Source organism: Ursus americanus, chromosome 35 (genome assembly GCF_024610735.1).
Source record: "Ursus americanus isolate L20-20 chromosome 35, mUrsAme1.1.p, whole genome shotgun sequence".
Lineage (NCBI taxonomy): Eukaryota > Metazoa > Chordata > Mammalia > Carnivora > Ursidae > Ursus > Ursus americanus.
This window is the reverse complement of record NC_142161.1, coordinates 15,574,895-15,719,073: the sequence shown is the minus strand read 5'-3', so window position 1 is coordinate 15,719,073 and position 144,179 is coordinate 15,574,895. Positions and strand designations below refer to the sequence as shown.

The following is a 144,179-nucleotide window of genomic DNA, read 5'->3' as shown; positions in this document are numbered from 1 at the left end:
GGCCCCGCTGCTGCCCTCACCAAGTCTGCAAATCAGCGACAGGTGATCTCCACAGGCTTCTAACAGGATATCAGGTCACACACAGTACTTTGCTCGGAAAAACTCACTTATGTATCTCATCGCTGATCAAATTCAAGTACTTCATATTTACAGTTTAAAAGCCTAAAATGGGTTAGTTTATCATAGCCAAGCTTCATGACACTGATGCATGTGCTTGTACCGAGTGGCTATGAGCTTGGTGCTCTTTGATTTAGGTGCAGGAAGCTTTTATTTTTGAATCTCTGCCTACTCATGGCAATACATCAAACAATCAGTTTTAATATCTTTAGGGTTAAGTGCACTCATGTAATTTAGAATTAAATGATTTTTATTAAGCACTTTTATAGACTATCTACATGCTATACAACTACACTGATTAAGGATCATGGTGACTGGTAAAACAGCAGCCCCTATGAATTAGGGGGGCATTAGTGAAATGCATTTTCTGAATGCATTCAGGACTAAGTAACTCAAATGCCACATGAGAGTCCGAATGAAAATTTCCCTCCACAAAGCAAATGCAGAGATGAACCCAGTGGGCTATATTAGATTCTAATAGTGACATATCAGTGGTGTGTGGTTCTGCTTCTCCTGTCCCGTATTCTTCCCCTGCTCCACTCTCACTTCAGCCTCACCCCTCTCAACTTCTAAGTTTAGTTGATTATTTCTCTTTGAGGCTGCTAGGAATGGGGCTGGAAGTGGGGTAGTAGTCAACCTACCCAGGCCCCCATCCCCTTGTAAAAAATTTGCAGGAGAGCCGCTCACCAGCAGAGGGCAGCATAAATCTTTTGCCATGCACATGCTCAGAGAGGCTCTGGACTTCACTCTCCTCTAGAGGGAAACTGGGACCTGGGTTTGTCTGGTAGGTGCCACAGGGTCATCATGTGATTCTTTGAGCTGTTGAATCCAATCACATTTCCAGTTCATGGCTACTTGAACAAAACTACTGAAAGCTTCTCTTGCCTGTTTCAATTGGGCATCGTTGCGGAGGTCATGGGGGAGACACCCGGGTTTACTCTACAATTCTCTGAAGAATAACAGAATTTCATTTTTGACTCGGAGTTTTTTGTTTGTTTTCTCTTTGTTTTTGTTTCTGGGGTGTATATGTGTGTGGACGGGGAGAGCTTCCTCCTGAAAAAGGCAAACCACACAAATTCTTGAAAGAGAAATTCAACTAGTGGCTATATAAACTGGCAAACCTTTTTCCTTACCTCCATCAGAAGGATATTGAGTCAAAGGGATCTTATTAGATATTATTGGAACTTATTCTTCCAACTAGCTCAAGAGGTTGCTTTTGTAAAGCTGTCAGGTCTCAGTTATAAGAGGAAAATGTTTCTCAGCACAGGGATAGTAAGCGTTGATGGTAGCAGTGGTCCCTGAAGATCAAGACCAAAGCAGGCTAATAGGAGGAATATTCTTTCCTTTATGGAGAATGAGTCTGATAAGGCGAATGATTGTTGTTACACTTCGCATTTACTTTACAAGTGACACATCTTTCACCAGTGGGGAAGATTATACTCTCATTACGTTCTCTTCAGGGAATGACAATATTCCTCTGGATGCTACGGACCGTGTAAACTTCAGCTCATACCTAGATCAAACCTGAGGCCTTGCTTGAATGTGGACGTGCTGGAAGGAGCCAGAAGAAGCTTCCTCCTGAGGGCTGAGGGATAGTTGCTCCCAGAGAGAGCAGTGGGGATCACTGAACTGGGAGTCTTGAAGAAAGGTTTGAGATGGGGGCTGGGGTAGGGAAACCAGAGCAGGGAGAGGGAACTAGATTGGGAGGACACCTAGAAGGGAGCAGCTTAGAGGGCTGGGGAGGCACTATCCTTCCGTACTCCTAATTCTGGAAGACCATGGCCTTTGGTTGGTACAGGGAACATCTAAATTAAACTTTCATTTCTCCCTACAACACCATTTAGAGAACTGCCTGACTCTTTGTTAAAAACTTTGTTTTTCTGTATTATAGCCTGAAGGGCTTGCTTCACGAAGGCTGATAGGCTCGGGGCAGCAAAAAAACTAAACCCTCGAAAGCTTTCAGGGCTAAAGGGCAGGAGGAACACTGTCTCTCTTCTGTGGATTGCTTTTGATTATCAGAGGCACAGAGACCAATGACTCAAGATGGTCACAAGCGTGAGAGGCGCCAAGATGAATCTTTCTCAATTCTCTGCTGTTCCCCGCTTACAACTTTTTTGGGGTCATTCAAAAAGTTAAATTCATATTTTTTTCTGACTTTCCTTTCAACTCAACCATTTCTCCCCTTAGGGTTTGCCTTTTTGGGATAGGTGCCCCTTCTCTGCACTTCCATACCCCATACTCACACTTGTCATAGCATTTATCAACAGTATGGAAATTTCCTTTCTAGACTGTGAGCTGCATGAGGGCAGGGATACTGTCGGTTTTTTCATGGTTCTAGCCCTAGTGCATATCATTGGTAACCAAGAACTATAGGTTAGATAAATGTGTGAGTAGATTTACCTGCCTCATCACATTTAATCCTTACAACTTCCATTACCACCCATTTAACAGACTTGAAAACCAAGGCTGAGACAGCTATATAAATTTCTTAAGATTACCCAGCAAGTATATAATACGGGAGGAGGTGGTATTTGAATTGAATTGGGCCTTGAAGGGTAGGTAGAATTTCAGCAGATCAAGATGGAAAAGGGAACTTCTAAGAGGAGGTAAGCACATGAATATAAGTACGGAAACAGCCAAACACAGAGCATATTTGGGGACTGGTTATGATTCACTTTGGGTTGCAAAAAGGTATGTGCAGTGGCATAGTGGAAGATAAAGCCTGAACTGGAGGTTGGAGTAACAGCACAGTCACAATATGAGTAGATAACATTGAGCACTGAATACATGCCAGCACAATTCCAAGCACGTATATGTAAAAATGTATTTGTAAATAGTTAATACATGCCCACGGTAAAAAAAAAAAAAAATTTAGAGAAACCAGAGGGTAGAGTGAAGAGTAAGACTCTCTCCTCTGCCTGTATCTTCCTCTACCTCATTTCCCCTCTCCTGAGGCACCCACCGGTAGTGGTTTTTTGGTATATCTTTCTACAGATTCCTATTCTGTGCTTATGGAAATATATGGATATACTTTTTTACATAGTCAGGTACTACTCTACTTTTCTACTCCCTTTTTTTCACATTTAATGCATTAGAGATCAACTCATATTATGGAACTGCCTCTTAATATTCCATTATATGGACGTGCTGTCACCTATTTAACCAATTCCTTCCTAATAGACATTTAGGATGGTGCAAATCTTCGGCTGTTACAATCAACTACATTAAATATCCTTATATGTTTTGCTTTGAACTCATGTGTGAATATTTTTGATATTCACACATATGGCAAATTCCTAGAAGCAGTATTGATGCATTAAAAGGAACATACACTTGAACTTTGCACGGATATTATAAAATTGCTCTCCAAAGAAGTTATACTACCTTATACTCTTACCGACATGTTTTATCAAACTTTTTGATCTTTACCAATTCAATAGGTCAAAAATGGATTTTCATTATTGTTTCTAATTTGTATTTTCTCCTACTATGAATAAGATGAGCATTACTCGATATACTTTAAATATAATGAAATCTCATTTTGTAAAAATATAAGACTTATAAAGTAAATATAAATTTAAATATTTATTTAAATTAATTAAAATGTAATATAAAGTTTAAATATAATATTTTATAAAAATAAGCATTACTTGATATATTTTTCCTTTTTTCTGTAATTGTGTTCATTTTCTATTTTTGAAATGTTGCTTTGTGGTCTTTTTTATTGATTTGTATGGCCTCTTTATATATTAGGGGAAATTAGCCCCTTAGTATTACATGTCTTACAAATATTTTTTCTCTAAATTTGTCATTATTCTTTTGATACTGTCCACGGTATATTTTTTTAATGTTTTATTTCAGAAAATTCAAACACATACAAAAATAAAGAGAATAGATTAATAAATTTGTATGGACTAAATACCCAGCATTATCAATATACATACAAACTTAATTCATTTATTACCATGCCTCCCTCTATCACCTCTCTTCCTCTGCCCTGCTGGATTATTTTAGAATAAAATATATCATTTTATGTTATTTTTTATCTATGATAATTATAGTCCTGCAGGGACTTTAGTTTTTGTGTAGTCAAACTTACTAGTATTTCATTCTGTGGTTCTGCTATTTAGCCACCAGGAACCCCCTGAGAATATATATAGTCATGACGGACTTCTGAAGTGAATATTTTAAGATGAGTAAAACCAAGCCACAGAGAAGTTAGGGTTCCTTGCCTAAGGGGACATAGCTTCTAAAGGGTAGGAGTTGGGACTAAATCCTGGCAACCTAAACCAGCGTTCCTTCTCCTGACCATCACACCATGCCCCGGCCCAGCAAAGGTTCACTGGCCATGCTGAGCGAGATACAGACCTCACACTGGCATTCCTGTTCACTCATGGCTAAACCTTCATGACAGTCACATGTGGGCAGTCTGCTCCACATTGGCAGCTTCCACATGAGCTTTCTAAGGCAATGCACTTTGCAGGGGAGGTGGGTGTCACAGATCCCCCTTGAGAATCTCATGAAAAAAAGTTCCAGGACCCTGGTCATAGGAAGCATGCATTTTTACACACATAGGCACAAACACACGTGCACGTGCGCATTCGTGCGTGTGTGTGTGTGTGTGTGTGTGTGTGTACGTGCGCACACAAAACCACGCACCAGCTGTAAGCACAGCCTCCAGGGATCTGCTTATCTTCATTCTGTCATCTCTGCATTAGGCAAGGAAACAGGCTCTTAATTACCATGAATCTGGATTGGATACTTACCAAGGTTTTTTGCCATTCAGTTCCCTAGAGAACAGTGCAGTTTGATTATATTTGTATTTATGGGCAGGTGAGGATGACCTATTTAATCAATACATCTAAAGGCTAAGAGGTAAGCTATATTATTCAGACTCAGTAACAAAGCTTATGCTAATTTAACCTGACATGTAGCATGTTAGGTTAATATGATTTGGATTACATGTATCATTTTTAGAAATTGATGTTTTTGTTGCTGGTTTCTCCTGACATTTTTGAACTATAATATGGAATGTAATACTCCTCCAACAAAGAAGGTAATTCTCACTAGTGAAGGTAATTAATGGTTATTTGATCATATTACAGCATAGAAATGATGTTTTTGCTACACAATAGGTTTTCTAATTGGTGATCCAAGGATGACCATGTTCATTTTCTGCCGATAGAGATTTCCTACTGTGCACGGCATTATCTCTTAATACTGTGATAGCGGCAAATGATGGTCATAGCCAGTAAGAAAATTAATTTACAATGCTTCAACAATCATTATAAAAGACCTAATAATGCTAATTTACGTGTAGGATGAGTCATCTAATTAATTAAATAGGACCTTGCTGCCAGTCTCCTACTGGAGCATACCGTGTTACAGGTGTTTGATAGAGCTGCACAAAGCCAAGGGAAGGTAAATGAATACATGCTGACCCCACTACTGCGTGTGATGTTTATAGTTATGAAAGCATGAGCAAAAGCAACTGCTTTACTCAAAGGAAGAACCAAACAACCAAATTTTAAATATTGTTATTCTGCTTCTATTTTATGACAAAAAAACTTTGCCGGCTTATTTCCTAGCTTTACAACTTCCAAAAATGTCTTTAAATCTTGATTTGATTTCTGAACTTCAAAATGCTCTCACAAGTTGATTACCCTTTGGATTTTCTTAAAGAAAATAATAAAATCACTGCCATCTGTTGACAACTACCACTATCTCCCTCTCTTTAACTACTCTTAGTTGCAGTACTTGTATCCAGTTTATAAAACTTGTATGCTCATGGAGGCCATAAACAAAAATGGGCTGCTACTTTAATTAGCTTGTCTAGCTGGTGGTCCTACATAGCTGGGGATTCAGAAGTCCCAGTTACTTCTCCCCTTTCAGCCTTTGTTATTTCACACTAATAGGTTTTTGTATTTTTAGTCTGTCTTCATGTAAGAAGTACCGTGTCCCTTCAGTGCATTTAGCTGCTTTTCCCTAGGCCTTGCCAGATGTCCTGATTCTTTTTTTTTTTTTTTGACAGCGGTAGGGGGAGGACGAGCATTGGGACAACCAAAACATCACATATGTCTCATTTCAATGAGACATAATTGCTCAGGAAGAACATCTATCTTTACCAATAATGTGAAATATTCCTTTCTAACTGCCAGACTGGAATAACTAATTTTAAGTGTTTTTGTACTATAGAGTTGGAATGGTTTCTTTTCTTAAAAAAAAAAAGGCATTGAACATGATTACAATAAAAGCTATCTAATGACTAAATGGAAATTCAACATTTTCTTAAAGAGTTTACAAAACCACAATAGATTTTCTTTCCATCAATTCAGATATTTCATAGGTCATCCAGTCTGGCCTTCTGTCACAGTGCACCTATAATTCCTTATTTTTAAATATTAATTAACTTTTAAACATAAGTCTTTTAGCTCTGGATACAGTACTGCCTATATGAAGGAAATAACATACTGAGGTAAAGAATGGTGTTTCTTGGAATAGGTATTGTTTGCCAAGCTGTACCCAAGAGCCCTACAGAAAGTAGAAAAAGACATTATAGAAGAGTGAGCAGACATTTTTACAAGGTCACTTCATTCAGACTGGAAAGTGGCCAGCACAATGTCATTATTTACAACAGGATCTGGGAACACTTGAGGAAATTACAGACCATTTAGTTTTGATTCCATTGTGGGGGGCAAAGTCTTAGGAAGTATTTTAGGAGATTAAATGGGGAACACTGAGAAAAGCACAGCTTGATTAAAGATAGCCAATGCAGTCTCCGGAATGAAAAAGTCATGCTTCGATAATTTTTTGACTTCTTTAAGGAAGTAAATGCCAAGAAAAGCAAATGAATGCTTCAAAAGTCTGTATTCTAAATTTCCAGGAGTTGTTTATTAAAGTTTTGCTTGACAAGTTAGCACAAAGAAGTGGTTCTTAAAATTGGAGAAATGCAGAGACAAAGATTGATAGTGCATTAAACTGTTTTTAAAGTGAAAAGAAATCAGGCAAATATACCTTAGGACCAAAAGAATTTTATTGGAACAAGGACAATATAATAGTCTAAGTCGACTCCACTGTATTTACTACCAACATCAGCAGCATATTGTTTTGGCATTTATTACATAGTTGTGCAGAATTTTTCCTAAGACAGTGGGAAAACATGAAAACCCCTTTCAGGAATATACAGTCTAACAGAGACAACACTGATTCAGATAAGTAGACAAAAAACTAGAAAAACATGTAATGAAAATTTAATAAGGTTGACTCTTAGATTGCTAGTAGTGAGGAAAACATGTTGGTTTTTATAATTCAGGACAAGCATTCATAGAGTTTCTCTTTGGGCAGCAGAGGGAAAGTTACCATGAAAAGATGTTTGATGGAAGGGTAAATCTTATAACCATCAAAGGAACAAGCACACCAGGACATTTTCTGGGTGTGAGAGGGATCCTGGAACCATCTGGGAGGTCATCCAGGTTGCCCAGTCTAAAAAGAAAGTAGGAAGGAGATAGTCCCAGAAAGGTAGTATACAACTATACATGAATAGGGAGCTAACAGAAAATGAACAAGAAAGAGACCAAAAATAAGAAAATGACATTAGGGTACTGGACTATGCACCCTTAAGTCCTTTTCAAATCTAAAATACTGTGATTTCCTAGGAGACACACTGCGGGTTTAGTAAGGACACGGCTTCAGAGAATCTCTTCTAGTTAGCAAAGGTTTCCTGGAAAAAGTGATCTAGAGATGTACAACATTCTCTACAAGGCAAGCCAGATAAAAATAAAAGGGGAAAAGAGTTCACTATATAGCTGATGTTTATTGAGGGCTATGTCCTAGATACTATGCTAAGCATTTAACATACATTATCATTTACTTTAATCTTCTCTAAAATTCTAATAGTTGTATATTGTAATTATTTTCATTGTACATTTTGGGAAACTAAATAAGATTCACATAGCCAGTAAATGAAAGGTACTAGAGCCAGTTATTTTAAAACACTACATGAAAGTGTCCCAGTTCACCTGATCATAAGGTTTAATGAGAGGTGTTTGGTATAAAAACAGATGTTCTAGCCCCTCCCCTGAAGTTTTTAGGAAGTAGATTCTAGAATAGCGCCTGAGAATAAAATTTTTTTACAAACACCCTGAGTCAGTTTTATGATCAGTCGTATTTGAGAAACTGTGCTCTGATACCATAATGTTTCTTAGAGAACTAGGTTTACTATTTTCCAAAGCCTAGAAAATGCTGGAAGGCTGTGTGACAGAAGGTACAGGATATCTACCCTTAACAAAGGCTGGAGTCCTAGAGCCCCCACAGCAGCATTAATCTGAGACTGTAGTCATATATTTGCCTGTAAGACACACTCACCCTCCTGGCTCCATCCCATATAAGCACACTCTCCCTGGCTCAAAACAGGTCCTCTTATAAACCGCAGTTCAGAGAAATCCTGCACTCTTTTAAAAATGCTTACACGAAGTAAAAACACAAGAAAAATAGAACCATGTGAAATTATCGAGGAAGGGATCCTTTCTGACCAAAAGCAGGGAAAAACGAATATGCAATAGAACAGAAAAGATCTTAAAATATTTAATTTTAGGGAGAGTGGAATTGGTTAATACTTTGACCCCAGTTATTTCTCTTCTTTGTTGTCTTTGTTAACTGAATACTGAAATGGATAAAAGGTTTTTTTTTGAATGAACAATGAACACGCTATAATATGCAATCTATCTTCTTGATACAAGAACTCTGAGAAGATTGCACAATTAATTAAATGCATCAAACTTCAAAGAACTGCTAAGGTATCAACACATTCTTCAAGGGATCCACGGGGAAACTCCCAATTACACGTTCAAACAAACACACCCATAGCAGACTAGGGCTTATTAGTGTTCATACTTCAATCAATTCAACAAACATTTATTGAGCCCCTACTATGTGTCAGTCACTAGGACTATGCTCTATGGGGAACACAAAGATGAATACAATAGCCTCTATCTTAAAGAAACTTGTGATCAAATAAATGGGCTAAAATGTAGACAAATGACTCTAATATAAACTGTAAATATGATGAAAAACTATAAATAAGTGTTCAAGGAGCTCAGATCTCTTCCAGGCTCTGAAAAGTCCTCAGGGAGGAGAAGACAGTAGAGCTAAGACTAGAAGGACGGGCAAAATTTGTAAAGAGAGCTTATAAAATTCTCTTTTTTGTACCTCAATGTTCTCATCTGTAAAATAGGGATAACAATAGTTCTCACAGGTTATTCTGAAATAATGATTACAGGGTCAACCCAATTTCACGGATAGTTCAGAAGTAATACTTACCTGTCAAGGAATGTACCCTTGCCACTGCCTATTATTAATGCATTGTTTAGATTTCCAGGGTCACTTTCAAAACACTTCAGAGTGGTAAAGCATAAGCCTTAGAGCAGAAAGGTTACCTTTGCAAACATCACAAAAGTGTACCATAAGAAGGAGTGCACTTTATAGCTGTGTACCAATCACTGGCTATTTGTATATTGGCTGCTATGTTGAAGTGAACTAGTTAGGTAAGTTCTTCTCTATGAGTAAAGGATAAAGAACATATTATCCTCTTGACTTGTTCAACAAAATGCCTCTCACATCTCTCTTGACTTTTCTGGTTCTACAACCTACCTCATCCTTCACTACTAGAATATTAGATCATTTCTTCCAAATGATCTCTTGATATCTAAGCTTTCCTCTTCTGTGCTTTTATGTGAACCACTATCAGACTAACTTTCCTAACACAGTGCTCTGTTCACATCACTGCTTAAAAGTCCAGCAGAGGCTCTCTCCTGCTGTCCAGAGAGAATCCAGACTCCATGGACTGCCATTCTGGACTCCTTGCAACCTGGACCCAACACACTTAAGTCCAGTGTTAAGTCCCACAACACTCCTATGTCTGTGGCTTTGCTTATACATCTCTCACTGACGAAAGCACTTAATCCTCATTTTTATATATCAAAATAGAAACCATCCTTCAGTGCTCAGCTCAACTCTGAACCTCCCCCAAAATTCTGCACATACTGCTTGATACTGCACAATTTCAGTACATGGCTATAGTAAAAATAGCTACTTACAATTCTTTAAAATAGCCAAATTATGGAAACAGCCCAAATGTCCATTGACGGATGAATGGAAAAAGGAAATGTGTACACACACACACACACACACACACACACACACACACACACACTGGAATATTACTCAGCCATAAAAAAGAATGAAATCTTGCCATTTGCAATGACATGGATGGAGCTAGAGAGTATCAGGCTAAGTGAAATAAGTCAACCAGGAGAAAAACAAATCCCATATGATTTCACTCATATGTGGAATTTAAGAAACAAAACAAAGAAGCATAGGGGAAAAAAGAGAGAGAAAGAGAAAGACAGACCAAGAAACTCTTAACTATAGAGAACAAACTGATGCTTACTAGAGGGCATGTGGGTGAGGGGATGGGTGAACTAGGTGATGGGGATTAAGGAGTGCACTTGTCATCATCATGAGCACCAGGTGATTAAAATAACAACTTTTTTAAAAATGGAAAAATGGATCCAAAGTTATCTAGCTTGGACAACTGGGTGTTAGATGATGAGATATGAATACAGAGGAGAAGAAAGGTTTGGAAGTAGAACCAAAGATAGTAAATACCGTTTTCAACATGTTGAGATCAAGGTGTTTTCTTCACTTTGCCTAACAAGATTGATTATTTTTCTACTTAATTAAAGAAAGGAAGCATTGGCTTCCTTGGGCCTTTCCCCTAATGGGTAGGGAAGGGGATAAAACAGTTTTTTGGCACCTGCTTACCTTTGCTTTTATTGTGGGAGTGATTTGCTGTGACTCCTTGAAGAAGGAAGAAGGAATGGCCTCTAGTGCTCAAATTCTCATTCTGTAACTCACTGGATAACTTTGGGCCTGCCACCAAGCCTCAGTTTCCATATCTGAAATGCAAATCATGTAAGTAAAAGTGCTTTATAAGTTGTAAAACACCTTTACATTAGAGCCTGCATAGTATATCCATTAAGAGTATCAGCTGAGTCCAGCTTATTGTGTAACCTTGAGCAAATTACTCTTTGTGCCTCAGTTTCTTCATCTCTTAATAGGGGTAATGACAATACCTACTTCAGGGAGTTCTTGAAAAGACAGAACGGTGTAATGCATGTAAAGAATTTAAACAGCACCTAAAACATAGTGGTTAATAAATGTTAAATAATAATATTATTACTAAGTATTTGTATAATTGAACAAATTATTGAGTGCATAAAATAAGCAAAGCTCTGCCCAGGAAACAATATTCTATTATTGAAACATATTACAAGTAGCTAATTTTTTAAAGTTTTTATTTAAATTCCAGTTAGTTAACATACAATGTAATAATATTAGTTTCAGCTGTACAATTTAGTGATTCAGCACTTCCATACATCACCCAGCGCTCATCACAAGTGCACTCCTTGATCCCTACCATCTATTTAACCCATCCCCTCAGCCACCTCTCCTCTGGTAACCCTCAGTTTGTTCTCTATAGTTAAGAGTCTGTTTAATGTTTATTTCCTACCATATTTTCTCCTACTTAACTGCAAAGTAATCATCAAAATCAGGAAAATAACACTGACACGCTGCTACTGCCTAGTTTTCCGACCCTGTTCAAGTTTTCCAAAGAATCGTCTAAAGGATCCAGGTCAGAATCATGCAGTGCAAGGGTGCCTAGCTGGCTCAGTCAGTGGAACATGTGACTCTTGATCTCAGGTTGTGAGTTCAAGCCCCACATTGGGTGTAGAGATTACTCGGAAAAAAAAAAAGAATCATGTATTTAGTTGTCTAACACATTAATATGCTTTAATCCAAAAGTTTCTTAGTCTTTAATTGACTTTCATAACTATACTAGTTTTATACACTGTATCACAATTGCTACAAACTTAGCAGTTTAAAACAATACACATATAATTTAAAAGTTCCTATAGATCAGGAATCCAGGCCTGGCTTAGCTGGGTTCTATGCTTCAGGGTCTCAACGGGCTGAACTATATTTGTCAGCTGATGCTGCAGTCTCATCAGAGGCTATACTGGGAAAATACCTGCTTCCACACTCCCTCAGGTTGTTAGCAGAATTCATTTTCTTGCTGCTTCAGGACTGAGGCTTTAGTTTCTTACTGGAAGCCACCTTTAGCTCTCAGAGGCAGTCCACAGTTCCTGCCATGTGAACTTCTCCAACATGGCCACTTACTTCATGGCAGCTTACCTCAAGGACAGTAAGTGGGAGTGTCTCTGGCACCTCTGCTAATAAGATGGAGTCTTATATACATCATATATAATTATGGAGTGACATCCCATCGCCTCTGCCATATTGTATTGGTTAAAAGCAAGTCACAAGTCCTGCTCAAACAGAAGGGGAGGACATTATACAAAGTGTGAACACCAAAGGACAGGGATCTTTGCATGTGTGGGGTGGTCACCTTAGGTTCTGTCCACTTGACACTTTTGAAAATTACTTTGTATGATTTTCTTCATTTTGAGGTTTTATAAGAGATTCTTCAATTTGGATTCGTTTGATGTTTCCTTATGATTCCACCATGATTAGATAAAGAATCTTTTTCTAGAATATCAGAGAGATGTTGAAGTCTTCACATTGCTTGGTGTCTCATGATTTCCATTTGCCCTATTATTGATATTCATATCGATAATTAGAATTAAGTGGTATCTGCCATGAGATCCTCACTATACTCTTTCCCCTTATGTAATTAGTAAGTGTTTTGTGGAAAGATGCTTTAAAAATATGTAACTATCCCCTTCCTCATCTTACTTTCAACCGATTTAGGTATTTAATAACTAAATTTAAAAATTTACTTATTTAATCAGTATGGAATTATGGTTTACTATTTAATTCAGTGTGCTATAAATAATTACTAAAAATATTTATTTTGGTGCCCATTTGTCCCAGATTTAGCTAGTGGAAGTTCCTTCAAGTTGGCTTATGTGTTCTTTTAACATGATACCATCATTCTTAGAGTACTTCCTTACTTTCTGACATAATAAGATATCCAGGCTCATGCACTTTCCTTGCCCTAGTGGTGATATCAGCCATTACTCCAAAGAGCCCTTTACCAGTGCTCTTCGTGCAGATTCAAATTACTGTCTGGGATTACTTGCTCTCAGCCTGAAGAACTTCCTTTAGTATTTCTTGTTAGGTGGGTCTGCTGGCAACAAATTCTCTCAGTTTTTGTTTATTTGGGAGTCTTAAGTTTGCCTTTCGTTTTTGAAAGATAGCATTGCTGGATACAGAATTCTTGGTTGAACTTTTTTTTGTTTTTAATCTTTGAGTACTTTAAATATTTTAACCCACTGCCTTCTGGCCTTCATTGTTTCTGCTGAAAAGTCAGCTTATAATGTTACTGAGATTCCCTATACCTGACTAATTTCTTTTATCTTGCTGCTTTCAAGATTTTTCCTTGTCTTTGATTTTCATCATTTTTACTATGTTGTGTCTGTGGTTTTCCTCAGTTTATCCTATTTGGATTTTGTTGAGCTTTCTGAATATGCAGGTTATTGTTTTTCAATATATTTGAGAAGTTTTCAGCCATTACTTCTTTGAATATCTTTTTTCCTTATTCTCCTTTCCTTCTGATACTTCCATTACTTGTATATTGGTGTATCTAATGGTGTCCCATATCTCTGAGGCTCTGTTCATTTTTCTTCATTCTTTTCTTTCTCTGTTCTTCAGCTTGTATGATCCCTATCAATCTATCTTCAAGTTCACTAATTCTTTCTTTCGCTAATTCAAATCTGTTGAGACCCTCTAGTGAGTATTTTATTTCAGTTATTGTACTTTGCAACTTCAGAATTTCCATTTAGTTCATTTTTATAATTCCTCTTTATTGATATTTCATATCTGATGTAACATTGTCATCATACCTTCCTTTGATTCTTTAATCATTCTTTCCTTTAGTTCTGTGAATATATATATATAGACTACCTTGAAATATTCTTCTATTAATATTTATAAAAATATTTTAAAAATATTAATGGTTTTTATAATTTGACATCTGGTTGCTCTCACAGGTAGTTTATGGTGACTGCTTTTCCCCCCTGATGTATGAATCATATTCTATTTTTTTGTATGCCTCATAATTTTTTATTGGAAACTGAACATTTTGGATAATATATTGTAGCAGCTCTGGTTACTGCTACTCCCTCCCACACAGTGAGCTTGTTATTTCATTATTTGTTTACTGATAGGCTGGATTATTTTAATGAAGTCTATTTTTCTCCCACATTGTTACACTGCTGATGTGTTCTTCAAGGAGGCACAACTTTGGGACTACTCATATTTGCTCTCTCTCGGACCACACCCAGCTGTTAAACTCCACTAATTGCAGGCTGATTGCCCTATTGTTTTCAATAATGCCATAAGGGATTAATTCCTGTATAAACAAATCTAATCAAATTGTGGCTCTTTTGAAGGAATAGTTTTTGATGTCAGCATTTAATATTTGTTCTAACCCCAGGAAGTTTCCTCCCAGCTGTCTTATTCTCCTTTCTCTCCTGCAAACTAACCAGCCTCAGTCTTGGCTATATCTTCATTAGATTCATAAATCAAATTTCTTCCCAACTACAACTAAATCTACTATTTTTAACAGCATTCTTAGGCTTAGCTTTCCCACTCTCTGTTGCAAATGAAGACAGTTACTTTGGGAAGAGATTAGGAGGTATATGGTTCATGGCCTGCCTCTTTCTTAAGACAAACTCTCTAAGTCAGGATTCAGGAGCTGAGAGTAGGGACAAGGTCCTCTTAACTTGCTTCTTCTGGTGGGGAACTACCATGTCAGGAGCTGGGGGAAGAGTTATCAGGACCCCAGGACTTCTAGTATGCTACTCCCAAGGTAGAGCCTCTGGACTACAAGCAGGGATGGGGCAGAAGGTATCCCCTGCCTCTTGTTGCTCTCACTCAGGATTTAGCCTGGGCAACAGGCAGTTGGGGACAAGGTGAGAAATGCTAGGGTCCTGCTAGTCTAGAAGAAAGCCCTCTAGCTGGGAGCTAGGAGGGTGAGGGTAAGGAATCGGCCTGCCTGATCTGGGAGGGGAAAGAGAAAGAGTGGTTCAAATACCATAGACTTGCCTTTCGCACCGAGTTGTTTTTCTTTTTTTTACCTAGATTTTCTTGAGTGGATTTTTTTTTTAATTTGCCATTTCCCTTAGGATCATTTCCAGAAGTTATGAATGATCTATTTTTGTTTGTTTGTTGTTTGTAATTTTGACCAGTTTTTAAAAATAATTTTGACTGGAGAGCAAGTCAGAAGTACTCCTCATGTTGTCATGCCAGCAATTAATCTCACAGCATTTTAAAAATTTTAAACTAAATTTTTAATTTAACTATGTCGTTTTTGTGTAGTCATGACCCACAACCCATATACATTTCAGATTTTCTACATATCAGAGTTCTATTATATTATCTGTAATTGCAACTTTTCCCAGACCTCTGCATTGTCTGTTCTCTGCCTAGAACTCCCTTTCTCCAGATATTTGCAAGGCTTACTCCCTCTCCTTCAGATGATTGCTCAAGAATCATCTTTCTAGCAAGGCTTTCTTTCATCATCCTATTTAACACTGAATTCTCCCCTCCAAAACTGGCATGCTTATCCCCTTTTGCATTTTTTTTTCTTTTTTGGTCAGAGACTTTATTTTTATTTTTTATTTTTATTATTTTTTTAGAGAGGGAGAGAGAGAATCTCAAGCAGGTTCCATGCCCAGCACAGAGCCTGTCTCAGGGCCAGATCTCACAACCCAGAGATCATGACCTAAGCCAAAATCAAGAGTCAGATGCTTAACCAACTGAACCACTCAGGCGCCCTCGGAGACTTTTTCAATTTCTTTTGTTCACTGCTGAATCCTTAGCACCTTAAAGTGTCCTGCACATAGTAGGCACTAAAAAAGAAAGTTGTTAAAACAATATTCTTAATATCTTACATGTATTACTCATCTAATGCAGATCAATGATTGTAAACTGTGATAATAATTGACAGCTAATAATAATGCTTCCTACTCTCCAGACATGGAAACTGAGATACAGAGAATGAATACAATGAGGCCGTGGTAAAGGCAGGATTTGAACCCATGCCACATGACTATTAGATTAAAGTTCCATTCAGTCTCATTCTCCTCACTCGCAGATACTGGCTTCCTTTCCAGAGCACTAACTCAACTAATTCCAGTTAACATGTTAAAAAGACATTGGTTAATATTAGTTAGGATTAAGCTTCCATAATATTCACATTTGAATGATGAAATCTTAAAAAAATCAAATAACTTCAGAGTTTTTTTCGGTAATATCTACAAAAGGAGGTAGAGAGAATTATTTCTTCAAAAAAAGAAATTTGATTGGTGCTTCTCAAACAAGGAGTGTCATATCTGCCCTGTTTATGAGTATCCAGCAACAGGAACTAAATTAAATGAGGTATAACAGCTGTGAAATGTATAGTTAATACACACTCTTAGTTTCTAGTGATCATGTTAATGCAGCTGGGTGTTAAATCAACCAATCTCAATATAAATGATCAAAAACCCAATATGAAAAGGATCCCCATAAGGCTAAATTGGAAGAGAAACTTAAAAAGATGTATTAAAATCAACATTCTCGTACTTAGCAAAACGGAGAAACAGGACTTACTGTTACTACTCTCCTACTTAACAGAAATAAAAATTGTAAGATAAACTAAACCATTATAAGAATGTAAGAGTATAAACCATAAACTAAATAATAAATATTATCAATGAGTATATATTGATAGTGCAATTATAGATGATTTAAATTTTTTCTGTATTTTCTATATATTCAAAATAAATGTATCCTTTTTGGAATCAGCAAAAAAAGTTGATTAAATGTTAGAAAACACTAAAGAAGCTTGTGTTCATAAGGAGAAGCATTAATTGCTAAACATGTAACTAAACCTATTTATCTCCATGTTGTGTTTTTCTGTGTGCAAGGGATAATACGGATGTTTCTACATATGTAAATACTTTAACAATTTATAGATTCATTCTATACAGGTACAGTTAAGATCTACTACTTCTGAAACATACTATATAAATAATACAAATGGATGACTATACTTTATATTTAAAAAAATTTTTATTTTATTTAAATTCAATTAATTAACATATAGTGTATTAGTTTCAGAGGCAGAGTTAGAGCTTCATCAGTTGCATATAACACCCAGCACTCATCACATCATGTGCCCTCCTTAATGTCCATCACCCAGTTACCCCTTCCCCCCACCCACCTCTGCTCCAGCAATCCTCAGTTTGTTTCCCATAGTTAAGAGTCTCTTATGGTTTGTCTCCCTTTCTGATTTCACCTTATTTTTTTTATGTAAAGACTTCTTGTTATAAAGTGTTAGTCTTTACTACCAGAAGTGGCAGTAGAGTAGAGGTTAAGAGCTCAAGCTCTGGGACCACACAGCTCAGTTGCAAACCTCAGCTCCATCACTTAGTAGCTGTGGGACAGTGAATAAGCTACTTATAAGCCTCTGTGGCTCAGTCTCTTTATCCATAAAATGGAGGCAATACTAACTTCTGTTTTATAGGGTTGTGGTAAGGATTAAATATTCAAGCACTTAGAACAATGCTCAGATATATAAATATTTGCTATTATGATCATTACCAAGTTGGCAGCCTCTTCAAGGTAGGGGAGCTATTTTATTTACTCCTCTGTAGTACTTACTATTATTCCTTGCATATAGAAAAAAAATCAATAAATGACTCTAGAATGAATGACAGGTTTAATTCATCTGAGAACTGAAATTAAAATGCTTGTTACATAGCTGCTAAAACAAAAATTAGAAGGTTTCATGGACTGTCATGTGTGAACTCTCAATATTTCTCTTTGGTTCCCTAGTAAGAGCTCTGAGAAGAGGAACCCAGTTCTAATTTTTAACTGTAAACTCTAGAGATTTTACAGGATACAAAAATAGGAAATTTAGAATGCTAGCCAGGACTGTATATGAAAATAACAGAACCCCAATTCTAAGTAATTCATGTAAAAGAAGAAAAGAAGATGCAGGTAGCTTATTTAGCCATAACACAGGGAGAGGTGTTGAAACTGGCTTTTCGGATATCTAGAATCAGATGGGTCCGTCTGTCTGTCCAGCTGTTTCTGGATGTATTCTCTCTTGGTCTCTCTTCTCACTTTGCCTCTTATTCTATTTCCCTCTTCTATGTTGGCTTTGTTCTCTTCCACTGCAGGCAGTTTCTGTGTAGGATAGGTGACATGGCTGCCAACAGTCCTAAACACACAACCTCAGATCTTCTCAGAGAGAAGAGAAATATTACCCAACATCTCCCATTACAAAACATGCCATGGAAGGCTTTCTTGGGCCCTGTTTAGGTATTGTGCCCATCCCTAGAGAGAAGGATTATATAAAACAGGCACTGGTCTCCCGACGCCAGGGTGTTATTGTTATTTGCTTGTTTATTCAGAGTGTTAGGATTACTTTAGTGAATTCTTTATTCCTCCAGTGTTTTTTTTTTCTTTTAAAGATTTTATTTATTTATTCGACAGAGAGAGACAGCCAGCGAGAGAGGGAACACAAGCAGGGGGAGTTGGAGAGGAAGAAGCAGGCTCATAGCGGAAGAGCCTGATGTGGGACTCGATTCCGTAACGCCAGGATCATGCCCTGAGCCGAAGGCAGACGATTAACCGCTGTGCCACCCAGGCGCCCCTATTCCTCCAGTGTTAAGCCTCTGATTTTATACCTCAGGGTATGCCTATAGTTACTTTTCCATGAAGACACCTAGCTGTTAAAACCACTACTGTCTAGAGGTAGAAAAGAAGTGGTTTCCTCAAAACCATATAGACAGATAGCCCAGACAGACTTTAGGAATGCCAAGTATCAGGCAACTATCTCAACTTGTGTCTACCATGTGAAATAATTTAAGGGACTATATGAAATTATGGAATGCATTACTAAGGTAGGACATAGACACTAAACTGAAAATATTCCAAAGCAGGAATATCTTAGCTCTCTCTATGAGGGTTACATGCAGTATTAATGTGATCAGCTAACCTCTCCCACTTCTTTAAGTTCAATGATTATAGTTATGGTACTCTACCTGGAAAAAGGTAAAGCCCAACAATATTTCCAAGATCATTTACTATCCCTATTTTTCTATTAAAGCAAAATGTACATTATTTTACTATCAATACAAAATGTAGAAATTAGTGCCTTAAATCTCTCTCTCTATTTCTTGTGAGTCTTCCTGGATTAGCCTGGGGGAAGATGAGGAAGGCCTGGAATAATTACTATGTGAAGCATGGTAAGAACTGATGTACCAAAAGATTTTTAAGCCACAGTGAACTCAAGCCCAAGGCTTCCCTAGACTGGCTCACTAACACCACAGTAACCAAACACTGCCCACAAGAGGCAAAAAGAGCCATTGCAGACAACTGGACTGAAGGAAAAAGCAGCTCAGCTACAACAGCAGGGTATGCACATCACATGTAGGAGACAACCCTGAAGTGCCAGGTTCTGATGAACATGGAACACTGCACGGCAGGGAACTATAGGACCTTTTCCTCATAAGGCCATTACTTTCAAGTATAGGAGATGTAGCTGTCTTTCCTAACACAGAGAAACAGACCTAAGGAGATGGAGGAATATTTCCCAAATGAAAGAACAAGACAAAATCATAGCAAGAGACTTAAGCAAAATGGAGATAAGCAATACACGTGATACAGAATTTAAAGTAATGATCATAAAGATCTCACTGGACTTGAGAAAAGAGTGGAGTACATCAGTGAGACCCTTAACAATGAGATAAAAATGATGAGATGAAGAACATAAAAATGAAATAAAAAATACACTAGATAAAATAAATGGTAGACCAGAAGTAGCAGACCTGGAGGACAGAGGAAAGGAAAGTCATCAAACTGAGCAGATGAGAGAAAAAAATAATTATGGAAAATGAAAACAGACTTAAGGAACTCAGCAACACCATCAAGTATAATAGTATTCACAGTATAGGGATCCCAGAAGAAGAGAAAGAAAAGGGAGCAGAAAACTTATCTGAAGAAATAATAGATGAAAATTTCCCTAATCTGGGGAAGGAAATAGAAATCTAGATCCAGGAGGTATAGAGATCCACCCCCCCCCCCAAATCAACCCAAGGAGGTCCACACCAAGACACATTGTAATTTAGATGGCAAAAAGTAGTGACAAAGAGAGAATTTTAAAAGCAGCAAAAGAAAAGAAAGCAGTTACATAGAAGGGGAAACCCTAAAAGGTGATCAGCTGATTTTTCAACAGAAACTTTGCAGGCCAGAGGAGAGTAGCATGATATATTCAAAGTGCTGAAAGGGAAAAATCTGCAGCCAAGAACACTCTATCTAGCAAGGTTATCATTCAGAATAGAGGGAGAGATGAAGAGTTTCTCAGATAAACAAAAGTTAAAGGAATTCATGACCACTAAATCAGCCCTATAAGATATGTTAAAGGGAACTCGTCGAGTGGAAAGGAAAGACCGACCATAAGTAAGGGTAAGGAAAGTAGGAAGCACAAAAGCAATAAAAATAAGTGTATCTGAAAATCAGTCAAGGGACTCAAAAAATAAAAGGATGGAAAGTATGACACCATATACCTAAAACGTGGGGAGGAGAGGAGTAAAGAATAGTTTCAAGCTTAAGCAATCATCAACTTAATACTGACTGCTATATGCAGAAGATGTTATACACAAACCGAATGGTAACCACAAATCAAAAGCCAGTAATAGAGATGCAAAAAAAATAAAGAGAAAGGAATCCAAGTATATTACTAAAGAAAGCCAACTAATCATGAGAGATCAAGAGAAGAAAGGAATAGAGAAGAACTATAAAAACAACTGTAAAACAAGTAACAACATGGCAATAAATACATACCTATCAGTAATTACTTTGAATGTAAATGGACTCAATGCTCCAATCAAAAGACACAGGGTGATGGAATGCATAAAAAAACAAGAGCCATCTATATGCTGCCTACAAGAGATTCATTTCAGACCTAAAGACACATGTAGATTGAAGTGACCAGATGGAGAAGTATTTTTCATGCAAATGGAAGTGAAAAGAAAGCAGGGGTAACAATACTTATAATTGACAAAATAGACTTTAAAACTAAGAATGGAAATAATCTAAATGTATAGTAATAGCAAATTTAAAAAGAAAGTACAGCATATCCATGCATTAGAATATTATATAATCAGTAAAAATTGTGTTATGGAAGAATATACAATAATATAAATACTCTTAGTATATCATAAGGTTTCTTTTAAAAGATGGTTATAAAATATTTAAATCCCCTTATTTAAAATTCCATTATTTAAAATGTACATATACATTTTATATGTATATAAATGCAGAATGAAGAGTAAACATGATACAAACCAAAATACTAATAATGTTATCAGAGTCACTGTAGTAGAATTATGAATTATTTTCTTTTCTGTATCTTATATGTGTTTTCTAAATTTTCTATAATAAAGAAATATTATTACATTTATGTAAGAAAAAAAAATAAAATTATTATTCACTTACTTAAGTTAATATTGAGGCTTAAGTATTAAAAACACTTGAACATTATTGAGGACGGTGAGAAACAACTGCCATTGGCAGATTACTTGTTCTCCCTCTTTCTTATCTTAGATTTTACTGAGGGGCTTAACAGTGCTTTGCTCCTGCCAGTGTTCATTCATTGATTGAATCAATGTTAAATGAATATTAAACTCCTGAAGTCCTCCCTAATTGCTGACAGCACCCTACAGAATTTGCTGTGAGATGTACGTAAACTGTAACCTGCCAAAATGAGACCCCAAAGCTGATTTGGGAGATATAATTAAGGACAACTGCCTTTGCTTTGTTAGCTCTGAATTAGGTTTCAAATAAACAGTGTTGATCCCAGAATGGAATGTGCGTAAAGAGTTTACATTTGTCTTATCTTATTTGGTATTTTATAATAAGATTTTAATAGGGTTACTGCAATAGGTTGGACAAACTGTAAAACACCTAAAAGAATGGAGCTGTGTGGAACAATTGTCATGATTTCAAAGTGACATCCCTTTTGCCTAGTCCATTGTCTAATTGTATTTCAGATGCTGACATATTGTCTAACTTAGATTTATTTTTCATCCGTTGGGTAAGCACAGGAGCCCTTATCTTCAGGCATGCTTTTGCCCTATCGCTTTAGTAATTTGAATCACCCACACAAGTTCAAGGAAAGTACTGCGAACATAACAAGTCCTTATCCAAGTCCAGTGTATTTTTGTTCACCTAGTTTACTGCCTTACCATCTGCCCTTCACTTCTGAAGGACTTGCAATAAAGCAGGAGCCAAAGTAAAAGCAGATACCCCACTGCTATCTATTTAACTTTCATTAAGTGAGTTGGTGCAGTGCTCAGGCGCCTTCTCAAAACCAGCCCATCATCTAAGAGTATTTACATAAGACTCTTTGCATTATATTCCGACCTCTGCAACATTAGTATTAACTACTGACATCTGCCAAGTCTGACTGGTAAGTGCTTTACAGTATCAATTCATCCCAAGCAAAAAGCATTTCTGAGTGCTGCAGTGCTCTTGTTAATGCCAATAAGAAGTATCAAGGCTCATATGACACCTAGCAGAAATTAGTACCCACATTCAAAGAAAAGTCTTTGTTATTTCCCAGAGTATTATGTGGACTTTATTGAGATGACTGCATCTGACACCTGCTGTAATATAAAATGCAGCTATAATTAGCCAACTGATGCTCACTGCAGTTTAGGTCGAATCCCTTCTGTGGGAATTATGCTTTAAAATATTCAGAACTCCAAGTGGCTCTCATTACATTTAATTTTAACTTAGAATTAGGTGGTCTAGAAAAAAAATTTAGGATTGTAATAGCCCCCTGCTGAATGCCACACAGCAACGTGAAAACCCATAGGGTTTTTTCCCCCCTCTAAATAAAAAAAAAAAAAAAATGAGAACAGCAGACTACACTAGAGCCTTCAATTGAAGTCTGGCTTTGCTTAATTGTACTTTTTGCACTCATCAGTCTCTCCTCTTCAGAGCAAGCTACAAAAATTGCCTGAATAGCCAAAGAAAAGTTTCCCACAGTCACTGGCCACAGAAAAACACTATTGTCCTTCCTCACAGTTTGATGGACAACATTTCTATAAATGGGTAGCCAGCCTGTCAATGGTACCCTTGCTGAAAAGGCAAAAGAAGAGAACAGATTCTGCCAATATCTGACAAAGCATGTTAACACATAATCAGGCATTCACTAGTCAGGCAGCTGCCCCTGGGACCTTCATCACACAGGTGCCTTTAAGCCATTTCCTATTCACAGATAAAGGAAACAAGCAGGAGATACCTGGGAAAGGAGCAGTCTATTATGGCTTGCCAAATGTCCATCTTCTAGGCTGTGTGTATAAAAGTAGAAAGAAGAAAAAGGAAACTGTGGTTTCAATGGAAAAACTGTAAAACAGCAGAACATTTACAAAACCTATCATTTAAGCTGTGCTGTTTTCCCCCTTTTGTTTTCTCTTTATCTTTTTGAGGAGGGTTGGATGGGTTTGTTTGTTTGTTTGTATGGCATAGAGCACTCATGTCTAATAACAAAGGCCTATTTTCCTCAGTGGTTTGTCAAATGCATTTGTCCAAACGTCCCTTCACATACAGGCTGAAATACTCACCTGGTCTAATTGAGTAACAAAGAATTTACTTTGTCACCTTAAGTGATTTTTTTTTCTACACATACCCACACCCACACACATACCCCCCCACACACACTCACACACACACATACACACTCCATTTTAAGATCTGTGATCAGTGATGTCAAAGTGGTAATGGGGTAGATAATTCTCTGGTAAAGCAGAAACTCTGGACTATCTCTTGAGGGCCACCACAATGAATATTCATGAGAATGTTTACCATTGTTCATTTCTTCATAACTGCTTAGACGAAGAACATTAGTATCACACTGCTCTGATCGGCCCAGTTAGAGAAAGTATCAGCCTTTAATACTCCATTAAGCCAAAGGCCTTAATACTCCATCAGCCTATATATAGGGCATTTTCAAATTAAAATGTCATAAGACAATTTCAGGTTGAAATTTCATGATTACCACCTTAAGGCTGTTAAATATGAATTTCTATTTTATTTCTTCATTTTCATTTTATTTGTTCCCATACTCTCAGATCTCCTCTACTCAATGTATGGTACAGATATGGGAAAGAACCAGGAGTACAATTTGGGAAGTGATTAAATCCTCAGGGACCTTAGACTGGCTAAATGTGGTCCTTGCGATACAGTTTGAAGATACGACACGCTTATAACCATATCTTTTCCTCTAAAAGGCAAGGTACTACACAACTACTGAGGAACAACAAAGTCGACACAGTGACATAAACCAAATGCCATGAATTAAAGTACTGCTTTTTCATCCAACTTCTTGAGCGCTCCTTATTTTATATAGCTTCCTCACCTGAAGAATTGGAGTGCACTGCTCACCACAGTTTTGGGGAGTAGTCACTGATGAAAGTTTCTGCCTTGGTAGGAAAAGAGAACATCTGCTAACTGTAACAAACCCATCAAGGATCATGAACACTTTAGAAATATAACATTGCATTCTCTGACCTAAAATTTATTTTCTTCCTTATTTCTTCTTTTTACTTATTTCTTGAATAAAAATAATATTGTGAGGTAAATTTTAGTTAATAAATCATTAATAAATTAGGATTTATTGATTTTGTAATTTTTACAAATATATGAAGACAGGAAATTTTCCTTAAATTTAACTCAATCCAATAATATTTAGTATTTGCTTATATATAATCATTGCCATTACTGCTACCATACCTATTACATGCTAGGTACTTTATATATGTTTCATCGTTTAATGACAACTCTGACAATTATTATTGCCATTTTATTTATGTATTTAAAAAAATTTTTTAAGTAAACTCTACCCACATATGGGGCTCGAATTCACAAGCCAAGATCAAGAGTCGCATGCTCTACCAACTGAGCCAGCCAGGTGCCCCTATTATTGCCATTTTATAGTTGGGTAAATTGAGGCTCTAGAAGATAGAGTAGTTTAACCTTCTCTACTTCTCTATCAAGTTGCAGACCTTGGATATGTCTCCTTCCAAATGCCATGGTCTTCCTATGAAACCATGGTGCATATTTTTATTAATAGGACAAAATGAATTTTTATTTTTCATGATTTGAAAACACAATATGCTCTCTTATTAGGTAACATATGTCCATATTTATATTTTATGATATATATGTGGGTTTCTTAATCATTGTAACATAAATTAAATCAACCTCTTCTCTTCAGGTAGAATAACCAAAACTTTTTTGGATAATTGAATTAGGGTTTATTTTTCTTTTTCTTTTTTTTTTTTTTTAAAGATTTTATTTATTTATTTGACAGAGATAGAGACAGCCAGCGAGAGAGGGAACACAAGCAGGGGGAGTGGGAGAGGAAGAAGCAGGCTCATAGCGGAGGAGCCTGACGTGGGGCTCGATCCCAGAATGCCGGGATCACGCCCTGAGCCGAAGGCAGGCGCCCAACCGCTGTGCCACCCAGGCGCCCCTAGGGTTTATTTTTCTTAAAACTATTTCTAGGGAAAGCATTTCCATCAGTGACCAAATTAATACCTGAAAATTTTAACCAAAGACTACTTTTATCTCATAAGCATGGTCTATCTCACCAACCAAACTGAAACTCCTTAAGGTCTAAAAGGAACCCAGTCTTCAGCTTTCTCAAAAAAATTTTGTAACAAAACATAACCTCTTAGGAATTTCTTCTTCAGGTGTATCCTTAAAACTCCTATAACTTACAACACTCTTATTCTGGCTTTGGTTGAATCCACAGTTCTTACTATTTCCCATCAGGTCAAATATAAATGTTTTAGCCTGGTGTTCAACTTCACAGAAAACTAACCCTAATGTGCCACTTCAACTTTTAATATTACCTTTTACTCCATTTGAGCAAATCTCATCGCTGCTTCTTCTTTGCTCATTCCCATTTCTGACTTCTTAGTTGCTGTGTTTCTTATTAAAATACCTTCTTTCCTTCTTTCAACCTAAACCTAATATTTCATGTCCATCTAATGGTATACCTTCTTCAAGGAAATTTTAACTCACTCAACACTGATCTGTCACTTAATTTCATCTACCCTTTTGATTTTATTATGTGGCCTACCACCATCTACTGGAATGATATGATAGTCTGTCTCATCCTACAATTGTTTAATAGAGCCTAGACCTAGATTTTATTATGTGGCCTACCACCATCTACTGGAATGATATGATAGTCTGTCTCATCCTACAATTGTTTAATAGAGCCTAGACCCATGCTTCCTACCAAATTATAGCCTCCTTGGGGGCAAAAGAAGACCATGAATCCATAAACAAATGAGAGAAGAATAAAACAGTTTCCCTTAATGCTCCATATAACATTCTCTTACATTTCATCCTTGAAGAAAGTTATCATCCATTGATATCCTTCTAGTTCTGCAACTAGAAAAGGAAGAAACACTCAAATCTGGCATGCAGAGAGAATGAGTTAAAAGAGTCGCCATCTCCAATCTTTTCTAGGTGGACGTGGAACTCATTAGTGCACAAAATATTTCTGGCTTTTCTCCTTCTGAGCACATGAGGGGATTATCATTCTTAAACCCATTTGAAGTTAGCATGGCCATATCCTTTGCATTAGTCAATTAATATGATCAGAAGAAAAAATACCACTTTTAGGGAGAAGCTTTAATATTTTGTGCTATTTTCCATTTTACTTTTTCCTTCCTGCAGTAATTGTGAAAGAATGGAGGTAGACCCCCTTCCTCAGCCAGGGTCTCTAAATGAGGATAACGTACAGCAGAGTCCCCAACCAACTAATGGTGTACATATAACAGGAGCAAGAAACAAACTTGTTTTAAGATCTAAGGTTTATCACTGCAGTGTAGCCTATGCTGCCTGATGTAATAGCTCTCTTAGGTCAATATGGGACTCAGAATGTGAAGATGTAAGAAGACTGAAAAATGGAATGACTAAATTAAAGCATCTTAAAATACAATCCATAAATATATAAGATAAGGCATTTCATTTTTTAATCTGGTGAGTGAAGAATCAAGCTCAAAAGATCCTCCAAACATCTTATTGAAATGTTTACAATTTCTTTTCTTTCTCCTCTTTGATATCCATCGTACTTTCAAACTCTGTACTTTATTTGAAATTTTGAAATTTTATACTGATCATAGACTCCACTAAAAATCTTAACCATCACAAAACTTAGTGTTAGATTTCTTTAACTCTTGTATGTGCAATATTTCTGATTGAATATTAAAATATCATTTGTGTCCTTGCAGCTATAGCTACAAAATGATAGGCGTATTTGGGGCATTATTTTGCTATTGGTATTGTCCAGGCAGTCAAAATAAGGAATCACAGATCTAGCTTTATTCATCTACATAAAAGTTTCTTTTATCTGGCAAGAGAAACAAAAGATAAAATGAATTTATGGGACTTCATCAAGATTAAAAGTTTCTGCACAGCCAAGGAAACAGTCAGAAAAACTAAGAGGCAGCCCACGGAATGGGAGAACATATTTGCAAATGACACTACAGATAAAGGACTGGTATCCAAGATCTACAAAGAACTTCTCAAACTCAATACACGAGAAACAAATAAACAAATCAAAAAATGGGCAGAAGATATGAACAGACACTTTTCCAATGAAGACATACAAATGGCTAACAGACACATGAAAAAATGTTCAAAATCATTGGCCATCAAGGAAATTCAAATCAAAACCACACTGAGATACCACCTAATGCCAGTTAGAATGGCAAAAATAGACAAGGCAAGAAACAACAATTGTTGGAGAGGATGTGGAGAAAGGGGATCCCTCCTACATTGTTGGTGGGAATGCAAGTTGGTACAGCCACTCTGGAAAACAGTGTGGAGGTCCCTTAAAAAGTTAAAAATTGAGCTACCCTATGATCCAGCCATTGCACTACTGGGTGTTTACCCCAAAGATACAGACATAGTGAAGAGAAGGGCCATATGCACCCCAATGTTCATAGCAGCAATGTCCACAATAGCTAAATCGTGGAGGGAGCCGAGATGCCCTTCAACAGATGACTGGATTAAGAAGTTGTGGTCCATATATACAATGGAATATTACTCAGCCATCAGAAAGAACGAGTTCTCAACATTTGCTACAACATGGACGGCACTGGAGGAGATAATGCTAAGTGAAATAAGTCAAGCAGAGAAAGATAACTATCATATGATTTCTCTCATCTATGGAACATAAGAACTAGGATGATCGGTAGGGGAAGAAAGGAATAAAGAAAGGGGGGGGTAATTAGAAGGGGGAATGAAACATGAGAGACTATGGACTATGAGAAACAAACTGAGGGCCTCAGAGGGGAGGGGGGTGGGGGAATGGGATAGACCGGTGATGGGTAGTAAGGAGGGCATGTATTGCATGGTGCACTGGGTGTTATACGCAACTAATGAATCATCGAGCCTTACATTGGAAACCAGGGATGTACTGTATGGTGACTAGCATAATAAAAAATCATTAATAAAAAAATAAAAATAAATAAATAAAAGTTTCTTTTATCTAGTTATGGCATAAATACACACTTTAAAAATCTTATTGTTTTCTTAGATTTGTTTCAAAAAGGAATATATAGCTTAAGCTTCAAATATGAAATATGAGAACCTACTGAGTATGCTTGCTTTGTTTTTACTTTTATTCTTTTTTACACACTAATACGCTGACAGATACATTCCCCTATGACTACATTCTTCACCGCACATAAGTACTATATAGTTATGAATAATGAAATTTAAAAAGCACAATGAAAGAGCAGCACAACTGTTTTTTTATTTCTCACTCTTGAGGATTCACTGCAATATTTCCTGCTCCATATTAAGTCTGAGAGCTTCTGAGAAGTATTCTTAGAATTTGGATCTTTTGGAAAGAATAATGATTCAATTAGAGTTTTTTAAATCATGATGATTACTTTATGATAATGATCTTATATGGCTAAGATGTTGCACTTATATCGCGCTTAGATGCAGCATTTCATTTTAGCAAATTCCAAGAATCATCCATGACTTTATTATTGTACCTGATTTTTACAAGTTCTTTATCCAAGAACCTCTTCATTCTCAATTGAAATGAGGATGCTATTTGATAAAATGCAGTGAAAACCAGTACCAGCTGAAAAACATGACAAAAGGAAGACTATCAGAACCATTTGAAAGCAAACCAGAAATTCCCATTTGTAGTCTTAAAAATCCACCTTGGAATTGGTTCAGAAACCAGTCTTTCAGAGGTGACTTACAATTCCCTTTAAGTTTCATTGGAGAAATCTAGACTTCAGTAATACATATGACATAAGGCATTAGTTCCCTCCCACAATAAAGGCAGGGAACCACGGGTATGCCATCATCACCATTTCTAATAACATCCTGCTAGCTAAAAACTGAAACTAGCCAAATTGCTGACAACTTCACTCATTGGAGTGGCAAGACTTGGACAGAAATAGCATTTAAAATAAATTATTAGAGTGATTAAAGAAAAAAGTTTTTTTTTTTTTGTAAAAAGATCAACCATTTTTTTCTTTTGCCATCCACGTTTAAGGTATTCAATTTACCAATGCTCATTCAACCAGTATCTACTGAACCCTGACTATGTTAGAAAAATGAAACCCACGGCATTGCATAGAAGTAGAAGGCAGGTTAGGATATATGTTTTGGGAGCAGCGCGGACAACGCTGGCCCCCTCAAGAAAGCTTCCAGTTACAGGGGCTAGGGAAAGCTTAGTGTGAGAGATGGGTCTTAAAAAATAGGTGAGACTGTAGTTGGTGTAGATGAGAATAATAAAACAGACAAAATAAATGAGAGGACACTAGAGGTGACAAGGAAATGAGTACACTGTACTAACTGCAGAGCACTTAAGCAAAGGGGAAGTATGAAAATGGGATGTTATAGTCAGCAGGGTCAGAATTTTAGTTGTTGAGGGGCGCCTGGGTAGTGCAGTCATTAAGCGTGTGCCTTTGGCTCAGGGCGTGATCCTGGCGTTTCGGGATCGAGTCCCACATCAGGCTCCTCGGCTGGGAGCCTGCTTCTTCCTCTCCCTCTCCCCTGCTGTGTTCCCTCTCTCACTGGCTGTCTCTCTGTCACATAAATAAATAAAATCTTTAAAAAAAAAAAGAATTTTAGTTGTTGATGATGGTGATGGGTTTTGGGGGGGTATGTTTCAATATAGCGAAGTTGTCCTCCTTTGAGGGAGTCAGATCACTTTCACAGAGGAAGAAGAAAGGAATGGTATGAGACTCTAGCCCTGGAAATTAAAAAAAAACAACAACCAAAAAAACGCCTCTTTCTTTGAGATAGGAAACCATCCTTCCTTACTAAGAAAGAACATTCAAGGTCACAATATCTAATGTGCGCTTCCTTTCTTTCCTTCTCCTCTATCTAAAGTTTCTCAGTCTCTAAACCTATCTTTTCATCAGCACATACATTCATTTTAACATTTATCGAGCACCTACTATGTGCCAGGAATAAGCACAAGAGCCTGCCACATGGTTGATACTCAAAGTTTGCTGCTTTAAAGTAGAGAAAAGGAAAATTAAAGAGCACTAGTTATCTGTAAATTTCTCAGTAAAGTAGGATGGAAATTATCTGGTGAGTATGGAAAGGGTAAGTAGTGAATTAGATGTGTGAGCAGAAAGATCTGAAGCACCTGCTGAGAGAAGTGTGCTGGGGAATAAATGGGAGATCAATATCAAGATTGTGAAGCAGCAATGAGAACCAGCTGGAGTAGATTAGATTGATTTCGCATTGGGCCAGAGGAACAGATAGTGGTATGACTTTCTCCAAGAATACTATTTGAACAAAATTCTCTACAGAACAGGAAAAGGATCAGTGAAACATATAGGGGTAGGGTGGTGACTAAAGGTCAGGATTGGCATGGCAGAAAGACAGGGGTTAAAAAATGCAAAATGGAGTTTCTCACTCCCTTTTAGCAAGCCCTCTCTCCTCCAAATAATGTGGTGTTACATGACATTTCTCTCATATTCTTAATCCATAAAAAATGAATTAGAATTATATTCTAAACTCTCCTATTCTAAAATCACATTCCAACATGACTTCTGAAATAGTTGTATAATTTGTAAACCTGTTTTAGAATTGTTTTATTTATATCAGAATGTCCACAGAAGTGTCCTCTTATGATAAACTTCTATCCTTTTCATAAAACTATACAAATATTAAATGCAAGATGTTATAAAATTGATATTAAATAAATAACATTTACTTTTCCATTGTGAGATTTTGGAAATCCCATACCATAAGCCTTATACATTATTTTTTAAAAAATCAATGGGAGATCCTTTCTGAAGACATTAAATCTACACAAATTAAAGAACAGCCTCTACTGATTTAGCTGTGATCACATTCATTTATGCTGCTCGTTAGCTAGTCAGAATCTATATATTCCATATGTCTGCATATCTGAAATGATCATAAGAAAATATAGCACAACAGCCCTAGCTTATTCAAAAATGATATGACTGAATACATCACAATTCTAAAACTCTACTGCAGAATTAATATTTTTTATTTTAAATCAATCTTCTGACACCTGGATCTTCCTCAGTTTAGATGGGTTCCTAGTCTTAGATGAAAAGAAGCTGACTCATTCTTGTCAAGTCTTCCCTTTCAGAAGTCAGGTAAAGTCAAAATAAGCTATTATGTAGCAGTTAGGAAAATACTACGTTAGAGGGTAAGAACTCAAAAGCTCTTCAGCATATATACAGTATCTTTTCCTTTGGGAACCCTAAAATTCTCAGGATAGGGCTGGGTACACACCTGACACTCAAATACTTGTGTGACTAGAATCCATACAACCTAAGTATGGATCTGTATCTGGCCTGTTCATGGCTGGATCTCCACTGTCTACCAAAGCATCAGACACAGAACTGGTACTAAAGAGGAAGGAAGCCAGAAAGCCCCAAAGTAGTTCAATTGTAAGTAATAACATTCTCCTAGGCAGTATCTTGAAAGGGTCAGGCACTGAACAAAATATCTGCATTTTAACAACTGTCTTAATAATAGCACATGTTATTAAACACCAAAGGACTTTTGAAACTACTCACATTAAAAAAAGTTAGAAAATTGCATTCAAATTATAGTCTACATATGAAATCACTTGCAGTTAATGTGTTGCTTAATAAGCATACATTTGTTCCTGTAAACTTGGTATTTTCTTTGTCCGTGATTTAACTAACTCACCTTTTAAAGAAAGTTGCAGATTTTAAATCTCAGCAGTTTTATCTTTTCTTCTCTCTCTCTCTTTTTTTTTTAAGGGAGATACTGCTGCTGCCTGGGTAAAGAGCAGGAAGTAAAACCAGCTTAAAGGGTTTTGTTTATTATTATCACAGTCATAGTTCAAAGCAATAACAAAAAATATCATATAGTTTATTATCCTTAGGGAGATTTTCCAAGTGTTTTGGAACCCCATTTGTATTGACAAAAATAAATTAGACAAAATTGGCCGAAAAGAGAGCTCTCCATATGAAGAGTTCAAAAGATGAATTATATTACTCTTCAGTTATTGATAATAACAATAATTTAGCTTACTACTTCAGTTTATAGTTTACAACATGCTTTCACGTACTCTATCTCAATTGATTTGAACAACTTCTAAGTTAAGTCATGCAGCTAATACTAGACCATTGATTTTTTTTCCTATTTCCTTGATTTTTCAAGAAATTCAGTCATTGTAGAAAATTATAGGAACAATTGTCAGGAAAGTATACAGAAAAAGATCACTCTAAACCAATCACAGTTAATATTCTAGTGAATTTCCTTTCAGTCTTTTTTCTGTGCATTATTCCAGTATTTGAGTTAACAATCTTTATAATTTATTATCCTACATTTTTCTTTTGACATTATAACAAGCATGTTCCCATTCTGTTTGAGTCTTTAAGTATCATGTGAGTAAATTCACAAGACACTTCAACTTTTTAAACATGTACAAATAGAAAAGTATTTTGGAAAAAAAAAAGAAAGGTATTTTGGATATCCTTATGCTCAAAACTTTGTTTGTTTTGGAATAATTTCTCAGAACAGATACAAGATTACATTTACCAAATACTAGAAGCAGCCACAGGATCAGAAGGGATTTGATTTTATGTAGTTGATGTTACTGCCTTTGAGAACAATTCTATTTTTATAATTCCTAAAAATCTATAAAAAATTTTCCTTGCATCTCCCTTAAATGTTAAAGACAGAAGCCCTCAAATCAATCTTCATTTTCTCTTCTCATTATGTTCTATGGTGAAGAAAGAAAACAGTTAGTTGCTAACTTAGTATAATAAGATATTTAAAGAATATCATCAATTTTAATTATCATTCTCTTTTCAAACAGATAAAGAAGTTAAGATAATAATCACTAACTTTACTGAGAACTCACTATGTGCATAGCACAGTGTGCTAGCATTTTATATGCATTAATTTAATAAAGATAATTACACAACTGAGAAAAGAAATGAAGAGTAATCACTTCAACAACTAGGTGTGGTGAGCCAATTTATCAACACAGGAAGTAGGTTTAGGCTTCCCTTAAAGAAATGTAGAATATAAGAAAAACTGCTGCTAGTCAACCAGATATGCCAAGAGACAAGAGACACTTTCTGATCTTGAGGGCTATTACAGAATCTCCAATTAGGGAAGGACAAAAATGGAAGAAGAAAACAATTGGGAGAAGGAATGAATGACATGTGCACTTTTAATTTCTTTCTTTTTAAAGTAACAGATAGCTGAAGATAGGAGTAAGGATGGGAATATTAACAAGAATCAAAGAACAGAATATAGACAAACGATGAGAAAAGTGATTTAAAAAAAGTAGGCTTATTGTTTGTGCTACTACTGTTCTGTGAATTTTTTTATATTACCTAATTTCATCTGACTCTATGAAGTCAGTGGGATTATCCCCACACAATCCAAGGGAGAAACTGACCATCAAATGCTTGACAGAATACAGAAATCTGGGTTAGAAATTTTTTTTTAAGATTTTATTTATTTATTTGACAGAGAGACAGCCAGTGAGAGAGGGAACACAAGCAGGGGGAGTGGGAGAGGAAGAAGCAGGCTACCACGCTGGGAGCCCGATGCAGGGCTCGATTCCAGAACCCTGGGATCACGCCCTGGGCCGAAGGCAAACGCTTAACAACTGAGCCATTCAGGCGCCCCTCATTTAGTATTTATTTTATTTTATTTTATTTTATTTATTTTTTTTTTTTTAAAGATTTTATTTATTTATTCGACAGAGATAGAGACAGCCAGCGAGAGAGGGAACACAAGCAGGGGGAGTGGGAGAGGAAGAAGCAGGCTCATAGCAGAGGAGCCTGATGTGGGGCTCGATCCCACAAGGCCGGGATCACGCCCTGAGCCGAAGGCAGGCGCCCAACCGCTGTGCCACCCAGGCGCCCCTCATTTAGTATTTCTAACCCAGGGGCGCCTGGCTGTTTCTCTGTCAAGTAAATAAATAAAATCTTAAAAAAAAAAAGAAATATTAAATAAATACATTTAATATTTTCAAGGAGATAAAAGAAGAAATCAACAAATAAAAATAGATGATAAAATGCACACAATAACCTAGTAGTTAAGAAAAATAACCAGTCAGACATCTTGGAAATAAAAACTGTATTTTATATTTAAAAAACTCAGAAAATGGGCCTAGTAGCAGACAAATACAGATGAAAAGTAAATTAATGGAAGTTAAGTAAGGAAGATGGAACCGAGGAAAGCTCCCAGCACTAAAATAAAATAAAAACATGACATATAAAAAAAATGACATTAGATTACATATTTTCAGGAGGGAAAAGTAGAGAGAATGGGAGATGGGCAATATCTTAAAATAAAATGACTAACAATTTGGCAGAATTCTTTTTAAAAGAGCCATGTGTACAGACTGAAAATATTTATCAAATGCTGATCAAAATTAAGTTTAAGAAACTCATATCTAAATTCATAGTGAAACTTGTTTGCTTTTTTTAAAGATTTTATTTATTTATTCGACAGAGAGAGAGACAGCTAGCGAGAGAGGGAACACAAGCAGGGGGAGTGGGAGAGGAAGAAGCAGGCTCCCAGCGGAGGAGCCTGACGTGGGGCTCGATCCCAGCACCCTGGGATCAGGCCCTGAGCCGAAGGCAGATCCTTAACAACTGAGCCACCCAGGTGCCCCCATAGTGAAACTTGTGAAAAGTATATTATCAAGCTTCCAAAGAGAAAATACGAATACCATAAAAGATGAGAAGATATTGTTATTATATTTCTCATCAGTAACATTAGTACTAGGGATAAAACAAAATCCAGAAAAATACTTTCAAGGTACTGAGGAAAAATAATAACAAAAAAACCCCTTTGAACCTAGAAACCTTTGACAAGTCAAACTATCACTCAGGAGTGATGACAAAATAAAGATTTTTCAGACATAGGAGAATATAGAAAGTTTGACACCCACAGATCTCTGCTTTCAGGTGTTTGGAGAAGTGGACTTGTAATTGTAGTTCTTGAAACAAACAGAACCACTCTTTAAGGGGTTTTAAATCAGTCGGAGAATGAACTTTTAAGAACAGTAGAAAATTAGAGGTCGTGCCATTGTCAGGGACATCTGGGAATCGTCTGTGCTTTGCCCAACACCCTCTCCCTACAATGAAAATGTAGCCCTGCTGGTACAAATTTGGCTTTCTCAGTTCTGAAGGGTGTTACCTGTGCCAAGTGTCACAACTGCTGCATGACCCATAAGGGAATCAAAAGGCTAATAAAAGCAGTGACAGACCTCTACATGTGATTAAGATGGAGTAATAGGGTCCAGATTTATCCTCCCTCTTAAACAACTAGGGGAAGAAAAAGCTAAAACAAACAAAAAAAAAAGCGCAACTGTTTTTAGATATTGGATAATAGGAAGTATACGACTATGATCCTTGAGAGAAAGGAAATGAACAAGTTGAGCCCAATAACTACAACAGTTTCAGGCCTATAAACAGTTTCCAGTCCGCAGGTGGACTGGCTTTAAGCTTTGTCTTGGCATATTTAGAGCAGCCTTAGGCCAGGGCTAAATTAGCCCCACAACAAAGGTGGTACCCATTCTGAGTGTTCTAGTTAATGTTCTTTGTATTGCAAGAGGTTTTCACTCTTTTTGGTGAAAACAAGCTATTCTTACCCCTATCCCTCTATGAACACTAGGAACTGTTTTGCCTATTAGTTTCCAGCCTTGAGTACTTTCCTCTCAGATGTACCTGAATCAATACTCAACCAAACACACAAGGAGACCCCTCTGCAGATCTCCAGAACTCCCTCTGCAGAGCTGCCTTTCCTCTGGTACTGTTTTCCACTGGCTTTCACTGCCTTGACTCCCTAAACTCTGTTTGTTGTCTCCTCAACCCAGCCAAGCCTCAAAAGCATCTAACCGATTACATGTCACTTAACTGTATATCAAAATAAAACCCTATTTAAATGAATGCTTCAAAATCCGTAAAGCAACAATGTAAAATTTATAATGTCTGGCAATCAAAAAATCAGGAAAATATGACCCACAACCATAAGAAAAATAAATCAGTAGAAACAGACCCAGAAGTAAGAGATGATGTAAATAACAAAGATATTTAAAATAGCTAATATAAATATACTCCATACGTTTAAGAAAATGTGAGGAAACATGACCATTATGAAGAGATATATGGAAGATATAACAACTCAAATGGAACTTTTAGAGAAGTACAATATAAAACATGAAAAGTACACTGGAAGGTATTAACAAATAAAACACTTCAGAAGATAATACCAGTGAACTTGAAGACAGCAACAGAAATTATCCAAAATGACGCACCAAGAGAAAAAGACTGGAAAAGAAATGAATAGACTTCTGGGATAACACCAGGTGGCCTAACAGATATATAACTGGAGTCCCAAAAGGAAAATAGAGACAGGAGGTGACAGAAAAAAATATTTGAAGAATAAAAGGTTAAAATTTCTAAAATTGATGCAAACTACAAACCCACAGATCCAGGAAGCTCAATGAACTCCAAGTGAAATAAAGATAAAAGAAAACTATACCAAGGCACAGCATAAACAAAATTGCTGAAAACCAGCTACAAAAAGAAAAATGTTAAAAGCAGCCAAAGGAAAAAAGACACATATACAGCAGACTTCTCAATAAAGTAAGTAAAAAAAATAATAGAAACACATCTTTAAAGTGCTAAAAGAAAAAAAAATTCAGAAGATTTCTTTGCCCAGCAAATATACTAAAAATTAAAAGCAAAATAATTTTTCAGAAAAACAAAAACTGAAGAGAAGTCATTACCAACAGATCTTTCCTCAGGAAAAGTTAAAGGGAGCTCTTCAAGCAAACAGGAAATGATAGCAGATGAAAATCTGGATTCACACAACGGAATGAAGAACACCAGAAAGGATGAATATGTGGGTTAATATAAAATACATTTTTTTGGTTTCTTTAAAAGATAAATGACTGTGCAAGTTTCAATAATAATTTTTTGTTGAAGCATAACACATGTAGATTTTCCTGACTATTCTTGTCTATTTTTCCATATTAACTTTAAAATGAACTTTACAGATCCAGAAAAAAATATTTTTGATATTTTTATTGGAATTGTATTAACTTTATACATTCATATGGGAAGAACTGTCAACCTTATGATATTTAATCCTTAGCCAAGAATGCAGATCTTTTAATTTGTTCAAGTCTACTTTGTGTTTCGCAGAAGCATTTTACAGTTTTCTTCATATAGATTTTGTACATTTATTGGGAAACTTAAATCTGAAATATTAAGAACTGACTTGTGAAAATGAATTAAAAATGAAGACTATCTCTGAAATTAAATTACAGGACAAGGGGAAAAGTGGGATTGAATTTGTAAAGCTTGATTTACATGACTTTTCAAGGAAAAAACATTTTTAATATAAGGTAATAAGCATTCATAAAAATAAATAAGGTGATTAATAATTATAATAAAAGAGGAAATGTAAAATGTGCCTTTCTTCCCTTGAATGAGCTATTTTCTTTTAGTTGGTGTATCTTCTACTAAAATTAGCAACCCACATACTGTTTTTCTATATTTTTTTACCAACTACTGGGAGAAGGGTGTTGAAGTCTCCAAATGTAATTGTGGGCTTATATCCTTCTCCTTTCAGTCCTATCAGTTTTTGCTGATAGTATGAAATATTTTGGAAAAATTGTTGGTACACAAACAGTACTACTAAGTCTTCTTGGGGAACTGACCCTTTTAACACTACATACTGCTCTTATGATACCTACATTGTCTGGTATTACAATAGTTGTTCCAGCTTTATTTTTACTGGTACTTGCATAGTATATTTTTCCATCTTTTTTTCTTTTTAAAAGATTTTTATTTATTTGACAGAGAGGGAGCAAGAGAGGGAACACAAGCAGAGGGAGTGGGAGAGGGAGAAGCAGGCTTCCCACTGAGCAGGGAGCCCGATACGGGGCTTGATCCCAGAACGCTGGGATCATGACCCGAGCTGAAGGCAGATGCCCAACAACTGAGCCACCCAGGCGCCCCTCCATCTTTTAACCTTTAACCTAGCTCTGTCTTTATATTTAAAGTGAGTTTCTAAAACAAAAATAAAATAAGTTTCTGCCAATCAGCATATAAATAGATCTTAATTTTTTAAGATTATTTATTTATTAGAGAGAGAGTGAGAGAGCGCACATGAGCAAGGGGAGGGGCAAATGGGCCCACATGGGGCTCAATTCCAGGACCCCAAGATCATGACCTGAGCTGAAGGCAGCCACTTAACTGACTGAGCCACCCAGCTGCCCCAATAGATTTTAGTTTTTAATCAACCTGTCAATTTGTGTTTAGATCATTTAAATATAATGTAATTATTAATATGGTTGGATTAACATCTATTACCTCGTTAGTATTTTCTATTTGCCCCATCTCTTTTTTGTTTCTTCTTTTTTGTCTTTTTTTTTTTTAAGATTTTATTTATTTATTTGATAGAGATAGAGACAGCCAGTGAGAAAGGGAACACAAGCAGGGGGAGTGGCAGAGGAAGAAGCAGGCTCCCAGTGGAGGAGCCTGATGTGGGGCTTGATCCTAGGACTCTGGGATCATGTCCTGAGCCGAAGGCAGACGCTTAACAAGTGAGCCACCCAGGTGCCCCATTTTTGTCTTTTTTGAATTGTTTTTATGATTCCTTCATATTTCCATTATTAGCTTATTAATTATATTTCTTTAAAAATATTTTAGTGGTTGCCTTAGGGCTTATAATTTACATCTTTAATTTATCGCAGTCTATTTCAAATATTATACTGATCCATGCACAAGGTAGAAACCTTACAGTGTACACTTAAAATTCCTCCTTCCCAATTTTTGTGCTGTTGTCACACATTCCTTTTATATATGCTATAAATCCACAATAAATTTGCCACTATTCTTGTTTTAGTTAACTATCTTTAGAACAAGTAAAAATAAGGAAAAATTATCCTTTTTTTTTTTTTTTTAAGTAGGCTCCACACCCAGTGTGGAGCCCAACATGGGCTCTGAGATCAAGACCTGAGCTGAAATCAAGATAGTAACTGACTTAGCCACCTAGACACCCCAGAAACGAATGTCTTTTATATATCATTTTAGTTTAACTATTTCTTAAGATCTTTATTTCATCATGTAGATACAACTTTCTTTCTGGTATCATGGTCCTTTTGCCTGAAAGACTTCCTTTAACATTTCTTATAGTGCAGGTCTGCTGATAATCAAATATCTTTGTTTTGCTTACATAAAAAATCGTCATTTCTCCTTCATATTTGAAATGGAGGTGTGGAACCTAATTTCCCTCCTCTTGAATATGGGCCAAACATCTTAACTTGCTACTGACAAACCGAATCAGATGGCAGTTGACGGTGTGTGACTTGAAACACTAGGTCCTAAAAGGCACTATGGCTTCTGCCTTGCTGGCTTTCTCCACAGTGGGTGACAGACCACCAAGGAAAGCCACTCCTAAATTTCTGACCCACAGAAACTAGGAGACAAGAAATGTTTGTTATTTTAAGCCACTAAATTTGGGGGTAATTTGTACACAGCACTATACAACTACTACTGGAGTTCTCTAGGTTTCTTGGATCCATCATTTGATGCTTTCATCATTTTTGGAAATTTCTCAGCCATCATCTCTCGAAATGTTTCTTCTGCCCCAATCTGTCTCTATTCTCCTTTAGGGATCCCAGTTGCTGTGTTAGACTGCATGGTGTTGTTCTGCGGTGATTGGTTGCTCTCTTTGCAGTTTTGAACACTTGCCAAATTAGCCTCGTCGCGTCCCCTCACCTCTTAAGACACCAATCCCAGCTGAGCACCACCCCCTTCTCTGAGGGATTCCACAGAATCCCTAAATTTATTCCTAAATTTTAATAATTCCAAACTCTTCCCTTTGTTCCCCCAGCCCTAGAGGGGTTAGCTGCTTCTTGAATTTGCTAAATTTGTGATATATTATTGTTTCCTTATTATCTTTTGAGTTAATAATTTACCCTAATAACAATTTTTATTAACATTTTCTGTTCAAATAACAGGTATGGTTTCTATTTTCTAACTAAACCCTGACTGACTCAGAAGTTGGTATGGAGAGTCCCAGCAAACAAATTCTCAAAGATGTGATTCTGGGATTTGTTTAGCTGTGTCCTTGGACTTGACTGTAGTGTGAGCTCCTTGCTAATAGAAAGTGGAATGTTGTGATCCATTTCATGACATGGTAACACAATTAGTCAATATTATTCCAACTTATTTGGCCATGGAAACTTTTGTTAAAGAAGCACCTTACAGGACTAGTATTCAGCAGAACAAACTTTGGGAAATGCTGGCTTAGCCATACTTCTCTCTTCAATGTATCCTCCCTAAACACATTACGCATTTTCAAGTTGCTGCTCATGCTTTATCTAAATTGAGAAATTTATACTCATCATTTGAGTATAAATCAATCCATGTTATACATCAAGTGTTTAGAGCTTTTCCTGACACTGAATCCAAACACCTCCCCACAGGAACTAACTGGTTTTATTGCCTTATACATACTTCTAAAATGATCATTCTCACATCATATCATAGTTGTTTGTTTACATATATGCCTAGCACTAAAACTGGAGCTCTTTGAGAGTCCTTGTCTGATTCCTCTTTTCATCTCTCATGCTGGTCAGAGTGTCTGGCATACAGAAGGTACAATTAATTGGTATGGCTAGCATTCATGAGAATAGTTATGGAGGCTAGCTATATTTATTCAGTAAGAAAAATTTGAGCACTCTGAATTTGGTATTATTCCAGAAGAGGATAAACAGACATGTTTTGTTATTTGAAATGAATTTGTGTATCATTTTTACTATGTGTTACAATTTCCCCTCAAGAGTAGAAACTTGGTTTTTTTTCCATTTTACTTATCTGTTCACCCTAGACAGGCAAATAAATTCAGCTCAACAAGCATATACTGAGTAGTTGCTGTATGCCAGGTACTATAGCAAACCTTAAATACATGAACATGATGCATATAAATGCTCATAGTTCAATGGAGAGACAGACTCAGAGTCAAGGAAATGTCAGTATCAATATGATAAGTACAATAATGGAAAGTATATACAAGCTGTAGGAGTAGTTTAGCAGAAAAGATAAACTCTCTATGAGAAGAATTAAGGAAAGACTTCCCAGAGATTTCTGAGCTGGAGTTTGAAGAAGGAATAGGAGTTTTACAAGCTGACCAGAGGCAAGGGCATAAAAAAACAAAACAAAACAAACATGGACGCAAAAAATAGTAAAGTTTTGAAGAACTAAGAGCAGTTTCAGGAGCATTGAGCACCAGATGGTTTGTGGCAGAAAATGAGGCTGGAAATTTAGGGAAACACCAGATCATGAGAAGAGCCTAAGATGCCATTCTAAGGAACTTACACTTATCTGTCAGGTGATGAGGAACCAAAGAACATAGATAACATTTATTTTTCCTTTGTTGAATTAGTTAAAATTTGTACTATATACATTGAACAAACATCTGTTGAGCACTATTAATACTGCAGGCATTTTCCTGGGCACTGGATTATATAGTGGAGTTGTGCCTTTAAGACTCTTCATAAAGGACATTTTTATTGATAAGATAGATAGCCCAGATTTCATTTATACATTCTATCTTCTCAATTGATTCTTTTTTTTAAGATTTATTTATTTATTTGACAGAGAGAGACAGCCAGAGAGAGAGGGAACAGAAGCAGGGGGAGTGGGAGAGGAAGAAGCAGGCTCCCAGCGGAGGTGCCTGATGTGGGGCTCGATTCCATAACGCTGGGATCACGCCCTGAGCCGAAGGCAGACGCTTAACGACTGAGCCACCCAGGCGCCCCTCTCAGTTGATTCTTATCACAAACTTGTAGGACAGTATTTCTAATTCTGTTGGTAATGCTAAGACCAACACTTTGAATCATTTCTGCCAGGCAACAGATTTTTCAGGAACCCACTTTATAAACGATAATTAGTCTTCTGTAAGGGGAAAATTATTTCCTTTATTCCCTTTCTAAATATCATAGCTTTCATCATATTTTTGTTATACATTACTATCTACATATTTCTATTTAAAGTTAGCCCAAGGAAATCCACATCTTTTCAGCCTCGAACTCTTCTATTTAAAATAAATAGAAGAAAATAAGTTTTCCCAAATGAAGGTAATAACAATCAGGAAGGAGTAAGAAAGGTCCCTGGAAAGTAGAAATAATGCCCAAAAGAGTTAAATTCCAAGTATTATTTCAGGAAGCAATACTAAGATATAAGTGGAAGTCTGGATATTGAAACACAGAATTACACAGAGAACTTATATAAAAATCAAATGTCCATCGTTTCTGTTATAGAGGTTCAAGGGAACAAGTAAAACTTGAAATTTCAAAATCAGTGATGGCATAGGCAGGATTGAGCAGTACCTTATTAAAGATGGTATTCTTATAATATACAAAGCATGTCCCCAACTGTTTCCTACCAGTGTCCTGAATATTGGTAAAAAAAACAAAAACAAAAAAAATCCTTCACACCTAGATAAAAACAAATGATCTGAAACTGGTTGCTAATTTGTTACAAAAAAAATTCTATTTACCCTGTTATAATTATTTTCCTCTAAAAAAAGAACCAGAGGCAAAGAAAATATGCTAGCACTGCAAAGAATCATGAATTTTAGTTAGATCTGGAGACAACTGCCTTGAATGAGAAGGTTGCTCAATTTGAGACTATATATTGTGAAATCTTTTTCTGGATGTTTCTAGACATAGGTGGGATTATAAATTGTGTATCTTGCTGTGAGCAAGGGAATAGACAAGATTTCTCAAGATCCTGTAAAGCCTGGTGATCTGTGGAAATGAAAGCCTAATTAAGAGGCTCCCTAGGGACAGGTCAAAGGAGTTCTTTTATCCCTACTGCCCCTATTCCAGTTCCTTGATGCCTATTCTGCTCCTTTTATTCAGCCTACTCTAAAACTACAGAATACATATTGTGCAAGTTTCCACCTTTGCTTCCTCTACTGTAAATGCATTAGACTATTTGAGTTAAGAATTTTAAAAACCCTGTCCCTTATCTATAAACTGATGGGTTTTGTTTTTGAATAGAGCTTACCATTCGAAATTCTTCTACAATTGTTTTTTTTTTAATTGGACAACAAAACTTTTTAATGTTAGACTCTGACAATAAAAGTCCTTCGAATATCTTTTAATAAATCTGATGAATAATACGTTATCAAATTTCACTTCGGATTTATGTCTTCCTTCTAATTTCAAAGATTGTGTTGCATGCAATTACTTACTTGGGTTAAACTGTTAGAATCGTATTGAGAGTGTCTCACTTCTTTGAAAGCTTTAGGGTGAGTGTCTCTACAGTATCACCCAGAAATAGCAACTGATGCACGTTTTAAAACTTGACATAATTATTTTGCAGATTTAAAGTAATTAATGTCATTCCCTCGATAGTACACGAGAATAGTACAGCATTTTATTGTTCTCATATCCTCCGCTCCCTCGCATGAAAAATTAGTGACGTTAATTTGTGTAAGTTTTAAACAACCCGGTAGAGGTGAAAATGTTCTAAGTATGACAATTCTATGTGAAAGAGTTCTCCAAAATTTAGAAGCATTTGTGAGCACTGCTGCATCCACGACCAGTAATCTTTCTCCAGACCACTGAACAGCGCTATGCTAAAATTTTAATTTTTAACTTAAAATTTTAACTTCTCAAACCTCTAACATTTAACTGTAAGTTTCTTCTTACCAACGCTCATAAGCAACATCCAAAAATCAAGATAAGCTTCAGATGCTAACCCTCAGTAGACCACCGCCCCAATCACCATCCCAAATACATTACGCAGCCTCGTTCAAGTCAGTAATTACTCGCTCTTGGTCCTTGGCGTGACGATTAGCTGCACCTGATTGGTGCACCGGCTTGTCAGTCACAACGAGGGGTGGGTCCTCAAAGGCCCGGTGTAAATGAGACGTTGTGTTTTTACGTCATCTGCCAGCGACGAAAGCGCGCGGGGGGGGGGGAGGTTCGTGAGCACAACTTGGTGGTGGCGGGGGTGGCCTGCAAAGGTGTCATGGCTGCTGCCGTTGAGCTTAGTCGCTCGAGCAGTGGTGACAGGAATCTGGAGCGGAGCTGCAGCCCCAATCTCTCCCAAGAGGTGCTCTGCGAAATCTTTCGCTCTCTGCATAGCCTGGTGGGACAAGTGAGTGGTGATCTGTGGGAGTAGGGGTATGGGAACTATCCGGCCCCTCCCCCCTTTTTTCCTTTAGCGGAGGCGGGGGGCTGCGTAGGGCTGCTGGGGACCGGGACAGAGTAGCTGAGGCCTTAGGAGTCCGAGCCCAGCCGTCTGCGGTCGGAGTGAGGAGGCCGTATGGGCTTAGTTCAGAATGGGCTGCAGATCAGATTTCCTTGCAACTCTTCTCCCCAAGAGTGAGAGAGCGTAGTGTAAGTGAGAAACGCGGCTCCGAGAAGAACATGCTTGGAGAGAATGTATAAAAAGCTTTGTGAGTTTGGAAGGTGCCTGGCGCTCACCATCCCTTTTCCTGCAGTGAATTTATTATAGAAATTGATAGGTTAGTACGGCCTGAGAGTTTTGGAAAAGCTCTCTCCGCCCTTTTTGGGTGATTTGCTTTTAGAAATCACTTGGTTTATTTCTTTTTTTCCTCCTGGTCGTTGGGTGCATCTCTTACCCTTTAAAATGGTGAGGAAAATAAAAGGAATTAATGTAAATACTTCCTGCATAAAGTTCGATGAGTTATCCATGATTGATACAGTTTGCATCAGAACTGTTGTTTAATCGTCATTTAATTAATTTAACTGGCTGATAAATAGCTTCTGCAGAAATGTCATAATAAATTGGATTTCAATAAAAGTACTCCTTACACTCTATTCCAATCAAGTCACTATTTCGTTTCATGAAGTAAAATGCAAAGCATACTATAAATGAGAAACAACTTGAAAATAAGTTTGTTTGCTTTTAAAAAGGAAATCTTTTCTCTTGTGTCTTAGAATATTTTCCAGCTCTAAAAGTTTGTTATGGGGTTGGTACTAGTGCATGCAGTAGGCACAGCAGACTTTTATGTCAAAGATAATGTTAACTTCCTTTATGAAAGCAGAACATTTGTCTGATTTGTAAAAAAATTATTTTTAAAAGCCCTGGGTGGATGGAGAATAGATTTTTTAAAAGGTTATTTCAGTATTTTAAAAAATCCTAATATGTTTGTTGTGACTTTAAAAAAAGCATTATTCTAAGTTAAAATTTTGTTTGGTGTAACAGAACAATTATTAATAGAATCTGCTAAAAGTTGTAACTTTTGAACTCAGTTGTTTGCCACAGACTTATTAAAATTTTTTAAAGACCTGGGGACATTAATATTTTAGTGTTATCACCCAAGACCTGTAATGGTTTAACAGTTCAAGAACGTTTTATGTCCTGGACATTGGAATTTTAAGATTTATTTGTATTTTAATGTCAAGATGAAAAAAATTTATGCTCACCTATAATTTACTGAAGTTTTATTTTCAGTGGTGAGATATTTTTTAAAGTAACATTAAGAAATAATTTAAACATTTCTTTTGAAATATATTGTATACTGAATTTTTAAAACTCATTTACAAATTTTAATACGTATTTTGTGATTAAAGTTTACTTATGTCACCTGTCAAAAATGTTTAAATATTTGGAAAGTTTACATGACACAGTGAAGGAACAAATCTGTACAAGTGTCAAAAAATTAAATCATTGTCTCATCAATTAAATACTAACCGTTTTGATATTACTCTTTATATTCGAGATGTATTGTTTAAAGATAAGAATGAAAGCCATAGTACTTATAAAATTGCCCCTGGAGGAAATCACTATTTACTTTTGCAACAAGTTTACAGGATGTTTTTTTAAAATGTACATTTCAAAAAAAAAATTAAGTTTCAATATGCCTAATTTCATTCTGCATAGTTATTATATAGTTGGCTCTCCTCAATAGGAAACATAAAATTGAATGTTAAAAAGTATCCCAGATTTCAAATTTCTTGGTTTTAACTTTATTGCTTGCCTCTGTATGGCTCATTTTACCAAGCTGAAGCATTATTTATTGTTATCTTGGAATTTCATATTTAAGTTTTTACTGAAAATGCATATTAAAATAGTCCATATTAATGTCAGACTAATTTTCTGAGTGAATGGTTTACAATTACAAGTATAAAGGGTAAAAATACATAGAACTCATATTACTAACAGGGAATTTGTTGAATAAATAGTTGAATATATTGGGATAATTTTAAAGTTAATTTGTATCATTATTATGTGGTTTTCTTTAAAAAACCAAGTATCTTTAATTGTGCTTGAAAGGCTTACATAATTATGTTAAATTGAAAGAATATGATCACAACATTAAGATTTATTTTCTGTAAGTTATTATTTTCTCTGGAAAATTTGATGCTTTATTTTGGTTGAGGATTTGTGTTATCCCTAAACTCTATTCATAAATTTGTTATCAACTGATTTTAACAGTCTTAGAGAAGTACAGTAATAGTTTACTTCCATACATAACATAAGTTGTTGTCTAATGAAATTTTTATGGGCATTAATATAAACTAAGATTAATGCAGTAATCGTAACGTAAAACCTTAGTGATTATAAACTAATCTTTGCCACTGCAGCCTATTCAAAACTTCCTATTTCTTTATACTTATATGATATGGACTTTAAATGTTTCTTGTGTCATGCAAAAGGGTGGTAAATTTTTGTCGTATAGTATTCATTCAATATAATGCCTTTTATGGTAACTTTGGATCTCTGGTTCTTTGTACAGTGATTCATCTTTTTGTTTTATTAAAATCACAACTCATAACATCTATATTTGAACTAATGTAATACTTGCCTATATTTTGTAGAAAACATGACTTGTAATAAATGATTTCTGAAAAAACAATAAACTTAATTCTACCATGCAGCATATCTTTATAGTATGCTATAAACACATGTCCCTAGAAAAGTTTATGGAGGTTCACTTTTATTCACTTGAAAGCCTAGAGATGGAGGCTTTCCCTTTAAAATTTTCACTGATTTTGGTATTAATTTTATATTTGGGTTCTTAGTAGTTTTCTGTATAATATTATTTTAAGAGGTCACACATAGCCAACTTGTAAGAAATTTTATATGACAAGCCCTCACACAGTATTAGCAAATACTATTTAGCAAAAGATCTGGCCATTCCATTCAGTCTCTGACCATTTATTTCATTATTGTGTAAGAGTGTTTTTCACTTTCAGATTTCCACAGCTAGATTATAGTTTTTTATTTGAAGTAGATAAACATATTGCTATTTATCCCTGGACTTTATAATGTGTTTGAATAATGTTGATTTTTAAATTATTTTAAAATTGGTTAAAGTTGAAAATGATAAAAATGTGATTCAGAAAACATCAGAATACTGATACATGTCAGTTATGTCTTTGTGTATGTATTTAACAAAAAGAAATGTTTATATCAGAACTTTCATAAATGTGCCTCCCCTTCTGTTTAATGGTCTGAGCTAGAAGTACTGAATAGGGCAAGCCTATCTTGGCCCTCATCCAAAGGCTTTAGATAACGAAGTATCAAAAAGCCTCATCTTTCCATCTTTCGTGGATGGTTTCACCTGTAAGATGGTCCCATTACACAGACCCAAGAACAGAATTAGAATGAGATGTCATTGCGTTTTTTCTATGAAAATTACACCTTTCTTGGCCTTTTAAAATGGTAACTAGAGCATTTTAATGTATCATTAAAAATCTGGTAACTTTTTGAGCTAAATAGGCATGTTACTTTAAAGAAATATTTTTGTGACATCCCATATACACAGCTTAATCGTGTAATTTTTGTGATGTTGCTGGTTTGCCCTTTTGAAGCTTAACCTCAGAGATGATGTGGTGAAAATTACAATCGATTGGAACAAGCTCCAGAGCCTCTCGGCATTCCAGCCCGCTTTGCTCTTTAGTGCACTTGAGCAACATGTTTTATATTTACAGGTAAATTTCTTGTTAAAAATGTTAAGTCAGTATTGAGAATAGAAATTAACTGTAGTTAAATTATGAGCTAGAGTATTTGTCAGTTCTGTCTTAGCACTGTATTAATAGTGTTATCAATAAGAGGTTACTTCAGCCTCTAACAGATTAGATGCAAATCTGTTAATTTATGTAGTGATCTGGACAGTCTCAGAATATAGTCCAATAGGCCGATGTGGCTATGAAGATTGAATGAATGCAATTCTATTCAATTCTAGACTTGCACTGAAAATTCAATACAGTTGCATCTATGGTGGGTTATAATTAAGCAATAAGACACGGCAGGTGTGTGTCATGCTATGATAATGATTCCATGCCTTGGGTGAGTTTGGAGGCTCATGGAGTGCTTTCAGTGGTTCAAGAAGTGGCATTATCCCAGCACGACACATCCTGGAGTGTCTATTGCAATTAAACAGTTTCAGCATAGTTTTTAAAAAGAAAGTAATTTCTGTGACATTAATGTCTCATCTTAGTAAGTAGCCAGTCACTATTTTATTTTTTCTTCTTCTTAACAGTTTGAAATAATTCATCCTCTATATTAGAAGTCAACATTGAATTATTTATAATAGTACTGCTATGTTTTTTAATATTTCAGTTCAATAACTGAACAGTATTATGACCTTGCTGGTTTCCAATTGAACATCTCTGCAATTATAATTGTTGTAAGTTTGCAGTTTATCTCTAATCAAAGTATAAAATACGAAGTGTCAAAAGGTAAGTGGAAGAACTGTCTGGATTGGTCCTTTTACAGCTATTAAGATGTTACAAGGTTTCAGAAGAGTACTTGGTATAGTAAACAACAGAAGCAAAATTATAGGTATGAAAAAATAACTGGAACATTGACAAGTATGGGTGTGTTTTGATTAATGGAATAAACATTAATTTTCAGCCCTCTGTTCAGTGACTTTATGGGAAATTTTAACTCTGTTTCATGTTGAAATAGTTAACCCTAATATTAAAGGACAGAAATAATGAGTGATAGAACTCAATTGAGGCCTGATTAATGGGGGGGGGGGATGAGTAGTATAATTTACATTATACAATGGGGTTGTTTTTTTGTTTTTTTTTTTTAACCCCCTCTAATATAGTGATAGGCATAGATGTCTTTTCAACTGTGGATCTTGGTAGGTTTTGGGTTTTTTTTCTTGTTCATTTTCTTTTTAAAAATTTAATTTCATGACCCAAGAAGTTATCTTGCCATGTCAGGAAAGCCTGAGTGTTCACTCAGCATAACACCTATGTATTTCATGTCTATGCTCTCATTCACTTTGGCCAACTGCAGTTTCAAGTGGAGAATCTCCAGTGATACAGTGATAATGCAGGGCTTTGCTGAGTGAGAGCACTGGCTCTCATGTTAAGGAGGAAAAATACTAAGCCTTAGTGTTCTGAGGAGGCATTTGAATGACATGTTAATTAAGTGGCATTGGTGCCAGAGGCTGAGGCTTTGATTTGGCACAAAATAAAAGATGAGTGACAGAATGATTCCCTCAAAGAAAATTTTAAATTTCCTCAGGTTTTCTTTTTTTTTTTTTTTTAACAGATTTATACCAAATGATAATGGTCACAATAGCAGAGAACAGCAAACACATGTGATCAGATCTATGTATCCTGATATGCCAACTTTTTACATGTAGTCAACTGATATTAAATACTGCATTTATTTAGCAGAAATTTATATAAATGTTAAATGTGTAATTAATTTTGATTAGTTTAAACCGCTGCAGATGGAATTGTGTTCTTCTCAGCCTTTTTTAGCAAAACTTCAGCCTCTGATTAAAGAGGAGAATACAGCTGTTGTTGGAGAGATAGAAAAAACAGAAACGGGGAACAAGAATGAAGTAAATGCCAAATTTCCCATTAGTGACCTACAGGAGGAAGAAAAGCACAAAGATTGTGATTTAGGAGATGTGAAAAAGACACAGATCCATTTTGATCCAGAAGTAGTTCAAATAAAGGCTGGAAAAGCAGAAGTAAGGAGGTTTTATTTGGGGGGGGGGAGTGTTATTTTAAGTCTTATGCTCGAATTGTTAAAACATGCGTACTTATTGTTTATAGATTGACAGACGAATATCTGCGTTTATTGAAAGAAAGCAAGCTGAAATCAATGAAAACAACGTCAGGGAATTTTGCAATGTTATTGATTGTAATCAAGGTAACTACCTGGAAGAAGTTAATTTTCATAGGATTTTAAGCACAGTTTTTAGAGTTGCTCTGATTTTTCATTTGTTTTTAAAAATGAATAACATTAAATCACAACTTATTTCACAGGTTTATTTAGAAACTAAGCCAGCAGAAATTCTGTTATTATAATAAGACTACATTGCAAAAATGGGTTTCATTTTAGTTATGCAAAAATCAGATAAATGCGGACATAAAAGGACTAATGTTTACCACAGGTGAAGATTCTTTTTTAAAGTGCCTTTGGGAAATAAAGATGAAGTATGGGTGGCAGCATTTTTCAGTCTCACTAATAAGAAGGAACTAAGCTATATAAATTTCGAACCTGTAAATGTACTTTTGAATTTATGTTAATATATAAGTGAACTTAGTAAAGTTGATACTCCTCAAGAGGGAGCAGTTTTCTCACTACTCCTGAGCTTTTTGAAATGTTTTCTGTCACGATAAAGGCAATCTGTCATCAAGACTGTGGTGTCTTATGCTTTTTTCCTTTCTCTCATAGTGTATACATTTGCTGTTTTTCATCAGATTTTCCTTTTCCTCTCTACTTGATGCTATAGTGTACAGATCTGCAGGTATGCTGCAGAATACAAAATATTGCAGAGCACTAGCATAGATCTTACTCAGGCATCATAGTAATAATCAGAACAAGTAGTTCTTAGAAAAAATTATGGAGAAGAGTTCCTAATTGGAATGAACATTTTTCTTCTTGCCTCTAACATCTCTTAGCTAATTATTATGAATACAGAATTGTCAGATGAACCTAGAATTGACTCATACATTGGTACACTGATTCTCTTAATAATGAAATAATACAGGCTCAAGTGGGTCCTAAATTCAGCCTGTTTTGCTATTAACATTATACATGCATATCTCTAGACTTCGTATATTTTCCTGTTAGCTTTTCAGAACAGGTACAGTAGTGGCACAGTCTCAGGTACTACAATCCATCCACCTGCAAGTAACCCATGAGAAAGGGTTTGTTGAGGGAGCAAGCACATGTGTCACTAATGTTATTCCTCTGTTCTCCCTGCTAACTCTATTATTATAAACCACCAGGGGATAGAAATTGACAAGAATTGAAATGCTCAGCAGGATTCCTTGGCCCATTCAATCCCTTGCTGGCTCAAAACAGTGCCAGCAAGAATTGCTGTGGAGAGTGACTAGCACTCATACATTCACTATCTTCACACCATGCTGAATTTCTCACTGATGGGTCAGTTAATCTATATACTTGGAATATAACTCTGGAAAGGAGGATAGCTTCTTTTTTTAACCCTTAGCCCCATGAAATGGTAGAAAGAGAATGGAGAAGTGATGGCCCTTTAAACGTATATTGAGGTGTCTCAAAAAGGAAAGAAAAAGAAAATGATTCTGTTTAGTATCCATATATAAAAGATGAATTTGGAATTGTAGTCACACAATTTGATTTGTTGGCAGAACTATTAAGGAAACTTAGACTGAAAAAATATGATTTGTAATATGTTAGTGTATTCCTTTCATACCTGTCAATCTGATGTAAGTATAAACAATAGATTTTTTTAAAAATCAGATTCCACAGGGAAAAAAGAATTTTCTTTCAGTATCTCTTTTACCATCTGTTTTTTATTATAAAATCAGGGGAATTTTTCAGGAAATTTACTGCAATGCATGGTTTTACTTAATGTCATTTTAAATATTTTAATTTTTAAAACATTTTTACATTATGTTAACATTATTCCAGTTTTCCCCCAGGTTTGTAATTTATTTGTTGATACCTAATTTTGGAAAAAATTATACTTCTCAACTTAGAAGAAAATTGGAACAAATTTTTACAACTTATTTTTTCCTAAAACTGCATTTTTTGAAAAGAGCGGTCTGGAAAGAGACAGGTGGCTTTTGTGATTAGAGATTTTTTAAATGAGCATTGGAAACCTAGGTAAAATGGAAACGTATGTGTTATTCTTGATGTTTCAAGATCTTTTTTGTGTGGAGTTCTGAAATAAAAATGTGTTAAATGTATAATTAGTCATCTTTATTAGATGATCCCTAATGTGGTCAATAAGTAATATTAAAATGCTGAATTTTTTAAAAAAGGTATTTCACTAAAAGTAATGAGTTCTATTTATTTCTATGATGAAATAAAGGGAATGATGTCTCTTTGGCTTAGAATTTAAATGCTATCTATAAAATATATTTTCTCCAAAGACCCAGATGGTTTGGGGGGATATTGGTATTTATCAAAAATTATATTAAATTATGCCACTGAGGCTAAGGACTTTTCTATATGTAAATCTGAAAATTAGATAAGATTAGATTATAAATTCTAGAGGGGAAAGTTCACTATATTTTATCCTGTATGAGATGGCAATTTAATTACTATTATTTAAAATGATAATTCTCTTATCCAGTAGTATGTTAATATGAATTATTAGAAGTTTATCAAAATCTCATACATTTGAAGTTAAGAATATATTTAAACTTATACTCATCTCAATTCTTCTTAGAAAACAGTTGTGCAAGAACTGATGCCATTTTTACTCCTTACCCAGGATTTAAAAGTCATGTAAAAGGTAAGTATCCACTGCATACCTTCATCATTGACAGAAGCTTTTCCTAGATTAGAAGCAAAATGAAATAGAAATCACTTCCTATCTAAATTTTGTTTATTTTAAAACAAAAAGTCTTGCCTTCGTACTTGGGTTGATGGTCAGATGATCTTTATAAAAAGAATATAAAGTACTGTTAGGGAGATAGAATTTCTGACTTTTAAGCCTATTAAATTTATATTTGAAATGTTTCTTAACTTAGTTTCTAGAGTCGTGAATACATATGGACCACAGACTAGACCTGAAGGAATTCAAGGGTCAGGTCATAAAGCTAACAGCTTGCTCCGAGATTGTGGTAATCAGGCTGTTGAAGAACGGCTACAAAATATTGAGGCTCATTTGCGATTGCAGACAGGTAAGCAGAGTGCTGGGCGGTGCCCCATAAATGTACCTTTGCGAGTAGTTAAACTCCAGTTTATTTAGTCACAGAATTTTCATTGAGCACCTGCCATGTATAAAACATTGTTCTGATTGGAATGAAAATGAACAAGCATAGTCCTACTCCCAAAGAATCTACAGTTCATGTGTTTATGCTCTTCTTCCTCCTCTTGCACTTCTCACCGACTTGAGATTGTTAGTAGAATGGGAATAGATTCCAAATAGATCCTGACATTCTTGGTTGATTAAGTCACAGCTGAAAATTAACAGTCTTTTACCTGCCTCCACTTTCATAACTTAATCATGACTGTGTGTCATTCTTATCATCCACGGTGCTAGGTACAAAGTATTGCTAAGTGTGATCTTAGTCCTCAAGGATCTTTTCAGTCAGGGTAAGCACAGAAACCAGTAAATGCCATAAGGGAAGTGAACATTTATTGAGTAATACTAAGTGCCAGTCACTCTTGAAGTATTATACATGTCAACTCACTTAATATTTAACAGTACCCTTGTGAGTTGTTGGTACTGTTATTGTCAGATAAACTGAGTTCAGAGAGCTCAAGCAACATGCCCAAAGTAGTAATGATAAGTAGAAATCGAACCGCAGTCTTAAAAAACCTCAAACCTTAACTGGCTGCAAAGCCTGAGTCTCCCTCCCCATTTAGTCACCAGATCCTGTTGATTCTGTCTTCTAAATATCTCTCAGGTCTACCCACTTCTGTCTGCTTCCACAGCTACTAATCTAGTTGAAGTCACTGTGTTCTCTGCCTCGGACTGATGGATATTAGCTGGTTGCTTTGCCACTAGATTTCTTCTTCGAGACCAGTTCTGTACCAGTGGCCAAATTGCTTTTCCTGAAGTTCTGATCTTGCTGATATTGCTACTCCCCAGCTAAAAATTCTTTCATGGTTTCCTGTTACCCTTATATGCATACCAAACTTAGTATTTATTCATTCATTCCACAAATAGGTATTAAGTTCCTACAGTAAGCCAGGTGCTATTCTAGGCACTGAGAATACATGTGAACAGAAATTCTAATACATAAATTATATGCTACACAAGAAAAGCTACAGATAAAAGCAGCTTGACCAAGAGAAGAGAAAGGAGCTTGGGATGGGAGGGGATTGTAATTTTAAGTAGCATGATCTACATCTATAGTTCCAGCCCCATCTCTGGGCTTCTCAACTCTCCCTCATTTTGCTGTTCTAGGGCCTTCACCAAGGCTTTCTCTTCTGCCCATGCTTTCCCCTCCTGATCCCAGGCTGCTATGGACTCCCCTTTTCATGGAGTCTCAATAGCACCTAGTATTCCCTGCCCTCCTTTAGAGCAGTTATCTCAGTTGTGTGTGTTTAGTATCTGTTTCCCTTGCTAGATATAAGTGTCTGGCACAATTTCTGTGCCAGAAATTGTTCATTTCACCTTTTCAGATCATATGCAAAGTACAGTGGGTACACAAAGTTAGTGTTCAGCTCTCTCAGGGGAAGTCAAGAGATGGTACCCCTGGTGAAGTGACATTTGCGCCCTTGAAGGATTAGTAGGAATCTGTCAGCAGGCAGGAGCAAATTATTCCAAAAATAGGAAACACCATCTGCAAAAAGCACTGAGGCACACAAATCCAGTTAGGGAATTTTTGAGTCCTGCCTAGCTGGAGTACTTGCTGGGTGGAAGCAGAAGATGAGACTGAGTAAAACTTTGAGGGTAATAAGAGATTAGCATTAAAAATTAATCCCCTCCCCCATAATTAAATGGATTTAAAACAAAACAACTGTATACAAGGATTGACTGGCTTATTAAGTCTAATAGTATCAGGGTACCTGCGTGGCTCCTCGGTTAAGCATCTGACTCTTGATTTTGGCTCAGGTCATGATCTCAGGGTCGTGAGACTCAGCCCCATCAGGTTCTGCACACTGGGCATGGAGCCTGCTTGGGATTCCCCCCCCCCCCCCCGCTTTTTCTCTCTGCCCCTCTGCTCCCCTAGTTTACATGCGCTCTCTCTCTAAAAAAAAAAAGTCTAATAGTATCAAGTAGTTAATTATGAAAAATATCTGTTGAATTCCAGCTATGTGCCAAGGGCTATTGTAGACACAAGGGATACTGAAATGATATAGTTGCAGTCCCTAGCTTCAAGAACTTTATTATCTGGAAGAAAGACTAATACTGAAGTGGAATGTTATGGGGCTATGAAGGAAGGGTATGGTGGGGCGCAAGGAGCCTCCATGTGAAGAGATTTCAGGCAGTGCCTCACTGATTCAGTGAAGCTTGAACTGGCTCTTGAAAGATACAGAGGTGAGCCATAGGGCATTCTAGGTAAAGGGGGCAGCAAGAGCAAAGTCAATTGGATAAGTTACTCATTTTACCTTACTCAAGAGCAAGAATGACCCAGATCCCAAGACAAAAAACATTCTCAAAAAAGAAACCTGTTCCTAGAGTTTCTGTATTTAACAAGCTGATACTTTTGAAATGAAAATTTGCCTATATGCTTTAATTGCATAATGATTATCTAATTATGTAGTCATTCAGTCAGTAAATATTGAGCACCTGTGTAGTTTGTGTGCGCTGATGGTTCCGAGGTTTGTGCAGTGCACAAGCTGCACAGCCATACCCAATGAACAAAACAATATTATGCCCTCCTGGAGCTTACATTAAAGTGGAGCGATGGGCAATAAATAAACAAAATATATGGACTGTCAGGTAATAGTAACGGTTTGGAAAAAAAATAAGAGAAAGGATAGGGATTGCAGTGGGGGGGGGGGGAGGTTTTAACATTGGTATTTTTTAAAGGGTAGTCAGAGAGGCTTGCTGATAGGCTAACTTTTGAGCCCAGACCTGAAGTTGGTGAAAGCAAGCCTTGTGAATATGGAGGTAGAGGAACCACAGGTGAGAGTACTTGGCCCCCTTGAATAACAGAAAAAAGGAATCAAGTGGCTAGAACTATAAGGGTGTGGAGAGACTGTCCAAATTGTGTAGGATCTTGGATACTACTGTAAAGGCTCTGGTTTTTAATCTGAGTGAGATGCAAAAGTACTAGAAGGTTTTGAGCAGAGAAAGGACACTATCTGACTTTTACATTTTAAAAGGGGTCACAGCTGTGTTGAGAATAGACTGTGGGAGCAAGGCAGAAACAAGGAGACCAATTCGGAGGTTGTAGTATCTATAGAGAGATGGTGGGGGTCTAGACAGAATGGTCACATTGAGGTGCTGAGAAATAAAGAGGATTTGGTATATAATCATAACCCTGAAATTTGAGTAACCTTGATTTATCTTCCCCTCCACAGAAAGTTTGTTAAGAATTATGATAGGGGCGCCTGGGTGGCACAGCGGTTAAGCGTCTGCCTTCGGCTCAGGGCGTGATCCTGGCGTTCTGGGATCGAGCCCCACATCAGGCTCCTCCGCTATGAGCCTGCTTCTTCCTCTCCTACTCTCCCTGCTTGTGTTCCCTCTCTCGCTGGCTGTCTCTATCTCTGTCAAATAAATAAATAAAATCTTTAAAAAAAAAAAAAAAAGAATTATGATAAAGCTCCTCTTTAATATTCTTTTAGGTGAAAGGAGGGAATGTGGCATGTAAGGAGTAATATAAATTGAAGTGATAAAGATACACTGCAGTCACTGAATTGAACTATTAGGTGTCCCTGTGCATTTTTCTCCTCCCAAGTAACTATCCAGATCTATCAGAAGTACAAATTATTCTATACAGGAATTCTTCAGTAGCTCGTAATGAATTTAACATAAAATAAAACTGGCAAAATAGGAAGCATAAATGGGACTTGAGGAGAGGTACAATAGAATAATATACCCCACAGTGTACAATGAAATGAAATGTGAGCTGAGGATTTCATTTTGTTTTACTCTTATTCATTATCTTCTCAAGCTTAAATATTCCCCATTCCTCTGCATAAGCATCTTCTTTGCATGTTTTGTTTTGTTTTTGTTTTTGTTTTGAGAGAGAGCAGTGGGAAGGGCAGAGGGAGAGGGAATCCTGAAGCAGACTCCCCGGTGAGCAGGGGTTTGATCATAGGACCCTGAGATCACGACCTGAGACAAAATCAAGAGTCGGCTTAACTGACTGCACCATCCAGGCACCCCTGCATGGTATTTTAAGAATAAAATTTGTAAGAAGAATTATTCAGTAGTATCTCAGAATTTTTTTTAATGTATTTAGGTGGTCCAGTGCCAAGAGACATTTATCAGAGAATTAAAAAACTTGAGGATAAAATCCTTGAACTGGAAGGAATCTCTCCTGAATATTTTCAATCTGTAGTAAGTATAAGTGTCTTTAAAAATATATATATATTGTTTATTTTACGATGCTTCATCATATAACAGTTCACTCATTTATCTGCTATAGGCGAAACACCGTTTTAATAATTCAACGATGATCACAGTCCTATGTAGGGAGTTACCTAGTTTTTTAAAAAATTGTAATTCCAAATATTGTATTATATATAGACTCCATAATTTTTTTAAAAGGGGTACTTTTATCATTATCACCCAAATTGTCAAACTTGAACCATTTCCATGGCATAATAAATCAGCCTAGGTAGTTGTCAATCCTGTCACTATGAACATGCTACCTTGTAGAACAAAGGCTTCCTCTCGGACCTGCTCTGTCAGTTATCTTTCTGTCTCTTTAATCCCTCGTTGTCCACAGACTCCTTCCCTCAGCTCATACATGTTTGCATTTGTCCTCCATACTAACCAGACAAACACCTCAGTCTGCCACCCTATCTTTTTCTTTACCTTAACCACCGAACTTTTTGAAAGACTAGTCAATATTTGTCTAATTCCTCAACTCTAGCACTTATTTATTCATTCATTCTTACCCCCTTTTCCAAGGACATTAAGAAACAGTGTTGTGCTGATAAGTCTCTTTTGTCACATCAGCAGGTTTTAGGCAAGTGATCCTGAGCTCATTGTGTAATTTTCCTCAGTCTTTTGGGGCGATTATATATAACACCTGCCTTTTCTGAGGTTGGTTTTCTTTCTTTTTTTGGGGTTATTTTTAAATTTTATTTATTTTTGGTTTTCTTTTTTTTAAAGCAGCGCCATATTAGAAAGAACTAAATTATGTAAAAGTGAACAAAATTTTTTAATTTGCTAAATTTTTAGTGAAAATTTTACTAAAACTCCTATCTGAAAAATTATGTAAAATAACTCATATTAGCATGAATCATTGTAAGTCACTGGTTAAAATATAATTAAAATTATTTTAGGTATAGCAGCAGTAAAAAATGGCAAATTGGGTATTAGAGTAAGATACACAAAAGAAGTATTTTCAGATGAAGGAGGCAGGTTACGTAACAAATGTGAGCAGTGAAACCCAAAGATCAAAAATTTAGAGAAAGAGTTTTAGTGATTTATTCCCCTCAAATGTAAAATGAGGTTTACTAAAGTTCTAAGGGCTAAAGCAAGGATTAAATGAGATAATACCAGTCAAGCACTTAGCACACTGCCTAGCACATGGTAAAACCTCAGTAACTATTAGCATTTATTTAGTTTCAGAAACTATGCATGAAGTAGCTGTATAAATGTGGATAAGTCACATATTTCCTCTGGCCTTCAGTTGTCTAATTAAGAAGATTTCTTGGTTGTACTAATTAAAAGGTCTTTCCAATTTTAGGATTATTCTTTGAATGTATCTTCTAGAAGACTTGATAAAGATTTTATGCTTTTTCCTATAACAGTCTACTGTATGTTGTTCCCATTCAAGCTGCCTTCATTAAGTAATCCCTAGGCAGGCTATTTTTCTAGTTCAATTTCATACTTTGTTAATATAGTCCTTGTTAACAATAGAATTGATCTTACAAGAGAGTATCATAGTATTAGATGCCTCCAGAGAGATCTTGCTCCTTCATTAATCTCTTTGATTTTGACTTATAAAGCTTAACATTTACCTGCTATTGAACTTGGTTAACAAAAGAACAGTCCTTCAAATCATAATCTTGTTTTGGGGGATCTCTTATACACAGCATAGAATGTTTAGAGTGTTTGGTTAAAGAGGTAGAATAGTAGGATTATAGAGGACCTTAAATGCTATACCCAGAAGTTCAAAGTATTTATAGTTTAAATGCTATTGAAAGCATTTGAGCAGGGAGGAACTTGTGCAAATTATTTAGAAGATTTATCTAAAACTGTTCTGGAAAGTAAATGAGAAGGGAGAGACTAATATTAAGGAGACAGTATTATACTAGCTTAGATGTGAAGTGAGATCCTGAACTAAGGACAAGAGAGTGAGAATAGAAAAGATTAATGCAAGAGATAGTAGGAAATAAAGTTGACAAATACTGATAATTGATTGGCTGTGGAAAGAAACAGTGAGCAAAGGTGAGTCTACTTTCTGATTGGAAAAATTATATACCATCATTGACAGAAATAAGAAAATCTGAGGGGGAGATATTTGGGGAGGAAATGTGAATTTAAAGTCCTATCAGGATATACAGATAGAAACATCAGGTAAGCTTTTCAAGGGCAGGACTTGTATAATTGGGAGAGTCTGTGCAGAGGTGATAGTTAAAACACAGAATGGGTAAGAACATTAAGACTATCAGAGACAACTTGGTGACTGCCTAACTTCAGCGGCCGGAAGCATTACAAATGTAAACAGAATTGGTCTGGATGTGTTAGGTTGCCATTCCTGTGATAAAACTAGTGCTTTAAAAAAATATTTCCAATTACACAATTGGAACAATATACATTTAATTAGACAATATTAAACAATATACATTAGAAGGATCACTTCTGGATTAGTATTGGAAATGACATGTCCAAGTTAATAGTGAGCCACAAGGAGGCACAAAACACTGAAAAGGTTGAAGCATTCAGATTAACTCTGTCCTCAAGGCCTATGAATAAATATGGCACAGGCCCAAAGGGAAGGAAGATCTCATACTCACTCACCCGTCCATAATAGAATGCATGTGCCATCTGTAGGAGCTGCACTCCTTGCCTGCAGTAGATCCAGCACTAGGAATGTCCATGCACATGAGACGAGTTCTACACATACCCTGCAGAGGACATAGCATGTTATTTATCACTCTTAACCATCCTCATGCTGGGAGTACACGCAAGGCAATTACATATTTTTACATATCTTTCAAAGGTGTACAGAAAAGACTACATATGCTATGTAGTCTTCTAGCTTCTAAAGTTAGTAAGGGAAATTTGAGCCCATTAAATTTCTTAAGGATTGAATTTTTGTAGAAAATTCTGAACTCTGAAAAGATTTTAAATGAAATGTGTTTAATTCAGATTTACATGTAGGTGAATTCTAAACACAGGGAAAACTCATAGTTGAACAGAGATTCGTTACCATGGGTAACATTGAAGCTCAGCATATGAGAAGGGAAAAGCTAACAAGAAAAATATATAAATTGTATTTGGCTCACAGAACAAAAGTAGACTATGTGAAGTTCTTTTCAGTTACGAAACAGACACAAAACTCCAAAAAATGTATATAAAGCAGGAATTATAACAAAGATTAGTATTTTGTTGCACCTTTTAATATAATAGTTCTAAGATCTTTACTCTTCACATTCAACATGGAAAGATCTGAATGCGGTAATGTTTTAAAATTTTTAAGGACATCACCTAAATAAACCATTTAGAACATAGAATCCTTATGAGTATTTCCAAAGAATTACTTACTGATTTTAAATTATGACCCTTGAAACAGTAAATATAACATGCTTCACAAGTACATTTTTACAGCACTTTGTTCATTTTATAGCACTAATCACTTACAATCGTATGTTTACACATCTGTTTTTCACACTATTTTGAACCTCTGAAGGGAAGGAACTGTGTCTTGTTCATCTTTGAACATATAGACTGTAGTAGGCATTGAATAAATGTGTGAATGGAAGGGTTTGGCTGAGAATTCACTATTGGACTTTTGAAGGTGTGTTAACTTTGTTCCAAAGCACTGACTAGGTGGAATCTTTAGTCTATAATGGTAACTCCTGGTTGTAAAGTGTAGGGAGACGGGAGTCAACTGCATGTGCACAGGCCACGTATGTGTCCAAGGGCGTGGTGGGCCCGAAACATGAGGTGGCAACTGGATCTGGCTGGAAAATTAAATTGCAAACATATTTTGGAGGGCCTTGAAGGCCACACTAACCACATGCAATTCCAGTGTCATCGGTGCACAGTTACGTTTTTGAGAAAGAGAAACCTATAAACTTAGGTTCCTATCTGGTGGCATTATGAAGTCTGAATTGGAGAGAGATTAGAATCAAGGAAGATAGTTTAGGAAACATCATTGTCCACACTGGGGAGAAATGAAGATCGAATCAGGGTGGTGGGATGGGACTCAAAGGGAAGAAATATTTAAGACACTACACCTAAAATAAGCCCCCAAAGACCCCATTTTACTCTTTTCAAGTTACTAAATCATTGATGTCCTTATTCTCCTCATTCAGATACTTCTCAGTTTGGCTTTGTGATATAATAGTAATCTGATTGTTCAGTGACGTGGAAACTATCAATATTTTATAGACTAAACTCTTAGGCAAACAAGAGGAAGTTGTTTTTGTTTTTTTTTTTACAGGGGGAATTATATTTTAATCAGGTGTGTAAAAAGGCATCTCTTGGAAAGGAAGAAGACTGAGGAGTCTTCTGACCAAAATTAAACATTAAGCCCTTACCTGACTATGGGCCCCATCACAGGTACCCAGCTTAGTTTGGCAAAGGAAGGAACCTGTTTATATAAGCACCTTTCCCTCCCCATATTTAATAATTCCAACACTTAATGATTTCCCACTTACTGTAACTACTGATAAGAGGCATAGCTTGAAATTCTTTGAAATACCTTTTGACACAAAGGGAAATGTGACTTTTATCTTCTCTTCTAAATCTCAGTGGTCAGAAATGTTCATGAGAAAATTTTGCTACCTACATTGACGGTTTCTTTGTCAAATGTACCAATATATTAATTTGCCATTCAAAAGTTTGTGGTTCTGTGAGGCTAAGAACAAAATCTAAAAAATAACATTTGGTCAGGGTTTAAAAGGCTCAGCAGCATGTCCATGAGAATGCTGTCAGTTTATGTTATAGACATTTAAACTCAAAGTGCCTTAAACAGTGTGGAAGTTATCTTATAAAGTAGGAAGTTCAGCATAGTACACTCTTCACGGTAATGGATTCACTGGCTAAATCATGGTTGTCATGGTTGTCAAAGAATTGGGCCCTAACCCTCAGTTCTGCGTGGTGTTGGCTTTTCCCCAGGCAGATGGCAAGACCGCTACTTTTAGGTGTCCTGTTCAGATACAGCAGCGTCCAGAGGAACTGCCTCCTTTGAGGGCTTTCTCTTAGAAGTGAGGAAATTTCCAGAAGCTCTCCCCCTAATCCCCAGCAGACCTCTTCTTACTCATTGGCTAGGATTGGGCCCATGCCCATTCCAGTCACTGACAAGACCAGTGGGGTACGACCAGCATCCCAGGAGTCACGTGGAGGAGCAGTGGATAGCTGTTTGCACAGATAGCCACAGTGATCATTAGAGTCAGTCAGCGGTCTGTGTGCATGTGGTGTCTTTTCACCCCTTACCCTGGTACTCTAAATCGTCTTTTCCTCTGTCTAATGCTGCTTCACTTGGTTCAGCATCCTGGGATGAAAGGCTATAAAAAAAGGACACTAAAAAATCGCCAGAGCACCTCCTTCCATAATTACCCTCATTAGAAGCTGGGAAGGAGCCTGGGAAGAGCATGTTGCTTCAATGTTACTACTGTGTACTTCTAATATCATCGTTTGGAGGGTACCTTCCAAGATACAAGAAGGCAGATGTCAGTGGCAGCTAGTGCTTGCTGAGAGTTGTGGGCTTTGTTTCTGCCAGGGCTCTCCACATTTTGTTCAGTATTCTATAAAGGAAAATTGTTTAGATTTTAGAAGCATTGATTACTTACTTTTTTTACTTTTAATCTAGAGCTTTTCTGGAAAAAGAAGAAAAGTTCAACCACCTCAGGTAAGTTACTGCATTCTCATTGTGGCTTCTCAACTAGTTTGATTAGTTTTATACCTCTCTTATCAATAAAGTTCCTACTCTGGTTGCTTTTAGATCATACCCTGGGATTTAGGACTGAAAAAAAAGGGCAGCATAAATTTATGAACTTGAATTAAAGAAATAATTTTATTTCAAGGGCATGGAATGATTCAGATGGGCCAAATATAAAAGTGTCTATCTAGCTGTTAACTTGTAGCAAAATGTATCAGTTACAAAAAGCTGAAAAATAATAAATGATCAAGTAATTTAACCCACCCCCCTTTTTAAAAGATGTAGTTATTTGAGAGAGAGAGAGAGAGAGCACAAGGAGGAGCAGAAGGAAAGTTATAGAGAAGACACCGCCCCCTCCCCCTCTGAGCACAGAGCTCAGAGCCCTATACCCGTGGGGTTTGATCTCATGACCCTGAAATCACGACCTGAGCTGAAACCAAGAGTCTGATGTTTAACCGATTTGGGGGTCAAACTCAGGACCCCAAGGTCAAGAGCTGCATTCTCTACCTACTGAGCCAGCCAGGCGCCCCTCCCCCTCCCCGCTTTGCTGACACTACTAATTAGCAGCATCTAAATCCAAAAAGGGTATTTGGCAGAGGTTGACTTCAGCCCACCACTGTCCATAGTACTATATTAATTAGCTGAATCTTAATTAGTGAGGTTCTGGTAGCTGTTAATGGCAGTAATGTAAAATTAAAGTTGGAGAAAACTCTAGAATTTTTTGACTTTTTTTTTTCCTTTAAAGATTGTACTTCTTTATTTGACAGAGAGAACACAAGCAGGGGGAGCAGCAGGCAGGGGGGAGAAGGTTTAGAAAGCAGGCTCCCCAATGAGCAGAGAGCCCAACACGGAGCTTCATCCCAGGACTCTGGGATCGTGATCTGAGCCGAAGGCAGAGGCTTAACCTAACCGACTGAGCCACCCAGGCGCCCCTTTGATTTATTTTTTAAGAGTAGCATACTACTTATTTTTTAATTGTAAAATTTTGAGTACATTTTTGAGAGCATCATTTTTTCCAAGAGAGGTAGTTGATTGCAGTTGACCCATCAAAAGAGAATTTCCAGCAGTTAAGCTAATCCTAAAGTTTAATTTTTTTACTGTTGATTATGAGAATAGTCAGTTAAAGAAAGTTTTTACAATCCTTTCTAAGTATAAGAGGTCCAGGAGAGCTTTGTCATTAAGAAAGAAAAAGAAAGAAAGAAAGAAATATTTAAGCCTTATTATTTTATGCCTTTAAATTTATGATATAGTCAACATATATAGTTCAATTTAAAAATTATGCTGACATATATAGTTCAATTTAAAAATTATTCTCATGAAGAAAAAAAAGACATTTACCATATTTTAAGTAGTTATAGTTCATTTAGCACTTTATCTGCATTAAGATACTTCAGAGTCATATTCACCAATTTGTATTCTTGTTGTTTACAGCAGAACTATTCACTGGCTGAACTTGATGAAAAAATTAGTGCCCTCAAACAAGCCCTGCTCAGAAAATCAAGAGAAGCAGAATCCCTGGCTACTCACCACCTTCCGTGAAAAACTCCTCTTTCTTGTCATTTGACTTTTTTATATACGTGTAACTTACACTGCATTTAATTAAATGGATATGTATTCATCAATGTAGACTTCCCTCTGAAGTCAAGGCTTCTTTTCACGTTGAGTCCAGCCTACACAAAGTTATCGTCAGATATTCCAGTGAATTTTGAAATGGTTAAGGCATTAAAAACAGCATTGTCAGAATCTATTCCCTTCTGTTTTAAAGGAGGTATTTTGGAAATTGAAAAACTTAATTCAAAAGCACATCTTTTTATATGTGTGTGTACGTACCACAGAAAGGAAGATTTATTTTGAATAGTGATATTTAAAAGGACTTTATATTTGTAATATCACCGTTAACCAGTTTATTAGTTTAAATCTGTACTTTGTACATAAGAGGCATTCAACAAAAATTTATCAACTGAAATGAATTTTAAATGAATGTATACACTTTTTTTCAAATGTCAATTTTAATGTAAATAAACAGTAGATCCCACCTTTATTCCCTTTCTGACTGTTGTGTCCTTGAGCAAGTTAATCTCATTGTGTCTTAATTTCCATATCTGCAAAATGGGAGTGATAATAATAAAACCTATAGTTGTCATGAATAGGTGAGATCATGCATGCACAGCTTTTGAAACTGGCCCAAGGAAGTGCTGGGTAAACGTTAGCTATTATTACTGTATAAAACCAAATCTGTCTTTGAGTGTTTAGATGTTACAAACAGTCCCTTGAGAGAGAGCCTCACTTTTTTACAGTATCTTAGTTATGTTAGGCAGTATATGTATTTCCATAGTTGCAAATTAAACATTTAATAAGATGCAGCTACTGTCAAAGAGCGGATATTTAGGTCAAGAATTGTTTGGCTGCAAGAAATCAGAATCTACCTAAAATAGCCTGTAAACAGGAAGTTGTTAAAAAGAATCAGAAATCTGGAATTTAATTGCAGGAAGTATAGCTGGACATTGTGGTGTCTAGGAGGTCACCAACAGTTCGTCTCTTCCTCTGTGTCTGCAGTTGCCCCTGGCTGTTCCCATGTGTAGTTCTGTCTCTGTCCCCTACCTTCCTTCTTTTTTGCTCTCCCTCTTCCTCTGTGCCTCTTTCCCTCTTTCGTTCTTTTTCTCTTCCACCTAAGCATCTATGTGTCTGCTTTCTTCACTCTCTATGAACTGATTTCTCTGAAGGCCTCTTCATTGCTCCTCCTCCATACAGGGTGACATGTTGGCCCTGTCTCCATAGCCTTGGCATTCATGCCTTTGAGTTGCCATGGTGCAAACTCTGAACCCAACTCTGCAGAACCTCACAACTACACTGACTGCTGCTTACTTCTTGGTATCTCTTAGTTCAGCTCCTGAGACTGAAGCTCACTTAGCGTGATCAGTGGTCTCAGGCAGTTGTGACCAGGACGATGGGGCAGGGGCGCCTCACAGAAGTATGCAGTATGCACACAACCTTGCACAACCATTTGCGGGAGCCTTGAAAGTGGAGTCACCTGGTAAAAAACGGGGCTTTGGAATCATTCCCAAGAAGTGGACGTGGACTAGGTTGATTCCACTAACATCTTAATCTCTACAGAACTCACCCTTCAAGATAGTCTTGCCTAACGTGATCCAGTATTACAGGTACGACTATAAGTGACTGCTCCTCACTCTCCATCTGGTTATCGTAATCACCATCCTGCCAGAATGACCTCCCCTGGGTTTACAGGCACATTTTACTACCATCACGCCAAAAATACAATAGGAAACATCAATAAAAATGATCAATTAGAAAAAGAGGTTGGGTAGGGAAGAAACCTAGAAAAAAGGATCCAATACTGGTCACTAGTTTGCCGCTAAATAAATGTCCTGAGTCTGTTTCCTGACCCCCTTGGCAGTAGAATAAGTTCCTAAATCATGTTTGACAGTCCCAGGATCTGTCCATTAGAAGGATTTCCTTTTCCCATTGTCCTTTAGGCCTTCTGAAGGACATAGAGTCCTCCGCTCTTACTAAAGTATTGTCTGGGGCCAGCATCCTTTATACTTGAGTCAGAGCCTCCAGAAGAGACTAGCAGTAAACACCATGTTGCTGTGAGTTGGTAGGTACTTGTTCAAAACTAAGGTTCTTCTGATAACTACCCCAGAATTTTAGTGAGCTTTCAGTCATTGTCTGAGTACATCCTTGACTAAAAGACAATGTCAGGAATTTCTGTAGGGGTAAGCTTGCTTCCTTAATTATCAGGCTACCTAAGGACCATTCCCTCAGGATTTTTGTTAATTCAGCTCTTCTTAGACCCATTGTTGTTAATGGCCCTGTCCTCAAGAGAATAATGGAGGAAAAGTGGAAAAAGGTTGCAGAACTGGAAGCACTTCTTCCCGTCTACCCTAAAAATCCCTTCCCTCCACAGATTACATTCCAGTCTAAGGAAGTGATTTACTAGGGGCTGGGAGTTAGCAGAGGTGATAGTAATCAACATGTTTATCCCACAGAAAAGGGCTGGGTTTCCCAAACTATTCTAGCTACTGCTAGATATCGTCAAGTGCTAGGCTCCTGAGCCCTGAGCTTTTCATGAGGAGTATCTGAACCTCATCTTCAACAGTCCCAGTAGAAAAGACTTCCCTTTATGGAACGATACAAATTCCTGCCTTTCCCTATCTGCTTTTAGCCAGACAACCTGGTATAGAAAACTTCACCACTGTATTTTAATCATGTCCACAGTGAATTAACCCACTCCTACATTTCAACAGTTGACAACTTTTAAATCCGAAGCTTTGCCTTTGTTGACATGTGGTTTGGGTCCCAAGAGATTTTAGACAATTGTTCAGCTATTTTGCCATCTCTTACCTCTACTCTACCAGTTTTCCATGGAACAGGGAATCCTTTCCGTCACTCCTGCCTTTACCCCATCCCGTCTGCCTTGACCCCACAGCTAGTTCCTCGTTTTCACTCACAGTCTGTTACTTGCAATCCCATTGCTGGCACTTATTTCTGTTTTAGGGATTTGTTGTTTTCAAGAAACCAACCCAACTCTAAGTAAAGGGGTGTTATAAAGAATGTGAGTAATTCAAATTGCAGGAAGTTCAGGTTTTGTCACAGTCTCTCCTCACTGGGTCATGTTGTCTAGATTCTGAATATCCACTTCATTCTGCTTGTAGCTTGACTTCTCTGAAAATGTCTTCTCTGTACTTCACAATCTAGTTTTGCTTAAGACTTTGGGGTCTGTGGTGCTGCTAGCTCTGACCTATCTCTTTGGCTCCAGTACCCCACGTTTGTTTATTATGATTCAAAATCTGAAAAAAGAATTTATACTCAAAACTGTCTACCCCGACCAATTACCTGTGGCCTGAGTGTTAGGATTTCCAAGAACAAAAAGAGCCACATGCACCCAGTCCTTTGAGGAATGAGGGGCACTTCCAGCAAAGAAAGCGTGGGCCGAAACTCTGCCCCTGTGATCCAGACTGATGAAAAGGTCTGTAATCTAGACCTTTATAAAGTTTTTAGTTCTCTAAGAAATATTTTTTTTTCCCATGACTTTATCTGAGATACTACATGGATCCACTGAACAAAATTTTAACTATGGGTTTCTTTTTTTTGAGCAGTTCTAACTTTATATTGATATTTCATGACTTTTAGTCTTAATAGTCTCCAAGGGATAAAGAGAAAATGTGCTTTTTAAAAACAGAAAATGTATAACTTTCAATTCCCATATAGGTCCACTGGATCCTTTTATAACTCTAAGATACATTATGGGATCTCAGTGATTTAATTCTTCCTACATCTTTTGAAATATTTTATTTCATCATCCCAGGAATTATTTAATCATTACTAATCAATTATTTCCAACTAGGCTTTAAAAGACTAAAATAGTAAGGAAATGAAAAAATGATGGAATCCCCTAGAAGAAGAATGTAATAGTATGTAATAGTAAAATAAATGATCATCCTTCAGTTTTCATATAGCATTGCCCAAAGTATTACATTATCTTTCAGGAAGATACAAAAATTTGGAGAGACACCATCTATAGAATTTGTTGTTTGGGGAGTGCCTGGGTGGCTCACTCGTTAAGTGTCTGCCTTCAGCTCAGGGTGTGATCCTGGGGTTCTGGGATCGAGCCCTATGTCGGGCTCCCTGCTCCACTGGGAGCCTGCTTCTTCCTCTTCCACTCCCCCAGCTTGTGTTCCCTCTCTCACTGGCTGTCTCTCTCTGTCAAATAAATAAATAAAATCTTAAAAAAAAAAAAAAAAAAGAAATTTGTTGTTTTGGGTTTTTTTTTAAAAGGCTTTTGATGATTATAGTTAATAGTTTAGAATTCTTTGTTTTGACTACAGTGGGAAGTACAAGGAAATTAACAGAAGAATTTCCACAATTATTAAAGAAATCAGAAGGTGAAAGCAAAGAGACAAAGGGCAGTACTTGGGACCCTAATGATGCTGATGAGATTGACCATGCAAGCAAAATCTCAACCCATGAAGTCCAGGCTGTATATTCTATTTTCTATTCTCTTTTTTTAAATTATTTTTATTATTTTTTTTATTATGTTCATAGACTGTATATTCTGAATCAGTTTTCTCAAACTTAAGGATGGATGAGTGAACCATATATTTCTAAGGACAATTAGAAAATCTGGTATTCTCATCCACTTATTCCACAGGATAGACTTCATCATGCAAATTTTACAAGGACCTGGACCATCTAATTTTGCTAAATGGGTGGTGTGGCTGTATTCTTTCACTTTGTATGATGTTTATGCACCAAAATATACTTGATATAGTTCCTATGTTGAAAAATGTTGAGGACAGCTATGTATACAAAGGTGATTGAAAGGAAATAAGTGATGTGGAAATAAAAAATTATAGGACTGGTCATTGTCACCGCTTATAAATCTTAAAATTAAAATGTTTTTAGGGATGCCTGGGTGGCTCAGTCGGTTGGGTGTCTGCCTTTGGCTCAGGTCATGATTCTAGCGTCCTGAGATCAAGTCCCTCATTGGGCTCCCTGCTCAGCGGGGAGCCTGCTTCTCCCTCTCCTCCTCTTTCTGCCCCTACCCCTGCTTGTGCTCTCTCTCTCTGACATAAATAAATAAAATCTTTTTAAAAATTAAAATGTTTTTCAATAATTGCCATCCTTTTTCAACAAAATCATGTCGTCAGTTTTGCATTTTCATGAAGCAAGTGCAAGAAGAATCAGAAGTAAAGATAAGCTTGAACCTAATAGAAATGTATTTGAAATCTGGAGTTACTATTTATAAGATGGATATGTTCCAGGTTCACACATGACAAGTGATGAGCAGCTGGTCACATTCAACTGACATTGCCTATTTCATATCAATATATGAATATATATATATATCACACACATATATCAAATAAATATATGTATTTGAATTTTAATAGGATTTATGAAATCATATGAAATTCGTATCAAATATATATATTATATAATCAAATAAATATACCTCTAAAATATGTGTGTGTGTCTATATATGTATCTTCAAAGCCAAAATACATGAAATAAAATTGTGTTCACAAAGCTTAAATTCTTATTAAAGTTTCTAATTGAACTACCCCTTTATACTTGGTAAATTATTCATAAAATGAATTAAATATATATATATTTTTTAATTTTAAGATTTACTGGACCCAGATGGTAAATGGCAATGACTATTTTTCCTGGTATATTGAAAGTTAAGATGCATTTTTAAAATCTCAAGGTCTTTGTAAAATTCATGTATGCCTAACTAATTTTTTACAATAGTACCAAAGTAAAACAAACATAGACATAGGCAAGCTAAAATTACTTTCAAAGATTTAATTTTAAAAAATGGTTCCAAGAAATTCAAGACCTGTGACATCACTTCCTCACACACTTCTAAGAAACTTTAATCAAAAGGAATGAATAAAACAGAGAAAATCCCTAGACTGCAAAATGCTCACATGCTTCTGCTTTTTTAAAAAGTAATTTAAGTAGCTTGCAAACTGCTTTCTCTGTGTAAAAAGTTGGGATCATTTCAAAAACAATCCATCCTTATCGGACAAACTGCTTCAAATGCTCTTACCTCTTATAACGTGCAGCTCTTGGTAAGCACAGAACTGTCAGAGGAATTTATTACTGTGAGTACTATTTTTATGTCCTTAACTGGTCTTTATAGGATGAACTTTACGCTGCTATAAATCACTAGGAAACAATTTTTTTCCAAGTTATCTTAAAATTAAAAGCACGAATATGGATATAAGTTTAGATTATCAAACAGAAGGCGTTATAAGATTTTGTCACTCCAGAATTGTGGAATTAGCTCTTTTTTAAAAGTATGAACTATTTCAAACATATAGAAGAGTACAGACAATAATAAATAACAGACAACCACCCACTTTTAACAGATGTTAATACTTGCCATATATATTTCAAGTTTTTATTTTTTAAAGGAACAGACCAAGTACAGTTATAGCAAAACCCAATTGCCCCTTCCTCCTTCTTTCTCCTCCTTCTCTCTCCCCCTAGCCCCGTCCATTTTATCAGAGGGAACCATAATCCTGAAGTTTGTGTGCATCACTCTTATGCATTTTTTTACTATTGCTCTGTTTTTAACATATTACATCACTTGTATCATGCTTGGTACTTGCTACTCTTCACTGAACACTGTTTTTGAGTTTTAACCACACTGCTTTTGTAGCTATAGAAGTAGCCCATTTTAGCCTATTTTAAGTACGATTTAACATTTCAAATGTATAAATAAACTAGATTATTTCCTTTATTTGGGGGACCTCATAAGGGACACCTAAATTGTTTCTTCTCTTTTTATTTCTTGGATGGTACCCTGAACTTTGCAATGCAGCTTCTGGAGTGGTAGCTTTTCATGCACATAGCTTCCAGCCTCGGAAAACAAGCTACCCCAGAGATTAACTAGAATGTTATTTTTTAAAAGGGATGCAAATTATTTACAAATAAAAATATTACAGATAGAACTAGGCATATCTAGTGGTTGATAGAAAGTATAACCAAGCGTAAAATGTATGTTCGTGTTTAACTGTGACAATTCTGTTTCTTTCCTGTACCATCTCAGTTGATTTTAACATTTAGGGCTTAATAGCATGGGAAGTATGCTTTGAAATTCACTGCTGCTGAAGAACTTTAGCCTTCATGTGGCAGCCTATTAAATAGCTGCTATTCACTGCCTTTTTTTTTTCTTCTTGCTCTTGGAATCCTGATCTCAATAGAAAGACAAGCATAGATGAACTCTCATGCCAATTAACAAATCTGGAGAAAAAAATATGACTGATGCTTGAAAAGTCCTGGCCTCTGACCTTTATTTGCTTTTATAAGGTAAAGCTGGAAAAGGGAATTGAAAGGGCATTCTGTTCACCTTAGTCTGTTGCCTGAGGCTATCAGTCCAGTGTACCAAGATAGTAAAAACAACAACAAAAAAGGAATTATGGAAAATTTATTCTCTTAATATTTATTGAATAAGAAGCACTACAATGCGGCTGGATATACACAGATATATAGACGGAATCTTTGCCCTCAAGCCTTAGCTAATGTATGCCCTTATCCACAGCACTGACAACAGTCCTAGTTGCTTCTTTTCAAGAAAACTAGGGGTATCTGGAAATACTCAAGAAGCATAACTAACATAATCAAGATAATCTTTTGTATACAAATTACAGAAAACTGCTACTCAACTGGCTTAAACAATGAAAAGGTTTATTATAACACATAAAGAAAAAAGTCAAGGTTGGTTAATTCACTAGTTCAGTAACTGTCACTAAAGACCAAGATTCTCCCCATCTTTCTGCTGTCACCTCCAAGCCTTCATGGTGGCAACATGGCTGCCACACTTCCAGGTGTCACATCTTCTGCAGCAGGACAGCAGAAAAAGCATTGTGGGACAATTTCTTGTCGGCATTTCTTCTCAAGTGTCTCTTTTCTTATGAGACACCCTCTTACATCTCATTGGCCAGAAGCATATCACCTGTGCCTTCCTAAACCAATCACTGGCAAGGGGAATTACATTTCTATACCTGGCTTAGACTACTTCAGCTCAATTAAAAATATCGAGCACCCACATGCCAAATGTTCTCTACTTTTAACTGAAAAGACAAACACAAACAAACCGAAGGACAAGTATTATATAAAGCTCAGGAATATACAGACAGTGATATAGATGCAAAATTTAAATCTCTGTGCTAATAAATTGATTGACTAATTTGTTTTTAGTGTTCCCATCAGGCTATACTAGCTATCTGCTACCGGGAGACAAGATCAATGTTGGGAGGTGCCTATTCCCCTAATAAAGTCTTCCTGATAAGTTCTTGCTCTCAGCAAAATAACTACAAATCTAAAATTTCACATGGGAAATGTAACAGAAATTAGCCATCACTCAGTATTTAAACTCTTGCTCATTTCATCAATGAAACTCCATTACTGAAAGAACACTATCTTATTTCAAGAAATACAAGTACGTCCCTGACTGTTTTATATTTTGCCAATAGCCAAATTTTATGTTTTATGTCGATGATTAGAAGGAATTCTTCTTGGATTAAATAATACTGCTGACAATAGGGAAATAATCCCTTGAATTTGTAGAGTACTTTATGCTTTCAAAGTGCTTTCTCATATGTTAATCTGAATTATATCTCATTCTTACTCTGGAAGGAGTAAACAGCTGCAAAATTAATTTCTCATTTTTTAAATGTGAGAACTGGGACATGTCAAAAGTTAAAGATTTGCCCAAAAGACTTCACAGCTAAGTAGCAAAATAATCAGGATTAAAACCAAATTACTTTAGTCCTAATCCAATGCTTTTGGAGCTATTTAACAAAGTTTCATGTAATTTAAAAGTATCTGATACTGTAAAAACCTATTTAAAAAACCATTTAAAAAAAGTTGGAATCTCTCTTGTGAATAAATTAAAACATAACACCTTCTTTTAGAGCTTATCTTCTCCAACCTAGACCCAGTTGCTAGGTCCCTGAAATCTCAGGACCTTAGATATATTAGGTTCAAAATGTTCCTTTTTTCAAATGGTCCTATCACCTCTCCTATTAGAAATTACTATGTATTTCATATAAACTCAGAATCCAGCAGGCCTTGGCCTAGACACTTGTGTGACTTTAAATTCTATTTATATCCTGATTCTGAAAGAGCCAAAGTCAAATTTAAAAAGAAGATTACAAACGAAAGAAAAGAAAAGAAAAGAAAGAAAAGGAAAGAAAAGAAAAGAAAGAAAAGGAAAGAAAGGAAAAAGAAAAAACGACAGGATTATCTAGAATGAGACCCTCAAGGACAAATGTGAGAAGAATCTCACTAGAAGGGACCTTGTGTAGGAAAAACAACTCTTCCCACTTTCCTGGATTTCAGGAGGATTAAAAAAATGAAAAAATGTTTTAAATCACCCTTACCTCAATCTTTGAAAAGTGATGGATAGGTGATAGGAAATGACCTTTTCCTAACAACAGCTAGCCCCCTCAAGGTCCTAGACCTTGCTTCCAAAATTCCTTAGAGACTTAGGCTATCCCAAACCCCATCCCAACTTGAAAGTATATAATCAGTGACCTGTCATCTGCCCCCTCTCCCCCGCCGCCCTGGTCCCGTACAGCTCTTTCTGCTCACGGGTCCTGTCCCAGTGCTTTAATAAAACCAACTTTTGCACAGAAGACACTTCAAGAATTCTTTTTTGACCATTTGCTCCAAACCCCAACATTTCCACATCACTTTCACCTCAGTTTGAGCCACCATCATGCTATTCTCCTAGATTACACCAAACTCTTCCTGCGGTCTCCTGCTTCCGACCCATGCCCCTCTGTTCTCTATTTACAGCAGCCAGAGTGATCCTTTAAAATAAGAAGTCGTTCACATTAGGTCTTTGCTGAAAACCCTACAATGGATTTTTACTTAGTTCACTAAAAAGAGAGAGCAAAATCTTTCCAAAGGCCTATAAGGTCCCATGATCTGCCCACTCCCTTCTTTCTCATCTCCTCCTCACTCCTCGGCCCCTTGCTGCCCGGAATGCACCCGCCATACGCCCACCTATCAGCATGGAACACTCTTCCCCTAGACTGCTGTCCCACATCCCCTTCATATCTTTGCTCAAATCTCACTCTTAATGTGTGTGGGGGGCGGGGCGGTTGTGCCAGCAAACCTACAAAGCACTGGTTACATTTGAATTTCAGAATTTCAGATAAGCAATGAATAGCATCTCAACATAAGTATGTCCCAAATACTGTATGGGACAACTGTATATTTAAAAAATTATTCATTGTTTATCTGAAATTTACATTTAACTGGAAATCCTGTGTTATGTTTTGTTTTTCTAAATCTAGCAACCCTACAATGAGTTCTACCTGACAAGTATATCATGTCTTCCCTCTCCCGACAGACTCCAGATTCCTCTCACCTGCTCTATTTTTTTTTCTTTCCTCATAACATTCAGTTTCTTCTAACCAAGTACATAATTTACTTAAATATCACATATACTGTCTGTCTCCCTCCCCTGGAAAATCATCTCCATGTAAGCAGTTCCGAGATAAAGATTGAACTTGTGCTCAAAGAATTTTATTTTTCAGCATATTTCTTTTCTACTGTTTTGAAGAATTGAAAGTTTTTCATGCAAACACTTGGGGAAACTAGGCACTTCTCTCTCTCACTCTTAATATTCTTATACATCTAATGCATATACACATACGTTCATGTAACTGATTTCCACTTAAAGCTAACCCTTTGCTATAAACTATAGAAGTTTGTCCTCCAGAAAATACACCGGACATATAAATGACAGACAATTCCCATGGGGTTAAATTACCTTAAAAAACAAAATTTAAACACTATGGTATTTCCCAATTAGATCCTTTCTCTGAAAGCAGTCAAATATATGTATTTTTAACAAATAAACTTTTTTCTGCAACAGCAAGAAGACCATCTCTTGAATTCTACAGTTCAAGAAAAGCTCTAGAATATGTAACCACCTCATTCTTTGTTGACTCATTCATTTACTTATTCATTCAACACACTGTCCCTGTTTAGCCACCTTGTGCAGAGCACTGTGTCAGGCACTAGGGAGGGGAGAGTGGGAGAGATATTCTTGAGAGGGAAGAAGAGCCCATGTCCAAAGGGCCTGGTAAATCCATTTAAAGAGACACTGGGAGGGGTACGTGGGTGGCTCAGTGGTTAAGTGTCTGCCTTAGGCTCAGGGCATGATCCCAGAGTCCTGGGATCGAGCCCCGCATCAGGCTCTCTGCTCCACTGGGAGCCTGCTTCTTCCTCTCCCATTCCCCCTGCTTGTGTTCCCTCTCTCACTTGCTATCTCTCTCTCTCTCAAATAAATAAATAAAATCTTTTAAAAAAGAGAGACAGTGGGAGGAGCAGGGGGATGGCCCCATCAGACTTACACATTAGAAAAAATTACTCTAGCTTCTGGCCACAGAAGAGATTACTATGCTTAGGTACACTACACTTGATTAAGAAGTTATTCTTATAAACAGAGTCATAACCTTAACCTCTGGGCCTCAAAGTAAAAATTTCAGAAAAGGACCCCTTTGAAGAAACCACAGTAGATCTGTTTTAAATATCTTATCATGCTCTGTTTAAATGTAGTTTTTAAAGTTACTATATGCATAGCAAACATCTGCAATTTCATTCACTCCTATGAATTTCTACTAATGAATAGAAAAAAAAGGAAGAACTAGCATGAACTAACAATTGTTGAGTACCTCCTCAAACCACACAAAGGATAAAGGCCTTCTCATGCATTATTTCATTTAATCTTTACAATAAGCTGAGAGGTTACTGTATTATTATCCCTATTGGCAGATCAGGGATTTGAGACTCGGAAAGGTGAGTCCTGCCCTCCGTAAAAGGCAGAGTTGGTACCTTCCCTCACGCTCTCTCAAGCCCATGTTCTTGCCTTTACAAACAGCTGCAAATGTATTTACAGCACAGCCAAGTTAGGCAGTAGGCAGGTAGGGGAAAGGCTGAGGTAACCTTGAATAAAACAGAAAAAAGGCAGAAAATGGTCAGCTATAGCGAAGGCAAAAATTAACTGGAAAAATAAAATTGAAGAATTACCCTTTTTGATAAGAGCAAAAAAAGGCAATTTGCTTCCCAAATGGAGAGCTATAAAGCTATGAAGATTATCAACTTTGCAAGTTTTGGAATACCACAAGTACAACCACAAATATATTTTCTATTGAACTACAGAATTCAAGAGATGGCCTTCTTGCTGAGGTGCTAATATTAAAGATGAAACGCTACAGAAATGAAATCCACTTATTTGCCTGGCAAAGTAACACTCCTTGCTACAGGGAACAGAGGGGTCTCCTGTTCCCAAAAGAAACTTCATCCAGGTTTGTGTCAAAAATTCTAGAATAGCAACTGTTTTTGGAGAGAGATCCAGTCACTCTGAAGCATCATTTCATGCCCTTTCAAAGACACAGGGTAATCCCAGGCCAGTTAGGCAGCCAATGGTCACCCACATACTGAGATTTGAGGAACACAGGCAATGTCTCCTTCCTGAAATTAGCTTCCCTATTACTTGGTAGAGATCTAGGATTAATGTGCATGGTTGTGTCATTACCCACTTACCTCATTAACTGCCCAATCACCTACCAAAAACTACAGGGAATGGAACACAGATTTGGTGCACTTTGACAGGGAGGGTGTAAGGGGAGAAGGCTGGCCCAGGGTAATACATCTCAAAGAGAAGTCTAGCTAGCCAGGAGCCAGGTGAATCTGCTGAGGTAAAGAAGACAAGGTCTGTATATTCAACATACCATGGAATGTTCTGTCCACAGTCACTACTCAGTGTTTCTTGAATAATTGTTGAAGTGTTGAAGTGTTATGAGAAGTAGGGATAAGGGGAGAGCCCTTATACTAATACCTATTTAACAAGTTTTCTACTGCCTCTATCTGAACAGGCAGACGACTGCTTAGTCAAAGTGATGATGCAGTGAAAGTTTTATACACACACACACGGGGCATGGTGTGAGCTATGTGTGAGCTTTTATTCTTGTTAAAAAGAAACAACAGGTCCAAAATGAAATGGAGTCACTTGTGCTGCGCTCCACATCAGCAAACCAAGATTTAATACCTAACCTAATTACAATATCAGTCCCTCCCAGGAATGTGACCTTAAGATGGTCAGTCTGGAATTTCCTGGTCAGCACTAGTGAGGTAATCTGCCTAACAGACGCTTTTCATCTCCTAAAAGAAAATGACCTTGCCTGAGACAATCCCCTTTCCCCCCCTTCTGCCTATAAAAGCCTTCCATTTTATACAGCTCCTCAGAGCTCCTTTCTCCTTGCCAGATGAGATGCTGCCCGACTCATGAATCATTGAATAAAGCCAATTAGATCTTCAAATTTACTCATTTGAATTTTTTAATACTCTTCTAAATATGGGTAGATGTTTTTGTGTCCTTCTATTATTGTCAACAAAGAAGCAAAGAAAAAAGATGGACGAGAAGGAGGCGGAGACAGGCAAGACCAAATTTAGTAATTCTCTTAGCCCCTGTCTGGCCTCTTCTTTGGGCTTATGGATAGAACCACTTAGGCAGGCAGGTCAAGGGCAAATCAGCACACCTTTGTTCCCGGGGTGGACTTTATTGAGGAATATATTTTTTTCTGAGAAACTTAGAGTCTAACTGGGATTAGCTACCTGGAAATGGAAGTGAAAAGTCTTTGAAAATTCTGATTCAATACACCAACAACCAGTACCCTGGATGAGAACAGGAGGAAAGAGAAACGTTCCCACCGCCAGAGCATTCTGCAGATAATTAAAGCCAAGACTGACTCGCAGCAGGATGATTTTAACATACCTGACACAGGGCTTGACTAGAGCTCTCTCAATGTCTCTTCCAGTGCAGTTATGCTATTAGCTTTCAGAATATCCTATGTGGGGGAAAACACTTTTCCTTGAGCTATTCCATTTTTCAATTACTAAAGAGCTTTGAGTTTAAAAGTTCACCAAAAAACCCATCATGTTCCCATCTCGGACATACCCCTTGTCTAATGGGTAGTAACGAGATCACCCTTTCAGATACTACCGTCCACATTACTTAAACATCAGGCTGCCCTATTTCACACTGGGAATAGGCTATGCAATAAATCTATTTGATCTTTTCTTTATTGTCTGTCTCAGGAAGGGATGCAGGATTTTCTTCTTTGCTTATAGGAACAGATTTCTCCTTTGCTATGTAGGAAGTGATTCACCTCTAGGAGGCTAATTTCTTATAGCTGAGTGCAGGATCTTAATAAATAAACCAAAAAGTGAAGTGCTATTTTGAACAGCCCTCACACCAGCAGGAAGATCAGTGAATGAGGAACCATGGAAGACTGTTCACTACATACCCATTTACTCCAAAATATTATTTGGATCAGCATTGGATATTTTTTAATAAATTATAAGTGATTCTTCTTTCTGTATTAATTAAGAACGTACACTACTCCTCAAGTGTTTTAACTCCCCCAGTGCCAAGTTTAAGTCCTCTGGATTATTCCTGATGCACGAAGAGCTCTGAAAACATAACAATGGTAAGCAATAACCCAGGGTGATTAAGAAATCAAGATGTGTACAGATGCTGGTAAAAAAAAAATGCAGAAAGATGGCAAATGGAAATTAGAAAGATTGCCCAGATCTATTGTCAGAACACACTAAAAGTTTAAGGCTTCGAATATGCTAGATTTATATCACATCTCACTTTAGAAGAAACTGTGGGAGGGAGCAGGGTATGAAGCATACGAAAGATGCAAAGCTTTTACGATAGAGTAAATACTCAGAACAAGTTAGCATGAAACAAATGAAAAACAGGGACAAAAGATAGAGATGGAAAGAGAATAATTTTTCCGTGGTTGTTTTAAGTAGAAGTGCAGCACAGAAAGACATTTTTTGTCCAAGCTGGTAACATCTGATGAGGTATCTTAGGCATGTGTATTAGGGTTCTCCAGAGAAACAGAGCCAACAGGAGAAAGAGCCAGACAGGTAGGGACTTACTAGGAGGGACTGGCTCACATGATTATGGAGACTGAGGTCCAATGATCTGACCTCCGCAAGCTAGAGGCTTAGGAAAGTCAGTGGTGGTGTCCTCTCCAAATCCAAAAGACTGAGAACCAGGAGCACTGATGTCCAAGGGCAGGAGAAGATGGATTTCCCAGCTCAACAGAAAACAAATTCGCCCTTCCTCTATCTTTTAACTCTTCAATAGAATGGATGAAGCCACCAACAATGGTGAAGATGATCCTTACTATCAACCAATTTAAATGCTAATCTCTTTCAGAAACACCCTCACAGATACACCTAGAAATGTTTTACCAGCTATCTGGGTAAGCCTTAGCCCAGTCAAATTGACACAGAACTAACCATCGCAGTATTACTAACGGTATTACTATCAAGTTACACAGCCTAGTTTAATCAGTCAAGTAATCAAATCATTCTTCCTATGCCAACATAATACTCTCTTTCTGTAACACAGCCCCCCCCCCCCTTTTTTTTCCTATGTATAGGCTTTTCTCAGTTAGGAGAACTTGTAGTCAATGGCTTCCTCCAAAGGCATTCTGAGAAGATGGCCACTGGAATTTTTAGTCCAGATCCTGTAAACTGGAGGCTTCCCTGACAGGGGAGGGGGCAACCAACATGCAGTGATATTGAAGTGTCTCATCTTATGAGAAAAGAGAATTAGGACCCAAAATCTGTCCCTCAGGGCTCACTAGTAATGATCTCTCCTCAACAGTCTCATGGCTAGAAAAGTAATCTCAGTAAATTTCACTTTTATGGAAGAAGAACAGCCTCAGAGAAGCTAAATGTTTCAGACTGCGCCTAACCTCATATTAACATGCAAGTTTCCTTCATTGATGGGTTTTTCACAGCAGTGATACATACTTTAAGACTTTCTTGACAATACCCAATTGGAAGCTTAAACAGTGTTTCCTTTCGCCTCTTTCAAGGTAAGCCCCTGCCCACAATTTCAGCGCTGATTTCTTTTTTCCCCTTCCTTCCCTCCCCCTCCTTCCTTCCTTTTACTTTTTTTTTTTAAGATTTTATTTATTTATTTGACAGAGAGAGACAGCCAGCGAGAGAGGGAACACAAGTAGGGGGAGTGGGAGAGGAAGAAGCAGGCTCCCAGTGGAGCAGGGAGCCTGACGTGGGGCTTGGTGAGCCAAAGGCAGATGCTTAACAACTGAGCCACCCAGGCGCCCCTCTTTTACTTTTTTATATATAGAGAGAGGAATGGAGGTACAGTGGGACAGGGAGAGAGAATTTTTTTTTTTAAGATTTTATTTATTCACAAGTGAGCGTGAGCAGGGGGGAAGGGCAGAGGGAGAGGGAGAAGCAGATTCCCTGCTGAGCAGAGAGCCCAATGTGGGGATCGATCCCAGGACCCTGGGATCAGGACCTGAGCTGAAGGCAGACACTTAACTGACTGAGCCACCCAGGTGCTCCGAGAGAGAATCTTAAGTAGGCTCCACACTCAGTGTGGAACCTAATGTGGGGCTTCATCTCACAACCCTGAGATCATGACCTGAGATCATGAACCAAAATCAAGAGTTGGATGCTTAACCGACTGAGCCACCCAGGCACCCCAGTGCTGATTTCTTTACACTAAATACATACTTTACTCCTTAGGCAGCCAATGTTCACTTTTATCTGGGCAACAGGATTTTTAGCTTGAGTTCTAAAGCGAAAAACAAATACAAGCTAATTTTATGGAGCAATATCTCCGGGAAGGAACAAACCATATCAGAACAATCCCCTTTGTAGACCTCCTATTAAACTATGCTGTGTCACAGACAAAATACTCATCATAACCTGGAAAAGAAGAGTATTGTTTCAAACCTATTATGTACAAATCACCTAATTTTTCAAGGTTAATGAGTGTAATTTACCCATCTTTGGTTACTAAAGGGGTTATATATGATGAACAAAACTTAAGAGTTCATCCATTTTATTTTTGTTGTTGATTCACCTACAGTTGTTTGGCTTTTATGTCCATGTAATTGATTTGTATAATTCTGTCCAAAGCAGATGGGCAACTGCTCATGACCACTTGCAAACCATTTAGATTAATTTTGTACTGATGTTTATTCAAGGCCAAATGGAGAGAACATAAAAGGTGTGATGTTCAACTTAACATAACAATATCATGAAAATCTATTTGGTCTCAGCAGTAAAATAGATTCTCTCTACCAATCAGTTTCATAAGTGCAAGTGAATTACTTCTGTCTGCGCGCCTGGTCTAGCTACCCAAATTAATTATGGCACAGTGTTCTACTCCTACAATATACTGCAAACTTTCCAAGAGCATAATAAAAGGTCGTCTCCAATGCTACATGATATTAAATTTCACACAGAAGACTTATACTTGTCCTCCCGCTTTCGAACCAGAGGATAAAAAATTATAATCATCTGTTAAAAATAAGTAAAGAGATACACACTTGATAATCCAGAGAGTCATAGTCTGCTAGAATAGTTCAGATAGTAGTGATTCTAATTTTTTTTAAACGATTTTATTTATTTATTTGACAGAGAGAGAGACAGCCAGCGAGAGAGGAAGGGGAGTGGGAGAGGAAGAAGCAGGCTCCTAGCGCAGAAGGGAGCCCAATGTGGGGCTCGATCCCAGGACCCTGGGATCATGCCCTGAGCTGAAGGCAGACGCTTAACAACTGAGCCACCCAGGAGCCCCTCTAATTTTTTTCAATGAATAGATTTTTACCTACTTTAGTAATGTTGAACCTCACACCTTTATAGTCTTGCTTTGAATTATAAATAGTACCACTGAAATACCACAATGTCTGTTCAGAACATTTCACTGTTTTTTTTTCTAGAAATGGACTATACAGATTTATATATATATATATATATATATTTTTTTTTTTTTTCCTGTGTTTAGACTTGATATTTGGATAAATCTAAATAAGTTTAAGAGCCATGTTTATTAGGTAAATAGCAGGACACTTTTTTCTTTATGCTACTAGATGCTAATTAAAGGTGTTTCCCTAAAATCCAGATTAGTTAAAAATGTTTTGGAAGAACTGGGTGTTTTAATTTTTTCTCCTCAAATGGCAATAATCAACTCAGTCTATGAGACAGACCACAGATGTCAAGACACTTAAGATATGTGCACAAAAAGGCCAAGCTTGGAAATGTGAAATGTGTATACCTAAGTGATTGGGAGAAAAAGCAAATGATCTCTAATCTTCTGCTAAAGATCACTGTGCCTGAGATCTGTTAGAGATGCACCAGTATCATTTTGTTTCTCTGGGCATAAGGGAAGACTACATTTTTCAAACTTCTTGCAGTTAGGTAGGAACCATGCAACTGAAGGAATGCGGGTAGAAGTGATAATAAGCCACGGACATGATGTAAGCCATTCTCCATCCTGGCATAACCCTCTTCTCACCAGATTTTCTCTGTCAGTCCAAACATACATGGGGAAACTTAGGTCTACTTTAAAAATCAGATAGAATTTGAGTCTGACATTCTCTAAACCAGAAAGCCTTGGAATCCTTAAAGAATTAAAGTTGTTTAGGCCAGTCTAATAAAAGCTATGAGCATCACAATAAACTCCCGTTTTTTAAAGACTGTGTATCTTGAAAATTGAAACTTCTACTTATAATGCATTACTGAGTGTTAAGGATTAAGATACAATAACGTAAAGAGGTTTATAAAAACTCTACCAGATGTAATGCAATCTTTTTTTGATGACTGTGCAGACAAGTCAGAATTCTCAATGCTGTTCACCATTCTGTACATCAGTATTCTTTAAATAGTACTACTAATGCAGAAGGTAAGGGTGACTTGGCTGGATCTGGAGCAGCCCATGACATTTTCTAGGTTGTATTTTTAAACAAAACCCTGAAATGAAAGATTTTTCTTTTTTATTGCTTCTTTCTTTCTGTGACACTACCCAGACAAAAATACCTTGGTTATTTTAACTTTCCTATTTATTGCAGATGAATGGAAATTTATTAAATATATAATAATTCAATTTATTCATATCATAAGATCTATATTTATCCTTCTTGCAAATACCTGTTAGCTAGCCTCTTTCTCTAAGTGAAGGATTATTTAGCTTTATGGCAATATAAACAATGCCACGTTCTGTACATATTAATACTTAAAACCTCAATTTGAAAGGCTACAGGTTTTACAGGGAAAGATAAGATGTTCAACAACTTCCTCTAAGGTGTACTTTAAGTCTCGCATTTAAGTATAAAAATTATTTTCTTTTATTCACTTGAGTATTTATAAATGCAAATCTTTTGAAGTGTTTTTCTTCTTGTATTTAATAATAGCTTCATCTTTTGCTTAGAACAATAAATTGCAATATTTATCAATTTTCTGTGAGGTTCCAATAACTTTACCTTACAAAATGCTAAAACCACAGTATAATGCTAACTCCACAATGAAATTATGTATTTTTGTAATCCTTTTCCTTTACATGAATAATTATTGGTTAAAGAATAGTTTCTTCCAAAGAAGGTTTTTGAATGGTACGGTCCATAATGCCACACGATAACCCAGAGGGTGAATGAGCTTGTCACTAAGGCATATAATCCTCCAGGCAAAGAAGAGGAAAATGTGTTAGGACATAATTAAATACTTACTTCTGGGGAAAATATAGGAAAAGAAACTTTATCTTTTGTCAAACACACTTTTGTTAACCCAGACTTTGCCAGATTTGCAGCATGTCAAAACTGGTCCTTTCCTTAGCCATTTAAGTACCAAGAATGCACACTCATTGTTCACGACTAGTTTCCGCTTGCTTGTGACAAAACAGCTAGTTGGAGAGTCAGCCTCGGTCAGTGTCTATTTAGGGCAAAATGTCAAAAAAGAATGTCCTGCATTTGGGGCTCAACAATAATGAACATGGCTAAATCTGAAAATTAACAAAAGAAAGTGAACAGCTTTTTAAATTCTGAAGAACATTAGATTCTGGTGTCCTTTTTGTTCTGATTGTTGTGGCTTAACATTCTGAAAAGACCACCTGTTGGGCAGCCATTTTGTGATTGTATTAAATGCAGCGATTGCATAAAAGAACACTTTCCAAAATAACCTGGCATTATTATTCACTTATTTTATAGTAAATCTGCATTCAAAACCTGCATTAAAATAGGAGGCTTTTCTCCTAAGTGAAATTTAAGCTATAAGTTTGATATAAATGCATACTCAACTGCAAATGCATGATTTTATGGTCAAATGCATTATACTTAAAAATGAGTTCAAGTAAACCTTTGATATGGCAATTAGAGAGTATGCTGAATGAAGTGAAACAGTCAAAAGTGGTGCACAGTAGACAGGGAATCCCAGAGGAAATGACACAAAACTGATAGCATATAATTATTAGACTGACACAGAGAGACATAATGTAGATGGAGAAAATTACTGTTGCCTATTAAGAGAATATGATATCCTCAGCAATCCTGAAAGCATATTTTACTGGAACAATACCTCCGAATTCATGAATAAAAGAAAAGCCATGGCCCAAACTCACAGGCTTTGCAATTCATTTATGCTAAAAATCCCTCCCGGAACATGGTGGAAATAAAAATATTATTGTTTAAGTCCGATTAATGAAAATGAAGGTTGATGCTGTAAGTGACAACTACGAAAATACAAGAAGAGAATATTGAGATGAAAAAAGAAACTGTTCCTAAGACAAAGAGATAATTTGCCATAACTTTCTAGTAAGTTTTTAAAAATACATGCTTTGATGTTAAATGACACTTAGATCAAAAAAATGACACTTGGATCAAAAAAGTCATAGCAGATGCATGAAAAATATTCTGATGCATGGCTCAATTTTTTGCTTTGTAAGTACTTTAGACTTGTGTGGTGGAGATCAGTTCTGAATTCCATGATTTTTAGGGCTACATGAGCCTGCAGAGTTAATGCGTTTTTCTGACTTTGGAAAACATAACTTTCAAAATGTTTTTTAAAATACTACATTAAATAGTTTCTAGGATTTCCTAAATATTTCACATTTCAATTTAATTCTGATTATAATCTTTTGCTTAAGATGAATTATTTCATTTATGTTAAATTTGCTCTATCTAATGACCTAAAGTAAGTTGGGTGGAATTAATGACTGTATTGTGACAAAAATAACATTCCTTTGTCACTGAGATACATCCAGAAAGTTTTTCCCTAAGTTTTTCAGTTTCCATTCACTGAAGGCTTTACCTCTATAAATGTTTTAAAAAATAAAGATTCACTTCTATGTTGTATTGAAAGTAAGTCTTGCCTTGGAAGAGAGAAAAATAAAAGTGCTCTCCTTAAGCCTTACTTCCAAGTGGAAAAGACCACTAAAATTTTCCAAGCTAAGTGTAAAAAATTTCTTTGTTGATTCATACAAAATATGTTGCCACATTTATCAATGCTTCAATAAGCTCCTCAGTTCACAGAGCCTCTTGTGTTATACAAACTCTGAATAATTAATCCAAGTATAAGTTTAAAAAAAATCCTCTCTGGGTAGATTTAAAGGAAAACTTTTTTTTTCTGATAAATCATCATACCGGGATTTTACATCTTCTCTGACTTTATTTTATTTTTATTTATTTTAATGTTTTTTCTGACATTATATTATTTAAAAAACGTACAACTACCATATCCACAAGCAAACATACTCTCTGGTTTTTAAGAATATTACTTTTTTCCTTATGTTTCAGAGTGTTGTATAGAGAAATAAACATCAAAACATAAACTTGTGGAAGAATACAACAAAAAAGCAAATATTCACAAATAGGGAAGGTACTGTAAATGAGATAACTCTCCTTCATAAATTTGGGATTTTAATGGTGAGAAATTATAAATGTACCCAAATATCTTGGCCATCTATGTGTCTGGAAGAAAAGCTTAAGATACTAAATTTATCTGACGATTTAAAATTTTAGTTCATCTCTCATAAGTTTAGCTTCCTAAAGATCTGTTTTCCTGACGTGACACTCAATGGGATACTCATCAGCTTCCCATAAGAAAAGCCGTATGAAAAAAATGACAGAGGACATCATGTCAATTTCAAATCATAACATAATCCAGTATTATTGGAAGTCAGTATTATTGGAAGTCAGTGACTTAGCAAGATACAATATTTTGTGGAGCTGTTCTCTGCCCAGACTACAATATGCTCTATTCTTCTAAGGAAAACAGTATCTTACAAACACCCTCAAAACAAAACATGAAACCATGTAATACATAATAAATAAATAGAAGAATTCTATTTGCTGAAAAGACTGAGTCCACGAATCTAGTTAATTAGAATCATGGACAGAAACTTGGGTGTATGTAGAAAACAGGTTAGGCTTCGGGAAAAAAAAAAAGGAGAGAGAGAGTGAGAGAAGTGTATCTTTACCAGAGTCACGTTACCTGGAACTGCAAGAGTTAATAAGAGGTAAGGAGGAGGTGAAGGGAAAGGAGAGATGAGGAAAATAAGAAAAACTGAGCAGGTGAAAGAAAAGATTCAATGGAAGGTATTGTTGGTCACAGCTAGGTGTCAGAAACAAAACTGGAAAAATGGGAACACTGGAAGGGAGATAAAAAAAAATGAATGTATACCACATAGTAAAAGAAAAGGAAAATAAGAAATAATAAAAAGGCTTTCAGGCGTTCCACAGAGCATATCTGTGAAAAAAATAAAGCAAGCAAGCAAGAAAAGAAACAGTGAAATTGAAATTTTCTCCAAAGGTATCTCATCTAGAAGGCTTCATTGTGCCTTCCCTTTCACATCAAGAATTTCATTTTGCATTCCCTTTGTCTGTCTACAGGCACATTTCTAGTTTATTCCATGGATTTCTTTTTCTTTAAAAAAATTCTTATTGGTTAAAAGAAAGGAATAAAAATCAGATCCTTGCCTAGTTTCTTTTGACCCAAGTTTTGGAAAGATGGGAATGTCTTAGTCATCAACTTCCGTATTTGCTCATTTTCTCTGCTGCACACATAACAAGCATCATTTTCATTGTCTTTAAGACACTCTCCTTATGATGCTAATACTAACAGACTCTCTCTTATGAATTTACCATTAATCAAGAAAGCTCCTTCTATATGTTTATGTAATCGAAGACAATAAGTTGAACTGCTCTTTTCAACCCTGGGGTTGTGGTTCTAATCTGAGGACATATTATATTTCCGGCCATCTGGGGTCGATCCAGGCTGCGGCAGGAAGTCTCAACCATCAGGAGGGGTGATTTATTCGGGCCACCCTAAACCTCTTCTTGAATAAACTCTAATTTCAGATTTGACTCTGAAACAATCTAAATCCTTCCCTGACTCTTTTGCTGGTTTTGGCCCAGGGCATGTAAGCTTATGGAATTTCGTCCATATTTACAGCTTGGGGCTGATTCTGACCTGAGCTAACCTGCAATCAGGAGGGACACCTGGCCAGTCACTTCCCTAAATTACAGCACTTGGGAGCAGAACTAAGACCTGGGCAACTGAATCGGATCACCAAGTGATTCTCATATTACTCGGGCAAGGAACATCAGTTTCTCTATAAATTCAAGGGCATCAAGTTATTTCTCACTTTACGAGCACATTACAAGCATATAGAGCCATTCTCTTCCACTGACCAACAGTACACAGCATTCGTTGAGGTCCCGTGGAATGAACAAACTACCATTCAGCTGATGATGCCAGACCCCATATACTGTGCCTCCTGCTTATGCCCATCCCCCACAAGTAACCTCAGGCGGCAGTCCTGATCCTGAGTTTCTCTCTGGTGCCCATGGCAACCCCATCTATTAATGCTGAAATGTTACTGCAGGTTTTTTTTTTTTTTTCCTAGAACAGTTTTGAAATGAACTGTTGATGCTGCAGTTTTTGCACATCCTTCAACTTATGCAGAATTCACAGCCGGAACTTACCAGCCTGAATCCAATCAAGTCCTCTAAGACACACCATCTTTTTAAAAGCTGACTTATGCATTCTTACTGATTAAACCTGCCATTTAACAAAAGCGTTTTTCTATTTCAAAATTCTACTTTCCTCCTTTCACTACTTTTTCTTAATTGCTAGAGTAGAAAACTACTTTTGGGAGCCAACTCCCTTGGAAACTCTTATCTTAGATTTATGTGAACACACAGGCTATGTAAGCACACGCATACATGCAATACTTGGAAGGAATGAGCATTTTAAAGCTCATATTCTGTACCTAAAAAGTTCTATGTAGTTTCTTTTCAATTTACCATTTCTTTGGGTTACCATATTAACCAATTGATAGTAAGGACAGAACATTAAAAACCCTCTCTGCACCAAAATATTTCATAAATCACTTATTTGCAAATTCTTTATTATCAATTTCTGAAAAAAATGACACAAACATCAGTTTCTGTGAAGAAACTTGCTAGTGCCCAAGTAACATTTGATATATTTGATAACATTTCCTGCTTTAACTTCTTTCCTCCCTGTAGCACCCTTCTTTAGGGTACTCTTACTTTCACTGGAAATTGTATATTAACTCCATTTTTCCATTCTTGCTTCTCTAATAATTATTCTTTTAGCTTTTTTTAAACCTTGTTTTAGGGGCACCTGGGTGGCTTAGTTGGTTAAGCATCTGCCTTCGGCTCACGTTGTGACCCCGGGATCCCGGGATAGAGCCCTGCATCAGGCTCCTTGCTCACTGGGAAATCAGCTTCTCCTTCTGCCTCCCTCCCACATGGCTTGTGCTCATTCTCTCTCTCTCAAATAAATAAATAAAATCTTTAAAAAAAAAAACCCGTGTTTTAAAATTATATTCATTTAAGGCATCTGTCTTTAAGAGTTTAAAAACCCTAAAGCTCTTTTACTTGTATGTCACCTGTTAAGGGAATATCTTTTATAAACTGCAGTAGAATGCCAAGTTAGTTAGAAGAGCCAGAACTCTATACTGGAATCACCCACCTCTGAAATTCAGCCACTCCTTGGATAAACAGCAGCAGCTGTGAGAAAGCACAGTGCTGCTAACATTGCACACCTGGGTAAGGCAGGAAAGAAATGGAAATTCTCTACCTGAATTTTCAGGGTAGGATGGGGGAAAGGGGTGTTTAAAAGCTGGCATGCAATGATCCTACATGGGAATTTGAAACAAAAACTCAGGGTTATATCTTGCCTTATAATAAAAGATGGGTAAGGCCATTATTAGAGATAGGGTCTGCCAAGCCCCAGGCTAGGGCATGTCCTTCGGGTGGAGAAAAGGCTGCCTCCTACAGCATTATTGTGGGTACCAGCTGCAAGGTAAATTACATTCTCCTTGTGCAGACCCAAGCAGAACCTACCAGGAATACACGCAAGAGCTGGTGGGATGCAGCAGTTACAGGGAATCGGTTAGTCATTCCAAATGAAGAGGAGCAGAATTTCTGGCTGCTTTTAGGAAGGACTGGCATAGGCAGGAAGAAGTGAAACCTGACAGATTTGCTAAGCGAGGGCCAGGTAGTTTCAGTAAAAGATGGTCTTTTCCTGTGAAGTGCTCTATTAATTATCCATGTGGGCAGGAATTGTTTCTCTTGAGCTGTTACTGATACAGATATTCAAACAGTTAATGGAACTCCATCTGTATGGGAGCTTGCAAGTGAGAATGCAGGCTGAATTCATTAATTTCAGATGTGAGGCTTTCTTCTTTTTCTTCTTTTTTAAGCAAGGAGAAAACCCACAGTTTGAACAAACAGTATTTGTAAAGTTCTGAAAAGACATTGCTACTGGAAATGGGGAGAAAAAATGCTTTCGAGCAAACCCTACTGTGTTTAAAATGAAAAAACAATGGTAAAGGTTTCCATATGTAATTAAAATCTCATTCTGAAGTTAGCACTGTCACTGGCTTCCAAAGGACTCAATTAACAGGGAACTGCAAAGAATATGATATCTTTTTTGAGATGCTTTAAGAAATGCTCCTAAGTAGACAAGAGGTTGGATAGTAGCTTTTACTTCCAAATGATAAGCAATTGTGGTTCATTCCAGGGTAGAAGAAAAGGCTAAGAAAAGTAGGTTTATAATATGACAATCGCATTTTCAAGTGTGCATATTTATCATTAGACCTGTGCTAAAATTCAGGCTGAAAGTGACATCTAACTTTACTTAGCTCTGAAAATTACTTCTTTAAAAATAAATACAACCCCCCCCCTTCACCTAAGAAAAGGAAGGTTCTCACTCCACACACACTTGACCAATGTCTCCTTTTCCGGACAGAGACCTTCTTACAATTGAAGACTAAATGCACAGTCCTGGGGATCACCGAACCTTCCAAGAACTGGGTTTCCCAGGTGCCTGGGACACTATCAGAGCTTCATCTCAAAGTACTGACTGAGGCCTCCACTGGTGTATGGAGATGGTGTAGCAAGACGGGACAACTTCGGTCACTCTGCACGTTAGTGATGCTGACAACCAAGCCAGTCAGCCATGGGTGATTTGATTAAGCACTGTTTCAGATATCTGCCTCTTCTAGTTGCTGAAAATTGGGTCTGAGGAATTCAGCATCTGAAACAACCCACTGCATACCCTGATAGTGACAGACTCGGGCTCCCCCGCCCCGAAGAAAGTAGACTATGTGGACACTTGGGAAGAGGCAACAGCACTGCACACTCTTAGAGCGAATGTGCCAAAGCAGGGGCACCTGGGATGTCAAAATAATTAAATTATAAATACCAGCAAGCTATCTGTTAGCCTTTACCTGTGAGGACTAGGAAAGCTAATTTCTGGACTTTCCCTTTGATCACAGAAGCAGACCCTGGGAATTTTTCGATTCCTTCTTTTCTAGCAGGTTTTTTTTTTTTTTTTTTTTTTTTTTGGTCCTTAATGGAGATCTTGAACTGCAGAGCCGCCGTGTCAGAACTCAGATGGTTAACATTCACTTCTTGCTGTTTTATTGCATATTACTGTGCGCGCCTGAGCAGCGGGAGCAGATTCGGGCAATTACAATCAAGTCAGGGCACACGCCGCGGCGGAGCAACACGAGCATGATGAGGATACTGATGAGGCACTTATCGAAAACCCCACATCATCCACACTCATCAGCCACAACATGTCACCCCAAATGAGGCATCAGCTGCCTTCAAAAGGCTCATTGCACAGTGTTTACCGCTTCCCTCGGACCCACTTTTGATTTTACGGTCAGAGCTGGGTTCAAACAGCAGCTGTCTGGCAAAGACAGGTCTGCGGCTTCTAGCAGCTTCCCCCAGAATTCTGGGCTTTGTCTGGGGAGCTTTGGGGAGCAGGGCCTGGCAAGGCGAGAGGACGCGGAAAGGCAGAGAAGTGTCCAGTTCCGTTTCTCTCAAAGAGGAATCTCTTTCCCAGAAGGGGCCCTTGATTAATTTCAAGCACTAGCACACAGTGGTGGCATAATGGGGGTGGGGGTAGGGAAGCAAAAGAAGGAGGCTTTCACAGATCTCCTTAAAATAGTAACAGGGTAGGTGGGACCTCTCAGGAAGACAGTAGTCCTAGAAAGGTCAATCCCTTTGGAAAAGACAGATCCAACCAGGAGAGCCATTCAAGTGGTAATTTTTAATTCTTTCATCATCAACTCATTCTTGGGTGGTTGGGGGTGGCATTTATTAGCAATTTAAAGGAAGACTATTTCAAAAACCCTGTTTTTCTGCTACAGAAGGAAGTAGATATATTCCTAGGAATACTTCAAACTATGCTGCTTTGGGCTAGTGGAACTTGCAGCTAAACACCTGGGGGAATCTATTTGTTTACTTTGAAAAAAAAAAAAAGAATATGAAAAACCATTGCCAGCTATTTTTGTCATTCCTGGCGGGGAGAGGGGATTAGACTGATACTTCTTTGCACATTTTTTTTTATGGTTGGACTGTCAATGCCATTTATTTTAAGGCTAAATGCTCTTAATTTTGTAAAAACATCCTACAGTAAAACACTTTCCAGTTAGATCTAGACTACTTGATCCAATACCAATAAAAGCCACACAGACTTTAAATTTCTCGCTCTTTTCAGCTGCACCACCCCCTCCAACCACGCCCTAGAAAGTGCCATCTCAACCATACAAACGGAATGAATGGTAGCATGTGACATCAAGCCTCACGTGAGGCAAGCATGGAGTAAGGGTGGGCTTCCTCTCGCCAAACAAATTATCTGTCTTGTAGATAGTGCCACATCCAGAACATCATTCAGCAAGGGGCTAGGGGAGATTAGATAGGTTCAGACAGACAGTGTGGGCATGGGCCAGGCCACCAAGGCAGAGCCATAGACCCTGATAAACGTCCAGGATCCTGGGACTTAGGAACAATCCCAAAGTACCTGTCAGTCTGAGGTGTGCCTTTCCATACCAGGACCTGGGGGTCATGAACTCTCTTTCTTTTCAGTTTAAGCACAACCATTTGTAGTTTATTTGCTGATTTTTTTAAGTAAACTCTGTGCCCAAAGTGGGGCTCGAACTCACGACCCTGAGATCAGGAATTGCACGGTTACTCAAGAGTTGAATTGACTGAGGCAGCCAGGCACTTCTATTTGCATTATTTTTATACGTGATTCTAAAGCAGTTGGCATTAGGCTTTTAATGGTATTTTAACATCTTTACAAAAAGTGTGGAGCCAAACTAAATGCTTTGGTAGAATTCTGAGTTTGAATAACTGTGATAATTATGATAAATTAATTTACTTTTTCTGGTAAGTGATTTTACTCTTCAAAATTAAACCAGAAGTTGCCAGAAATTTCAGAAAGGGGCTCCTTCACCTCTCTTCTGTCTCAGACGTTGTGTTGGTTTTCTTTTTTACTAGGTCCCTTTCTTTTCTAAACCTTCTTAAACTTTCATGTCTCTTACCTGATGATATTCCAGATTGGCCCTTTCTGCCCAAATTCTACTATAGGTTCTAGGGACATTTCCTAAATTTAAGCCCACAGGTTTGTATCACATGCTTGGATTCAAGGGAAAACACCATGACACGGTCTAGGATGGTGGCCACAAAGCTTAGAGTGGCACTAGGCTTTGTTAACTCCAGAGGAGCTGAAGCAAGCATGTGCCTACTTTTCCCTTTGTCATCTTAGACACCTCAGTGCCTCCAGTAAGAAAGAGGAGACTTGATGCCCCAAGAACCTGGGTATATCGGACTACTGTAAGTGAATACTAAAAGCAATACGAAATGTAAATGCAGGAAAGAAAATGGGTGGGTACCATGGAATGGTGAAGAATTTTAGAAGCTTAGGTTAAAATGAACTCAAGAATCTCAAATTCATCTTGGTCCTTCCAAGTTTTGCTTATGACTGATTTTCACTAAGTCATGTCTTATCAACCTTTCACTTTGGAGCTCTTCAAGTAGGTGGCATCTATCGATGATACATACAGAGAGAAATGGGTATTTAATTACAGTTCAGCAGCAGTTAGAGAGAGGATTCATTAAGCAACCAGATGCATTTGCGTGGACATTAGCAACCTTCTAACCATCAACACCACCTGCCTTGGTTACTGGTTCTAGGGCTTGCCAAGATTCCTTAGAATTCTTAAGGAAATTTTAATATCATTGGCTGTAGGTGTATGTGTGTGTGTGTTTAAAATCTCTACATATTGGATACCCTTCTATGTCTTCCTACTGATAGAAGGGGTAGGGGGAAGGCAGGAGAAGGACTGCAAATTAAAATGCAGCACGATAAATTCTAGGCAGTTATCCAAACCAAATGAAAAGGAATTATTCCTGTAGAGTATTCAAGGGAACTCGCTGGTCAGATGGCTACTGAGTCTCCTAGTTTTCAACCTCTGGTTTAGGAATCTACAGAAAATCCTGCAGGATCCTTGCTGGGAGCTTCAGAGAAGATCCAGGCAAGAAAGAGGCGGTTTGCATGTGTGTATTCACATGAGGCATGCACGTCTGAAGTGTGTGTGTGTGTGTGTGTGTGTGTGTGTGTGTGTGTGTGTGTGTGTTATCTCTTTGTGGGGTCATCATCTAACGCTCTTTGTGATGCACATTCTAAATTAGGCAAAAGGGATGTATCTTTCAAATGCAGATCATGTTTGCATTAGAAGAGCAATGAGAACACTTGTCAGTTTCAGAACATTTATGTGCTAGAAGTACTGTTAGCAGAAGAGCAGTTTAGATAAATTCAAGACTTTTTTTGCTGATCACAAACATTAAGCTTCACACCTGAAGCCCTCAGCCCCCCGCTGTGCTCTAATCCTGGCACCATTCACCCTTAGAGACTCAGAGTGCTGTGCCTCAGCTCTCAAACCTTTGATTGCCCTTACTTTGAATGCCACCACCTGCAAAAATGCCTTTTTATTCCCTTTGAGCCTCTTGAGAAGGAAGTAAAAATGATAATTCATGACAAACATTAATTAATTGTTTACAAGATGATCTTTTCTTTTTCCAACTTCTGTTCAGCAGACATGTTGAACTGCAAGATTCCACTCGCAATGCCAGCATTCGTCAAGAGGCCTGCATTGTTGTTTCTCACTGAGGCATAGGACCGACTGCAGGCCATTGTTTCTAAAGCTCAAGTGTGCCTGTCTGGTTCGTGTTGGAAGAATAGGGGTGACATGCGTGAGTTCCCCAGTATAAAAGAACTACCAGTTCTAGAAGAGAACGGGAGTTCAGCCACTAATGCAGAGTAAATAAACATTTTTCACCACCTCTTGCTCCGTGTGATTTTTTTTAAAGGTCAAGAGCTGCCATTACAGTATTTTAAAAGCTTCAAATTGTGCTTAAAGAACGTATCACTAAACTCACAGAAACATTATCAGAATTGAGGAACCTACTGTGATTGGTCCTTGAGTTTATCATCACTGGGAGGTGGATTGTACAAGGAATGCAGATGCCCCATTGTTTCTGATCTCCTGCAATTTGCCCAAAGTGGATGTTGCCCAACTTCTTCCAAATTTTCTTCAAACTATGGAGAGTGCTGAGACACTTCAATTTCAAAATTTCATAAGGTCCACACTGCAGGTCACACATTCTGGACAGACAAGAGTAAAGTGCAGGGACCTTTCACCACAAACACGTTCAAAATGCCGAGAATGGATCACGTCCCTGTGAAACTTCCAAATGTGTGTTAAAGAAACAGAGAGGAGTAAAAGGCAGAGGGAGATTTCTTTTTTAAATTAAAGAATAAAAAGCTTACTTCAAGGAAGTGTAGAGTAACAGCAGAAAGACTTCCTCGGCAACTGAGGTTTTCAGATTTCAAATTAGGAGCCCTTAGATCACAGCTGCTAGGCTAAAAATCAATTCTATATTTTCTGAGTTAATACTACGGATTGCACTTAACAGACATGGAGACTAATAAGGTATGCAGAAGGAGTAAAAGCAGCACACACACACAAATTCAGGCCTTAGTTTTGGCCATGATCCAGCACAATGATGTTTCAACCAGATTTGAAAAAAAAAAATCAATAACATCTGTGGTATAATGGTTAATTAAAGCAGCTCTTCAGCAGAGCTCAGGAGGAGAGGCTCGGCCTGAAATTCAGACAGCTGAAGCTTGATTATCAGGAAAGAATGCTTTTTTAGCTACGAGTGGATAGGCCAAAAGCTGCAATGTGCTGAAATGGGGAGAAAAATTGCTTTTATTTTAACTTTCTTTTGGTAATCAATACATGCTTTTCACCTGTATTAGGACACTGCTCTGATCCAAAGCCTGTTACTCCACTTCATCGTAAATTCTAGCTACAGTCTTTTGAAACTTAGGTTTGAAAAGGAGCCCCCATTCCCTGCAAAGCAAAGAACCAAATATGCAGGTGTGGGTACATATCCTTAAGACCAGTTAAAGATCAGGCTCTGGAGGGTCTGAAGGCTTTATCAATAAGCTATGTGCAAAGCCGACCTGACCTTGGGGTATACAGAGGTCAAAGCCAAAGTACTAAGGCAGCACAATAAAACTACTAAAAATTCTCAAGGAAACTGTGAAGAGCAAGGGTCAAATTTCCCCCTTTTTCCTATTGTTCTGAGTACTGTGCTAGGGATGTTTTCCTCACCTTTTTTTAAAAGGTCAAAGAATCAAGACTGATGTCTCCTGGCTACAGACAGCAAGGTCAGTAGGTGACTCCTAAAGAAAAAGCCTCTGGGAACAACCCATCTGACTACTGGCACATTGCTTTGGCTTCTACATTGACTAGAAGTGCCTACAAGGGCTACAAATTTCAAAACTCCTTTTAGTCAACTGTGCTCAGAAAAGGGGCAGAGTGGGAGTCGGGGAGCTTCATGGCAGAGTGACAGTGGAGTGGAATCTTAGAGGATGAGGAAGAGTTTCCATACGGACAAGGTTGAGAAAAAGGCAGAGAAGGCATTCGGAATTCATGTATACTTGTGTAAATCATAAAAACTGTTCAGAAGAATATGTATATAAGAAGTGATACAAATGTTTTTATAAAATCTTCATAATTAATCTTCATATTTTATATCGGCTCTCATTTCAAAAACTATCAGGATCAGAGATTCCTATGCCTTCCTTTATAGCTACCACAATCAACTAGTTCTTTCCTTCTTCCATTTGGCCACACTCTCTCACTGGAGATTGGAAAATTTATTGGTGTTTTCTCTAAATTAAATGCATTCAACATCTTTGGCTCTTAACCAGGGGTCCAGAATTTATTTATTCGCCAGAATTTAGTCATATACCTAGCAAAATGGAACTGGGAGATGCAGATCTCATTCTAGAGTCACTTGTTCAGCCAAAAAGTCATGTTAAAGTAACCATATTAGGCCCAAGAAGTAGCAGCTCATGTTAAGCTCAATGTCAGCAAATCAAAACTTCACTCAGTTTCTATGCTTGGCTCTCCCAAAAGAGGAAGGCTTGGGTCAACCAATTAGTGCTTGCCTCTCAGCATAAGTTAATATTATGAAAATACTATGTTTTTCTAAAGACTTTATAAATCACAAATTGACTCTAGAATTTTTTTCATTTGGCAAGGAAAAATGATATGAATATATATGATTCAGATATTTTTTATAGGAAAAATACACAAACAAAGATCAAATGAACAGATATGAAAAATGCTTTGAAGATGGCATTAAGTGTTATGTAAACACGCACATAAAGGGTTTTATTATGTTTGTTATATTAACACATTTTCATTAGGATTTCCAAAGAAAGTAAGAGATACCATGGGGGAAAATTTTAATGCAGACTGGCATGATAAAAAGATTTATATTGTGTAGAGAGACAGCTCATAAATGCTGAGGAAGCACTTTAGCTGAGAAATGAAATAATATATAGATGGAGTATAACTATTTCATTCAACAATGGTTATCTGTAGGAAATGACAGGGAAACAGAAGGAATATTAAGCTAGAATAAATTGAATAATACAGCAAATGTGATATTCACATGACATAAAATTTTGCTGCTTGAATATTCAAAGCCTGTAGGTCAATTAAACTCTAAATCCAGTTTCTAAGTGAAACTCATTTAATTTTTATTTTCTGGGAAATTACACTTGGGAAAATACTAAAATGACTCATAACCATTTAGCTAGTAACATCACCAGCTACCTATTAGAGGGAATTTCAACCTTTTCTCAGGGTTTTTTCTTTGCTTTGTTCTGTTTTGTTCTGTTGGAGTAACCACTGTGCACTAAATACACCATTAGAAGAACTAATATTAATGCCAACTTAATTCAAATAACATTAGCAAGGCAGGTGCTATATAAAGTAATGCCCATTTTACAAACAGGAGAATACGGGAAAACTGCTCAACTCAAGGCAACACTGACACACCAGAGAAAGGTGGGGGTTGAGGTGGTTATGGCTACAATGAAATGAAAGAAATCCTTGGATCCCCAAAATTGTTCTGGACAGTGTGTCTTTTATTTCTAAAATGTTCTTTTGGGGCACCTGGGTGGCTCAGTCGGTTAAGTGTCTGCCTTCAGCTCAGGTCATGATCCTAGGGTCCTGAGATGGAGTCCTCTGTCGGGCTCCCTGCTCAGCAGTGAGTCTGCCTCTCCCTCTGCCCCCCTTCCCCCAGCTCATGCCCTCTCTCGCTCTCTCTCTCTCAAATAAATAAAATCTTTAAAAAAAGTTTTAAAAAATGCTCTTTTACCATTAGACTATATAGTGGACTCAAACGCAATATATGTATCATGTCTGATCTGCAACAAGTACTAAGGACCCACTGTGCTGTGTCTAGCTCATAGTTAATTATCCTTCAGCATCGTAAAAATGTCCTGACTTACGACCATTTGTCTTCTTTATCATTTAGTCTCTCCAGCTCTCAATGTCATCATATGTAAAATTTGCAGAATAGTTTCATATTTATTAACCATACATACTTATCTCACATGCTTATGTGAGATGAGTGTGGTGAATGTTTGAAAACTCAACTAAATTTCATTTGTCTCCTGCATGGCATACTCCTGACTCCCCTAAACACAATGAAAGGAAAACTTATGCTAACTAAAAAACGAACAACTCACTGCTGGCACCTTAGCGAATTTTTTTACTAAGTATAAAACTGAGAAAGCTCTAACGAGATAAATTTAGTCAGCCTACGATACGTCTCAACAAACTGAACAGCCCCTTCTCACCCATGGGCAACATTTCTGACCGGCTTATACAACACTACTCCCAAGCCCCTTCTCCCCTGCCCCAGACACACTTGCTCTGCAGACATGCCAATGCAGCCTCCTCCTCCTTCCTTGTGCCTCAACTGGAAAAGTGAGAGAGTGGCTGTCTGAAGACCACGTGGGGACATGCACGTAGATAAAAAACCAATATTCTACGGATCACAGAACAGAAAGACAGAAAGTTGGTAATAGTTGAACTGCCAGGCCAATCCTGAAATTGCCTACCTCCAGACGTAATGGGTACACAAATGTTGTTACAGTCTGTAACTGTTAGATTTTCTGTGACTTGTAGCTGAAAATATTCCTACCTGAAATACCACACAGAAAATAGTAGGGAGGAACATGGCCTCACCATAGCTATATTTCCTCTTTGGGTCAGGACAGATATAACTGGTCAGCTCTCCACTACTATGCAGATACTACATTTTATTTTTTTTATTTTTTAAAGATTTTATTTATTTATTTGACAGAGAGAGAGACAGCCAGTGAGAGAGGGAACACAGCAGGGGGAGTGGGAGAGGAAGAAGCAGGCTCATAGCGGAGGAGCCTGATGTGGGGCTCGATCCCAGAACGCTGGGATCACGCACTGAGCCGAAGGCAGATGCTTGACGACTGCGCTACCCAGGTGCCCCAGATACTACATTTAAAAATAAATCATTTTTATGTCTCTGATAACACAAAAATAATTAGTGTATACTGTAGAAAATACATAAAGTCCAGAAATACACAAAGGAAAGAGAAAATCACCCATCATCTCATACTGAGAGATAATAACTACTAATAGTTTCCTATATATACCTTTCTTAAATTGTTAAAATCAGAAGTATATATTTCTAGCTTCCCTCTGTGAAATACAGGTATTTAAACCATGCATAAATATGTGCACACATTATTTCACAAAATGAAATCATTACAATCCATGCAACTGTATTTTCTCCTTTAATATATGTTGAAGATATTTCCATGCTAATAAACATCTATTTGCATGGATATACATTTGACTGTATAGAGTTTCACTGTATGCTGATACCAAAATTTATTTTATCATCTAAAAATCTTAGGTATTAAAAAACAGCATTTGGCATTTGATTATATACATAAAAAATATATATTTCTCTTGGTACAAAAACAAATATATCCTTTTCAAATTTAAACAAATTTTACATCATGCTGTACTTGCAGATCTGATGTCTTTTTCTACTGTATAATTAACATTTTATAGTTACTTAAATATTTATCTATTGCATTATTTTTTAAGGATTAGGTTCTAAATTGGTATTTTTTAAAATTTTATTTAAATTCAATTAATTAACATAGAGTGTATTATTAGTTTCATAGGTAGAGTTCAGTGATTCATCAGTTGCATATAACACCCAGTGCTCATTACATTATCTTAATGGCTTTATAATACTTCACTATCTACGAATATTAGCATTTAATCAGTATCTCTGTTAGTCATGTAGACTATTCTCAACTTTTGTTACAAAAAGTCACTAACGCAAAACAAAATTACTTGTGCATGTCCAAGATAATTTTCTTAAGGTATATTCCTAAAAGTAGAATTACTGGGTCCAAAAAAACATTAATATTTTCCTAAAAAGATTTCATTTATTTGTCAGAGAGAGAGAGAGCGCGCACAAGCAGGGGGAGCAGCAGGCAGAGGGAGAAGCAGACTCCATGCTGAGCTGGAGTCTCCAGCTTCATATCCAGTGTGGGGCTCAATCCCAGGACCCGGGGATCATGACCTGAGCTGAAGGCAGATGCTTAACCAACGGAGCCACCCCGGCATCCCTACATTTTTTTTAAGTTAAGTTGTTTTTTTTTAATTCCAGTTTTGCTAACATACAGTGTTATATTAGTTTCAGGTGTACAATACAATATAGTGATTCAACAAGTCTATACATTACTCAGTGCTCATCATGACACATGTACACTTTAAGCATTTACATTTCTAAAGCTTTTAATGTGCATTTTCAAATGGTTTTCCAAAACCATTGTAATAACTTGCACTCCTGCTAACAGTGTAAGAGTATCCATTTCCCTGAAACTGGAATGCATTTGGAGGAAGCCAAAATATTGTTCCCCACTGACCTCATATTTCCTCAACTATTCACATTTACAAAACGCCTTTGCCAGAAACCTATAAGAAAGAAACAAAGTTGAAGGTGTTGGAAATTCGCATGGGCAGTAGTAGGCAGAGTCCTGGCAAGGGCACTCCGTACCAATAAGCAGTCAAGGCTGGGGCACAGCAGGGAAAGTGGGAGGAAGAGAACCCTCTGCAGGGAGAGATGTCTGGGGGTTTCACTGTAGGCACTGTCAGCAGTGCTGCAGGGTGGTAGGAGAGCTCATCTAAGTGTATCGCGGCTAAAAAAAAAAAAAAAAAAAAAAAGCCACTACTTTGATTCATCCTTCATGGATGATATCCAAAATACTCTTCTCCTTACACTCCTTCACATCAAGAAAGACAAAATTTTCTACAGAGAAGAAAAAAGAGCGGCCTCAGGTTTCCATTCTTCAAAGTAAATATCCAAATTATACAGAGTGAGAAGGGACAGTAGGTTATGGTCCAAGTAGATTATATTTAATGAGAACCAAATTGTCTTTCATATGTGAAGCTGCCAGAAAGAATCTGAGATCAAAAGTATAATATAGTACTGCTCTAGCAGTGATAGATCACAAATTATATAAGCATGCGATACACGTTGTATGCCTAGAGTCATCTTTATCAATGAGAAATTCCAGTATGAAGTCCATCAATGATTTCTCTTACCAAACAGATTTTTTAACAAAACAATAAAAATTATAAAATTCTAATTTAAAGAAAGTCTAAGGGCGCCTCAGTGCTCAATTAAGCATCCAATCTTGATTTAGGCTCAGGATACGATTTCAGGACTGTGAGATCGAGCCCCGAGCTGGGTGTGGAGCCTGCTTAAGATTCTTTCTCTCCCTCGCCCTCTTCCTCTCCACCCCCTTCCTCTCTAAAATAAAATAAAATGAAGTAAATCTATTCAGGAGCCCAGTCAGACATGATACCTAAAAGTGGGAGACACTAGTTTGGTTCACAGGTGCTGAGGGCCACTGGAGGAGATAGAGCTGGAGTCCTTAAGGGCACAGTTTGTATTTCTCTCTATAAATTAGAACTTCATGGGAGGGGTTTAGACTGAGCCCTCAGATCGATGCTTCTGAGCTCTCCCCTGGCTGGCAGGGGTCCCATTCCACTAGATTTTATAGTTTCTACCGATGTATCCAGTGAGCAGAGTAGGCACAGTGCCTTGGGCCCACAATACTTTTCAGGACCCACAATACTTTTAAGGAGCCACAAAAATGTTACTCTTTAATTTCCTTGAAAATCAGGACTAAGGGTCTGGCAGAAAGAGAGCAGTCCTGGGTTCTAGGCCAACTCTTCCATGAATTGGCTAGATGATCCTGAGTTCAGGATCACTTTAAAGATGCTTTAGGAATTCAGAGAAGAACTGTATCCTTGTGAACTAAGAATGTTCAGGAAACACGATATGTGCTTGCACAGGCCTTGAAGAAATGCTAGAATCTAAAATGGTAGCTGCTGAATGGCAGACTTCTAATCATCTGATTTATTGCTTCTACTTTTCTTCAGCGCCTTTTGTCAATACCTAGTCTCCCTATGTTAGATCTTGACATTATGTGTGTATTCTAAGCAGGAAGCACTTTAAAAATGAAGCCATGCCTTTTAGCACCATTCACTAGAGTTTAAGAATTTCTCCTTTTCATTGAAAAGGAACACGCAGTTCTCTTGATATTGTAGCCTAAAGGAAAATGGGCTGTCAGCAAAAAGAGGTAATTTAGCCAGAATTCCTGTGCTCTGTACTTGAGCTATAAACAGGGTCTTCATAAGGGCCTTCTGCACTTTTAAACTTTAATAACTCAGGTTGTGCGTGTTAGAGAAACAATCTGTAAACGGTACTCAAAAGTAAATGTATTAAAGTTTAGGACAACTACATTACACAATTGCACACAATATGTACTCATTTCAGATCCTGTGACAAATGAAATATGGCCAGCAGAATTGAAGTTCATGACAGCTCTAAGACGAAAATTGAATTTGCCTTTAAATTCCATTTACAGTATACTATCATGTCTACCTCGTATGCTTTTGAAGTTAAAAGTTTAATAATGGCACAGAGACTTTATAAAGATCCTGTACTTGAATTCAGTGATAAGTATAGTTTGAGAGAACATCACACCATCTCTTAGCAAAGATAATATACCTGCTTACTTTGGCTGCTTTTAAAACAGCTTCAGAAACAGGAAGTAGAGTAAGTCTCCACAGTTGGTACAACTCAGTAAACAACAATAAAACAGAATATCTGAAACCAGAGCCTAGTTCCAAGCTTTGCCAATAGCTTGGCTGAATGACTCCGGAAAATCAGTTCCATCTCCTGTCCCTCAGGTTTTTCATTGCACGCTAAAAACAGAGTTACAAAGAGCCACCAGCTCTTTGTCGTATGGTTCTTATGAGCCTCCGTGTGTGTACAAGGAAAGGAGATACTCTCTTACCCTCTACATTTTCCTAGTTAAAAGTCTACTCCAATGTATCTCAATATGAGGACAAAACACTAGGAAAAAGCACAAAACAAATGGAGTTACTATTTCCTCCTTGTTCCCCAAACTGAAGGTTGCAAATCTACCAAAAAAATCTGGGCGTGTGCATTTGAGAGGGAGAACAAGAATGAGGTTCTCTTAAAGTCCTTGCTGAATACATAGAGCTGAGAGCTGGGACAGAGTTACACAATTTGCAGATTGCTTTGGCTGGTCTCTGTGTGCTTTGCAAAGTGATTCATTTCCTTTATTTGGTCAGGATAGATACTGGGCACATACAAATTTGATGTGGTTTTTGGTTGGAATAGTTTATCAGATAAGTAGGTAGGATTTCATGACAGAGATGGAGAGCATTTTAACATTTAACACCAAGGGCGGCTGGAGAAAATGGTGTAATCCAAAGGTGTCCATATTCCCAGCTTCCCCTCCGGGAAAGCTCTCCTCCTCCTCATTGCTTTCCTGCTTGCCTGGAGGGGCACAAGTATTGTTCTGCTCCATCACAACTTTCTTCCTAAGGGAATCTGATAAACATATGCACACTAAGTTGCAAGCTGCTATTAACTCCGCCAGTGGTATTGTATTTTAACAGAAGGCAAGTTCAAGAAGTAAACTGATTGAATGATCAGTTTGATTGAATGATTGCATGATTTCAGGCAACCTTGGAGTTGGAGAAGTATTTAGGGGAAGCGAATGCAAAGAGGCAGGCAGTCTTGCTTAGGGCCCTGAAATTCTGGAGAGGGCAGTCTTCGCCCCAGTCAACTCTGCCCTCAGCAGTTAGCTAGGCTTTACCTGAAGTTGGCCATGGGTTGCACACAGCGTTTTGGAGATAGCCTGGAAAGGCAGATTTTTTTGTGACCTGATAGGTTTCAATATTTGGAAAAATGGGGATGACATTGTTCCCTGGAGTTTTTTCTTTGAAGTCCTTAGATAAGGCTGTGGCAACCTGTAAAGCTGAAGAAGCAGCTAAAACACCAACTGGTGTTGACTGAAGAACAGGCAGTCGGCTGGGGCCCTTAGTTCAAGGGCTGCAGCAGGAGGGGTCCTTGGCTCAGTAAAGTCAGGATTTACTCCACTTAATAGAATTTAATCAAACAAAGAAGTACTCTGTTCTGGACTGTTTATTTGAAACTTTGAAGGCATGAATTAGAAAAAGCATCTATGCTGGTATTGGCTTTAAAAGATTTTGTTGAAGGTTTTCCAAGCTTTGGAATAGAATCTCTTTCCAAAGTAAAGATTTTGGACTACTGAAATAAGTTGTTGCCTCCATCCCATTGGTTTTTCATTAGGAGCTTTCCAAAAATGTTATACTATTTATTGTATTGTTATTCAATTTGTGGTACTATATTTGCACACTCACCCCAAACTCTGTTCCTTGGCCGATGTTTGATGCAATTGCCCTCTCTTTATAAATAGGGCAGGCAGCCAGAATGTCTCAGACAAAAGAAGTCCCAGTTTAAATGGAGCATCAACCAAAAGTACAAAAGCCAAAGCTCTTTCTTCAAGTTCTCTGCTATCATTTGGGAAAAAGAGAACACCTAATGTATCATCTTGGATGCATATGGTCTTGCCCTCATAGGAAAAAGGTTTTAGAATGCTCAAGGCAGCATTTACAGCATTCAGACATTTTTAAAACTTTAATTCAAGTGTGAATTAGTATTCTTGGTTTGTTTCTTTTTTCTTCCCTTCCTTTTTTTTTTTTTTTTAAGATTTTATTTATTTGAGAGAAAGAGAGATAGAGACAGTGAGAGAAGGAACACAAGCAGGGGGAGTGGGAGAGGGAGGAGGAGACTTCTTGCAGACCAGGGAGCCCAATGTGGGGCTCGATCCCAGGACCCTGGGATCAGGACCTGAGCCGAAGGCAGACGCTTAACGACTGAGCCACCCAGGTGCCCTCTTGGTTTGTTTCTTGTATCTGCTGGCAACCTGAAGGATTTTATAAGTTTGGCTGGGAAGTCCTTTGAGTAGTGCTTGGAAAAATGTGTTCTCACCTGTGTTCCACCAATAGCACTGGTGCCATACCTCCAGTCCTGGTTCTTCTACCTAATCTCTCTGAACTTCAGTTTCCTTGTCTACAAAAAAATAATAAAGACAGAAAAACAGAGAAAATAACATCAACGTGCATCACTAATTGGCAGGAAAAGCCCCTACACACCAAAACACACACCTGCCAGAGGCTCTCACACAGAGCAGGAGCAAAGGCAGTATACCCTCTGTTCACCGTTTCCTTTATCCCGGGGTTACTCATGGGGCATTTAGCTAACACTAGCATTCCTTCCAGACAGACTGCGAAAAGGGCTAAGGAAAAAAACCAAACTTTTATTATACTACTAAGCCAGAAAAGCATACTTGAATGAACTTTGTGCATCTCTTTAAGAAAATGTTTATAAACACCGGGATTTCTTAATTCCCGAACCAAATGCAGTACCAACAAGGACCATTCCCATCTGAGAGAAAGAAACAGAGTCGGTGCTCATGTGTCCCTGAACAATCTTGTTGCCTTCAGGATTGCAAACCATATTCTCCCCTTACATGTCTCAGACTGTCACAGACTTAGATGAGATAATGTTACAGTGAATTGCTCCGCTCACTCTAAAACACTCTGCAATATGAAGCATTGTTCTGACTCTACCATACCTACAGCACAGCTAAGATGTTAAAAATAACTCTGATCTGCCTTTCCAGTTATATATCGAATCAGGTTGTATGAATGCTGGTACAGGAAGTCTTAGACTAGCATTTTTATTTGCATGAAGTAGTACTGAGTTTGGGATAGGTTAGGAAAGCTCAAGAGGTCTTTTCATTTCTATAGCACTTTGTTTCATGTATAGTTCTCAGAATCTGAGGCTACCTTAAAATCCCCCATACCTTGCTAAACCCTCTCTAAAACATTTCTACCTGGGTTCTTCCAGCTTGGACAGTAGTCCTTGGGGAATGGGAAACCTTCCTACCATCACAGAGGTCCGTTCCATCTATATACAGTTCTATCGGAAAGTATACCTCTGGACTTTAAATTACAATCTGCCTCCTTGAAACGGTTTTTAAGAGTGTTAGGTGAAAAAAATTTTTTTCAGACAATAATAGTTATTCACACTTATTGTAGAAAGGTCAGAAAATGTAAAGAAAATATAAAAAATTAAAAATTACCCATTATCATGAAACCTCAAGATAACCACTTTGCTTTTATTTTAGTGCTGTCTTTCACACACTCTCTAAACTATATCATATTACATATGCGACATTCCACTCTGCTTTAAAAAATTTTGGTAAGGTGTTTGAATTTCTCTGAAAACATAATTTTTTTCAACATATTATAAAAATTTTCAACCTATGGAAAAGTTGAAAGAAATTTATGGTGAATGGACATAAACCCACCACTGAAATTCTACATTAACACTTTACTATGTTTGTGTTATCACATGTTTAGTCATCTATTCACCTCATTCATTAACCCTTATCTTTTTGATGCATTGCAGACATTGCAGACATCACTACACTTCCTTCTGAATACTTCAGCATTCCTATTTTTAACTATAGTCCAATATTAATGCTTTTCTTTCTATGTAAAATTTACATACAGCGAAATACACAGTAAGCATATATGCACTAAGTTTTGGCAAATGCACACCTGTGTAACCCAAGCCCATGTCAAGATATAGAACATTATCCTTACCCCAAAAAGCTCCCTTATTGTCCAATTAATCCCTGCTTGCATCACCAATCCCTAGTTTTGCCAAGTCGTGAATTTCATATCATTCCCCAGTCTGAAATTCGTATGGTTGGGGTCACACAGTATGCACTCTTCTGTGTGAGGCTTATGTCTTTCAGTGTGGGTGTTTCTTTCCTTTTTTCTTTTCTTTTCTTTCTTTTTTTTTTTGAGATATCCATTTTGCTGTGTTATACACAAACAAACAAGCACCGGTTTGTTCCTTTTTACTGCTAGTTACTATTTCATTGTATGAACATACCAATTTATTCATTTTCCGATTGGACACCTGGGCTGAGCCCAGTTTTTGACCATTATGAATCAATCTGCTATAAACATTCTTAGACAAGTTATTTTGTGAATGTAAGCTTTTCTTTCACATGAGTAAATATTTAAGAGTGGAATTTCTGGATCTAGGGTGAGTATATGTTTAGTTTTTAAGAAACTGAGAAACTTTATCTAAACTGGTTGTACCATTTTACATTTCCAATAGCAATGTATGAGAGTTCCAACTTGTCTACAACCTTGTCAACATTTTATGTTGTAATGTTTTTGACTATAGACATACTGGTGGGTATACAGTGGTATTTTATTATGCTTTTAATTTTAATTTGCCTTGCCCTGATCACTAATGATGATGAGCATTTTCTCATGTGCTTATCTGTTATTCATATTGTTATTTTTCTAACATGTCTTCTAAAAACTTTTCCCTATTTTTCATTGGGTGTTTTCCCTTTTTACTGTTGAGTTTAGGATTTCATTATATATCCTGAATACCAGTCCTTTGTCTGACATGTACTTTGTCTGACATATGTTTTATTAAACATGTATTTTCTTCTGGTCTGTGGCTTCATTTTCTTAATGGATTTTAAAATATAATTGTTCAATAATTGAAAAAAAATCAGTTTTATGAATTTGCATAGTTCATTTCACCACTTCTCTACTGTTGGATAGTTAGGGTTTTTCTGTTTCACTTACAAATAATATTGTGATGAACATTTTTGTACATCCTTGTATATTTTAAACACTCACCCTTTGTCACATGTGTTGAAACTCTTTTTCCATAATTTTCCAACAGTACTTCAAATTTTTTTAGAGTTTTGAACTCTAAAAATGCTTGTGAGCAGACACTTTGCATTTAGCCAGGCCTAAACCCAATAAATTAGCTATAGACTTGAGCAAAATAACTTCTTTAAACCTCAATTTCCTCATCTTTGTGGGACTGTTGCCACGATGAGTTATAGAATTGTAGTCCTTGGCATAATGTCTAGTATCAAGTATGTGCTTAATAAATGTTAGATATCTTTATGATGATTTTTACTATTGCTTTTTTATTTATTTTTATTTTTTTAAAAAAGATTTTATTTATTCATTCGACAGAGAGAGAGACAGCCAGCGAGAGAGGGAACACAAGCAGGGGGAGTGGGAGAGGAAGAAGCAGGCTCCCAGCAGAAGAGCCCGACGTGGGGCTCGATCCCAGAACGCCAGGATCACACTCCGAGCCGAAGACAGACTCTTAATGACTGAGCCACCCAGGCGCCCCGCTTCTTTATTTTTTAATGCTTTTTGTTTATTTTACCAATTTCAAGATCACTGAAATATTCACTTATATTTTCCTCTAGTTTTTGGCTTCTTAAAAATTTTTCACTCATCAATTCAATTCATATAATCTTCAAAAAATCATTGTTTTTGTCTTCTCCATGCCCACAGTCGTAGCTCATTTCACAAATAACATAATTGATTTGATATTGACTAGAACGGTCTAAAGAAAGGTATATTAGTTCAACATTGCTGTGTAACAAATTACCCCCAAAACTTAGCACCTTAAAACAATAAACATTTATTATCTCAGTTTTTGAGGGTCAGGAATCCACGAGCAGATTTTAGGTAGTTCTGACCCAAGTGTTTCATGAAATTGCTGTCGAGATGTCAGCTAGGATTACAAGTCATCTGAAGGTTTGACTGAGCTGGGGAATGTGCTTTCAAGATGAGTTTCAAAGAATTTGTGGACATATTTAAAACCATCAAAAATGATAAATAAGTGTTAATAGTTAGCATTGTTTTTGTTCCCTATCTTTTATAAAAATAACTCTAGAATTTTTTTTAAATACCTCTAGAATTTTTATCATGACTTAGTCTGATAGAGACATTCTTCATCATATTAGGTACAAAATCTTTAATTCCCAGAGTTCTAATAATTTCCTTATGTTGAATAGTTTTGTTAGATTCCTTTTGAAACAATCATATTATTTTCTTCCTTTTACTTGTTCATGTAACAAACAGCACTGATCCACTGCCTAATGTTAGACCATTCTTATATTCTCAAAGTAAATCGTAGCCGATTTGTTGACATTTTAGTCAGGATTTCTTTTTTCAGCATTTCTATTTTGATATTTGTATGTGAATCCATCCTCTTATGGGTCCCTATTTTGTTTCACATACATGTCTTTAAAGCAACATGCAATTAGAATCTGGTATCTGACACACAGCACAAAACACACTTTAGCTTTTAATATTTTTTTTGTGATTTTAGGCCTGGCTTTACGTTAAAAATTATTTTTTACAATATTTTTCTTTCAAAAAATGTTTTTTAGTTTTGTTTTGATTTATTGTAAGCTGTACACCCAACCCCCTACACCTCCACCACTCCCTCCCCACGCATGATAGTCCTTTTCAAAATATGCTTTAGATGCTGTATTCATTTCAAGGATCAAATTTTTATTGATCATTTAAACTTAATTCTATAAATGGGTCAGATGTTTATTGTTAGTCCTTTCATGGCACATTTTTACTTATTTTTGATCGATTTTTAATTCACATTTTGTTAGTTAATTTTCATGTTAACTATTCAAAAAGGATGGTACAGGTCTAGATAACTCTGCTCAGCAACACAATGAGGAGTCTCTGAGTCAGAGAGCTCCAGGGCTGTAGTAACTTGGAGTCTTAGAACCGCAAGGCTCTCTTACCAATGGGTAACAACTGTCCAGTGAGGTTTTGCAGCGAATGTGAAACAGGCAGGTTCTAAATGGCTTAAAATTTTGCTTGTCTGGGCCATTTCTAAAATAAATGGATATGTATAAACTTGACTGTGGTGACAGTGGGCTTTTGAGTTCACAAATCTCAGCCTCCAGGGAAGAAATAAACAACCTAGGGGCCTATGTACAGAGGCCATCTTTGGTTCATTTATATAACATTTTTTACTGATTTCCCCAAACTAATTTTGTAAAGTCTGAATTCTTTGTTATGTGTAGCCACTGAAGTCTCTGTTCAGTTGTTTAGTGGTCAGCTAATGACTGGATAAAGATTTCCTTAAGTGTCTGGAACCAATTAACCTCTAGCTTGTGCTTTATTCACATTCTCCTGCTTTTGCTGTTGTTGTTGTTGCTCATTATTGTGTTTTTTTCTTCTACTTCACTGTCCATTCCTTTGTCTCTTTGACAATTATTTTTTTCATCTCTACAACCTCTAAATACCCAAGGGTGGGAGGGCTCAGTCCTTGGACTTCCACTTTACCCACACTCACTTTGTTAGTGGTATCCAATTTTACGACTTCTAATACCATCTACCTTCTGACAGCTTCTCAATTTATATCTCCAGCCTAGATATCCCCTCAACTTGACACTTGATATCCAGTTGTCTATTTGATATGTCTATCTAGATATCTAATAGGTAACTCACATTTAACATATGTTCAAAACCAAATCCTGGGGCGCCTGGGTAGAGCAGTCGTTAAGCATCTGCCTTCGGCTCAGGGCGTGATCCCAGTGTTCTGGGATCGAGCCCCACATCAGGCTCCTCCGCTAAGAGCCTGCTTCTTCCTCTCCCACTCCCCCTGCTTGTGTTCCCTCTCTCACTGGCTGTCTCTCTCTGTCAAATAAATAAATAAAAATCTTTAAAAACAAAACAAAACAAAAAAACCAAATCCTCACCCGCAGCCATACTTGTTCTCACAGTCTTCCCCACTGCAGTGAATGTCAACTCTGTTCTTTCAGCTACTCAGACCAAAAATCTGAAGTTGTCCTTGACGCCTTTCTTTCTCTTGTATCATATTTAATCTGTTAGCGATCATGTTGGCTCTATCTTCAGGATATCAGAATCCTGTCATTTTGCACTACCTCCATTTGCTATTTCCATGGTCCAAACCACCAGTATTTTTTGTCTTGACTATTTCAATAGCCTTCTAACTGATCTCCCTGCCTCTACCATTGCTTTCTCCTTCCAAAGTCTATTCTCATTAAAGCTGCCAGAGGTATACATTAAAAATCATATCAAGTTACTCCTCTGTCCCAAACCCTTCAACAGTCTTTCATCCTTCTCAGTAAAAGCCCAAATTCTTTGAATGGTCTACAAAGTCTAAGTGGTATATGGTATAGTACCTTATTACACCGCCAACCTCATTTCCGAAATCCCTCCTCTTCACACTCTGCTCCAGTCAAACCTGCCTCCTGGCCAGGGATACACTAGGCATCCTTGAACTTGCTGGTTCCTCTACCTAGAACTCTTGCCCCAGATATCATCATGGCTATTACTGGTCTTAGCTTAATACCACCTTATCAGTGACATTTCCCTGGCCATCATTTTATAAAGTGACCTCCCTCTTCCCATTTCAGACACTCTTTATTCCCCTTCTTTATTTTTCTTTGTTGTTCTTATCACCAGCTAAAATACTACAGTTTGGGGGCACCTGGGTGACTCAGTCAGTTAAGCGTCTTCCTTTGGCTCAAATCATGATCCCAGGGTCCTGGGATTGAGCCCCACATCGAGATCCCTGCTCAGCGGGGAGTCTCCATCTCCCTCCCTCCCCCTCTGACCCTCCCCCCATTTGTGTGTACACATGCTTTCTCTCTCTAATAAACACTTAAAAAAAAAAACTAGTTTTGTTTGTGTTTATTCTTAGTCTCCCCCAGTCTAAAATATGAGCTCCAAGAGAGCAAGGATCTCTATTTTATTTACTGCTTTAACTTTACTATCTAGAACAATGCTTGGCATATTGTAGGTACTTAATAAATATTTGTTTTGAAACTGGATCTGACACATGTCTGCAAGAAACTTGGATTTTAGAAAATAAAACATTCAATCCAACCCTAACCTATGCCAATCAGTTGTCTTCTTTCTTCAGCTTGCTAGGCAACATAACTTGATCAACGTGTGCAATTCAGTCCTTGATTTCAGCTAAGAGGATGTACCCAGCCTGTGTATTGCCTAGTCACTGTGACAAGGATGCATTTAGATAGCTTTAAGATAGTACTAATTGGGGCGCCTGGGTGGCACAGTCGTTAAGTGTCTGCCTTTGGCTCAGGGCGTGATCCCAGCGTTATGGGATCGAGCCCCACATCAGGCTCCTCCACTAAGAGCCTGCTTCTTCCTCTCCCACTCCCCCTGCTTGTGTTCCCTCTCTCGCTGGCTGTCTCTGTCAAATAAATAAATAAAATCTTAAAAAAAAATAGTACTATTTGTTCATATACATCTATACACATCATCATTCCTTCAAGTTCACTGGCACTAATTTCCTACCTTTTGAATAATACCTTAAGATAGTTTTCTTTTGAGGTAAACTAATAAACATTTATTTTAGAAAATCTGATAATCAAAGAAAATATGAAAAAAAAATCACGGTCTCCCTATGTAAGTACAATCATTTTATAGTTCCTTATAGTGTTTTGTTTATTCAAAAAATCTATATTGTTCACATAATCATAACTATACTGATTCTTACATTTTTAATTTGACTATATCACAAGTGAATGAAGGTTTCAAGTACTCTAAGTAGCTACAATGATTTGGGGAGACTTAAACCCTACATTGGTAAACATTCAGCTAACCATTCTCTTGAAGGAAATCTGGATTGAGCAAATTGCTTTCCCAGAGGCAGTCTCTCTAGGACAGCTGCTTAAAACAAAGAGGCTAATAATGACATTGAAACCTGTACTGGATGGTCTTGTAAAAGGGTATCTGGTTTGCCATTAAAAATTATAATTGCATTAACCTCATGCTTCCGGCGGTTGAAGCACAAGGCTGACCTTTTTGCATTCCTTACTCATAGCTACCTGTAACTGTGACTTTGCAGGGAGGGGGCCTACCTCTTGGAGGTGAGTTAAGAGGGGACTCTCCAGCTGTCATGAGTGGAATTACCACTTTAATTTAATTACAGGTTTTCTTCAATGGGCCGGATGTTGTTAAAGTGATTTTGTCTGTCATTTCTCCCGAAAGTTTGTGATCAGTTTGGTTAGTCCTTAGAATATTAATAGTCTCTTTCTTGATTCTAATTAAGTGACTAGTACCTAAGCAAAATAGCCATTAAGAGCTATGGAAATGTAATTGCTCCACCAACTGGTCAGCTATAATATTTTATTACAGCAATAGAAATGAAAACAATACTGTTTACCTATAGCAGAACTTATAAAAAAAAGTAATTACATGTAAAAATAGGAATAGGTTTTTAAGGAAAGGTCATTCTTTGAAACCCATAATTGTGAAGTCAATCGCTTTTTTTTCTTCTTGTTGAATATACTTTTTAAAACTTATTTTTCAAGTAAGTTATATTTCAAATTCCAATGTTTATTAAATGCATGTTCTTGTTCCTTGTGTGAGCTAGTGACTGAAACAGACTTAAGGTGGGACATTTCCCAAGAGTATTTAATATTAAAAGGGAACCCTTAGTTAACTCCAATGCATACCAAATTAGTTAATCTAAAAAACAAAACAAAACACCACCTAACTGTTTAGAAATGTGTAGTCTTCACAGATCCTGCTCCGCTCATGGCAATTTAAAAGAAAGAAGATATCCGACAATTGTTTTTTTACATCTTTTTATTTATTTTTCCCATCCCATTAAGTCACTAAGCCCTCTTGCGTGAAAATAGTCTATTATGTTTTTGCTCCTTGGAGCTTTTCCCAAGACAGACTACTCTCAGCGCTGTGACAATCCTCCATAAGGAAGAATGCTGTTCAGACATGGTTGGAGAGCAGGCAGGAAACGTGGAAGTCTGGTTTCTCCTTTGCCATCAGCCTCCTGTGTGGATCCGGGAGCCCATGGAACTTTTCTGGGCCTGAATCTCCTTACCTATAACTTGAGGCCCTCTACAATAGATCACCCTCCTTCTAGCTCTGAACAGTCCATGACTGCATCTTGTCCATGAGTTGCAATTACACTTATGAATCAAAAGGCATAAGATTCTTCATGAAATGTGGATGCTTTAGAGCCGTGTATTGAGTAGTGATTATAAAAGAATTTCTGTCAAATACCATGTGAGGGATGGTTAGATTTATTTGTGTTTATATGGTGGGATACACACACACACACACACACATTTATTTACACATACCATCCTTCTTATCCAACTCACCTCACAAGATGCTGACAGTAGACTACAGTATTGCTTTTTTCACTCAAAGTTTTCTTTTTTTTTTTTTAGATTTTATTTATTTATTTGACAGAGACAGAGACAGCCAGCGAGAGAGGGAACACAAGCAGGGGGAGTGGGAGAGGAAGAAGCAAGCTCATAGCGGAGGAGCCTGATGTGGGGCTCGATCCCATAACGCCGGGATCACGCCCTGAGCCGAAGGCAGACGCTTAACCGCTGTGCCACCCAGGCGCCCCTCACTCAAAGTTTTCTGACAGCATGTCTTTAAATGTTCAAGGCCTACCAACTAAAGGGACTTCACAAAGTGAGCTGTCTCCATGCCTCTAGAAAGCATGGTGGTTAAACTACCTCATAAAGATTTGTGTTATCAAGCGACAATTCATTTACCCATTCATGATATATTTATGGAGCACTTAATGTCTGCCAGCTCCCGTGCAAGGAACAATATCCTTAAAGAAAGAGGGAAAGAATGAGGAGGAGGAGAATTCCTTAGTAAATGGTGACAGAATTAGGGCAAATTATTTGGGAGTCTATCCACTAAAATTGTGGTGTTTTCAAATGACTGACTTTAAATGCTGAAACTGCGAAGAAAAAAAATTGAGCATGAGAATGCCTTTTGCAAATTTTTGGTTACAAGAAGGGGTGTGGTGGTGAACAGGAGGTGGTGGTGGTGTTTCAAGGTATCGAGGACATCATAATATTTGTCTGGAAAACAGAAGGTGATAAGATGTCACTTAAACATGAGGCACTAAGTAAATTGCTATGTCTCAGGAATCAGATGGGAAACAGTTACTAAAGGAGAAGAATAAATGTAGATAAACCAAAAGTCAGAATGCCCAAGCATAAGGCAATTAGACTCTGAAAAATGTAATTTCATAACAAAGGAATGTCGTAGACAGCAGGGGAGAATTCGCAAAGGCTCAAGGCCCTGATTACCTCCTATTCTTTTGTTACCCAACTTACTACCCACTAATACAAATTCCGCCTCTCCCACCCACACCATCTCTCACACCCTATTTATTTTCAATGTGCTGGCCGTGACTCGTCCTATACCTCACCTTGCTCTCAAGCCTCCCTGCACAATACACTCTCACCACTACTCAGGGCTCAGTTGAGCACACAAGATTCAGACTGCTTCCACTTTCTACGTTTCTCTTTCATCACGTGTGGACCATCGCGTGGGGCTCTTCTGCAGCAACTGCATCTGGGTGAATACCGGGGCCCAGGGGTGAATGATTGCTTTTTCTTTCTTGCTAAATTTTGGGGCGTTTCTAAAGTTCCCTCAGGGCTCAGGCCACCTCCCCTCCGCGCTTTTCCACAAAGCAAAAATGTTAAGCAGCCACATTTCCAGAACTGCTTTTGTAGAATCAGGCCCCGAGGAAGGCGTGGAAGCACCCGCGAACTGCCTCAGAAGCCGATTCGCAGTTGTAGGTGTAGTTCCCATTGTTTCCCTCCGAGCCCGCGCTGCCCCAGTGTGGAGGGGTGCTTATGCTTCCCCGGCTTCTAAGTGTGACTGTAGTTTTTTTTCTTCTAAGTTTCACCTTTCAAAGTAATCACTGCAGGAGGTTATGCATGTATTCTGATGATGCTAAACATATTTTTGAAATTCTTCTTTGGTAATTTGAAGAACAAATTTATATCAAGAAAATCAGGATCAAGTTACAGCTGCACCCCTTTCCAACACCAGTCCTACTCAATTCGGCTGGCCCCTGCATGAATTTCTTACTTCAGAAATCAAATCTATTTTCTCTGAAGATATTCAAAAGAAAGTGGTGTAGGCTTTGAATACCACCCCAAGAAAGGGATTCCAAAAGTATGCTGAGAACTGTAACACCTAAGTCTCCCAGGGATACCATTTTGATTTATTTGGATAAATTAAGTCTGGAATATTTATTTTAAGGAAATCAAGCAAACCACAATATTTGGTTTCCTGGTAGAGGATCTCATTTCTCCAAGGTGGGTCACACATCTTGGAAAAAAACCCAAGTTGCTCATTGTCTCAGAATTCCTTACACTGAACTTTGATCACTAAGTAAAATGACAGTTTATTTTTAATCAGTTGGTTCACTTCCAATATGTTTAGGAACTTGATCTTTGAACTTTTGCAATTTGGACTAAATATTCATCTAGTGTTTACTCTGCTAGGTCCTATGGAAGATACAGAAATGAAACTGGCCATCCTCCTTCCCTCTTTCTCATGTTTAGTGAATTCCTATTCATCCTTCAAGAATCCAGTTTGACATCTTCCAAGATACTGAACTGACATTTGACACCAAAATTTTACGTATTACTCCACGTATAATCTCCACATGAACTATACACTGAGACTGTTGCATTGAGGTGTCACTGAGAGACAATGCAGTGTAATATGTTTTACATCTAAAATCCTTATTATTTGACATCTGATTTCTAGAAAGGATTCTCTTCCCTCTTCTAAACAAGATAAACAAAATACAAACATGACAAGACGAAGCAAAAACACAGAATCCTATACTGTCACCTCCTTTGAATTTTTTCATATCTCATAGGAGAAAAATCACAGAAATATCTTAAACAGATAAAATTAATGTATGATTAATGTAGCAGTGATTATAGAAAAATATAGGTCACTATTGTGGATGATAAAATGTTGCTTCTTCCCACCTCAAAACTAGTGTTCTCTATCAACGTGTGTATAATGGAAGAAAGGCATCATTTCCATAAAGATTTTTTTTTTAATCCAGAGATGACACAGGGCCAGGTGATATTTCTTAAATACAACATTTAAAATGTTGCTTAAATAAAACATTAATGAGTTGGATAATAATGTTAGCTTTATTAGCCAGAATAACTGGGATATTCCAAAATGCAGCAGTTGGCTGATGGACGATATTAAATTCTCTCAACAATGACTTTTTCCAACATTACTAACATTTTCAAACATTAACCAAAGTTTTAAAACTTTTACAATAAGCACCCATTTACCCACCATCTAGATCTCATCATTAACACACTTCTATACTTGCCTTATCACATACTATTACCCACTCCTCAGTACATCTTTTTGAAGCTCTTCAAAGTAAACTGCAGTACACGTCTAAATACTTCAGCATGCATATCGTTAACTGGAGTTCTAGATTTACAGTGTTTCCCTTTGAAGTAAAACTTATACATGACGAAATGCACAAATCTTAAATGTACATGCACTGAGTTTTGACAAATGCAGACACCTGTGTAACACAAACCCCTATCAAAATATAAAACATGACCCTTACTGCAGAAAGTTCCTTCACGTTCCTTCCTAGTTAATCTCTGCCCCAACCCCCACAAATCAGTTTTCAACATGAAGGTTTTGAGAAATTTGATGAAATTTTAACAAACCCCTCTCCTCTTAAAAATAATGTACCTAAAATATTTACATCAAAAATGATGGGGCAGGGGCGCCAGGGTGGCACAGCGGTTGGGCGTCTGCCTTCAGCTCAGGGCGTGATCCCGGCGATCTGGGATCGAGCCCCACATCAGGCTCTTCCGCTATGAGCCTGCTTCTTCCTCTCCCACTCCCCCTGCTTGTGTTCCCTCTCTCACTGGCTGTCTCTATCTCTGTCGAATAAATAAATAAAATCTTTAAAAAAAAATGATGGGGCATGTTTGGAATTTGTTAAAGTAAGAGATTTGAGTTTTACTTTGTATTGCTGGCAGTGTACATCAAGAACTTACTGGTTAATATTTTCTTTGCAAGATTACCAAGCAAAATATGTTGTCCCTACATGGCACCCCGCTTATAAATCTTATATACAAAAACAATTGACCCTGGGTCTTTGTGGAATAGGTTGTTTGGAAAACCTTACATAGTTGCCTTCCCCATTGCTTGGGGACCACAAAGGGAAAGTAAGGCTGTCACATTCTTTAGCCTATTCCTCCATGGGGTGGCCTATCTTGCCTCTGTCAGCCTAAGGCTTTTTGCCTTCTACTATCAGTTTGGAAGAGAAGGACAAGACAACTCAAGCACAACTGCCTTTTAGTTGGGTTAAATAAAGGGTTCTAGGAAAGGGAAGCGTTAATGTTGAGAAAGCTCTTCTAGCTGAAATGGAATGAGGGAAGGAGCCATGAGTGTGTGCTTTGGCATAGTTTGGGCCAGAGAAACAAAGGTGAAGAGGGTGAAGGTAACAGCAAAGAAAAAGGAAAGGAAAGAAAAAGACGAACACTGAGAAAACATTTGGGAGAGATTTCCTAGTTCTGTCTTTATAAAGTTATCTTCCAGCAGCTAATGTTCAGCCCAGAGGCTTCTGACTACCAGGCTCTAACTCCTAAGACATTTCCCAGCGATCTCTGTGTTTGTCCCCTTCATGCAGGACAAACCCACCAAAGCCTAGGAACTCTGGCCCCTTTCTCAAGAGGATGGTGTGACCTGATGGTTCTAGCCACAGAACAAGACAGGGTAACAAAGGAGCTGAAACTGTCTGGCAGTGCTTGGCACTCTACTACTGGGATGGTTTGTCTTAATGGTTGCCAAAAAAATTGCTTAGAATGAGCAAAAATATAGAATTTTGTTATACCCCCATTTTCTTTATCTTAGCTTTAACACATATATTAGTTCTAATGTACATAACAATTTTTTTAAAATTTTATTATTTTAAGATTTTATTTTTATTTATTTATTTTTAAAGATTTTATTTATTTATTTGACAGAGAGAGAGACAGCCAGCGAGAGAGGGAACACAAGCAGGGGGAGTGAGAGAGGAAGAAGCAGGCTCCTAGTGGAGAAGCCTGACGTGGGGCTTGATCCCAGAACACCAGGATCATGCCCTGAGCTGAAGGCAGACGCTTAACGACTGCGCCACCCAGGTGCCCCTAAGATTTTATTTTTAAGTAATCTCTTCACCCAAAGCAGGGCTCAAACCTACAGCTCCAAGATCAAGAGTTCTATGTTCCAACAACTGAGCCAGCCAGGCACCCTTACATAACCACTTCCTGAGCTTTGAATTATTTGCCTTTGTAACTGTTCTATATAGACAATGTTACATATATAGACCTGCATAGACAATATCAATGCCTGTATATATGTTACAATCATTCAAGGAACTTACTTTTAATTTATGGATTGCTTAGGTTTGTCAATGTGCCAATTCTTTTTTTTTTTTTCCCCTAAGTAAGCTCTACACCCAAAGTGGTGAACTCATGACCCTGAGATCAAGAGTCACATGCTCTACCAACTGAGCCAACCAGGCACCCTAACGTGCCAATTCTAATATCTTCTTTTCAAAAGATGAGACAGACTCAGGAACAGAGATACTACTCGAAGTCATCAAACTCCCAAGTCAGATGAATTCAGAAGGCCACTCTTTGGATTTTTATTATTTAGCCTCTGCCTCTTGAAAATACAATGTATCTGCCCCTACCTTAGCCAAAGCTATTTGGCAATGAACTTTTTCTTTCATTTATTATTTGCCAAAAGGATCTGTGATAGCAAATGTTATGCAGATCTCAACTCAACTTCCTCAAAAGACTCCCCTTACCTCACCTTGTCCAACCCAGTCCCTCACCACAAAAACACTCTGACTTTCCAGCAAGCCTCCTCCTATCTCTTTTCCTGACCTATATTTCAGACTTCCCCAAAAAGTAAATGGAAGGTATTCTCAACTACCCACCACATCCAAGTCCAAAGCTAGATTAGAGAGCTCCTGGGCTTATGGAGCAGGGTTTATGAAAGCAACCAGGCCTCTCCTGAATGCAATAGGATGAGCCCATTGTCTGGAATATATGAAGTACTTGATGAAAATATAAGGAATAATGAATGAATGATTGAATGAATGAATGAGCTCCAGTGGGCACTTAACAAAAGAAATAAGGACAATCCCTGCTCTCAAACGGCCTACAGTCTGTTTGGAGACAGAGAAAACACTACTCAAATGGCTGAAGAGTACTTAGAGAAATAACCTTTCAACACTCAAACTAATTTTGTACCAACTTGGCCCATTAAGACCAATGAGCAATATCACAGTTAGATGAAGTCAATCATGAAAGAATGCCTAAAGGAAGGGGATTTTGAGCAGGGTTTGAGGGTAATGAATTATGGTAACTGTTTGGGGGGGGGGAAACAGGAATAAAATATGTTAAGGCTTAGGAAGAGGGGATTTGCTTATTGGAGCAAAAATTTCATTAAGAAATAATGAAAAGCGAGGTTGGTGAGATGAAGGACAGAAAGAAAAAGGGATATGTCTTGGTGAATCTTGAATATAATGGCTCTGTAACCTTGCAGGTTGGGAAAAAATCCTATAAAAACATCGTTTAAAGAAAGATAAAGTTGTTACTCTGTTGGTTATCATTAGGGAGGCAAGCCTAGGGTCGGAAAACCAGCCTGAAGCCTTTGGGGTAAAGTTAGCACCAGGGGCGACATCCAGAGGAAGGAGATTAGAGATGGGAATGAAAGGAGGATCCACTTCTAGTAAGTGAATACTGGCAGCACAGGCCAGGTCATATTTAAGCAAGGCCTGAAAATTAACTCTGACCTACAGTATCTATCACTTCAAAACTTCAAGCTTCCAGGTATAGGTTTGCATAGCAAATGAACATAATGATGGTATGCTTTCCTCTCTGCTTGCTAGACCTTTCTCATACCAATCAAGAAAAGAACTTGCTTAGACTTTATCTGATCTTAGCCAATCTACTTTCACCTTCCGTGAGAAGTGAATGAGATTTTCTTCTGGAGTCAACCTATTCAAATTATTTTTGGATTTCTCTATGTTTCTTGATTAAGATTTTCAAACTGTTATTTTAATGAACTCATATATAATTTCAGATTTTAAACAAATTGAAATTTAATGACATAACCATTTAAGAATATGTGAGTAGTTACTTAAACCAAACCAATGTGATCAAGAATGTTTGAATTTGTCTGAAGATTGATTTATCCCAACATTTCTGGGCCTTTGGTTATGAGTTTAGAAGAAGGTTTGGTTCTGGCAGCATTACCTGATGGTTTTGGGCCACCCAACTTGGATTTGAATCCTGGCTGCACAACTTATTGGCCACGTAACCTTATTTACTTCTCTAAGCCTCAGTTTCTTTATCAGTAAAATGGGGACTGACAATACTTACCTCATAGAACAGTAGTTCTTAAAGTGTGGTCTTCAGATCAGCCTCATCATGCCCACACTAAGACCTTGCTAAAAATGCAAATTCTCAGGCCCCACACCAAATTTACGGAATCAGAAACTGCAGGCAGGGTGTAGCAATCTGTACTTTAACCATCCTCCAGCTGATTCTGATGCTAGTCACAATTTGAGAACGACTATTATAAGGTAGGCATTACACACTTACAGGGATTGTAATAAGTAAACAAGATAACACACTTAAAGTGTTTGGTGCAGGCTTGGCACAGATTAACTGCTCCATAATTGTCACAGATAATTATGGAGGTGGTAGTGGTAACCACCATCACGAAGCAGGTAAGAAAGATCCTGATACTGGGCCACAAATGGGAACACTATTCTGAGAAAAGGGAAAGCTCATCCAGGTACCTCACGGGTAACCAAGCAAATGTCTGTTTTCTAAAATTGCTCAAACGTGAATCTGGACTTAATTCCCATATCAACCTATATCTGTCAACGGCTTAGCACAGATCCCCTGAATACAAGCTAATCTGAAATCCCCCAAAACAAGATAAAAATAAATTAGTTACAATAACTTTTATTGGTGATTCCAGGTTACCACTCTTCCTCTGACTTCCTCTAACATTTATTGTCAATTTGGGATGCTTACTGTGGTTACAACTTTGAAAAACCATGATTTGCCTGTTTTCATTATGGTAGGTAAAAACTTAGTTTCCTTCCCTCCCTTTCCCCCCTCTCCTTTTCTTTTTTTTTTAAGATTTTATTTATTTATTCATTTGAGAGAGAGAGAGCAAGAGAACACAAGTGGGGGGGGCAAGCAGAGTCTGTGCTGAGCACGGAGCTTGACATGGGGCTCAATCTTACGACCCTGAGATCACAACGCGAGCCAAAATCAAGAGTTAGACATTCAACCGACTGAGCCACCCAGACGCCCCCGCACTCCCTTTTCCATAAAGCTTCCATTGTGCCACTACAGACATCATTCTTACAGCCAGAATGAGAAGCAGCCCATTAAGCAAGCAGCCTAGAAATGAGATTTTCTCTGATTTCTACATGAGGAATCAAGACAACAAAATATAAACAGATTCCATGACTCTTCTGTCCACTTGTTCAACAGTCTGGAGCTTCTACAATGTTCCAGTCCCGGTACTACGATGAACAAAACCACCCCTCATGAGGCCGACAAGTGGGGGGAGACAGAGAGTAATCAAACAGTCATTTAACGAAGTTAAAACTACAATTGTGATGAATGCTAGGAAGAAGAGGTATATGGTACTATGAGAACTTGTAAGAATGAGATTAGACCCAATTCTGGGGGTGGAGGAGGTTTTCCTGAGGAAGTGAATTGGAGTTGAGATCTATGATAGGCAGAATTCTCAGATAACCCCATGAACTTGGCTCCCTGGTGCTGGTCCTTTATAATCTCTTCCCCTTTAGTGTGAATAGGACCTGACACTTGCTTTTAACCAACATAACACGGCAAAAGTGATGGGAAGTCATTCCTGTGATTAGATTGTAACGTACCTTAGAGAGGTGACAGCGGAAATGAAGAGAAACAGATGAACTTGAGAAAAATCCAGAAGGTGAAACTGATAGGACTCTGTGATGGTTTATAGATAAGGATATGGAAGAGGGAAGTATCAAAGTTAATTCTTTTGTTTCTGTCTTGGTCATACTCTGGCATGGGGAACACTGAAAAATGGTCAGATCTGAGGGAGGGGTCAATGCTAGTGAGTTTTGTTTGGCATGCTGAGTGCAAGGTACATTTGAGACCTACAAGAGGTGAAGCAGTTGTGTGCGGCAGTCCAGAGCTGTGAGGAAAACTCTGGGCAGATCTTTACCGGAGGGTCTTGGTAGCAACTGAAGTGTTAGTGGGTATGGACATTCTTGCCCAGGGAGAGATAAGGAGAGAAGAAAAGACACCTCTACTCAAATCTTGTAGGACTCCTCCAAATAATGGCTGACAGGGGAGGTAGAGGTCTGGTAATAAACCAAGAAGGAACTGCCAGAGAAAAGGAGAAAATCAGTGCAGTGACACTTGCTTGCATGTCTCTCCAGGTGTCTCTCTTAGGTGATGCAGGTGTCTTTGACAGAAGGATTATTTCATTCTCCCTCCTAAATTAACCTGGAAACACTTGTGGTCTTTGCCTCTCACATTTATTATAACTCACCAGTTCTAATAGTGTCCAGGACACATAATAGGCACTGGCTAAATAGTTCTTGAATTGAATCATTTCCTTGTTGTTCAAGAAAGGGTGGAATGAATAGATGTAGAAGCACAGTTCCTTCAAGCACATAAACAAATGACCAGAGTACAGGATATTGTTTCATTGCGTAGATGGTAAACATACAGCTACGTGACTAAAATGGTTCAAAAGCCATTTCAGTAGTTTCTGTTGCTGAAATATGTTTAATCAAATGTTTAATCTCTCAGAGATTCAGAGAACTGATAACAAAACAGGACTTTTTGGCTGTACACTGCGATCAAAAGTTAATTATTGTTCACACCTTAGGTGTTCCTCAGGTTCAAGAAGTTGAACTCCCAGTGGAAAAGGTGTTAGGGACTATTTGTTTACTTACTCAAAAAATGCATAAAGAACTTATTACATTCATAATCAGTCTTTTACCAAAAATTTCCAGCTAGTGTCCTGGATTTGGGGTCTTTTCCAGAGTGAGTTAAAACATGATGATGCCTCATCAGGTGCTAAAAGAATATAACTCTAACCAACCAACTAAATCCAGACCTCTCAGAAAATGACGCTGAGTGATACACATTCCCAAATCGTTCTGCCACCCGAGGGGCACTTACGGTCGTGAACCTCAAAGAATGTGCTTGGATTAGTTTTCCTGGACTACTAAAACAAATTACCAAACTGTCTTAAAACAACAGAAATTTATTTACTCAGTGATGCTAGAGACCAGAAGTTTGAAATCAAGATATGAACAGGACTGAACTTCCTCTGAAGGAACTAGGAGAGAATCCTTCCTTACCTCCTTCAATTTCTAGTGGCTCTAGGCATTCTATGGCTTGTGGCAGCAAAACTCCAATCTCCATTTCTATCTTCATATGACATTCTCCTCTATGCTTCCATGTCCTCTCCTTTTCTGTCTTTTATAAGGACATTTATCATTGGATTTAGGGCCAAACTTGTAATCCAGGATGATCTCATTTTGAGAGCACTACCTTAATTACATCTGCAAAGATCTTTATTTCAAGTAAGGTCACATTCTAAGGTTCTGGGTGGGTACAACCTTTGAACGGTTACCATTCAACTCACTACACCACTACAACTTCCAAAGAGCCAATTAAGTTAAGCAAGCTCAATTATTCCCATATTAAAAGAAAAAAAACAGACTTTCCAGAATGCATTTCAAAATCATCTAAAGTAACAGGGGGCTTGACTCTGAATTTTCTGAAAGGCCTGAAAAGATGACTTTCTGGATTTAGGTAAGAAGTCCCTTCTAGGAGAGCACTTGGTGCCTCTCAAATTGTCTTCTGACAAAAGATATCTTTAGGAACTTGGAAGCCCAGCATTAGCATCACCCCTTGAGGGCCTCTTAGAAACAGAGGCAAGTTAAGCAAAAGGATGTGCCTGGGAAAGATGACACATTGCTGGCTAAAGCATTAGCAGAGATTAAATTTATTTGATTAACTTATCTCTCCAAATTGCCTAAATTAATATCAAATAATAAACTATGGGTTTGGGAGACTCTAGTTCATGCTATCACTAATAAATTTTTTAAAGAGGTATAAAATCTAGTCAAGACCAACTCAGTTTACAAACTCCTCATGCCTATGAGACCCACTCATTTCTTCCTAATCTGGGATGCTGTATTTCCAGCAATTAGTTCTCGCCAGAGAAAGAGCATTATAATGGCCTGATAGGGTGAGCCTGTGCCTGTGATCCCCTAGAAGCTAAATAATCTACCTGCCTGCCACTGAACCCATACTAGAAGACACAGCTATCACCCTGTGTAGACCCAAATGACAGCATGACGATTCAGTATGCATTTTTCAAAATAACCTGTGAGGTCATAGTGGCAAAGGATTGGCTTACTCTTGTTCCTCAGTGACTCATAACCTTTATAGCAATATCACAGCCCAGTTTTGGAAGCAACAGAGTTCAGAGTCTACAAAACACACCTTCATGTTCCACTAATTGTAAAGAAGAGGTAGAAGAGTGTAGATCACTGCTGAAAACAACCAGTTATGAGAGTCACTTGCAGCAGAGGAAAGAAGAAAGAATGAAACTTTCTCAAGCCATTAAGAAACGACACTGCTTGTAAACTAAATGTAATTAGGCAGCCTGGCTCCTGTCAATTGCTCCTATCAGTAAGCATTTGCACTGGGGAAAGGGAAATAAGTCACTGCTCTGAGCTTTGGTATAAAAGATTAGAGAACAGAGTGTGGGACCTTAAACTTGGGCCAAAGGCATAATCTTTCTGGTCCCTATCCAATGGGACTGGTCACTCTGGCCCCTAACTGCAAGGCTGAATGCAATAATGGCTGCAAAGAGGAAAGAGCTCCATAAAAGAGTGACATAAATGAACTCTAAAGGCAATATAAACTGTGGTCTGCTCAGTACCTGGTGAGATGGCAAGGACAATTCTGCATTCCACCATCACCTTAAATTTCTGGAGGCTCCAGCTCTCATCACGTCACTGTTTGGTCTAGAAATACCAAGCTCTTCCATCTCACAAGTCAAGTCCAAAGATCTTTTCTCAATAACATCAACTGCTGTTAATGTTATTAATCCACCAAATTCTAAAAGTACAAAGAAAAAATATCACTTCCAAATCCCAGCACATGGAGAAAACCAGTGTTCCACATGACATTTTGGTATGTTTCTCTGGTACTGTTGAAATGCAGAAATGTATCCAATTTAAAGCAACAAATAAATGGAATGTTTAGAGTCAGTTTTCATTCACTCCACAATATTTACTAAGCACTTACTGTATGCTAAGTACCATGACAGACACTAGGAAAACAAAGATGAGTAAGACCATGTCATTTCCTTAATGTAGTCCCCAGCTGAAAGAGAAAGGCAGACATATGGACATAGGGTAGTAATTCACTACTGTGCGAGTCTCAAGAATCAGAGATGCTAAAACTCAAGTCTTCAGAGTTCTTCTCTTGGGGCCTTTCTTCCTGGTAATATTACATAAGGTCACATAGATATTCCTCAGCACAAAGACATTTCTCCATCTTTGTTCCTGTAGACCCCTAGTGTGAATAGTAAAATCATGGCAAGTGTCACTTACGGCTGAGCAAAAACTCTGGCAGTCTATAAGGCAAAGCCAGAGGGAAGGAAGGGAAGAGACTTTAATTCTAAGTGAAAGCAAACAGCCCCAGAGGTCCCTCAGTGTAAGAGAAAGCCATAATGAGGATGATGATAATCATATTTTACATTTACTGAGCATTGTATGTGCTCAGCACAGTGCTAAGCTTTACATACACAGTCTCATTTAAGCCTCAGAATAAAGTTAGAGGGTAGGTATTAGCATTCTTGTTTTGCAGATAAAATCATTAAGGCCAGAGAGGTTAAATAATTATCCTAAGATCATCAGTTAGGTGATCTTAGCCTCAAATCAGTGCTCTTAACCTCAGAAAATCACAAATCAGAAGACAGGAGCTAGTCAAGAGAAGAAGCAGGGTGGAAGAGGAACTGGCATGAGCTTCAGAATTATACAAATGGCTTCATATTCTGATTTCTATACTTTCCTTATTAAGTTCCCTTAATATTTTTGCTGGTTAGTTTTTCCATTTCTTTGCAGGGAACCATATCTTATTTATCACTGGGTCCTCAACATCTACAACTAGGTCTACTTGCCTGTAGCATGGGTTCTCCCAAACTGTTGAATGAATGACAGATTAATACAAGAGTTCAGGCAGGAGAAGACTATCTATTTCTATAGGTTGCATCGAGGATTGGCAATGATGGGAGTGAAATGACTCACTTGGTACCTGCACAGTGTAGACACTCCATAAGTGTCAGCCTCGTAATCCTACAATGAAAACACAGCGTGCAGAAAGGTAAACTGAACCAGGGAGCTGCTTTTCCCCTTAGTATGAAATCTTCAGATTCCAGGATGTAAAAGGCCACTGAAGGGCAATAAAAAGAGGGAGAACTAGACAGGAATGAACTCCGTTTAGGATCCCCATGCAAATGTCGTACGTATGCATTTCTGAGAACATAAAGTCTCTCGCCTGGAGGCACAAGCACAGCTCCACTGGCTCCCTAAAGCATTTTCAGAGCTTAATGCAACGCAGGGCTCAGTATTTGCATGCCTGTATTGTTCTCCTGAGGCAGAGCCAAAGTCCTTTTTGATTCCTGCTTCATCCATAGGAGAAAAAAAAAAAACATACTAGAGAAGTCCTGAGTGGAAACGGCATTGTCACCAAGCATAATAGAAACATTTTAAAGATAAATTTCTTCCGATTGCTGCGGCCTTTTATCTGGCAACTCAGAGAAGGGTGTTAAAACTGATAAGCAGATTTTCTTTGCAGTACAGTGGAATATCAGGGACTGTGTAGAAAGAATGATCATGCTTATGTTGTCTAAAATAAGACCTGGCTTCTGTAAAGTGTGGTCTACTCAAGATATCACTGTTTATCTTCTACAAAGCCCATTTGGTTGTTTTCTCACCTTTTCACAATAATCTCACAAAAAACCCTCGTTTTTCATCGAATATGGCATGAAATCTGGCAGTAGCTCAACTGGCCTTTTTCTGGGAGGAGGCCCACTGCAGCTAATGAGCCCCTTCCAAACATCCAGTCATCAGCTGCTTCACCTTTAGAGTAAGTAGCTCTTTGATTAAAAAAACAAAACCAAAAACGCTTTGGTCAAATTCAAGTCCTCCTTTACTGGTTGGTTTCTGAACAAGCCATTATAACTCGCTTTCAGGGGATGTGGACTCTTCTTCATGACCAGAAGAGTTTGTTCTTTTTCTCTTTTCCTCATCTTTTCCTGATCACACAGAGTGAAAGAATGACTCTACTTTGCTCCTGGCTCAGGATGCACACCAGCCGAAGTCAGAAGGACAAATCCTCCTCCAGAGGGGCTGCTGAAAGCCAGCTTCCTATGAAAATTCACTGGCTGCCTCTCACACACCACTTCCCAGGACAAATTCCAGCTGGAGTACAGAGACAGTAAAAGGTTGTTTCTCTTAAAGAACTAACATGATTTTTATAAGTCGAGGAGGGCTCTGTAATTCATAGAGTTTCTCTCTTTGCCTGGCTGCTAGAAAGCTCAGAGCTGGAAATTGTACTCTTTTTGGCTAGGATTTCTTGATATCAATTTTTCTTCAGCTATCACTGCATTTTGTTTGCTGCCCTTTAGCTTCTATTAATGAGTCTCTGTTTTATTAGAATTCCATCTCTTGTCTAACTTGCCTCAATCTCTTTTTGAGAAGTGGATGAACTAGGAGTAAAGAAACATTTTAAAACTGGCTGTCATTATTCTGACCATGCTGTTCTTCTTACCTGAGCAACAGGAAAATTAACGCAGGAAGAACAATCTAAAATCATCTTCCCAATGAGCAATTTCTAGCTGGAAACTGTTGGTCTAACCAAGACCAAAACGAAGAGAATAACTCACTCATTCATGTAGAAAAGTTCTCATCATTAATAAACATTTACTTATAGGCTCAAAGTAAACTCATAAAGCTGCCACCTCTCCTTCCCTGATGACCATTAAAAAAAAAAAACAAAACAGCACAGAATAAAAAAGCAGCCCATTTTAGATAGGTATATTGAGTTACAGAAGTCAAAATAATCAGATTAAGAAAATACACTAAGTTCTAGAACAGGTAACAACTGGAGACGTTGTAGTCTAGGAAGTGTGTGGAGACAGAACCAGTTCAAAGTTGCAGACTGGAGCCTTTACAACCCCACCACAACACAAATATTTTAAATTGGGCATTATAAAAAGTTAGGTCTCATTCCTCTTACCTCCAATTTCTCTGTGAAAATGACAGTATTTCAGACCTTTCATTTATTTATTTATTTTTTTGAGAGGAGGTTATCAGTTCCTGTTTATGACTTAATGAGATAATCCTAATGAGAATTTTTCTCCTTAGGGGAGGGGAAAAATTTGTCTTTGATAAATCAAAACCAGATAATGTGATTCACTAAAAACATCCACCAAATTGATTAAGCACAGCACCTAGAAATGTACAATATTTGTGGGAAAAATTTAATCAGAAAAATCGAGGCTGAGGTCATTGTATGGAAAATTTATTTACAACCCAACCACTCTATCTGCAATCAAGAAGTAATACCAATATAAATGCCATTTAAAAGAAAGAGACGTATACAGTATGTTCATCTCCTCAGGGACGGCAAGAATTTTGTCTGAAGTAAACCAAGGCAGTTGTGGAGGCGGAAGATGAGTAGAACACATAGCTAGACTCCTATACTCCTGTTATCCGACCCACAAAACTATCATGCCCTTTAAGCGTCCTTCTCCAGACATTAGAACGGACACTGCTGAAATCATGGTGCTTGATTTTGTCAAAAGGAATCGATATTCCCCAGAAACATGGAGTAAATCATGTATGTTCCTGACATGAAGGTGGATTTAAGACAAAGTCAGCCACTAACCCAACAGCATTCACCCTTTATTTGTGCCTATGTATTTGAAAAAAAAAAAAAAAAGGGGGGTGTGTGGATGGGGGGGAACATCCCCAAGTTTACTTTTTTAAAACTAAATAATGTTGCCTTGTGACACTCATATTGTATCTATTACACATTTCACTTCAAAACCTCATCTCCCCTAAACCCTCTTCAATGCGCTTGAAGTAGCACAGCCAAAGGAAAGGAATTTTCTATTTAACTAGAGCACTGACATTCTGTTACACAATTCGATCTTGTCTATTTACCTGCTCTCAAAAACACAAGACACTAAACACAAAATGCTGAATGCGCGGAGTCTGCAGTGCCATAGGTGTCTGAATGCATCTGCAGCTTCCCTCTCACTCATCAGGGTAATTGTTGCCATGTTATTCCATTTTTTGATTAGTCTAGTCCCTCAAGCTCAATGCTTTTTTCTGGCCCAACGTTCTTCTGCTGGTTGTCATGGTGATTGAATTGTTAGAGAGGAGAAAGGCTCTGTTGTCTGTCATTGTTCTGTTGTGGTTTAGGTAACGCAGGAGGCAACACAAGTGAAGTGGATGGACCTTTTTTGCTCTGCATCATTTCATAGTATTGAAAAATCTCACATAAAAAAGGAGCAAATAGGCCCAACCAAAGAAATAACCAAGCTCTTTCTAAAGGAAAGTGCACGTTATTATAAAGAGGCAAATGGCACTAATGATGAACTGAGTAATCTATGAAAAATGCTGCTGAATATTACATTTATTACTAGAACAATTGCAGCAACTTAAACATCACATACAATACCTACCATTTTGCAATTTAGAGTAAATATAGTTTTTAACTATACAATTGTAGCATCAACTCTGATTCTCGAGGCTCTGCTACTCTAACCTTATGTTCTGTTTAACCCAAAGACAGCAAGTTGGAAGCTAGGATTGAAGCAGAATTAAGAGTTGGGCAAATTTTCTTTTGGTGGTAAGAGAGCATTACGGTCAATTTCTACTTTGAGAATGTGGAAGTGATTTTTTAAACATTAGAGCTGACTACAAAGGAGAACTGTTTATTCAAAAGCTAACAAATGTTTTTGAAGCCAATCAAAATATAATCATTCCGCAATTTAATTTTCAATTTTTCAGATTTTTTAACCAGAAAATGGAGAGACAGCATAGATATATGATAAATGATGGGATATTACATAGACAGGGATCAAATTAATAATAGTTCCTATGAAAAACTGCTCTTAATCTTCTTTCATATTGCCTTGGTAGACATATACCTGCCTTAATCAGTAATTACTTTCATTAGTATTGGTATAATTTTTGTCACTACAAACTTTTTCATTTGTTTGCTTGAATTTAGAATGATTTAATTTTTATTTGTTTCATTTAATTATTTCAATGATACAAATTTTTAAATAGGTAACATTTAGTAAAATATAATTAGAAAATTTTAAAAGATGAAGTGGTTTACTCTGACAAGTTTCCCTCCCACCCCCTGAAATCTGTCTATCTAGTTCTAGCTTAATCCTTCACATACAACCATTATTGTTAGGTTCTTTTGTAGTCTTCCAGAATTTCTTTATGCAAATATTAGAAAATACTAATAGAGATTCTACCTCTTCCACAGTGGTAGTATGCTATTCAGTGTTCTACACTCTTCACTTAACAGTATATTAGGTGGTCTTTCCATATCGGAACACAGAGATGTTCTCCCTTCTTCTTTTTCTTCCTTTTTACAACAGCGTAGTATTCCACTGTATAGATGTACTATAATTTAAGCAACATCTATTAGTGGACATTTAGGTTGTTCTCAATATTTTCCTTTTTATAATAACCTTGTATATTTGTTATTCTTTTATGTGCACAAAAAGAGGTAAAAGATAGAATCCCAGAAGTGAAATTTCTAGATCAAAGAATATATTTGCATTTGTAAATGTGATGAAAACTGCCAAACGGCCCTCTGTAATAGTTCCAATCTATACTCCCTCAATAGTGTACAAAAGTACCTGTTTCCACATACTGTGCCAACAAAGGATAATATTAAACTTTTGAAATTCTGCCAATCCAGTAGGTAAAAAATAGTACTGTTCTACAGTTTTAATTTAAATTTCTGTTATGAGTGAGGCCAAATATCTTTTCATATATTTTAGAGCCTGTTGTGTTTCTTTTCCTGTTAATCCTCTCTTCAGATACTTTGCCCATATTTCTTTTAGGGTGCTGATATTTTTATTGATTTCTAAGAGCTCTTCATATTTTTGGAAATGTGCCCTCTGTTGTGCTATGAGTTGGCAAATATTTTCCCCTACTTGTCATCTGTCTTTTAACTTTGCATATGAAGGTTTTTTTCCATAGAGAAAGTCTGATGTTTATGTCGCCATATAAGCCCTTTGTGGTCCTGTCTTTTTTCTCCATCCCCACTCCAAGGCTATGAAGAAGCCCTCCCTTGCATTTTGTAGTACTTCTATGGTTTCTTTTTTCAATTTTTTCCTTTTTAAAATATTTAATATTAATATTTAAACTTTATCCTTGTGGAGGGTATAATATATAGATCTAAGTTTATATTCTTCCAGATGGCTATCCAGTTATCCTATCTCCAGTTCTGGAATAATCCATCTTTTCTCCCCACTGACTTGATATACTCCTTTTACCAGATGCTAAAGCCAATGTGTTTGGTCTATTTCTGGACTTCCTATTTAGTTACCTTGACCCTGTGTGTCTGTCATACATGGAGTACTAGTTCATCTAACATAACAAATACAAACACAATCAAGAGTATACTACAAGAACTATACTTACTCTTAAATGCTCTTAATGATATTTGTATTTTCACACTGCAAGTATTTTGCTGTATTTAGCCACTGCTCACTCTAACTCACCATCCAAACATATATCCCTTCCTTAACTGCCCCAGGAAATATGTCCATTATTATGTTGAAGCAGACATTGATTGTCACTCAAGTTTTGGGAAAATACAGCTGAGACATCACCAATTTTTCAATTAAAACTACAAATTGAAGAATATGTATGGCAGGGAGCTGTTTTCTCTTTCTGAATACGCCTTTAAGGGTACAGAGTATGGGGTGTTCATACATCTCAGCGTGCTTTCATTCAGCATCTCATAGTGGTTTACAGCCACAGAAATCTGTGAAACACGCTGCTCTCCCTTTCTGAGGGTACTCCACGATGACTTTAAAGCCTAGCCATTAAAGGCATTTGAAAGGGCACTTACTATTTAGTACCCCGTAAACATATATTTTGATTTTCTTTCATACTGTTTAATGGCATAATATTCGGCAAGGATCTGTGGAAACCAGCTAGCAATCACAACAGACACACTCCAAGGAGGAGTACCAGCACTTCCTAGATTGTGTTTCTCTCCCTTCCCACAGCAGAAGGGCTGCAGCCGATTTCATCACTGTGCCAAATATTCATAAGCCTGTTGTCTGTTATTGGTTTAATGTAGTACATTCACACAGATTGAAGTTGATTTTCAGTAAAGGTCTATAAATAACACTCTTCGGCTGTGATCTTGAGGCTTTTGAGATCAGTTTTCCCACTTCCACCCCTCCTTCTTACCAAGCATTTCAACACTGGGGAGAAGATTAATGTCCTCGCAACAAAAGATGACTTTTGGAGCAGAACCTACCCAATAATCAGAAGTGGCAAGTAAAAGAGGGAAGGTGGTGACCTCTCTCAGTGAGATGAACAAGAAGAAACTGGAGGAGCCTTTCCTTTTGCTTAGAAAGTACCCAAACCACTCATTGCAGGAAGCGTTTGGCTACCAATCACTTCTCTGAGACCCATTACAAAAGGTGAGCAAATCTGAAAGCTCTCCCCCTCCCTCCCCAATTAGTTCAGATTGCAGTCGACCTTCAAAGATATCCATTGCAGGGGTGTTTTTCTGGTGATGATGCTTTGAAAATAGTTTTCTTTTTGAAGGGCTTTCTATTCTCTCCCCATGGCAACTTTTGAAAATTTGTTAAAACGCACACGCACACAAACCTCTTAGGCTATCTACAAGCTCTCTAGGTGAGTGGGAACAAATGGCAGCCTTACAAAGAAGTGCACCCAGGACAACTGCACGGTTCTGATCATTTGGGTATCTCTCTCACATACAGGCCCCCGGGAGCCCCCGATGCAGCGTTAGCGATTTTTTTTAAGTACACAATGAGATAAGTTAGGTGGAGACCAGGTTGTTTGTTTGCTTGTCTAAGTATAAAGTAGTTTGGCTGAACTGCTCTTCCAAACCAACAAGACGGATTTCTTACTGCACCAGTATCTACATATAGCAATGGAGGAAAGAAAGCAAAAGCACTTATACCTTCAGGGCATAATGACACTAGAAACTGACGAGAGAGAATTTGTGGGAAAGACAGTCCCAAGGGTTTAGGGGAACCACGGATTATTCAGAACTGTTGGGATATAGTGGCATTAGTCCTAGCACCCAAGTCATGGTAAGACTCATTACATCGACAGAAACCTCCCCCACATAGATGCACCTCTAACCGACTCCACATGGTGAAAGAAATCATGCACACTTCACAGTTTTGGGTAAATACTTGCCTCATTTCAAGCATCGTAACTTTCTGCTGATGTCCTTTTCCTGGGGGCCCTTATTTAAAAATGCTCTTTAAATTAGGTATCGAGAAGAAAGCAAAAGGCTACAGTACACTTCAGTGTGGTATAATTTCTAGGAGCGAAAAAAATGGCTGTTTCTATTTTATATTTTCTGCCTCAACACCAAGTGTCATGCCGAGAATTACTCTAGGGCTAGGATTTAATGGCCATGCCAGGAATTGGAAGCAGCACCTGTGGACCAGAATTTAAATCCCATGGACGATTTTTCTTGATGCTTTTATAGAGCATGAATGAGGATGTAATTTAAAAATAAGCTCTGCATCCTATTTAAAAAGATAAGAAGGAGCTGGATGTGTGTAAATGTTTGGATTAAATATGACCATAGACTGCACTGTATTTAAATGGCTTGGCACTTTAAACATGATGGAATCAGGCTTCATAATGGTGCAAGCATCTACCTAATGGAACTAAATTTGCAATATAGGTGCATAGTGGAAAAGAAGGACAGACAAGTGGCACTGAGAATCTAAGTGAGACGGCATCAAAGAATGAAACATATTGAGTTTAATGATTGACCTTATCGGAGGCTTTCTGCTCTGACAATGAAGATGTGAATTATCCTATTATTCTAAGCAGATGGATCATCTTATTAATGCACCCTAGCCTTTCACATTTTTATTTAACTTTAAATTAAATTGAACAATTTCAGTAACATCCCTTTAAGGAAACAGAAGCTGATTCTAGAAATATTTTCTGTGGAGCTTTAATATATTTTTTTCTTCCCAGAGACACAGTTTCAGCTCTGCCACACTCTAATGCTTTGGCTTTCATTTGGATATGGTGGAGGTGTCTTGGAAGTTTCTCTGTAAATTCCGTCAAATCCAGAGGAGCTGAAGGAGATTCTAGGAGCCTGTGCTTCTCTTAATGACTCCACATGGAGCAGCATCTTTGGAATTCTGATTTTGACACTGTCGGCCACTTGACAGCCCCTGCTACAAGGAGCAGCATGAGCCACAATCAAATGTTTCCTGAATTCATCCTCAGTATAACTCTCCCCTTAAACCAAAATTAGGCAGTAAAGTAATATTTGTTTAGAAACACTTACTAGGTACCTGTTTAATACTATAAATGCTATCCTGGCAAAACCTTCACACACAAAAGAAATATTTTACTGGAAGGTCAATATCTGCAACTACTGAAAGGAAAAGAGCTGTTTCAAACTCACCGACAAAGGCTTCTGTCTTAGCCCCCATTCCACTCTCTTTTCTTTTTTTTCTTTTTGGTTTTGTTTCCTTTCAGCATATTTTGGGAACTAATCAGCTTTATAAAAGGTACCACTGTTAATCTACTGTTTGTCTTGGTCTTCATTGCAGCTCCTTAAAAGATAGAGTGCAAACAAAGCAAGAATTAAGGTCATTCCATTTAAATCCTTCAGAGAGGAAGACAAGGCTAAATTATTGCTGAGGACTACAGAGAGGAGGGCTGGAGGAATCCAGGATAAAAAAAACCCCCTCATTGTTTATTATTTGCCAGCCTCAGAGCAGCCCCCATTCCCATATTTGTGAAGGGATTACCCTCCCACCTTCAGAGATTAATGGGAAGCCCACACAAGTCCCTGGCCCACAGTCCACACTGCTCCAAAGCACATTCTCCAGGAAGGTGGACCTTGGAGTACCCTCACCGGGGAGACCCACAGTAGGACACGGCTCACACCCTGCATGCAGCCTGATGTGATTCTTCCTCCGACTGCTAGAGGTACACGAGCAAACATAACTGTTAAGGGAATTCCAAGCTTGCACAGAGGCAAAACCACATCTTAGCAGGTGGTAGCTATGTATGTGAAAATCTTAGCATGCATCAGACATAAAAAGGGGAGAGGAGCAAAAATAAAAAAAAATAATCCACGTGAGAGCATCGCAGTGGCATGTGATACTGGGCCCATTTCTTCTACAGCCTGATTACAACCCTACTACCAATATTTTGAGACAGAAGTCAGTTTAAGTGCACTTGAATTTTTTTGTTAAGATTTTATTTATTTATTTGAGTGAGAGAGAGAGCGTGCACGCGCGCGCACACACACACACACACACACACACGCACGCAGAAGTGGGGGCAGGGAGGCAAAGGGAGAAGTAGACTGCCCACTGAGCAGGGAGCCAGATGTGCGGCTTGATCCCAGGGCCCCAGGATCATGACCCAAGCCAAAGGTAGACACTTAACCGACTGAGCCACCCAGACACCCCTTGAATATCTTTATTTGTTGTTGCTATAGTTGTTCATTAAATATCACTAAAATATATTAGTCTTAAATTTTTTTAATGTGGCAATGGGTTGATCTGTTTAAGTGAATGATTCACTGTAAAGTTTTGCCTTTAAAGAATTAAGGTCAGGAAGCAGAAAGCACTGTCTGTAACCAACAGAGAAGCAGATTCTCAATTCCCAGTATTTAGTAAGGCTTGACACAGAGTAAATGCACAATAAGAATTTGTTACATGAAGAAAAGCTGGGGTATTTTGGAATGCTGTAATAATAATAGTAATAATATTAATAATAATTAATGTTTACTGAATATTTATAATGTAAATATGTGCTAAGCCCTTCACTTATTTACCTTATGTAATCCTAATACCAACATCATTTGGTTATTATCCCCATTTTACAGATGAGAAAAATCAAAGCTCCATGAAGTTAAGTTACTTGCCCAAGGCCACATAAGTAAGCAGTAGCAAAGCCAGCCTACAGTCCATACTGTCTTACTCAGAACGCTCTGTTCTTAAGCTATGCTGCTGCCCTTTCAAAGCAGCATTTCTTAGCTTGATTTTAGAAAATACTCTGTGACTGTTGCTTTTTCAATGACATTCTATCAGAAGAACAAATTACCCTTAGAGAGAATAAGGGTTCCATCTTTAGCCGAGATATGAGACAAGAAGAGACTTCCTTCATAGTGACTTCAAATTTTGTCCTCATCTCCCAGAAGAATTTAACTACTCATAAAATACGGTGACAATTTTGGTGCTGCTTTGTTGAAAGTCATGTGAATAAATTTCCTGAAAGGTGCAATGCTTCTTAAGAGATATCTTACCTCCAGCAGTTACCACACACACACACACACACACACACACACACACACACACACACACAGAGTGTGTGTGTGACGGTTTTTCCCCAGACAGAATATCTGTTTGCAAAACCCTTGGCATATGGTGGGTCTGCCTGGCTTTCTACAGTGTTTGATTATGACTGGCCTAGCTAATTCATTTCATTGTACGTTCACTCCTCTTTGGAAGCTGAACAGGATTAAATTGCATTTCTGAAGTTTTAGCAAATCACCGTGTGATTTAAATTAGAACAAAGACAAACACTCATTTTTTCCTGAGAAAATTGTTACAGCATTTCTGGCCCAGCAGGAATGTTTGTCCAGAGACTCTTACAGTCTTTGTCATTGGGATGCCCAGTTCTAAGTATATTAACCATTCAGTAATAAATGTAGAATCCATAACCAAAGACTAAGCAGAATGAAAAGCCATACATGAAATCGATGTTGCCTCTTGAAAAATCCTAAAACCCCATTTTTTAAAACAGTCCAATTTATTCTCCCTCCAAACTTTATTAGCTTACAGACTAGACCAAAGAGTACTGAGTTATATCCATGTATTTAATAACTTCTCCGCTTCCGAGGAAAGTGCTACAAATATGGTATTTCTAAGTCACTAATAATAAAGTAATAGTTTCTGGAACTAAAAGCTAAGAGATACTTGCTGTTGTTTTTAAGTATATCTTACTGAGCTATTCAATAATTAATTTTTAGCATGATTATTTACTCAGTCTCATCTGTACCATACGTAGTAATACTACTGGCCCTTCCAAATAAAATGAGTCGATAAACAGCAAGAATTAAGAAGGTGTTCTCCTTTATGGCATCTAGAGCAGCTCTATAACAGAAAAGCTTTAAATTATAAAGGCCATTTAACTTTCCTAAATTCAAGACATGGTGTTTTGCTTAGAACCTCTGGATGCTTGTTTCATGTGGCACAATTTTTATAGCATTTTAATATTATGAGCGTCAAGTTTTTGAGGATGAGAGACCAGAGCCCACCATTGAAACAAGCACGTTTTATCCCTTTTCATTTTCAAATATAAGTCTCCAGATTCTGCCATGAGTTTATGGTGATGGTGACTTGGTCCTATATTCCATAGGCGGCACAGAAGTGCTCTTCATTTTGCAGTGAAATTTATCAAGCTAGTCATTAGATGAGCTTCTAGGGTTTTCCTGCTGGAGAGGCAGTCACCCCTAAAGGTGAGTTGAATATAAAATAAAATATGTTGCTATGGTAATGTAACAGCTTCCTTTAATGGACATTTCATCTTAAAGAAAACAGAAAAGATTCTTCTCTCTTTCCCCTTGCAAAATAAAGGAAAAGAATACAAAATACAGTAAATTGAACTTCTGCTTATACTTCCTAGGCATTGGTGTTATTTAAACATCACATTTAGGAAATTTTGTATTGTCCGAAAATGACTAAAAAGGAAATTTGTTTTCAAAGAAATTGTCCCCAAGGTGAGACAAGCACACAAAGTGCAAACAAACACCAATTTGGGGGGAAAACACTTTGAGAGATACTGAATTAGTACTTCAGGATATCAACATTCCTTTCTTCAAAATAAGGCCTACAAATGAATTACTATGTATCAAAGTGACAGTATTTTTACTAATGAAAGATTTCCAGAGGACCAAAAGGTTATTTGACAATTAATCAACCCACGGCTATATTTTGTTTGCTTTATGAAAGACAACCAATTGGCCACATGTAAATGATTTTGTAAGTATCCCCCTAGGGAAGTGTGGATCAAGATAGTAGACCAAATACATGCGTGTACTCCTAGCCACACCCCCTGAAAACAGATATTTTAACAGAATAGATTCATGGATAAAGGAAATTTTCATCTGCAGACAAAAAATTCTAAAGAAACTAGAAGACAGAAAAGCAAAGGGGATGGTACTCACTGAGAACAAAACCAGAGAGAAAGAAATACAGCCCAAACCTGGAGCAGGAGTGAAGTACAGATTCAGAGAAGTCTTACTCTTAAGAGTAGGCCCTAGAGGGGTCTTGAAGGTTCACCAAAGAACTGTTGTTGGAAGAACAAAGGCTAGTAGATGTCCCTTTTCCCCTTGTTTATACAGAGCTGCTGGCAGGAGCTGCTTTTAACCCCTGGCTAAACCCTCAGAACAGCTCTCTCCAGAAATGTCTTGCCTATGGGCTCCCTGTGTGGGTGCAAGGCCCTGAAACAGGAGGATGATAGAATGTAAGTAACTCTTGACTAGCACAGACAGGAAAAGAGGTGTGCTAAGGAAGCACCTCTACCTGCCTCAGCATCAGAATTAAGCACTCCTTATTTTCGCACTGGGCAAGGGTTGAAAGGACTAGTCTATAACCTGTGGCTCCACCCCCGGGCACCGCAAAAGCAGCCTGCGAGTCTCAGTCAGCCCTCCTAGTCAAGGGACAGGCTTATTTGTAGGACAAACCAATAAATACTGCTTCAGAGGAGACCTGTATTGGCTGCCTACATTAATGAGCCTAGTCTTTCATCATTAATTATGTTAAATGAACAAGTAAAGTTTACGTGATATTGAAGGAAAACTAACAGCATTTTAACAACGACAGGAATAATGATGAAAAGCTTCCTTGAGGATTAAAGATAATTAAAGGAATAAAAGAAAACTGAAAAAATAAATTCTAGTATCTTCAAAAAGACATGAGGCTATTGTATCCATCAGACAAAAACAGAATACGATCTAGTGCAATAAGACCAAAAAAGAAAAATATTAAAAAACAGAGAGAAAAAGAAATGAGGTGCATCTACCTCTACCTGAAAGGAAGAGACAGGCTGTTCTTGTTTGTAGACATACAATCTCCTACCTAGATAATACAACGGTTACTAAAACATTACTAAAATTAACAAGAGTGGTTAGCAAGCTAGCTGATAGAAGATCAATAAACACAAATCAATAGCTTTACTACAAGCCAAGTGGGGAGACACTGTGGCGTAGCTAACCTAACTTTCATTCTTCTTCTTTCCCCCTTGCTGCCCCTCTTGCCACTTGAAGGTAGTGACGTGACACAGTTATGGCTAGTGAGGAGTGGGCCAACTCTCCTGAGGAGTTTTTGCATTCCTGATAAAGAAATTACAACTTTCCCATCTCCTTCTCCTTCTTGTACAAATGCTGACATGGGGCTACACCTGCACTGAGCATCTTTTGAAGATAAGGCCACAAGAGACAAAAGAAGAGACACATCCCCTGCTTAACAGAGCTGGGAAACCAACACTGGCAGCTGCTTACCTGTGGACCTTTTGTTATGTGAGTAAAATAAGAGGCTGTTTCTTTAAGCCACATTTGGGTTTTCTGTTGTTTGTGGCCAAACACACTCCTAAGTGATACATATGTAATAACCAATGCAATGGAAAAAGTATTTCATGCACAAAGGAAGTAAAAACTGTAACATTAGAAATAAATACAAGAAATATGCAAGACCCAGAAAGGGGCGCCTGGGTGGCTCAGTCGTTGGGCGTCTGCCTTCGGTTCAGGGCGTGATCCCAGCGGTCTGGGATCGAGCCCCACATCAGGCTCCTCTGCTGGGGAGCCTGTGTCTTCCTCTCCCACCCCCCCTGCTTGTGTTCCCTCTCTCGCTGGCTGTGTCTCTCTCCATCAAATAAATAAATAAAATCTTAAAAAAAAAAAAGAAATATGCAAGACCCAGAAGAAGAAAATGACAACAAAAAAAGGCTTCAAGAAAATGGACGGACCAGTTTCTGATTGGGAAGACTTCCTAGATAAAGATTTTAATTTAAAAGCTAATGTAATATTAATAAAAATTCTAATAGAATCTTTAATGGAATGTGACGAGCTGATACTAAAATTCATCTGAAAAGGAAAATGAGCAAAAATAAACCTACAAAATTTTTGGAAAAATGAAGACAATTTATTCTATCAGCTATCAAACATACTGTGAAATTCCATTATTTAAAGCAGTGTAATCTTGGTGTAGAAATATGCAAATATACTAATGGAACAAATAGAAAATCTGAAGACTCTTGAATATGCAGAATTTTGTATATATAATAAAGGTGGCATTTCAAACCATCAGGAAAGAATGGATATTTAATATGCTGTTGGGAAAGTAAAGTATTCATTTTATAAGAATAAAGTTTGTTCACTATATCACACACATAATTCTAGTTATATGAAGACCCATATGTAATAAAATTTAAAGCACTGGAATAAAATAAATGAGAATTTAGAAAATTTTATAAAGATAAAGATTAACATATATGATTGACATGAAGGCACTATACACAAAGTTAAAACACAAACCATAGCTTGAAAGAAATGCCTTCAAATGTTTTCAACATGTACAGCAGAAAAAATATCAATATCAGTAATTATAAAGAGTTCTTACACATCAACAAAACGACAAACTCAATAGGAAAATGGACAAAGATTTTAAACAAACAGGTGAATAAACACAGAGTTAAAAATACAAAAAGATATTTAATCTCATTAATAAATAGAAAATTGCAAATTAAACAGAGTTTTTGCCATCATACTAGCAAAACTTGGACAGAGTGTTAATATACAGTTGTCAGGGGCGCCTGGGTGGCTCAGTCAGTTAAGCAGCTGCCTTCCGTTCAGGTCATGATCTCAGGGTCCTGGGATCAAGCCCCTCATAGGGTTCCCTGCTCAGTGGGGAGTCTGCTTCTCCCTCTGCCCCTGCACTCACTCTCGCTCTTTCTCTTTCTCTCTCTCTTGCACATACTCTCTCTAGTAAATAAAATCTTTAAAAAGAAATACAGTTGTCAATGGGTAGAAAATTGTATACTCTCATACACAATTGTAGAAGTGAATGGATATAACCATTTTGGGGGAAGGCAATCAGATATTTCTACCCATGTTGAAAATGCACATGCACTTTGACCCAGTGATACCATGAATTCTCTTTTAACTCTATCACTCATCTTACTATCACAGTCAATGTTCCTGGAGGAATATTCTGTAGTCACTTTTAACAGTATAGCTTATTACATTTATCCACCCCCAATTCTATTGGAAATCTTCTGGTGGGAGTCATAAAGCTACCTAACTATCATACACAATGACATCTTTTAAGTACTTGTCCTTTATGTCCTTGAAATATTTGATGCTGCGGACCATTCTTTCCTTCCGTTGGCTTCTAATTCTCTTTACTCTTGTTTTTTCCTTCTAACTCTCAATCTCTTTTGCTCACTCCTCTTTCTTTGATCCTTCAAAGTTAGTGTTCCTCAAAGATCATTGCCTGCTCTTCTCTTTCTTACTCTACCTCGAGGCTTGGCTGAGCTCAACCTACGGATTTAATTTCTATTTACATGTTTGAGAGTCTAAAATA

At 37.5% G+C, this 144,179-nt stretch overlaps 1 protein-coding gene and 1 long non-coding RNA gene across 7 annotated transcripts; one reads left to right on the top strand and one right to left on the bottom strand.

The window, feature by feature from the left end:
- Positions 1 to 44,743: 44,743 nt before the first annotated feature.
- On the top strand, positions 44,744 to 65,930 carry MBIP (MAP3K12 binding inhibitory protein 1). 6 transcript variants are annotated; one of them, XM_045799868.2, is made up of 9 exons: positions 44,744 to 44,876; positions 48,608 to 48,727; positions 50,509 to 50,733; positions 50,819 to 50,915; positions 53,428 to 53,493; positions 53,732 to 53,884; positions 58,067 to 58,164; positions 63,821 to 63,859; positions 65,321 to 65,930. In XM_045799868.2, exons 1-9 carry the CDS (start codon positions 44,793 to 44,795, stop codon positions 65,426 to 65,428), a joined length of 990 nt encoding a protein of 329 aa, XP_045655824.2. In that variant the 5' UTR covers positions 44,744 to 44,792; the 3' UTR covers positions 65,429 to 65,930. The 6 variants fall into 6 exon arrangements, with proteins under 6 accessions (XP_045655824.2, XP_045655816.2, XP_045655806.2 ...); XM_045799860.2 differs by having other exon boundaries at positions 44,744 to 44,921; positions 65,324 to 65,930; XM_045799850.2 differs by having other exon boundaries at positions 44,744 to 44,921.
- Positions 60,794 to 137,073, bottom strand: LOC148107120 (uncharacterized). Its single transcript, XR_015723090.1, has 3 exons — positions 136,985 to 137,073; positions 106,417 to 106,497; positions 60,794 to 60,908 (listed from the first exon to the last, which is right to left on the bottom strand). It is a non-coding gene; the product is annotated as an uncharacterized LOC148107120 (long non-coding RNA).
- Positions 137,074 to 144,179: the final 7,106 nt, after the last annotated feature.

Bases quoted from the DNA above. Each gene is read 5' to 3' on its own strand.
- MBIP (XM_045799850.2), top strand. From the start codon at position 44,793: ATGGCTGCTGCCGTTGAGCTTAGTCGCTCGAGCAGTGGTGACAGGAAT. The intron at 53,885-58,066 runs GTAAGCAGAGTG...TAATGTATTTAG, and splicing joins TCATTTGCGATTGCAGACAG to GTGGTCCAGTGCCAAGAGAC. The intron at 63,860-65,320 runs GTAAGTTACTGC...TGTTGTTTACAG, and splicing joins GAAAAGTTCAACCACCTCAG to CAGAACTATTCACTGGCTGA.